Genomic DNA, 144,179 nt, shown 5'->3' on the forward strand with positions numbered 1-144,179 from the left:
GGACAGAAAAAAGTTATCTTGAAAGAAATCAGAGAAAAATGATACCTTAGCTATGTGGGTTAAGCAATTAAAATGACAGTGAATTTTTCATCCAGAAATAATAGGGATTGATAAGAAGTGAAATAATACTCTTTAGGGGCTAAAAGTAAGAATCGTCAAGGCAGAAACTTAGGCCTATAAAAATTTTTTTCAGGAATGAAGGGAAAATCAAGACTATATCAGGTTAAAGAAAGCTATGGCAATTTGTCAACAACAGACTAACCTTTAAAAAAAATGGCTAATGGAATTTCCTAAATAGAAAATTATATAAGAAGAAACTCTGGAACAGCAAGGAGGAAGAAAGAGCAAGGCAAGGAAAAATATGGTTAAAATACAAAAGACTTTCAGTCTCTTCTTGAGTTTTCTAATTTGTGATTGACAATTGAAGCAAAATTACTATAATGCTGTCAGGTGTGGTTCTAAATGTATGTAAAGGAAATATTTATGACAGACAATCATATTACAAATGGGACAGGGTGAATGAACATAGAGGTAGGATTTCTATATATCTTTTGAACCAATTAAATAATGATACCAATAGACTATAATACATTATATATATATATACAAGGTAATGCCTAGAGAACCTGCTGATAAAAATATACAAAGAAATGCACTGAAAAACACTATGGATCACAAAATGGAATTCTAAAAACATTCAAATAACCCACAGTAACACAAGAGGAATAAAAACAGAAACAAAAACAGAGATAAATAAAAACAAAGTGGCAGACATAAGCCCAACACATCAATAATTACATTGAATATAACTGATCTAAATATATAAATTAAAGACAGAGATTGCCAGAGTGGATGGTCAAAATATATGTCTACATGAATTCTCTTCAAGTATAACAATATAGGTAAATTGAAAGTAAAAGGATGGAAAAAGATGTATCATGCAAACAATCCAAAAAAGAAGGAGTGACTATATCAATATCATAAAAAAAAGATTTCCGAGCAAAAGTAATTACAGAGACAGAGAGGTATATTAATGCAATTATAAAATGGTTTGTCCACCAGGAAAATATAACAATTTTAAATGTGTGTGCACCAATCAAAATAGGTGAAGAATATGTGAAGCAGAAATTAATGGAACTGAGAGGAAAAAGAAACAAATCCACAATTATGGTTAGAGAATTCAACACCCCTCATTCAACATTTGGTAGAACAACCAGACAGAAATCAAGTAAGGGTATAGAACTTTAACAGGTTCTAAAGAAAGTGTTTCTTCTGTTAAAATTTTCTAAAATCTTGGTTAACCTTGGAATTTATTTCTGCTTATTATAAATAAGTGATTTAACTTATTTTTTCCAAGTGAATAGTGATTTGTTACAAAATAATTTATTAATTAATTCATTCTCTGCCAATTAATTTAAAATGTCAACTTTATCATCTACACAATTCCCACATATACTTAGACCTGTTTTTGAACTGTCTACTGTCTTGTATAGCAAAGTGAGGTGGTTTCTTTTTAATAATATATCTACATTCAACTTCTTGTGTATAACAATGCATTATTTTTGCTCCAGCTCAGCTGACTGTTAAATCAATTTTTTAACTTAAAGGACAACACAAAGTAGTCTCTATGTAAATTTCAGCGATGATAATTAACAAATAGAGAGAATAGCCAGAAGCATGTACAATCCATCCCAACTGTCAAGTACCCTAAAACTTGACCCTAGTCGTACAGTGAAACAGTAGAGACCTGGTTGTGGGCCACTTCAAATTATCTGTGGGTAAGCTTCATTTACTCAACTGTGTTGGTTTCATACTAAATATTATATAAAATAGAGTTCTGTCATCTGCTACTGCTTTCATTTTAAGGGTGTTGTTGAGAACCTAAAAGAGTATGCTCACCAATTTCACTAATGTTCCAGAATACCAGGCATGGTTGTACCTATCCTTTCAACTGGTTTGTTTCTCTTCTTAATACTGTGACTGAAATGATACGTCTTCTTTTATGTAGATGCTTGAAAGGACATAGACAAATCATCAGTAGAAAAATCATAGCAAATATTCAGTCATGTAGCCAATGTGATGTACTGACTCCACCAAAGGATTCATCTTGTTTTTTTTTTTTCACTCCCATTACCCCTTTATCATATTCTCTTCCCTTACTTTTCATTTTTATCCTGCCTTATATTATCCATTTTTAGTAAGCAGAATAATGACTTCCCAAAGATGACCACCTTCTAATCCCTAGAAGCTGTGGAAACGTCATGTTACATGGTGCGATGATCTTTTTGACATGCCTATTTGGCTAAAGTCCCTAGTTATTCAATCATTAATCTAGATGTTGGTGTGAATAAACATCTTTTTTAGATGTGACTGAAGGCCGTAATCAGTTACTTAAAGAAAGATAGTCTGGATAATCTGGGTAGGCCTGATTCAATCAGTATAAAGCCCTTAAAATCAGTGTTGAGATTTTCTTGAAGAAGAAGAAATTTCACCTGTGGGCAACAGATTCCATCTGTGCCCAAGAGCACACTTACAGAATGAAGTCTTTATCTACTGTTGGGATTCCACATAGCATTGCTTCCAAACAAGGAACTCACTTCACAGCAAATAAATGCAGCATTGGGCCCAAATTCATGGAAATCACTGGTCTTACCATGTACCCCACTATCCTGAACCAGCTAGCTTCACAGAATAGCAGAACAGGCTTTTGAAGACAGTTATAACCCTAGCTAAGTGACAATATCTTGCTGAGCTGGGACAATGTCCTCCAAGAGTCTTCACATGCTCTCAATCAGCATCTAATACATGCTGTGCCTCCCATAGCCAGTGTTCTCAGGTCCAAGAATCAAAGTGTGGAAATAGGAACGTTCCAGTCACTATTATCCCTAGTGGTTCACTATCAAAATTTTTGCTACTCATCTCTATGACCTTTACACACTCTGCCAGTCTAGAACTCTTAGTCCCAAAAGGAGGAATGGTTCTACCAGGAGACATAAAAATTATTCTACTGAGCTGGAAGCTGAGACTGCCATTCAGCCACTTTGGGGTCCCCATGACTCTGAAATAACAGGCAAAAAAAGGTGGTTACTGTAGTTGCTGGACTGATTTGACCTGATTAACAAAGAAATTGGGTTACTGCCATACAATGGAAGTAAAGAAGAATATCCAGGCAATATCCTAGGGCATCTGTTAGTACAGTCATTTCTCCTTATTTCTGGTAGTTATGTTCTACAAAGCCACTGTTAATAGAGTTAGCAAATATTGAACCATTGCTCTTTGGGGAAAGATGTCTATATTTCATATATATATATATGTATATATACATTATATATATATATATATATATATATATACACACACACACATTTCTAACATAGATTGCAATTTAAAATCCTAAAATGACTCATCTTGGTAGATTCTATTTTCTTTGTTTTACATAAGTGAAAATGTTACAACCATCTCAAAAGAAAGTGTTTAATTTTTTTTTTTTAAGTGAAAATGAAGTTCAGAAGTGTTAAGTCACTTGCCTGAGTCTGCTCCACTAGCAGGTGCCAGATCTAAGATTTAAACCCTGCCCACTGGCCTGGAGTTGGAATTTCTTGCACTACACTGTTCTATCTCCTACTTGCTCCATTCTCTGGTCATCTCTGTATGGGAACTGAAACCAGAAAGCAGAGCATATCCTTGTTGGTAAGCTCACCTAGAAATGAGCCCAGTGACAGCTCAGATTTTTCTTTGTGCATTTGAGAATAAACATAAAAGTCTTCCAGTATTGCTTTTGGGATCATAGATAAATTTTAGTATAGGTGAATTTGCAAATATTGAATCTTGAAAAGTGAGGGTTGATCTATCTTGCCCTGTGCATTAGTCAGGGTTCTTAAGAGAAATAAAACCAATTAGATAGACAGATAGATATTGTAAGAAATTAGCTTATATAATTATGGAGGCTAAGACGTCTCATGATCTGTCATTTGCACGCTGCAGATCCAGGAAAGCCAATGATGTTCCAATCTGAGTCCAAATCCTGAAAACCAGGACCCCCAATGGTATAAGTTCTGGTCCAAGTCCAAAGGCGTGATAACCAGTGGACCTAATGGTGTTAGTCGAAATCTGAGAACAGGAAGAAGACTTACATCTCATTTCAAGCAGTCAGGCAGAGAGATTAAGGTCTCCTTTCTTCTGCCCTTTTCTTCTAACCATTGCCCTCAATGGATTGGATGGTGCCCATCCACATCTGGGAGAGTAATCTCTCAGATTTACTCAGTTTACCAATTCACTCAGTTTACCAATTCAAGTGTTAATCTAATTCAGAAACACCCTGACAGAAACATCCAGAAATAATGATTAACCAACAATCTGGGCACCCCATGGTCCAGTCAAATCAACACATAAAATTAGGAATTGACCCTGTAATAAAGTAAATGGAAAACTGCAACAATCCAATTCAGCCAGGATATCACTCCAGCACTTTGCATCCTGTTCTGAAGAAAATAATTAGTGTGTTTGGTTGTATGCAGGATGTGTTATGTCAGGTGGAAGGGTGACTTCGTTGTTGCCTTTATCTGGAGGGTAAGTATCATTTATAGAGGTGTGTACAGACTGACAGAGCTGTGTGTATGGAGCTGACAGAATGAACAGTAATGGACTAGTCGATGTGTCAACTTGCCTAGGCTATAGCCCCAATTATTAAATCAAAAGTCTGTAATCAATTAAATTTGACTTTAAGTAAGAGTGATTGTCTTGCATAATTTGTATGCACCTCATTCAATCATTTGAAGGGCCTTATAAGCAGAGTTGAGGCTTCCTTGATGGAAAAGAAATTCCACCTGTAGACAGCAATTTCAGCCCATGCCCAAGACATCCCACTGCCCTTCCTGACTTGTGTAATCAGTTCCCACAATTACATAAACCAATTCATTGCAATAAATCTCTTAATATGTATCTCCTAGTGATTCTGCTTCTCTGGTTGAAGCTTGACTAGAAAAAAGGACAAAAGAGAATGAAGTCCACAGACAGAATTACGCTTGCTGATCAGCTGCAGCTGACTTTAAGATAGGGGGACTAGCCTGCATTATTTGGGTGAATGCAGCTCAATGTTTTATTTCTGCTTGAGGGGGGTGCGGGAGGGTTGGCTGCTGCTTTGGTGAAGCCAGAAGTGGAATACTGTGCTGGGATCTGTATACCCAGGGCTTGTCCCCCACAGGAGAAAGAGAATAGGCATGAGGGCACAGTGGACCGAGTCTAAGCACACAACCTGGAGAGGCAAAGAGACTCAAGCAGTAAGTTAAAATCCACAGTAGATCCTCAACTGGCCTCCAGACGTGGAGATGCATTCGTCTGAAGCGAAGGACAGTGCCCGTAAGAGAAAAGTTGGTGCTAAATGTCGGCCAGGTCCAGATCACACAGAGTCAGATTATAATGACACACTGTTCTTCTGAGCTCTTCCCTTGCCCCTTGTGAGTCTCTGGAACAGCTCCTTCCTGTTTCAGCTTTTCAAGGTGGGGAACTGCGAGGGTGAGGGTAATGGAAGAAATAAAAAGGGAGGAGAAACTGAGATGAGGCCAACTCTATGCCCCTTTGTCTCTTGTGGCCCCAGGTTGGCCTGTGCTGGGGGTTTGAGACTTAACACATAATATAGTCCAGAATTTCTATTAGCATCTTGGGTTGGATATTCTAATTACTGGTTTGAGACCTCCTGACACTTAGCACTGTCTCCTGCCTAAGCAGGAATACAAAAGTGAGAAGGCTTGTCAACTTTTCATTCAGGGGAATAAGAAAAAATTCCCCCACTGAACACTGTTTAAAGCAACAGTAGGAGAATGGATGAATAAATAAGTGAATTTGGTGTTTGAATTACATCAGCATAGCAGTTATATTTATTATAGGGACTTTCCATTTCTCACAGCATATTCCAACTAGGTTGGAAAATCAACACGAGCTCTGTCTTCCCATGATCCCCAACTTCTGCATGGTACATCAGCTGGACTCCTAGAATCATCAAGATTTCCTCTCTTACACCTACCCATTCAGTCTCTAATGGAGTCTTCTTGTACATAGTTTTTTGGGTTTTTTTAAGATTTTACTTGTTATTTGACAGAGAGACACAGCGAGAGAGGGAACACAAGCAGGGGGAGTGGGAGAGGAAGAGGCAGGCTCTCCACTGAGCCAGGAGCCCAATGCAGGGCTGGAACCCAGGATCCTGAGATCATGACCTGAGCCGAAGGCAGATGCTTAACAACTGAGCCACCCAGGCACCCCTATAGTTTTTATACCTCTGTTCCTCCCTTTCCATTTTCCCTACTCTCCCTTGTTCCATCATTATGGGTCCAGATGGCCTCCTATCTTGGTTCCTATAATAGTTTTCTCATTAGTGTCCTTGATTAGGTCTTAGGATCACTTTCCAATTCAACTTATTCTACACTGAAGCCAAATCGACATGAAAATACAGTATCTCTCTACGCTTCTTTGCCTAGCATTCAAGGTCCTCCACCAACTGACTCTACCATCTTCTCAATTCTATTCCTGCTTCTTCCCTATCCATTGTATTTGTTCCCAGTAAACAGGTATGCCTTTGCATTTTTTTTCTTTATTCTTGAAATAGTCCCGTGACTGGGGCTATACTTCAGTTTTGTGAAATCCCATCCTTCCTTCAACATCCAATTCAAATGCTGCTAACTCCGTGGAGCCTTTCCCAATTGCCTCAGTTTGAAGGTTCAGCTGCCGTGTGAGGAAGGTGGATTCTAGAACAGTACACATCTGCCTAATTAAATCAACTAATAACCAGGAGAAGCCTAACATTTGCAGGTTCTCATCAATATTGATTTGACCTTTTACTGGAATTTATACATCATGAGGCAAAGATGAATTGACAAAAGGGATGTGATTGACAGAAGGAAACAAAAATCTCCATTCTATATTCCTAACTTTACAGGAAGATATGAGGGGCAGAGGATGTTTTGTCACAAGACAGTTACTTGTGTGGTGGAATAGAGTTAATTGAGTTTTCACGGAGGTTGGATGAAGGACCCACTTTTGTAGTCGGTATCCAATCAGAAACCATACAGTAATCTGAACAATGAAGGTTTAATTTAAAAGGTTAACCACAAAAAGGAAAAATAAGGAAAATTAAAAAATTAACTACAGCAGAGGATTAAGTAGAAAGAACTGGGGCTGAGAAAGTATACCCTCAAAGGGAGCAAACCTGGAAAGGGGGCCCTCTTCCCAAGGCTGGACTTGAGCGTCATTGGAGAAGTCCACTGGATAGAGAAGATCCCTGATTGTTCCAGGACAAAGTTGGTCCGTATTGACTGGAGCACAGACTGGCAAGCAATGAATTCCAGCTAGGCTAGAGCGCACGGAAGGCTCTTTTGGGCTGAAGGCAAACAGAGGCTGGCAAATTGGGAGCCATGGCTGGGATTCACTGGGAATTTGCCCTCGGGGAATTCTGCAAGGGAAAGCCATCCACAAAAGGTACCACAACTCAGAAGTCATTGTAAGGCCACGAGAGGAGATACTGGTTACAGGTCCCCCCAGGACCTGTTTATGTTGGCCACCAGACAGTGCTTGCTGCCAGAGTGCTGTAGGACCTGGCCTGCAGAAGCTGGCCGCTCAAAGGACCCTGCTTAGAAGAAGCACCGAAAGTGATTTTGAAAAAGGTATCCCTTCCTCCTGCAATGTCCCTCCAGCGCCCTCTACTGACAAAGTTTAGCATTGTGCCAGTTGCAAAGGAGAAAAGCATATAAAATCCAGCTGCAAAACGGGGCATTTGGGGCTGAGAGGCAATACACTGATAACTGGAACACTGCCCAAACCGTTCTCCTCCTGTTTTTATTTTTCTGTTCATCAGAAAAAAATTGATTTGTAAATCAATTTCCCAAGTACTTGAAGCTCAGGATTTCTCTATTACCACCATCATCAAAGAATCTCAGGGGAACAACAACAATAAACAAATTATTGAGACTTGTTCTAGAAAAGATGCTTACATACATTATCTCCTGATGTAGGATGCTATAATAGCCACTACATTAAACTAGAAGCACTATGTAAGTATATGGTATTATTCTTTCTATTTTAACACATGGGAAACAAGTCCAAGAACACATAGCCAGTAAGAGATGGATGTAAAAATATGAACTTGAGACCATCTGGTTAGAAAATCAGCACTTTTTTTCACAAACTCAGCCTGAATTTCTTACCAAGAGATTTATTGTTATTATTATTATTATTATTATTATTGATATGCCAAGAACTTTCAGGCGCCAGGCTGAAAATGCAGTGCCCTGACTTTGAGAAAACCCACTGGCAATCCGTGTCTTTTTGTCTGACACATCTTTGCTTTGAATGCCTAAAAAATGAAATAGAAGTTAGGGTTTTTTCTATGAAATTTGATAGCTTCGTTGTGAGCACGCTTAGAGTCCGGTTGCACCACAGCTCCATTGTTGGAAGATTCTAGCAGCCTAATGTTTACAGAGCACTAAGTGTTAGGCTTGGCACTACGTGCTGCGAATTCCTTTTCCTGCCTAACCCTTGCTACAGTCCACTGGGTAGATAGAACCAGCCCCATTTTCCAGATGAGAAGCTAAAGGCTGGAGAGATTAAATATAACTTGACCAAAGTTAGCACCTAAGTAGAGGTGGTAAGATTGGAACCCAAATAGGCTTCATTTCAAACTTTCCGGATTTTTAAAGTTTTAAAAATATAAAATGGGGTTCATATATTTTTAGCTACATTCAGTTAATTAAAGAAATTGCTGCCTTGAAATTATTTGGCTCCTTTAAGAATGTTAGGCTGTCTTACAGTGAGCAGCCCCATCTCAGAGTTACTGATATGGCACCCTTGTCCATTCTCATGAATTCTAGGGGAGACGGGGCAGACGCATGCGTACTTGAAACAAGCAATTTGCAATTGTCTAGGATGAGAGTAGTTGCTGGTATAGTAAATATTTTTGGCAAACCGATGTTTCATGGCCTCCTTTCTTACCCTGTGTCTGCTGGCTGAAAGCATCACGTCTACCAAGGGGACCCTTGTGCAACTCAACGAATGAGTCTCCTCAGGCTTCCACTTCTATGTTTAGCCCAAAATAGATCTTAGTGGCCATTTCTGTGATGCTCAAACTAGAGCAACACTTACGTAACTAGTAAAAGCAAATTCATTTAAATATTTCATATTTAAGTATTTGCTTCACTTAGACTTCATTTAATTCTATTTCATTAAATTATCTCATTTATATAACATGATTATCATGCCAAAAGCATTTGATTGTGAGAAAAGGTAGGGATAAAGAATTTTAAGAATTTAATGATCTATAGCACATTATTTTACTTAATTTCATTTTATAAAATAAAATTGTGTTATCTAGACCTTTTAAGATAACATATATATGATAAGATATATAATGCATATAAGATATGTAAGACATATATATATGCATATATATCCATATATATACATATATACATATATACGCATATGTATGTATATATGTGTATATGCGTATATATGGATATATATGCATATATATGTATGTATATATGTGTGTGTGTGTGTGTGTGTGTATGTGTATATATATATATATATATATATATATATATTCCTTCCATAGATCTCTCAGTCTGTGAACATCGATCAGTCAATTATTATATCTTCCTGGGACTTTAGCTTCTGGTCTAATGGCTGCCCCAGGACTTCCAGATGTCGCCTAAAGAGAATTTCAGGTTCTTGTAAATCTCACAAAATGAATCACAATGACAATTACAAAAGTTGGTCATTACCGGTCTAGTTAATGAGAATTCACCATGCATAATTTCCTCAGTTCTCATGGTTCTCTGTATAAATTCCTCCTCTCTGTTCAAGTTCACACCACAGGGTGGCAGCCTTGTTTCTCATTTCCAGTTTTGTATTTTCACAACAGGGATCCTCATTGTTACTGAATGGGTATTGTTTCTCAGTAGAAACCAACTGATGGAGAAACACGTTCTGGAGGAAATGAGTAGGAAGAATAGAGGGGGCCTTTGTTTCCTTACTTATAAAACCAAATTATATCCCAAGTCCTTTCTAGCTCTAATTTATGATTCCAAAACTGACTTGAAACTGAACTTGAATCTAAGATTGTGAGAATGGGATGGTGGGACAGAACCTTCAGGGCCAAGCTGAACAAGTATGCACCAGATGGGGGAAGAAGTGAGGGAGGGCATGAGGTGAGGGGTGTTCCCAGCATTTTCAAATCCAGAAGGTATGAAAAGCAAGCAGCTCAGCAAACCTCTCTGAAAGTTTGAGAGTCTACAGGACAAACGGAATTAATGAAGATTCTGATGGAAGTTATAAATGAGCTAGGAAACACTAGTTATAAGTATTTAATTTCCACGACCTAGAAAATATCCTAAAATCAAACCTTATGTATAAAACTACCATCTCAGATGAAAGTTAGAAAAAAAAAATCATTGCTAATGGAAGTAAGTCTAGAGGAGAAATACAAAACGATCCCAAGCCAATCAAGGTATAGTTTCAGAGAGGATAATCATTAACTGATCAGTAATATTATTGTAACTCTTCTGAAGATAAAACAAGTTAACAGAAAGATAGCAATCTGCATGCTGTCTATAAAGGGAAGACAGAAGAGTTTAAGATGTCTTCGCCACTGGGTGGGGGTCATGGGGTGTAGGGAGGAAAAAAAATGAAACAAGATGGGATCCGGAGGGAGACAAACCATAAGAGACTCTTAAACTCATGAAACAAACAGGGTTGCTGGAAGTGGGGGGTAGGGATAGGGTGGCTGGGTGATGGACATTGGGGAGGGTATGTGCTATCACGAGTGCTGTGAAATGTGTAAGCCTGATGATTCACAGACCTGTACTCCTGGGGCAAATAATACACTATATGTCAATAAACAAAAAGATGTCTTCTGCGCCATTGTTCAGGAGAGAAAGTCTTGATCATACTGCATTATATATTTGGTCCATCATTACGTATTTGGTCTATGCACTTTTAGTTAAGACATTTACTATCCTAGTTTGATAATGCTTGCCATTAAAAGTATCCAAGTACTCTTCCTTGAACAAATGTCCTGATGACTGGTTATTTCTATTATACAGAAAGTATCTTACTTTCACATTTATTTGGAGACAATATAGCAAAGTGTTTTAGAGCACAAGCTTTGGAATTAGACCCTGCAAATTTCAAATTATCCTGCCCCTTGAGTAAGTTACTCAACCTAACTCTTTTCCACATCTTCGAAGAGGTCCCAGGATACCTCAGACGGTTGTATGTGAGGAATTATTGAGACAATGAATGTACAGTGTCAAGCAGAGCTTCTGACACATAGTAGATACCAAAAAATGGCGGCATTGCAGAAACTGGTCCCTTCATTAAGGGTTTTATTAGTCTGGGTAAATTTTTTAATTGATTTTATTGGGGTCCCCAGATAACACCATCATTTGCAATAAAAATCATTTTACTCTGACTTTATTACCATTATTTCTTTTTATCTCATTTTATTGGCTAGAACTTCTAGAACAAAGAGGAGAAAATTATGGTGATAAGAAGCATCCTGGTCTTAGTTCTACTTTAACGAATATGTTGCAACTCCAGGCTTGACAAATAATATAAACACGAAAGACATTAAAATGTTCAAAGTTTGACTTTTCAGCCATCCTGTCTTCCTCCCAGTAAGGTTAATACTTCACTGAATTTTTTGTTTATAGTACCCTTACTTATAGAAAAAAATGTTTTTATTAGTTTTTTTTAAAGTGTTTCTTCAAAAGAGCTTTTTAAGTTTGTTTAATTTTGCTCATCTTTGAGCTGCTATCATACTCTATGTAGTCTTTGTTCATAACACTCAATTTTCAATTGATTAAACCCTGTGATCGCTTCTAATTTTATTCATTTTAACTGCTATATAATATTCCCTTACATAAATACACCACAATTTATCCATTCTATTTTCAGGAAACTTTTGGATTTTTTTTTAATCACTTTGCTATTAGCAATGTGGCTTTGAATATTTTTGTGCATGTATCTCAGTGTAAGAGTTATCCTTATAATTACTAACAAGATGAGATTGAGCATCTTTCCCTATGTTTGACTCACATTTTTATTCATATTATCATGTTTTTTTCTGTGAAATGCTCTTTATGTCTTTCACCCTGTTTTTCAACTGGGTTGTCTGACTTTTTCTTACTGATTTGCATTAAGTTCCTCTGTTGTTTCCATGTTTCTTCATGGAGGGAGGACATTCATTTTAATGTTCTAAACTTGAACTGTTCTATGATTATTGCTTTTTGTATCTTGTTCAAGAAACATTTCCCAATCCTGAGATCATAGATTTTTTTCTTCCATTTTTTCTTTTTATAGTTTTGAAATTTTGCCCTTCACATTTAAGTCCTTAATCATGCTGGCATTGATTTTCCTGTGTGGTGTGAGGTAGGGGTCCTATTTTATAACCCATTTTCCTAACACTGATAATTGATTAGTCCATTCTTTCCCCACTGGAATTACAACATGACCTCCGATATATATCATGTCTCCCTATATGAGTCTGACTATGGCTCCTTATTCTGTTTCACAAGACAATTGATCTAATCCTGCACCAATAGTTCATCATTTAATCATACAGCTTTATAATAAATTATGCTAAGTGATAGGGCAAGTCTCACTCTTTTCTCCCAACCTTATTCTTCAGGTTTATTTGTGAAGTTCCTCTAAAAATCTTCTGGGGATCTAGATTGGAATTCCATTGAATCTATAAACAAATTTAGAAAGAAATTACTTTTACTTTTATTTATTTTTTTAATTTTTTAAAAAAAATTTTATTTATTTATTTACAGACAGATATCACAAGTAAGCAGAGAGGCAGGCAGGGGGTGGAAGGAAGCAGGCTCCCCGCTGAGCAGAGAGCCTGATGCGGGACTTGATCCCAGGACCCTGAGATCACGACCTGAGCCAAAGGCAGTGGCTCAAACCACTGAGCCACCCAGGCACCCAAGAAATTACTTTTAGATACTGAGTTTTCCTCCCTGTAAAGATGGTATATCTCTGCATTTGTGTAAGTGTTCTTCAATTTAATTCAATAACATAATTTGTACATAAAGGTCTTACATATCTTACTAAAGTATTCATTCATGCTTTGTTTTGAGGATTCTATAAATATTATGTATTTTTCTTACATTCTTGGAACTCTTTGTTGCTAGTTGAAGTGCATGTGGTTGACCCTCAGTTTTCATTCCTACTCTTTTCTAGGGTCACTGCTAAGTTGTCACTGACACTTGCAGCAGAGTCTGGAAAGCTAAAATCTACATCTTGCAGAATCTCCTTGAAGCTAATTTTATCTTTGTGAATTAGTTCCCACCAATTACATACATTTACAGGCAATTTGGGAGACAAAAGTAAGGCAGAAGTCGTCTTTCTGTCACTTCGTCGGTTTTTGGCTAGGAGGCAAGGTCACCAAGGTATGAAGTTTGTATGTAGCCGTGTTCTAGAATCCAGTCGCATTTCGCAGTCCTTGAGTTGAGAGGTAGCTGGGAAGTGGCTCTCTGATTTCAGATTCCTGAATTGCAGCATTGGTGGTACGTTACTGAATGCAGTCACCTGACGTTTTTACTTTTTGTGGTCTTCTTTGGAGGATGCTTCTCTGCTGTTCTGAGGTTCATATCTGGAAGTTCAACTCTTCCAGTGATTTCATATTCCTCTAATTTCATCTATTCAATTTCTTTCTGTTTGAAATACTTAGAGTGGCTTCTAGTTCCTTGTTGTTAGTTGATTTATAGAAATGCAACTAATTTTTAAAAAATACTTTTATTTATTTGAAAGAGAGAGCAAGTGGGGTGGGAGGGAGAAGTAGAGAGAGAGAAGCAGACTCCTCTATTAGAAGGGAGCCCAATGTGAGGCTTGATCCCAGGACCCCGAGATCATGACCTGAGCTGAAGGCAGAGGCTTAACCAACCGAGACATCCAGGTGCCCCACATGCAACTAATTTTTATATTTTTATTTTTTATTTAACAAACTTGATAAACTCCATTTTTATTCTGTTTCCTTTTTATATAATCACTTCATCTTCTAGAAATAACCATTCTGTTTTTTAAAATCCTTGTATCTTTAATTTGTTTTTCTTGCCATACTCACCTGGCTAGTACTCCACTAGAGAGCTGGTTGAAACAAAATAGAAGTTTGACAGCATTTTTCTTTGTCTAAGTCCCATTCTTAAAGGGAAAGTGTTTGGTATTTCACCATTAGGTATGATATCTGCAATAAAGTTATTATTATTATTTGTAGATACTTCTTATCAGTTCAAGAAATTTACTTTTATTCCTGACCTTATAAAAGTTACATTTTAAATCATAAATGCATATTGGAATTCATCAGATGCTTTCTTATTGAAATATTCATCTGATTATCTATTTTAACCTATTCATTTAGTGAATTATAATTACTTACTTTTTTTTTAAATAGCCTCCACACCTAGGGTGGAGTCCAACATGGGGCTTGAACTCACAACCCCAAGATCAAGACCTGAGCTGAGATTAAGAGTCAGATGTTTAACGAACTAAGCCACCCAGGTGCCTCTATTTATTTACTTTCATATATGAAAGTAACCTTGCATTCCTGGGATAAACTCACTTGGTCATGGTATATTTCCCTTTTTACATTTTGGCTAGTAGGTTGAACAGTTTATTGAAGTAAAATTGACATATAATAAATTGCATATATTTTAAGTGTATAATTTTGTAAGTTTTGATATATATTTACACTCAAAAAACCATCACCACAATCAAGATAATGAACATTTTTGTCACTTTGAAAAGTTTCCTCATGCTCCTTTTTATAATCTCTTCCTCTCACCCCTCTCCTGCATCCTCAGAGAACCACTGATATATGACATATATAATATATATAACACTGATATATGACATATGATATATGCCACTATATAGTAGTTTGAATTTCTGGGATGTTCTGCAGATGGAATAATACAGTATGTACTCATTTTGCTGACATCATTTTTTACTCACCATAATTATTTTGAGATTCATCAATTTTGTTCTCCCCTGTAGCAATAGTTTGTTCCTTTTTACTTCTGAGTAGAAATTCTGGCATTTCTCATGTCTCCATTCTATGAAAATACCACCATTTGTTTACCCATTCACCTGTTACTGTATATTTGCATTGCTTGTAGTTTTGAGCTATTAAAAACAAAGCTGTCATGAACATTTGTGTACAAGTCTTTGCATGAATTACCCTTTCACATTTCCATCAGAAGGGATATCTCATTGTGGCTTATTTGCATTGCTCTAATGACTAATGATGTTGAGTATCTTTACATATGCTTATTTGCCACCTGTATATTTTCTTTGACAAAGTGTCAAAGTCTTTTGCTCTGTGTTTTATTGACTTGTTTTGCTGTAGTTGTCTTTTTATAATTTTTTTGAGTTTTTATAAGATACATGATTTGCAAGTATTTTCTCCAAGTCTATGGCTTACCATTTCATTCTCGTCACATGTCTTTTGAAGAGTAGAAGTTTGTGGGACATGTAGATGGTTCACTAGGTCAAACCTTGAACTCCTGATTTTAGCTCAGGTGATGACTCAGGATCATGATCTCAGGGTTGTGAAATTCAGTCCCTTGTCAACGGGGGGTGGGCTGGGGGAGTCTGCTTGAGATTCTCTCTCCCTCTACCTCTGTCCCTCACCCACTCTATAAAATAAATAAATAAATCTTTTTAAAAAACTGTAGAAGTTTTAAATTTTGATGAAATCCAATATATTCATACCTTAACAGGTATTCTTTTGATATCATATATAAGAAATATTTGCCCAATTTGAGGTCATCAAGTTTTCCCTTGTGTTTTCTTCAAGAAGTTTCATAGTTTCAGGCTTTATCTTTAGGTGTAGCATCTATTTTGAATTAGTTTCTATATATGCCTCAAGAAATGGATTGAAGTTCTTTCTTTTTTTCCCATTTGGTCTGAGAAGACTATCATTTCTGAATTTTTTTGTTCAAGAATTTTGCCTAATAATTAAAACTGACCAGTATTTTCATATCTCACACTCTCTTTGTCATGTTTTGGTAACAAGTCATTCTAGTTTCATAAGTAAATCTATGAGTATTTCCTATTTTTCTATTCTTTGGAACATTTTATATAAGGTTAGAACTGCTTGTCTTCTTTGAATGCTTGATACCAGAATATTTGGTATCCACAAAAGCCATTTGGGCCTAAAATTTTCTTTGTGGAAAAATTTGGGCTGTTAATTTAAGTTCTTCGGTGTGGCAAAATATGTCTTCCTAAGAATCTGTCAAATCCATTATCAAATCCATTGCTATCTATATATGAATGTTTATAATATCCTCTGATCATTTTTTAATGTCTATATCATCTGTAATGATGTCCACATTCATATTCATGATAGTAACTGTACTCTTTTTCTTACTTAATCTCAACTACAAATATTTGTAATGCTTATTAATCACATATATATCAGCCATTATCTCTTCAGATATTACCCTTGCCTGTTTTCCCTCTCCTCTACTTTATGGATTCTGATTAAATGTATATTAATCGTTTCCCCCATCCTCTATGTCAATACCTTTTCTTCTGTATTTTCTTTTTGTCTCTGTTTCATTTTTAAAACATTTTGTCTAATTTATCTTCTAGTTCACCAATCCCCCCTTTCAGCTGTGTTTGCTCTGCTGTTAAAAATATCAATCAAGGGGCATCTGGGTGGCTCAGTGGGTTCAGCCTCTGCCTTCAGCTCAGGTCATGATCTTGAGGTCCTGGAATCGAGCACCACATCGAGTTCTCTGTTCAGCAGGGAGCCTGCTTCCCTCTCTCTCTCTGCCTGCCTCTCTGACTTGTGATCTCTCTCTCTCTCTCTGTCAAATAAATAAATAAAATCTTTCCCAAAAAAATCAATCAAGTTTTTCATTTCAGTTATAATATCGTTTTGGTTCTTGCAATTTCATCTCAATCTTTTTCAAATCTGCTATGTAATTTTTTCCTACAGATATTTCAAATATAGCTTTTATTTTATTTTATTAAATAGTAAGCATAGTTGTTTTATTACCTATCTGATAACCTAAATCTAAATATTAAATATTTATGCCTCTATTTCTGTTATCTCTTGCTTCTTTTGGTTCTTGCTCCTCTTGTCTTCTTTAAGTGCCTGTGTAAGTTGAACTATATATGTGTGGGGAATAGGACTTGAAAACCTATATATAGGGGGTCACCTGGGTGGCTCAATTGTTTAAGCATCTGCCTTTGACTCAGGTCATGAGTCCAGGGTCCTAGGATTGAGCCTTGCCTCCAGCTCCCTGCTCAGTAGAGAGCCTGCTTCTCCCTCTCCCTCTGCTGCTCCCCATGTTGTGCGCTCTTGCTCTCTCTCTCTCTTTTAAATGAATAAATACAGTCTTAAAAAAAAAAAAAAGCAAGAAAACCTATTAATAGGGGTCATTTGAAACCTAATAGAAATTTACCTTCTTACAGAGAGGTCTGTGTTTCTGCTAGGTATCTAGGGAAACCTATCCATCTGAAATCATCTTAATATAAGTTTGAAGTTTGAAGTTTTCTGCCCCACTGAGGTGATGGAAACAACCGCGAGAGGACTTGTTTACTTCAGGTACATTCTTACCCTCAGGATATAGCTCTTTTGTGTCTCACTTTGGTGTCAGGAAGACCTTCCTCAACTTCCCACTTGGTGCGATCACTGGGCAATTGCTATGCCCTTCACTGAGTGAATTCAAGTCCCAGTTCTCAGGACCGGCCAAAGCTCCTTGAGCCAAGAACACCTTCTAATGATCATTTACCTTTCTCAGTTCTTCCTTGTTCTTAATTTTGGCCTTCTTATTCTCTTTTCAGCATTTGCTTTTAAGAAAGTCTTCTAGATTTTTCTCCCAGAAGTTTCAGTAGTTTCCTGTAAGATAATTGGTCAATTACCAGAATCCAAAGATTCATTCCTTTCTTCCTGAGTCATTTTTGCTGTTATCAGTTTTAGGAAATTGGTTGTTCATAGTGTTCTTTTTTTTATCTTTTTGGTCTTTATTTGAGGCTAAGACTTTATTTTTCATTTCTAATTGTTTTTATTTAAGCTTTATCTCTTGTTTTCCTTGGTCAGACTCATACAATGGTTGTCTACTTTATTATCCTTTTTAAAAAATCAGTATAATCCTCTGTATTTTGTGTTTTCTATTTCATTAATTTCTGTCTTTATCATGTGTTTTTTCTATTTTCTATTTTCTTGAATTTCTTCTGCTTTTCCTTCTCTAACTTCTCAAGTTGGATACTTAGCTCATGAATTTTCAGGCTTTGTTCTTTAAAGGAAATAAAAAAAATTTTTTTTTTTTTTAGATTTTATTTATTTATTTGACAGACAGAAATCACAAGTAGGCAGAGAGGCAGGCAGAGAGAGAGAGGGAAGCAGGCTCCCTGCTGATCAGAGAGCCCAATGCGGGGCTTGATCCCAGGACCCTGGGATCATGACCTGAGCTGAAGGCAGAGGCTTAACCCACTGAGCCACCCAGGTGCCCCAGGAAATAAAAATTTTATGAATTATAGTAATCTCTATTATTTTTATCTGCTTTACCTATTAATAATTCAGAGATTTATTGGCATACTTACTCTGATATAAATTTGTCAAATTTTAAACATGTATCTACTAACTTTTACTTTTACTTTGCTGATATTAATATAGCTACTAGTTTTTTATGATTACTATTTCTCTGGAATCTTTTTTTTGCTTAAATTCAATTAATCAACACATAGTGCATCATTAGTTTCCCATGTAGAGTTCAATAATTCATCAATTGCGTATAAAACCCAGTGCTCATCACATCACGTACCCTCCTTAATGCCCACCATCCAGTTACCCTATCCCCCCCCAAGTCTTTTTCATTTTTAGTTTTCATAATTTTTACTCTTTAAATTTAAAAGAATCTTTGGCAATCTTATATTTTCTTTTTGTTTATTTTTTTAATCCACCAGAACAATCTCTGTTTTTGAACTCAACATATTTATACACAGAATATAGTTAAATTATTTCTAATCTACTATTATATTTTTCTGGCATTTTTTACATGTGAGTTTAATCTATTTACATGTGTCATGGTTAGTAGAAATTTGTAACTTATTTCCACTATCTTTATGCTTTCTTTTTGTTCCACTTTTTCTGTTTCTTTTTTTCTTTTTAAGATTTTATTCTTTTATTTGAGAGAGAGAGACAGTATGTGAGAGAGAGAGCACAAGCAGGGGGAGCTGCAGAGGGAGACCAGTGTAGGTCTCCATCCCAGGACCCTGAGATCATGACCTGAGCTGAAGGCAGAGGCTTAACCAACAGAGCCCTGCAAGCTCCCCTGTTCCACTCTTTCTGTGTTTTTTTTTCTCTCTCTTAACTTTCTTTATACCTGTTTAATTTTTTATTTGTTTTCTTATTTAATTTTTGTCTTCTACTAGATGGAAATGTATACAGCCTATCTTTTAAATTCTCTTTATAATAGTACTAGTATTTTAGTAATCTTATAGAACAACCCAACAAGATCTAAAATGGATCGTACTGTAACTTCTTTCAAACAATACATATCTAAGGATACCTTTCCCCGCATCAATCTCCACCCTGTTCCCCCCAAGTTAATGAGTTGTTAAGTGCCCCCCAGGGAAAATTTTTCCAAAGTAAAAATTAAGTAGATAACTTTCCAGCCACTAGAGGGCGAGATGCATTTTTCGAAATGATTTTATATATTTCAAAATAATGCTCTTTATTGTAGTGGTGATTGAATTATTGATTAAATGACCAAAGGAACCTTTGTTTCAAGTAGGTGACCTAAAAATACTTTTATCTCTAGCTTTTCAAGATTCAACTCCATTAACAGAATAAATATAAACATAAAATTTAATTCATAGCAGCACACACACAAAAAAACGACTCTGAGGTGCCACCAGAATACCAGAACAGCAGACGAGTTTCTGAATCATATAAAGTAGGTGACTCACAACAGTGTTAAATCTGAGGTGGGGAGTGGGATGGCAGGAGGGGGAACAGAAGAAACTCCATTTCGTGTGTGTATGTTTGTGTTGTCCGAATTTCTACAAAGAAAATGTACTCATGTGTTATTTCTGTAGGATTAAAAAAAAAGGTTACATAGTCATTTGTGAATAAACTATATGGATCAAGATTTGATGATAAATCCTAACAAAGTGGAGGATCTTTGACAAATGCCACAAGAACTCACCAAAAGGGGGCTAAAATTGGAGACAGTGGAGCTCTTTAATCCACATGGTATGTATTTTTGTTACAAAATAAAGATCTGACTGTATATATACTTTTTCCAGTAGATAGCCAACTGTCTCAATTCCGTTTATTTATTGATTACCCTTTTCTAACAGAATTGAAATGTACCTTTATCATTTAGTAGGTTCTTTAAATACATGGATCTTTGTTTTCTGTTCTTTTTCATTCATTTTCTGTCCATCCCTGTCCCAGTTCTATACTATATTAATTATTGCTGCTTTTTAATGTGTTTTTAGGTCTGGCAGTCATATATATACATATATATACACACACACATATACTTGTATATACATGTATATTTATATATGTATATATGTATATATATCTATACATATATATATTTGCAAAGGTATCTATGTCATGCTCTTGCATTTTCTTTTTCAGATGAAATTTAGAATTTGATTAACTTTATTAAAAATTATCATTAGCTATTGATAGGGATAATATTACAGTTATAAAGACATTTGAGGAGGATCGACTTCTTTAAACCATTGAGCTTTTCCATCTTCTTTTCTCCATCTTCTGTCTCGGCTTCTCTTCCTGTGTCAGCTTTATTAACTCGTCCTTCTTACAGAAGAGATTATGTCAGTCCTTTGCCCTCAGTTCACACCTTCCCAGTTTTACTACTAGAAAAGGAAATTGCTTTTTTTCCCCCAGCTTCACCTCAATAAATTCTGGGGTAGGACACTCTCTGGCCTAGCTTGGTCACATATCCTTTTCCTCACCCATCACTGGAGCCATGAAAGTGAGGTAGTGAGTCCAATCAGGAAAGGTAAACTGCACAGTATTTTGAGCAGAGACAGTATAATATAAAGAATTTTTTAAGGGGTTAGATAGGATGAAACAAAGAAAACTGGAAAGAATATAGAAACCTCGCATTTCAGGAGCAGGCACTACTGGAGGTAAAGCGCCAAGAACAGCCTTGCGCATAGCCCACCCCGCCGGCCCCAGTACCTCTGACCCGCGGACCTTGCTGTAGAGGGCGTGGCCAGGACTCCCTGAAATTTACTAGGATATTTCCCAGACAGAAGTCACAGGGAATCGCTTCTCAGCATTTTGGCTAAGATCAAGCGCAGAAGTCACAGGAAATCCCCTCGCTAACTGCTGGGGAGAGCAGGTCACTGGGAGCTGTCTCACTGGAGGGGCTCTCCCACAAAAGCTCAGGATAGGGAGTAGGTTTTAGGGATGAGCTGCAGGAGAGGAAGCTACATGTGTTGTAGGAGGCAGACCCTAGAGAAACTGCTGACACTAACAGGGGAATGCCTGACCCCGGAACTTCCAAAGGCACCTCCCGACAACAAAGCAATGCTGTATTTCTGTGTGATAAAACACTGCTATTCTTCTTAGAAGTGAAATTCTCATCTTTTCCCCAAATAAGGAGAAACAGAGTCTTCAGACACATTGTATCCATTGCTAGCTATATGAATCCCCAAACTCAGCCACTGTTCCACTGAATATTCTATTACTTAAAGACCTGGGTGCCTCAGTCTGTTAAATGTCTGCCTTCTGCTCAGGTCATGAACCCAGGGTCCTGGTATGGAGCCCTGCATCCTGGAATTGAGCCCCTTGTGGGCTCCCTGCTTAGTGGGGAGCCTGCTTCTCCCTCTGCCCTTCCTCTTGGTTGTGCAATTTCTCTCTGTATCAAATAAATAAAATCTTTTAAAAAGTAAAATATTTAAGAAAGTAAAAAAAAAAAAAAGATCTATTGTAAAATTAATTTCTATAGTTAGTTGCATTGCGGCCTCAGAAGGTATGTTTAAATTCTGGTGCCCAGTACCTGTGCATGTGTCCTTGTTGGGAAATAAAGTCTTTGCAGATGTAATTAAATTAAGAATCTTCAGATGAGGTCATCCTGGATTTATAGTGGGCCCTAAATCCAAAGCTTGGTGTCCTTATAAGAGAGAGAAGAGGGGAATTTGAGACCTAGACACAAATAGAGAAGACAGTATGAAGATGCATTTACAGGCCAAGGAATGCCAAGTGTTTCCAGGATGCCATCAGAAACTAGGAGAAAAACATGGAACACTTTCTCCCTAAGAGCCTCCAAAAGAAATCAACACTGCCAACACCTTGATTTTGGAATTCTGGCTTCCAGGCCTGTAAGAGGACAAATTTCTGTCATTTTAAGCCATCACATTTGTGGTATTTTGTTACAACTTCCAACAACTTGAATATAAAGATAGGAAGGAGATTAAGGAAGAAAATGATTAGTAAACACAAATAAATACATAGATATAATAAGCCAATAGAAAACATGCAAAGATATTATAGTCCTCATTTCTGTAATTGTTCACAAGGTCATGGTTAGTATCTACAGCTTTCATCTTCTTCTACCCATCTTGTATTTCCTCTACCATCAGCTGGAAACTCAGCTGGCTGGGATTCTTGGCTTTCTGGAGTGGCCCAAACCTTCAATTCCAGAAGATCTGAGTCCTCAAATACCCTACCATTTCTTTTCAGTTGCTATAAGTTTTCATTAACTTAAATATTAGACAAAATATTAAGTACTAAGGGGACCCCAGAGAATCTTCTGGGTTCTAGACTGTCTTTCTTGCCTACACTGTGTGTAAGTAAGCCAATTTCTCAAGCAGTGTCACTGTTTAAATATATCATTTCAGGGGGGCCTGAGTCGCTCAGTCAGTGAGCGTCCAGCTCTTGATCTCGGCTCAGGTTTTGATCTCAGGGTCATGAATTTGGGCCCCATATTGGGCAAGGGAGCCTACATTCAAAAAAAAAAAAAAAGAAAAAAGAAAAAAAGTATATCATTTCACTAACTGTTTACAGCTTTGGGTAGAGATTTTACTTGTTGCTAATTTAATTAAGTGTAAGAGTTCAAAATTGCTCTAATTTGTGTGTGAATTTTCTGTATACTTTATTTATAGAAATAAATGTTTTAATGGATTCTTTATACATTTATATGATATTTATGCAGTAAATGTTTAGTGGAAGTAAAAAAAAAAATCACTCCAGCCAGTAAATTACCTCCTGTTTTTGTTTTTTTTTTTTTTGTTGCAGGGGCATAAGGAACCCAATATGGCCAGGTGGTGGTCTTATCCTCTGATTTAGTGGAACCACTGACACAACTCATGGAAGAAGCACTCTCCCCTTGGGGACTAAATTCTCTACACCAGCAGCAGTCAAAGTTTCCAGATAAGGGAAGAAAAATTCTGAGTGGTTTATTAGGTGAAATTGTGAGGAGAGCCACTCCTACTGGCATACCTTGATTCAAATTTATTCTGGCAATGGAAGAGAGGGTACCATGTGATGGTCTCTGATTCAAAATATATCCTGTAAGACAGAATTTCATTTTTCCAGGGTGTTGCCTCCCAAGAAGGCTATTGCTGAGTCTTCAGTAAGTCATTTCACTGTTCAGTTAAGCCAGCTGCTTCCAAGTGATGGCAGTTGTGGGAAGATCTGTTAATTTCATAGACACAGACCCATTGCTGCACTTCCCTTTGCTGGGAAATGAGTTCCCTGATTGGATGCCGCATTGTGTGGGAAGCGCTGCTGGCAGATAAACCGTTCTGTGAGTTCACAGATAGTGGTGCTGGCAGAAACATTATAAGGGGTAAAGGCTAATCCATTTTCAAAATATGTGATTATTTCAATATAGATGAAGCTTTGCCCCCTCCATGATGGAAGAGGTCCAGTATAACCAGTCTGCCATCAGACAGCTGGTTCAAACCCTGGGAAAGCGAGCCATATCAAGAACTCAATGTTGTTTTCTACTCTTGGCAAATTAGGCACTTAACAGTAGTGTCGAAATGAGCCTTGGTTAAGGAGAGGTCCAGATTGTTGAGCACATGCAGAGCCTGCATCCTTACTGCCATGGCCATTTTGTTCAAGGGCCCGTTGAACAAGCCCTGGATGACTGGGTAAGAGGCTGGTTGACAGCCACAGATAGTGCCATTTTGTTCTCCTGATTATTAGCAGTCTCTCCTGCAATGGATACATTAGCGTGCATCAGAATGCAACACAGATACCTTCCCAGTGTGTGCCCATTTAGAGAAATTGATCTATATACTCTTCCCCACACTTCCTTGTCACCAGTCTTCCAATCTTATTCCTTCCAAGTCCCTGTATATCTAGAAAAACTGTTAGCAATTGCCCATTCTGGTCACCCCTCGCTCTAGACTTGGTGCACAAACAAATATACTGTTCTAATTATGCCCCCTTGGGAGATTTTCCTTTACCACTGACTGTCCTTCAGACCCTTGAGTGGGCAAAGGGATCCATCTGTGCTGTAGGAGGCAGATTCTAGAGAAGACTTCCGTGCTTCAGGAGCCTGTCCAGGGGATAACACTGGAACCAGGAAGCAAAACACTTTCCTACTTCAGTGTCTCTCCAGCCTTTTCTACTGATAAAACTTAACATTCTGATAGCTAGCAAACAAGAATATTTAAAGGATCAAGATCCATCTTCACAAAGCAGACACAAGGTGAATTTGGCAGTGGGAGTGACAACTCCATTTCAATACAGTTGCCCCAGTTTAGCTCAGAAATCCGCCTCTCTGCCAATCATTATCACTACGGCAACTCCCATTAGGATGCACATTGGATTGGAGAAAGGTAAAGAGTATGCATAGTTCCCCAAATAAGAGGTGAGAGTACTCTTATCAAAGGAAGAGAGGTGTTCTGAGCTGACAAAAGGATACATGTTTCCTACATGTTATCCTTTGGCTGTTCAGTGCACATATGCATACACACACGTGCACACACACACACACACACACACACACACGCTGGTTTTTACATACCTATAGTTTCTCTTAACATAAAGCAACTATACCTTATGTAATTGAAAATGTGCTTAATTCCTGTGCAGTGGGAGGGGAAAACTCAAAGTCACATCCAGCCCAAATTCAGGATCTTTAAGTGTAGTCAGTCTTGATAAGGTTCCCCATCTAGCTAAACAATAAATAATGCATTTTTCCCCAATGCACAAATATATAATAGAGGGGATGGGGAAAAGGATAACAAAAACTAAAAAGAAAGGGCAAAAAGGAGACTCACTGTGCAAAAGTTGAGCATATACTGCATCCTGTTGGACAAGAATAAAGGTAAGAAGGGCTTCTCTTCTCCAGCAGAGAACTAAGATCTTTGGTCAGCCACTCTAAGTGTCGAGATTTCCTTTATCTATTATCCTCAAAGACCCTTCCTTACAGGAGTAGTGACAAGGAGTTTCCAGGGACCGCTCTGGCAACTGTTGTCATCTCTTTGCTGATACCAAGACTGGGATGTTGTCTTAGACACGCACACCAGTAGAGGCCTTTTGCAAGGACAAAGGCTTTCTCGCAATCCCTTAAAATTTCCTTGGCTATCTGTCAATGTCATTTGGGGGAAATCCATTAGGTTGTTATCAGAAATCTCATTGAGACAGTAAGCTTGAGTAGGTACTTTGCCCTTCTTGTTTCTATCTCTTGGAAACTGGCCTAGCAACTCTGTCAATCACCCTGCATCTTAGTTCACTGTCTTTGCCACAGACTCTATCCATGACAGGGAGAGAAACAGGCTGGGATTGTAAAGGCAGGTTACAGCTTCAGACTCTATCCCCTAATTTGTGCACCATTCAACTGGAATAATGGGAGAAATTACTTTTAGTTGGTAAGGGGGGCACAGTGGAAGATATTTGAGAAGAGTGGTGAGGAATGAGATACCCCTGACTCCACTGCCTTGCTGGGGATCTACATTCCTGGTTAGTGTATGAACCTTATGGGGGCAGAAATTTTAGTTGTTTCAATTGGCAGAGTAGATACTATATAATCATGATCAGTAAATCCACTGGCAGAAAGGACTCCTCTTAACAGCTACATAAGTATCATCCTGTATCACTGCTCATCTTTTTCAGAATGGCTCTACTGAACCATTTGTCTGTCTCATAGCACTAAGGGAGCAAGAAGTAGCCAATATATTCCAATAGGATGATTTTTTAAATACAAAGTTAAAGCTAGAAGCCTTAGTGGGCATAGCTAACTGTTGTGAAGGATCACTGTTTGTCTGATTGTTTTTAGTTAGCAACCCAATGCAGGCAAATGCTTTCGTAAATATAAAACTGCATGCTTAGATTCCATGTTAGTGCCAAATTACTAGAAGTTTTGAAAGTCTCCTCTCAATTTCTATAACTATTTCATTGCTGATTTCACTGCAGTTTGCAAACTGGCTTTGGTTCATACACCACATTTTAAGTAGTACTGATCTAACAGATAAATATCACTATTTTCCCAGCCAACTTATCAATTTCTGTGTTAATGGAGAGTCTTGGTTTGGAACATACACTGTATATTCTAACCTCACCTACCACCTGAATAATGAATGATATTATAATCTTACCGGGCACCTAAATAATGGAGCATATTCTAAGACCAATGAAGCCCACAGACTGTATCTCATTGCCTTACTTCTTTTATCATGTGAATTCCTTGGTCAGAGGAACAGTGTATGGGCTAATGTGGCAGTGTACGGACATTCAATAGGTCTATGGAGAATGGTGCTTGCAGCAAAACCAAAATCCATTTCCAGAATGTGGAACCGTTGTAGTAAGACAAATCGTTGACTAATGTATGACAAAAAGGATTCCAAAGTAATTGACATGCTTTATACCAGGTTGCTTGCTAGTCCCCTGAAAGAAGTTGCCTCATAAAGACCTTAAAATTGGTCACCGCTGCAGGAAAATTGACTTTACAGCAATGGCACTGATCATCGGATTACGCCATTTCCCTTGCCATTCCCTTGGTAAGTCACGTTATGTTGCACATTATAACCCTTCACTTCTCCCAGCACTTGGAAGAAAATCCAATCTCTCTTCTATGTCTACAAGGCACTGAAGGTTTAAGGCCTTAGTCTCTCTCCAATTTCATTTCATGTCACTTTTTTCCTGGATTTGATCAGGATGCCCCATCCACCCTAATGCGCCAGCATAGCAAACTTTTAGCCTCTTGCTCCCTCTGCCGGTAGCACTATGAACATCCCTTTCACTCCCATCCCTTCCCGGTAACAGCGGATGTTACCTCCTAAAAGTCGTCTCCCCACTAACACACAGACATAACTTTCCAATCAAGCTTCTTGTTTATTTTCTTCACTTACACCTAACACAAGCTACAATTATTTTATATTATCCTAAAATAAGTTAGTACAGAAATTGAAACAAAATGGAAATTCCATAGATCTACAGGGCTTTTAAATGCTCAGATATTCTTCTGAACAGAGAGGGAAGCAAAAGATCAAAAGGCATTCTTTGAGACCCAGTAAATAATAAAATACCCAAATGGTCGCATACTCCCAAATCCCCTGAAGTCAGCCCTCCCCTTTTCTCCCAAAAGGACAGTGGCTTTACCATTTTTCATCCAAGAGTCACACCAATCAGAGGCCAGGTAACCCACGATCCCGCCTTGCGGCCTTTTATTAAATCAGAGCTGCCCCCGGCCTCAACCAGGGGCCAAGGCTTCTGACTACAGCAGCTGAGCTCGGGAACGGAGGCCCGTGCCTGCCTGAGAGTAGGGCTCCGGGGGCGTCTCAGGGTTCTGCACTGCCTGGCGCTCCCCAGGCCGTTACTCGAGTCTCGCTCCCGCCGGCAGCGTCTCTCAGGCCACCCCCCGAGGGCTCCTCTGGCCCCAGCGCGGCCGTTCAAACTGGCGGGTGTGCGCCTCCCGGGGTCCCCGGATCATTCCAGGGCTGCTTGGGTGCAGAGCCGTGGAAGAGTCTCAGCCCCCAGGGGCCCAGCTTGCCAGTGAGCGCCCTCCTACGCCCGCTGGTCTGAGCCTCGGCTGCACCCACGCTCCAGCCCTAGCCTGAAGCCGCTCTCTTCCCCGTCCATCCTTCCCGGATCTGGCTACACGGCGTGAAAGACTCTGAAGTGCTCGGGCTCCAAGGCGGAGCCCCGACCACAAACCCAAGTTGAGTAAGGAATAGCGAAGGGAGAGGCGACGGAAGTGTGACCTAAACTCCCTGCCCTATCTTTCTGTCTGTCCATCTATCCATCCATCCATCTATCCACCCCTCCATCCGCCATCACCGCCTATCGCTGTTATTTTAGGACCACAATTAGAATTCCTTAATGAAACCTTTATCGCGACGACGTACATGAACGCGTTTAACTGAAAAAGCGAAATAGGACTTTTTCAGACAGAAAATATCTTAGAAAATAAATTTTGTTGTTGAGAACTAGATTTGCTATGTTAAATAGTGGACCTTTAAGTTGAATGAGCTAACGAGAAAGTTCTATGGTTTTGACAAAAAAATTAAAGTCCTTTTATATTATACTGTATGCCAGGTATTACGTACTCATGTTTAAATATCAGCTAAAAATGTACAAAGATCACGCAGTTTTGTTTTGTTTTCCAAAATCTTTTTAGGTGGTCCTCAAGCAAAAAAAAAAAAGTCTAGCCCAATAGCAGTCCCCGTCCCCAATACCCGGACGTCGCCCAGCCAAGGAGCGGGAGGGGCCTGCTTTGAGGAGACCAGGAAGGAGGAAGGGAAAGTAGGGAAAGGGGCGGGGGGGTGGGGGGGAAGAGACAGGAGCAGTGAGAGCCGGAAATGACTGGCTAGCGAGGAACACAGGGGCACCCTGTCCGGCGGCGCTCTAGCCCCCGCGCGCTGTCTCTATGCTCCCCCTGCGTCTGGTCTATTTATTGTCGCGGGGAAGAAGCGGCCGCCCAGTACCCGGAACAACAAAGCAAGAAAGACGGAGCCCGAGCCTCGGGGGCTCCTAGCAACGGGCCGGGACGGGAGTTCCATGGAGACTGGGGAGCGCGCCCGCCTTATCATCATCCTTGTCCTCCAGCTTATCCTTCGCGTCCGACGTAACCGGCAGCAGCGCTGCCGCCGCGTTCTCTGCCGCCGCCCTCTCTTCCCACGGTAACCCCGGAGGCGACCCTGGGCGGGGGGAGCGCGGGCGATTGGGCGGCCTGAGTGCCGGGGCTGGTGTGTGCGAGCCCGGCCGTGCTGCGGGTGGGAGGTGAGGGGGCGGACGACCGGAGGAGAGGAACTAAGGTGGGGGCAATTGGTCCCGGGGCCGAGGGAGGGTCCACTTCTTAGGAGGACAGGGTGATATTTGGGGAGCTCATCAGGGATAACGGCGTGGGGGCGGGGCGTCCGTGCCTTCGAGCGTTATCAAGCAGGGTGTAGCATAAGAAAAGAGGTATTTTTATTTTTCGTGTTAGCCACCCCAGGGAAGGCAGGAGAAGGGTGATTTCCCCATCCTCCTCTGTGAAGCTCTCACCCGGAGGAAGAAGGATCGTGCAGAGATGCTAGGAGGTCCATTGCTTCCCGGAAAACTTCCAGCGGCCTGTGCCGCGGCGGGAAGGCTCCCGAATAGCATCTTCGCCGGTTCCTGGTGCTGGCAATGCCAACAGCCCGCTTTATTATTATTGTTATTAACCAAATTAGGTTTGATGAAGGGTCTGGAACTAAGGAAGAAAAATGAATTGTGGGTAGGGCTAAGCAAGGATGAGAATTAGGATAAGCGCTTAATGATAGCCAGTAAGAGCCCTAAAAGTAAATGTGTTTCGGAATGACGGTTTTTCAGACTCCTTCTGCGCTGATGTGCATCTGCGGGCTCTGTCAGTGTGCTCATTGCAATAAGACTCACAGTGCAGCTAGTCCACATCTGTGAGCTCTCTGGCTGCATCTGTCACCTGCAGTTCCAAAGCGACACCGGCAGTTAACCAGCGTGGGCTTGTGTATTTAGGGTTAAGAACAGTGCTTTAAAAAGGGCTCGAGGAAAAAAAAAGAAAAAGGAAACAAGCTTGCTGTGATTTTTGTGTGAAGAACCAATTACAGAATCCCTGAGAAAATTGAAAAAGAGAAATATAAGGAAAAATTTCAGCTATTGGAGCATAATCTGCTCTTAAAGTTTGAGAAAATGGCAGTTCATACAAATGGAGAAGGGATTTTTATCGCTATCTGTTTTGATGAATTATTCACAGTCGGCTACGTCCAGTTACATATTTATCAGCTTATATTACCTCTTTATGCTTTACATCTCTATTTAATGGTTTTATACCTTCCCAAATCATTCCAGGTCAGTAACTGAGGTTTCCCTATGGCATACTGAAAAGGCTACATATACCTATTAGAGAACATAATTTTTGTGTCCAGTGAGAATAAAGCTCTTTATATTAAATCGAGGATTAAAGATGAAAATAAAACTGATAAGTCATAGAAGCAATTATGTCAACCACAGCCTCTGTTTGTCTCCCACTTTTTTTTTTTTTTTTTGTTAAGTCTGGCTTGTCTTAAAATGTGTCATCCTTATTGCCAGCCCCCTCTTTTCATATTCTCTGCCTTCAAAATCAGAAACTGTAATGGTCTGCTACTGAGTGTTCTTGATTGGTTGACTGGTGCCAGAATAGAGCTTTTAACTCAGGCATTTTCATGGAATTGAGATGAATTGAGGTTCAGTGTCTCTTGTTCAAGGAAGTTCACGGATGTGCAAAGAGGTGAGCAGTTTCCTTTAATGGGAAGTATAAACATTGGGAAACTTAAAATTGCATTTTAGGACTCCTCAGTGGAAAAACACAGTATTGTCACCTTTAGGTTAAAGAATCAAGGATTGTTGTTTAATCTTTTCACAAAGCTGTTCTTCTGTGAAGGATATCCTGGGGGATGACCCCACTCGAGGCTGTTGGCTGTTGTGTCCCAAGATTTTCATAGTGTCTATGAAACTTAGGAAATTTCCTCAATCTCAGGGTTGCCATCACACTGACTTCACCCAGACCTATTTGTGTTCACCTCTGTCCCTTCTGTGTTAGAGTGGGGGTCAAGCCCTATCTTCCATCTTTAGTAACAGTCCCAGTTTCTGCATTCCCTGCTCTTTACTATAACATTTTCAGTGTTCGGTGGTGTTTTAGTTTCTCTCCTTATTTAATCATGTCTCAGTCAAAATGATTTTTTGTGCTATTTGTATTATTTGTTTCTTATGGAGTTTTCAACATATGTGGTTGGCCTATATATCTTTTTCATTAATGTTACTTTGTTGTACTTTCCTTCTGTATCCCTCCCCTTTATTTGGAGAATTGGAGTGGTCATGTCACATGTCTGTATTCATTCTATTTGTGCAATACAACAGGTTAAGAGCCTCATGCTGAGACTCAAAAGACTGTATTGAAATAAGGCATGTACAAAATGTTGTAACTTTGCAGAATTAAAGGTGTTTTTAGAAGTTCAAGGGGTAGTATTATAACTCTAGACATAGTCACTTTTTTAAAGGTAAGACAGTATTATAGATTTTACTGTGTGCTTTTAATTGAATCTCAGATTTTCATAATTCTTATTCTAAAAAAGTTTCCTTAACATCAGTCATTTCTGATTATTTTGCATGTGAATATTTGACTAAAATTACATTTTGCCAAATTTGAGGAAACAATTTCAGTGATTTCCACAAGTTTTTCTTTATGTGGAAAATTTTTGTCTCAAAATTTTTGTGGATATATGGTAGTTCCCTGTTTATCTGTGGTTTTGCTTCCCATGGTTTCAGTTACCCTTGGTCAACCATGGTCTGGAAGCAGATGGTCCTCAAAATGTTAATAGTAGCTTAACACTAGGTCATAGTACCTACATCATTCATCTCACTTCATCTCAACACAGACATTTTATCATCTCACATTATCACAAAAAGAAGGGTGAGTACAGTACATGAAGATATTTTGGGAGAGAGAAAGACCACATTTACGTAGCTTTTATTGCAGTATATTGTTACAGTTCTGATTTATTATTGTTGTTAATCCCTTTCTGTGCCTAATTTATAAATGAAACTTTATCATAAGTCTGTAGGAAAACTTAGTATATATAGGGTTTGGTATTACATAGTTTCAGGCATCCACTAGGGGTCTTGGAACATATCTGCCACAGATGAAGGAGAACTACTATATACATATATAAAATGTGCAGAATTTGCTTTAAAGTAGAACAAATACATGTGAAATATGCAACTGAATTTTTGAGAGTGTTATTTCTTACAGATCTATCACATCATTTAAAATAAATATTGTATAATCTAGTTGAGTGGGTATCAGTGTTTTTAGGTGAAGGAGGTCTGTAATAATCTGGTGATTGATTTCCTTCTGTTGCATCATCGACCATGTGATGAAATTATTATTGCTTTGAAAAATAAAATTATATTGATTTTAGAAGAATTTATAGTAGAGTATTTCCACAGTGTCTCTAACTGAAAACTTGTAGTGCTTTGAAAATTTAGCTGTGTTGTGATATTTGAATTGAAAAACAAGGATTTCCTGAAATTTATATTCATATCTGTTGCACCTTCGAGATGCCTGATGCCAAATCAGGTATGGACACCTGGATGAAAGATGTTTCTCTTCAGGTGTTTTTTGTGACCTTGTAGATAGCAGAGAAACGCTGTACATGAATACCAAAACATGACACACAAATCTGAATTTTAAATCCTTTTTTACGTACTAACTGGTGCTATTGGTGTACAGATTTCATGGTGCTATTGGTGTACAGATTAGAGGTTTCTTGAGGATCAGGACTGTGAGTTGGCATCCTGTTGTGTATTAATGTCATGCAAGTGTGTGTGCATGTTTGAAGATTAACATGCTAATAAAAGGAGATATATATATATATATATATATTTATTTATTTTTCTTTCACTTCAGGAAGCTCTCTGGTAGATGAGGGCAGTCTTTCAGATATCTAATCTAATTAGTAATCTAATTCTTGATGCCTAAAATTTCAACTTTTCTGTGCTGGCTACAAGTTAAAAGCAGCAAAAATTTCTCTGACGTGATTAGGGCCTGTTTTTTTTTTTTTTTTTAAACCAATTCAGACGATAAAAATAATGGTTTACTGCCTTGAGTAGATGCAGTCTTTTCTTTTGAGTAGATGCAGTATTTTCTCTTGTCCCCTGAATACCGCCTTGGGCAGTTTCAAAAAGGAGAAAGAGTATATGCATGTTTGAGGTCTTTCCAGGCCAAGGATGCAAATTTGATTTTTGATACAGCCTTTTATTAGGTAGGGAGATGGAGTGTGTGTATGTGTAATTGTGGAAAAACCACGATTCCAGAGGTATGTCATTAATGAAAAATAATCAGGTTGTATCAGAAATTGTATTCATCTTGCAACTGGTGATAAAATTCAAAGTTTGGTTTAAATGGCTTGTTTTGTATGGGAGACATGCTGCTAGGGATCCCATTAAATGTTTAAAAAAATACACTAAGGTGATTTTTGGGACAGTTCAAATTGGCCTTCGTGTAGGAATCAATAGTGAAACTGTTTAAAATTTCACCAAGAAAATGCAGCACAAAAGTTTGGCTGGCAACTTTGACCACACAGGATTCATTCAAGCAAGAGTACTGCAAATCAGAGTCAATGTTGTGTTTTCTCAGGACATGTGTGGGTGACCCTTAGTATTTTAAGTCGGAAATTTTTTATTAGTTAAGTAGTTCCAAAGAGTCATGTGCTAACCTCCTTTTGCCCATAAATTACAGGTATTTTCGTTGTGAGGCAGAACATTTTTGATCAAAATACTTTCTTGGGATTAGGGTTAGTTACAGGACTCTGGATACAGGTTGTCTGTGTTCAGCACAGTGGCTTTGCTCCTTCTTGGTGGTGTGGCCGTGAGCCAGTTATTTCATTGCCTGGATTCCCCAGTTTCCTCAACCGCAGTATGGGGTTAATACTAGCACCATGCCTGTGGGGGTTGCTGTGAGAGCTAAGTGTAAAGTCTCAGAACAATGCTCAGCATAGTGAGCTAAAAAACTATGTGCTGGTCCTCCCAGCAGCGGTACTAGGCAGCACATTCAAGATGAACCGGCTGTACGCTTTGTTTCTTCCCTCTGGGGGCTTTCTGTTAAAGCATTGGAATTCTTGATTTACAATCACGGACTGTTGGACTCATCTCTGCCATTTGGTTTTGGCAGGGAGGGAAGCACTTTTTTTTTTTTTTTTTTAAGAATTTATTTATTTAGTTGACAGAGAGATCACAAGTAGTCAGAGAGGCAGGAAGAGAGAGAGAGGAGGAAGCAGGCTCTCCGCAGAGCAGAGCCCGATGTGGGACTCGATCCCAGAACTCCGAGATCATGACCTGAGTCAAAGGCAGAGGCTTAACCCACTGAGCCACCCAGGCACCCCAGGGAAGCACTTTTTAAATTTTGAAGTATCACACAGGCATCTGGTTATCACTTAGGGCAGATGGACTAAGTAAAAAGAGACATCTCTGTTTCTTGGAAAAGGAAGGCCAACAAAGCCTGGTCTGGCACCACATTGCAGCTATTGAAATGCTATTACCCTGTGGACTTGACCGCTTATTTTGCTGTATGGTGCTTCTGAATAAAGGGAATAGACCCGATGGTTTCATTTAGCAGAATTCGTCTTTCTTTAGAGGACACTATTTTTGCTCGTATAACCTGAAATGGTAGTAAACTTGAAACTTGCTGGTGTCTTTGTCAAGCCATTTAACTTGAGTTTTTTGTGTCACCATAAATGTTCTACATAGTAGCTTTCTTGTAATTTTAGAGGTAGCTGAAACTGCTGCTCCACTCTAGTGATTCAGGCGGCTCAGGAGTGACTGCATACGATTAGAGCAGTATTTGTTTATGGTAAGGCTGGCGCCATATACTGAGGCTTACCTAATCAGGGGAATAACTTGAATAACTTGATAATTGTGGCTTTGTTTAGGGGGTTATTGGAAAGGTTAACTTTTCATAGTTAAATCCAAGTGTTTTAGTTCAGTTATATGGGCATTTGAAACAGCTGACAGAAAATAAATGTTTCTGCTTTTTCATTTATACACTGAATGGCAAACTGTTCTTTCCCGTTTTGGCTAATATCCAACTCTTGGATTTAGTTGATAGAATATTTTTATAAAATGTGTGTTACAGAAGTTTATATAAAACATGCTATTAAAAATGTGTTTTACTTCAAATGTACAGGAGTAGAGTTTTATAACTCTTTCTTCCATGCTGTGCTGTTTTTGTTTGTTTTAGTTGGGTTTTATACCTTTCCGCAGTAAGAAAATTGGCCAGTATGCTTGTATTTGGAGATGTGGCTTTTGTTTTCCTGTTTAAAGAGAATGAAGTCTAGTTGATCTTGCTGATTTAGTTGGGTAGTCACTACATTGGCCAGATTGATTTTGTATTGATAGAGTACTGTTAACATTATTCCTATAGCCATCATGGATTGTGGATCTGAAAGATCTTGAGATATGCAAAGAAATGGTCATGGCTATTTTACTGATATCTTTATAGATATGGATATAGATAAATTGATGTATACATACACACTTATATCCTTTAGCTTTAGATATTCGAAGGACGAAAGTGGGGAATTTTTACAAAAACGGGTCTCCAAGGTGTCAGTATTGCCCTGAATAAAAGCCTGTTTTGAAATAAAAGTTTGACTGACACATTGTTAATGTTTCCTTAGAGTTCTTTCTACCAAACTTTCTCAGGGATAGGTGTTGCTGTCCTTGAGATACAAAGACAATAAAGCTAATGTGTAATCCAAAGGTTCAAATATGAAGATGGGAATTTGGTTTTTGACTATGGTCAACATTTATAGAACCTATCATTGTTTGAACCTTAGCTAAGATTCATGAAACCTGAAGCTTTTATGGAAAAAGAACCCTCTCATTTTTTTTTTTAATTTCCCACATAGTTTTGTTGTGGGAAACAAAGCCTTTTTTTTTTCCTTCCCAGCTTATGGCTACAGTGAGCTTCTTAGCTATCTCCAGTTATTGTATGCATGTGTAACCTAGTGACCTTGTAATGAGCATCCTTTAATTGCTCATGGGTTGACCGTATCCCAGGATCCCTGCTGGTGTCACATTAGGGTAGATGTGGAAGGCACAACCAAGCTGAAGGCATATTCACCTATTCATTAGACCTTCCTCAGCATGAACTTGGTATGCTAATCTCAAAGGTACACCAGATTTCCTAATGCAGTTCTCTACTCCTTTTTTTTAATGGGGACCTAGAGTAATGTATGTGACACAGCTCAACAGTTTATAACTTATAAAGCCATGTGAATAATATGTTTATAAGCTTCTCAGCAGCATATTGTTAATGTAAATCTTTATGTCAGTATAGCGGAAAAAACCTTTGGCTGATCTTGAAATTTCTGCTTTAGTGCATAATACAGTACTGCTTGGATAATTGTTTAATTTGTGTGTCCATTAAGAAAGTGTGCCTTTTAATTTACTCTTCCTAGCCTGTTAAATTGAAAGAGTATCAAATGTTTGAAGTTACATTCATTTTTTTAAAAGATTTTATTTATTTATTTGACAAACAGAGATCACAAGTAGGCAGAGAGGTAGGCAGAGAGATGGGGAGAAGCAGACTCCCTGCTGAGCAGAGAGCCCGATGTGGGGCTCAATCCCAGGACCTTGAGATCAAGACCCGAACTGAAGGCAGAGGCTTAATGCACTGAGCCACTCAGGCACCACTGAAGTTACATTCTTAAGTTGTCTTGTGTTATATATCCTTACTCTCACTTCCTAAAGAGAGGAAGGATGGCTTTATCATCATACCCATTCAATTGATAATTGATGTGTGCTATAAATAACTGACCTGTTAACTAGTCTCTGACCAGCTATTGTGGAATGGATTTAGGATACGGATGAGTAAGGACCCTTGGGGTTACAATGGAGAATGTAACTCTCGGGAGAAAGGGAAAGGGGAATATACATATCAAAAGCGCTGAGGATCCGCATGCGTGTTTCAATTAAAACAATTCTTTCCTTAACATCAGAAACATGTTCCTGTATTTGTAAAAGCTCCTAAAACACAATTACCTTTCAGGATTTGGGGATCTAAACGAAAACCAAGAATAACTTGTTAGCTGAATGAGCACTAAGCAGAACATACCGACAAATTAAATAAGGAAATAATAGGATGCTGCTAGAGAACTTGGAGTGGTTTGGGGGAGACTAAGATCTTACTTGTCATCATGGAAGATGTCTACCCTTCCTACTTATTCCCCAGCCCCACCATTCTCTCTTTCAGTTGTTCTTATTCATTTAATTTAGCAACTCTTTATTGAGTCGATGACCAGTTGCCAGCTAAGCCAAATTCTAAGGACACATGTTTGTATTAAATGGTTGTCTTTAAGGAGAGTGGTGCCTACAGTCTTGCACACAGTGTGATACAGACAGTACCTTTGCAGCACCCTCTGCTTGGATTCCCTCTCTCAGAGTTTCATGACTGGCTCCTTATTCTGCAAGATCTCATTTTAATAATTTGTCTTCTCTGAGTAAGGTAAGAAGCCTGCCCGCATCATTCCCCGTAGAGTTTCTCTTTTGTCATCTTATTTCCTTCATAACTTAAATCACATTCTCTCATTGTTTTAGTTGCGTGTCTGTTTGTTGTCAGATTCTGCAGCTGCTGTGAAGGTGCCTTACCTGACCATTTTGTTCTGAGCTGTAATCCCAGTGTCTAGCCACGGTGCTTGGTTCACATCAGTTGCATGTTCAGTGACTCCAATTAAAAGTATGAGTCTGTTGAAGCAGTGAGGAAAGGGCATCATAAGCAAATACAAAATTAGGAAAAGGTCTGCTATTGCAGGAGAAATGGTAGAAAGTTGAGATTGTTAAGGGGTGTTGGAAGTGGAAGATTAATTACAAAAGGTAAATTGGGGACTTGGAGCTCACTGCATTCCAAGCCAACCAAGCTAGATTCTGTTTTGTCCGTGCAAGAGAGCCAAGAGACTTTTTAAGCAGGGGTGTGGCACAATTAGGAAGATAATTCTGGCAGCTTATTTGGTAGATGGACTGGATCGTGGGGAATGCAGGCAGAGCTCCGTTAGAAGGCTGTAGCCATAAGAACATGAGAAAGCCTAAAATAAAGTGCCAATGCTTTGGATGCAGAAAAGAAGCTAGATGAAAAGTTCATGGGGTGGAAGAGAAAAAGAAGAGCTGAAGGATGACTCTGAAATCTCTGACTCAGGTGTGTGAGTGTTGGAGGGTGTCTCCATTGACTGAAAGAGGAAATTAAGAGACCCCAAGTATTTCTGAGGGGACTGATTAATTTCGGATATGTTGGTTTGATTTAATGAATATGCCGAATTGCCAGTTAGAAATATGGATTCAGATCTCTCATAGGTTAGGATTGATGTAGGAGCCATAAGTCAGAGACAGCAGTTGAAGCCTGGAAAGCTTAAAGAAAAAAAGGATTTATGGGAGTGGTTTATAACCTTCAGGGATCTTAAACTCATTGAGAATATGGAAAAAAAAAAAAATGGCCTACTCAGGTATGCACCCAAATTTGTATGTATACAATTTCAAGGGGTCCCTCACCTCTGGAACCTGTTGATGAGCTTTTCAGGACTGTCGTGGATTTCAATGAAGGACTTCGAGTTTAAGGAAGAGACAGAAGTATTTGAGATGGAAGAAGAATGTAGGAAAGGTGCCTTAGAAGCCAAAAAATAGGGGATGGTGAGGGAGAATTTTGAGAATCAGGAGTGCCCAGTGTTTTATCTTCTGGAGAGGTCCTTTAGGAGGGAGTTTCAACTGTGACATCAGATTCAGAGGTGAGCCACACATTCGTAAACATCTCATACCATGCAGAGGACAAGGCAGACTATAAAGGTTTAATACGTGAATCCAGTTAAGGAAACAATGTGTGGTAAACAGTGTGCAGAAGTCTTGATGTTCTCTAATGATAAACAGTCCTGATCTGAGAATAGAGCCCATTTTAAGGACCTGCTGAAAGGGAAATTCCATTATTTTGATGACCTATTGTGGCGTTTCAGCCCAGTGGCTCTCTACTGGCTGCCCATTAGAAACAACTCAGAAATGTTTTAAAAAATTAGAGCCCCATGAAGGTTAGTTAAACAATATCTTGGGGGATTGAGGCTTTTCATAGTTTTCATTTTGTTTGTTTTATCTTTTTTCTTAATAGTTAAGAACTGGTGTTCCAATCAGAAAACTTCGTTATCACTCTTGTTTTATGTTCTATGTAAGAATCCTTTCTTTTAGTTGTATGTTATCTAATTACTCAGCTTTACTATTGTGCTGTTTTAAAATATTTTTTTACTTTCTCAAAGATCCTAATTTCCAGTTTAAAAAAACATTACAGCTTTCTTCTACTCTTCAGCTCCATTCTCCATACTGACTGTTTTTGAGTGACGCGGCCCCCGATCATTAAAAACCCGACAGCTCAGAAAAATAAGGAATTCTTAATGGTGCTTACATGTGGAAAGAGTATTCATTCTCTAATCCTGTTTGCTTTTATTTAAGTATGTTACTTTTTTTTACTAAATAGTAAAAATTATTTTTTAGCCAGAAGTTTGCACTCTGTATACTATTTTCCCACTAGCTAACTTACCTTTCTTTTCTTAAAATGGCAGTCATGCATGACATAGACCTTAAATAGGTTGTCTACACAAGAGCACATGGTTTATATGAGGGGTAAACCTGTAAAAGCAGTTGCAAGGGAACTGCCAAAATAGAAAATTCTACATGTTGTGTTTTCACCTTGCTGTTCTTTCTCTTGATTAAATTCTTGACGAGCTGTCAGCATTCGAGTTTGCACCCAGTATTCACACCCCTGAATAAAAAGCAGAATACAGAGAAGTTTGAACTTCATGCGTTGTCAACCCTAATACCAACCAGAAGCTGAAAGAGGGTTATTTGGTTTGTTAGCCACCTGGTGAGTTAACATGTACACTTACGAAGAAAAAAATAATCTTTTTAAAAGTATGCACTTTTATTAGCTTATTATCAGGTAATGGCTTAATTAGTCTCAGAAATTATAGCTACTTATGGGCATAAGTTAGGACAAATATCAAGATTCTCTATAAAGTGATAAACTAACTGGTTTTTTAAATGATAGCCCATAATATGGGAAAATACAGACATATAAGACCTGCTAGAGAAAATTGATGCCTTACAAATAAAATGAAATAAACACAATAAATTTACACTTAGAAATGAATATGATAAACAGTTGTGTTACAATTTGAGTTTTAAATATCACTCTTCTGTCTAACTGTTTTTGCTGTACCTAGCTAACACAAGGAACAGCTAGACCTACCTATATGTAATAGACTTGGTCCGTTTCTTTTTCCCTCTCTCTTCCTATTCCCTTTCTCTCCTAATCCCTCTCCCTCTGCCCCAAACCCCACACAGTCAACACTTGGTTTGAAATGGTTTTGTAATTACGGGGGATTTAAAAAATGCTAAATTTATTTTTTAAAATACTAATTTTGCTTACTAGATAACATCAAAATTATATTCCTTATTTTTACCCCCTTGCTTTTAGACTTGAAGGAACATGATCTGTTTTTGTGTTCCAGAGCTTCAGGACCACCATGAATAATTGGAAATCCTTTCCATTTTTGAGTATTTCTCTATTCATGGAAGATGAAGCAAGGAGATTATAATTGTAGCAATGAGAATAGCTAAATATGAATGCTTACCATGTGCAAGTACTGTACTAAGTGTTTTGCATGAAACATCATCTTTTGCAACACTCTGTGGTAGGTTCTATTACCTACCTCTTTTTTATAGATCAGCATGTTGAAGCACAGAGGCATTAAATAACTTACCTAACATGACACTACTGGTAAATGGTAGAGTCTGGATTTAACCCAAGTGATCTACTGCAGAATCTAAGCTCTTAAATTTTAGGGGGGGGGGTGTGTTTGTGTGTGTGTGTGTGTGTGTGTGTGTATACTGCTTTTTGATCTCAAACTGTTAAGCACTTGCAGACATTTTTTGGAATGTGTTTAGTATCTCAGGACCTGTGCTAAGGCTTGGTACAAAAATAAGTGAGATTTGATCATATCTCTGAGAAGTCTGTTGTCTACCAAGGAAACATAAATAAATAAGAAATTTTATTGTAGTGTGGGAAAATGCTGGAATAGTGGTTTGCATAGCAGCATGGTAATGGGACTCAAGAGTAGGGATACCCTCGTTTAGTCTTAGGGATCAGATGTCTTAGTTCCTTTAATTTCTTTTTTTACCCATCATGGTTTTAATTACCTTCTATTCTAGGGTTTTCCAGTTTTTACCTGTAATCTAGACTGAGCTGTCCTGAGTGATGGACTCTTATCTGATTGTCTGCTCTGGACCTACCTTTGGATGTCTCACAGGTTCCTTCAACATTTCTCCAAAAGAATCCTTGCTCCTCCTTCTTATCCCATCTCCTGCAACCTACTCTCCCTCCAGTGTTTCTGTCTCAGTACATAGTATCTTAGGCCACAAACCTGGAGTCATCCTCTGTCTCCCGTTTCCTTTTCCCCATATCAGCCACAAAGCTCTGTTCCCTCATCTCCCAAAATGTCACTCTTCTGTCTACTTTTCATCTTCATCCATCCTGCTCTCCATTGCTGTCCTCTCTCACCAGGACTGCTCCACTAGACCCTGACTGAGTTTCCTGCCCATTCTTATCATCCAGTCCATTCTCCCATTACAAAAGTGCCAGTGATATATTTTCAAAAAGCAAATACGTCATGTCATTTCTTGCTTCTTTCTAGTTCCCCATCACTCTTAGGATGAATGTGAAAATCCTTAATATAGCCCAGAAGGCATGATTTGACCCCTCCCTGCATTCGCAGCCTGATCTTATGCCACACTTTCCACTCTAGCCATGCGGGCCCTTCTTCATGTATGAATAGTTCATACTCTCAGCTCACTTCAGAGCTGAGAACACCTGCTATTCCCTCTACAAGGTCTTGTTTCTTGCTGGAACCCTGTCCCCTAGCAGGAGGCCTAATGCTTAGATTTCTAGTTCATTGTTATAGAATTGATTGAAGGTGATGCTGAGCTATAGAACAAATAGAATTTTAGCAGAAGAAATAGTTTAAGCAGGCAAAAGGTTAATATTCTTTAACATGTAAGAGCTTGCATAAATCAGTAAGGAATCTCAGAAGGAAAATGAACAGGGATCCGAGACAGTTAACATGGAGTAAATATGAGGAGCAGTACTTTACAAGTTCACCCTCATTAGTATTTAAGAAGTTCACCCTCACCAGTTAATTTAATTTTGCTTTGTCTCATATCTCAGATTGCCAAAGACTTTGACAAGATACTTCATTTAGTAGACATGGACCACATATACATGCGATCTCAATCTTGTTTAATATGCAGATAAGTAAAAGGATTCAGCAGCCTAGAAATGTGCCTATACAAGCATAGGGAAAAAAAAAATGATCACTTTGGTAGGACTGTGAATGACTTTTCTTTGAGTATTTTTTATGTAATCAGAAAATGACATGCTATCTTACTTAAAAGTCATGCAATAAGACCATTTATTTGAAATATTAAGAAATCTTTCCAGTAGGTGCCTGGGTGGCTCAGTCGGTTTAGCGCCTGACTCGATTTCGGGGCAGGTCATGATCTCACAGATCCTGAGATCGTAGGGCTCCACGCTCAGTGGAGAGTCTTGAATTCTCTCCCCCACCTCTCCCGCTGCTTGTATGCCTTCTCTCTCTCTCTCAAATAAATAAATCCGAAAGAAAGAAAGAAAGAAAGAAAGAAAGAAAGAAATGAATCTAAAATAAGGAATTGATGCATCTGATTTCTCATCTTTTGAGTTTGATTCCCCAAATTTCAAGTTGTATTCAGTAAAATATATTATTTCTCTTCTTATCTGTAATAATACATAAGTTAATATTAGCATTGACTCATATGGCATTACTTTGAGCTTATTATGATTTGCGAGGTGCTCATTAATTCCTCAAAACAATCATGTGATGAGTAAATGGTGTTGTGTGCATTTTACAAATAAGTGTAGGAACAGTTCAGAGCGAGTCCACTGTCACATAGCTTCCATGAGGATCCAGGTTTTCTTTATAAGTAGGTTTTAGTACATAATGAAATAGTGAAATTCAAGTAGGCTACTGTTTAAACATTAATATGAGATGGAGATTAGATTATTTTTTAAAGATATATTTATGTACATATATATTTTTTAAAGTTTTTATTTATTAGAGAGACTGCACAAGCAGGGGGAGGGCCAGAGGAAGAGGGAGAAGCAGGCTCCCCACTGAGCAGGGCTCCATTCCAGGACCCTGGGATCATGGTATATATTTTAGAGACAGAGCGAGCATGAGCAGGAGGGGTAGAGGGTGAAGGGGAGAGAATCTAAAGCAGACTCTGCACTAAATGTAGAGCCCAGTTTGGTGCTCGATCTCACAACCCTGAGATCAGGACCTGAGCTGAAACCAAAGAGTAGGACAGTTAACCAACTGCACCACCCAGATGCCCCAGATGATCTATTCTTAAATCACAAAATATCTTTTTAACTGAAACTTTTTCACAAGAGTGTAAACCATTGGCTTATCTTTTACTAAGCACTCATTCAGAAAATCAGCATTGTTTAAATTTTCTTCCACTACTTTTTAGGCACCATTACAAATATTTTTGTTGTCCGAAGCATAATATTTTTTCCTTACTATTTTTTAAAGTAGATAGTTGCTGACAAAGCCCCAGTTGTTGTTAATTAATTTCCAGAAAAAAAAAAACAACAGTATTTTTTTTTTAGTTTTCTTAATATGGATTTAAAAAATTTTAGCAGTTCATTTTGATGCAAGTTGTTTACATGAATGCTACCTGCTTACTGGTCTTCAGAATTGGTATTTAGACTAAGTCATAGATAGTAGGTAGAAGCAAAAGTAATGAAGATGCTTTAACTCTCTGTTTAACTTAATGTGATAATGGTTTTGTATATCAAATACTTTTTGCTTCATACTTGAGTATTTGTTAAATGTTTTATGTAATATAGGTGGCATAATATATAATCCTTTCCTTTGGAAAGTACAAGCGTTTTTGAGGCCAGGCCTACTGTTAGTAAAATTTTCTTCCTGTGGATAGAACCCTGTGGATAGAACACAAAAATGCCAACCCTAAGGATGGCCCCCTAAAGTCTAAGCTTTTGTGCCATGCGTGATAATGTCCTTCTGATGGAATGGCATGCTGCCACACGAGTGGAAGGGCTGGTGTTTGGGTCATGTGCCTATGATTTGCCCCTTAGTGCTGCTAACAACTGTCTTCTTTATTGCCCCTTTGAACACAAAAGAATGTTGAAGGGAAAATGGTAAGTTGAGAATTGGGATGTTAATTTAACTAAACTAACATAATAGCTTTAGAACTAAAATCAGAATTTCATATATAATTCCTAAGTGTGTCTATAGCATGTCTGCTTCTACGATGTTAGAATCTGGGGTTTTAAAATTAGATGGGATTTTAGAGACCACCTCGTCTCTTCATCCACTGAATAGAAGACTCCTGTAACATTCCTAACTGTTGGTTAATTCTCTAGCCCCATTGCCCCTTTTCTTGACACTTCTCTTCTGCAGAGCCTACTGCTTTGCAGGTACTTGTTTATTGGTGTAGCTTTGTGAGATCTCCTTCCATGTGACTTTAACTGGTTCTCTCAGGTTCCTTTTTATTCAGGTATTTGAGAACAACTGCTGTCTTTTCTTTCCTGTGCTAAATATCCTGAGACTTTCCTCACACACTATTTTTATATTTCATACCATCCTACTTTCCTCTGGATATCTGCTTATCATTGCCCTCTTTAAATGATAATGTTAGGACATTCTAGATGTTTCAGTCACAAAAAAAGGCTATCGCACGTCCTTTGCTCTGGACACTCCTATCTAACCCCTCTTTCATTTGTTTATTTTCTAAGTAATTACAATTTCATGTTGGCTTAGTATGACCTAGTGTGAAGTAAAGTATTTTTATTAAAGACTTTTCAGACAGAATTGTAGGGAGAATAGTATAACGGGTACCCCTATATCTATCCCCTAGTTTTAACAATTATTGAGATTAAATAGTATCACAGCATTTTTTGGTCCTAAAAACAATTATATCTACTATCCATATCTGTTCTGTACCTCAGAGTAGGTCGTCCCAATTTGTTTGATTCCTGTGGGAAGGTGCCAACATCTAGGGGGCCATCTGAAACCATACCCAAATCTAGTGATACTCATAGTTCAGACATGAAAAATTCTTGTATTTTAATGCAAATTGTATACATGGCATGCTTCCATGAATATTTTAGTATGCATCTCTAAAATATAAGCATATTTGTTTCCATAAGCACTCTATCATTCCATGTAACAAAGTGAATAGTAATGCCCCAATATCATCTACCACTCAGATCCATTCTGGTTGCTCTCAGATATTTCTTCCAGCTGGTTTGTTCAAACCAGCCTTCGGTCAAGGACCATGACAAGCAGATCTTTTGTTTATCTTAATAAAAATGTGGGCTTTAAAATTTGTCAGTGTTACATTTTATTTTATTGATATTGCCTCATTGTGCTAGCCCAGGAATTGAGAAACTTTTTTTTTTTAAAGGCCTAGACAGTATCTATTTTAGACTTGCGGGTCATTTGGTCTTCCTCATAACTACTCAGCTATGTCACATAGCCATTAGGTAAATACTTGAGCATGGCGTGTTCCAATAAAACTATTTTTTACAAAATAGCCACTGGCCCATTGGCCATAGTTTGCTGATCCCTGCCTAACCTGTTGAGATCTCAACTCTTTCCGTCTGTTAATTTGACTGTTTTAAGGTTTTGCATCTGTTCATTAAATAATACTATCTGACCATAAAATTCAACTACCTGTGAATCCATCAAACAGTAATAGCTACCATTTAATGAGCACATACTGTATGCTATGTACTGGACATAGATAACTGTATTTAATCCTAAAAGCACCTTGAGATGTGCAGTGATACCACCGATTTCCAGAAGAGGAAAATAAGTAAGGGATCTCCTGTGCTATTAAACAGATGTGAAAAAACACTGTCTTTTAGAAGGCAAAATGTTAGCTTGGTCACAGGCATGTGTTGAGAGACTGTCAAGTAATCTGTTTGAATCTGGGCACAAAATGTCTATTTCCTAATGTGCTATTTTGAGAGCTTCATAAAGAATAAGAGATTACTTGGATGGCATGCCTCGCTTGTAGAAAAGAACAATTTCCAGGAGACCATGAGGGTTCGGGTTGTTTGCAAATTGCTCTATATTCATTCTTCCCCTACTTCTGCCATTACGCAAATCATGGATGTTAATTTTGTGGTTAGAGCGTTGGAGGCCCCTCCCTCAGTATCCTCAGACGCCACTCGAATACACTTGAAGTAGCTAGAATCTACTTTTCTGTATTCTCAGGTTTATTTGGTTTTGTTCTTTTGGCTTTTTACTGGATTTTAGGGGTATTTTTGCCTTGTTTTGATGACAATGTTTATTGTAGCCTTTTCAGTTTAAATATCTTCCCTGGCATGGAAGATATAAAATGTAGTGCAGACATAACTGGATTTATTACACTTCACGGATACTGTGTGTTTGGCAAGTAGAAGGCTTCTGACAGCCTGCACCAAGCAAATCTAGTGGCACCATCTTTCTAGCACTCTGATAAGTCTCTCAGTATTTCAGACTTAACTCATTATTACTATATTTGTTATGTTGATCAGTGATCTTGGATGTCCCTCCATAATTGTTTTGGGGCACCACAGAATGTCCCCATGTAAGATGGCAAACTTAGGAAATATTGTGCATGTCCGACTGTTCCACCAACTGGTCGTTCCTCTGTCTCTCCTCACACCCCCCATTCCCTGAGACACAACAATCTTGAAACTAGGCCTTTAACTGTTCAAGTGAAGGGAAGAAATACACAGCTCTCACTTTAAATCAAAAGCCAGATATGATTACACTTAGTGAGAAGGCATGTCAAAAGCTGAGGTAGGCCAAAAGTTAGGTCTCTTGTGCCAGGTAGTCAAGTTGTGGATGCAAAGGAAAAGTTCTTGAAGGAAATTAAGGGTACTACTCCAGTAAACACACGAATGAATGTGTGCATTCTTGCTGATACGGAGAAAATTCGAGTGGTCTGGATAGAAGATCAAACCAGGCACCAGATTCCCTTTAGCCAAAGCCTAATTCAGAGCAAGGCCCTAACTTTCTTCAAGCCTGTGAAGACCAGAGAGCTGAGGAAGCTGCTGAAGGAAGTTTGAAGCTCGTAGCGGTCAGTGCATGAGGTCTAAGGGAAGATGCCGTCTCCATGACAGAGAAGTGCAGGGTGAAGCAGCAGGTGTTGGTGGAGAAGCTCAACGTGCTCCCCGGAAGATCCGGCTGACCTCACTCATGAGGCTGGCTGCACTGGACAACAGATTTTAAATATAGACAAAACAGCTTTAAATTGAAGAAAATGCCATCTAAGGCTTTCATAGCTAGAGAGGAGAAGTCCATGCCTGGCTTCAAAGAATAGGCTCTTTTGTTAGGGGCTAATGCAGCTGGTGACTTGCAGTTGAAGCCAGTGCTCATTCACCATTCTGATTGTCCGAGAGCCCTTAAGAAATATGCTAAAGCTACTCTGCCTGTGCTCTAGAAATGTAGCAGCAAAACATGGCTGACAGCGCATCTGTTTAAACATGGTTTACTGACATTTTAAGCCCGCTGTTGAGGAATCAGAAAGAAAGATCCCTTTCAAAATATTACTGCTCATTGACAATGCACCTGGTCACCCAAGAGTTCTGATGGAGACATACAATGAAATTAATGTTATTCTCGTGCCTGCTAACACAGCAGCTGTTCTGCAGTCCATGGATCAAGGACTCTTTTCAACTTTCACGTCTTACTTTTTAAGAAATACATTTCCATAGGGTTAAAGCTGCCACAGATGGTGTGATCCCTCTGGTAGATCTGGGCAGACGAAATTGAAAACCTTCTGGAAAGGACTCACCATTCTAGATGCCATTAAGAACATTTGTGATTCGTGGGAAGAGATCAAAATACCCAGATTAACAGGAGTTTGGAAGACCCTGTTTGTCAACCCTCATGGATGACTAAGGGGCTCAGGACTTCCATGGAGGAAGTGATTGCAGCTGTGGTAGGAAAAGCCAGAGAAATGAGAATTAGAAGTGGAGCCTGAAGATGGGACTGAATTGCTGCGACCTCATGAGCAAACTTGAATGGATGAGGAGTTGCTTCTTATAGATGAGCAAAAAAGTTTTCTTGAGATGCAGTCTACACCTGGCGAAGAGGCTGTGAAGATGTTGAAGCGACAGCAAAGGACTTAGGATATTACATACACTTAGTTGATGAAGTAGTAGGTTTAGTAGATGGAGAGGATTGACTCTCAATTTTCAAAGAAGTTCTAACAGTGGCCCAGTGCTGTCAAACAGTATCCCATGCTATAGAGAAACTCTTTGTAAAAGGAAGATCCAATCCATCTGGCAAATTTTATTAGTTCTTATTTTAAGAAATTGCCACAACCTCCAACCTTCTGCAGTCACCACCAGATCAGTGAGCAGCCTTCAACATCAAGGCAAGACCCTCCACCAGGAAAAAGATTAACTTGCTAAAAGCTCAAATGATGGTTAGCATTTTTTAGCAGTAAAGTACTTTTTAAATAAGGTACGTATAGTGATTTTTGTAAACATAATGCTATTGCACACTTAATAGACTACAGTATGGTGCAAACACAACTTTTATATACACTGAGGAACCAGAAAATTTTTTGACTTCTTTATTGAGTTCTTCACTTTATTGTGGTGGTCTGGAACCAAATCCACAATATTTGCAAGGTGTACCTGTAGTCTTTGATGCACTTTGTCTTAAGAGCCAGGAGGTGGCGGTGTTTTCCAAGTAATGCTTTAAGGTTGCAGTTTGTGATGGTTCACTGAGTACTGTTTTTAAATACCGCTTGAAAGTCAGAAAACCTAAAACACAAATTTTTTCTTATCCCTAAAATCGTTGAGTGAGGAAGAAGCTGCTTCCACTTCTATGATGCATTTTTTTCTAAGACTGACTTAAAAGTTTTTATTGAGATACAATTGACATGTAACATTATGTTTCAGGTATACAACTTAATGATTCAACGTATGTATGAGTTGCAAAACAATCACCACACTATGTCATTAACATCCATCACCGCACATAGTTGCAAATTTGTTTTCTTGTCATGAGAAGTTTTAAAATCTCTTATCAGCTTTTAAATACAGGATACAGTACTATTAACTCTAGTCACCAGGGTGTACATTATATCCCCAGAACTTATTTACCAGAAGTTTGTACTTTTGACCACAATTATAATGTATTTAATAAAAAGCTAAAAATATAACATTTCCTGAAGTTAGGACAGGTGAGTTTTGAACTTTGCTTTTTATTAGAAGAAAATATTTGACAACTCATAGTAGGCATTTACCTGAGACACAGGATAGAACACCTGATTCATAAAAGATGGGCAGTGAGAAAGTTATTGATAATAATTGAAATCAAACTAGAATTAGCTTTATTTTTCTTATAGTAACTAATATATGTGTTTTACTACACTGTACAAAAAATTGAAAATTATTAGTACTCGTATAAAAAAACTTAGAATCTTAAAATTTGAGTTGAATTTTTATTTCTACCATGTTTACTTTTTTAGTTTTAGTATTTTCTTCCTTATGTACTTGTGATTGTTATTTACTTGATTTCTTGGATCAAATGCTTAAGTCATTTATGTTGCCTTTCTTCTTATTTTCCAATAGGTATTTCTTGTTTTTAACCTCCTCTTTAATTGCAGTACAGTAGACATATACAATATTATATTAGTTTGAGGTGTACAACATAGTGATTCCCCATTTATATGCATTACATATTGCTTATGATGATAAATGTAATTACCATCTGTCACCATACAAAGTTACTGCAGTATTATTGACTAATATTCTCTGTGCTGTATTTTTAACCCCAGTGAATTACTTATTTTATACCTGGAAGTTTGTACCTCTTAATCCCCTTGCATATCACCCATCCCAACCCTTATCTTCCCTTCTGACTACTACCAGTTTCTTCTCTGTATTTTTTAGTTATTTATTTTTTTCGATTCCGCATATAAATGAAATTTTTGTCTGATTAAGTTCACATAGCATAACACTTTCAGGATTCATCCATGTTGTAACAGACTGCAAGATTTCATTCCTTTTTATGGCTGAGAAGTATTCCATTGTATATATACCTATTCCACATCTTTTTTTTTATCCATTCAGTCACTGAGGGACACTAGGTTGTTTCTCTATCTTGGCTGTTGTAAATAATACTGTGATGAAGATAGGGTGCATATATCTTTTCGATTTAACATTTTCCTTTTCTTCAGATGAATATCCAAAAGCAGAGTTGCTGGATAGTTCTATTTTTAATTTTTTGAGGAACCTCCATACTGTTTTCCATAGCAGCTGCACCAATTGACATTCCCACTAACAGTGCACAAGGGTTCCATTTTCTCCACATCCTCACCAACATTTGTTATTTTTTGGTTATTTGTTAACACCCTTTGTGACACATATGCAGTGATATCCCATTGTGTTTGATTTTACATTTCCCTGATGATTAGTGGCATTGAGTATCTTTTCATGTGCCTGTTGACCATCAGTATGTCTTTTTTGGAAAAATGTCTCTTCAATTCCTCTACCCATTTTTAGATCATATTATTGGTTTTTACTGTTGAGTTATAGGAGTTCTTTATATTTTTTGGATATTTACTTCTTATTGGGTATATGATTTGCAACCGTTTTCTCCCGTTCTGTAGGTTGCCTTTCCATTTTGTTTGCAAGCAAAAGCTTTTTAGGTTGGTGTATCTCCCACTTGTTTATTTTTGCTTTTGTTGCCTTTGCTTATAAAGTTAGATCCAAAAATCAGGGGCTCAGTTGGTTAAGCATTTGACTTTGGCTCAGGTCCTGATCTTGGGGTCCTGGGATTGAGCCCCAGGCCCAGCTCCTTGCTCAGAGGGAGTCTGCTTCTCCCACTCCTTCTGCCCCTTCCCCAGCTTGTGGGCACAGTCTCTCTCTCTCTCCCTCTATCAAATAAATAAATAGATAGATAAATAAATAAACTTTAAAAAAAATAAAGTTAGATCCAAAAATTCAGTGCAAAGACTGGCATCAAGGAGTTGACCACCTGTTTTCTTCTAGTATTATAATTCCCAGGTTTTGCATTTAAGTCTCTAATCCATTTTCAATTAATTTTTGTGTGTGGTATAAGATAGTGTGGTTTTATTCTTTTGAATATGGCTGTCCAGTTTTCCTAACACTACTTATTGAAGAGACTGTCTTTTCCCCGTTGTATATTTTCATCTCCTTTTTTATAAATCAGTGGACTATATAGGCATGAGTTTTATTTCCGAACTCTATTTTGTTTTATTGTTTTTATGCCAGTATCATTTTATTTTGATTACTGTAGCTTTGTAATATAGTTTGAAATCAGGTTCCAGCTTTGTTCTTTCTCAAGATTGCTTTTAGGTTCCGTACAAGTTTTAGAATTGTTTGTTCTATTTCTTTGAAAAATACCAATAGAGTTTTGATAGAGATTGCATTGAATCTGTAGATTGTTTTGTGGCAGCATAGACATTTTAATAATATTAATTCTTTCAATTGAGTATGGTATATCCCTTTACTTGTTTATTTTTCAGTTTCTTTCATCAGTGTCTTACAGTTTTCAGTGTATTGGTCTTTCACCTCCTTGCTTAAATTTATTCCTGAGTATTTTATTCGTTTTGATGCAGTTATAAAGTGAGTTTTTTAAAATTTCTCTTTCTGATAGCTTATTGCTAATGTATAGAAACAGAACAGATTTTATATATTGATTTTGTGTCTTGCAACTTTATTGAATCCATTTATTAGTTATAGCGTTTTGGTGGAGTCTTTAGGGTTTTCTATATTTAACATCCTGTCATCCACAAAAAGTGACAATTTTACTTCTTTCCTTTCCATTTTGGGTGCACTTTCTTTTTCTTGCCTAATCGTTCTGGCTAGGATTGCCAGTACTGTGTTGAATACAAGTCGTGAGAGGACGCATCCTTGATTCTTGATCTCAGAGGAAAAGCTTTGAGCTTTTCACCATTCAGTATGATGTTAGCTGTGGGGTGAATCTTTGTTAATATCCAGAACTACACCCTTATTTTATAAGATAGATAAATTAAATGGAAGTGGGTTTTTTGTTTGTTTGTAATGCTTCAGAAATGTAGGATGCCACTTTTTTTTAAGTACTGACTTCATGTTATATCCTTGATTTAAAACCTATGAGAGCAATAGTATTTTCTGAGGCTTCTTGCCAGATTATATTCATGTAAAATATGAACATTGAGCAGCTTAAGATGAACTATGCCTGCAACCTCATTTTTAGAATCTAAGTTGCTAAAGTACAGACATAATCACCTATTTTGTATTAATTTTGAGGCTCCTTTGCATTCACCAAGATTTGTTTTACACCCAGTCTTATTTTTACCCTATATATTGCCTTTGTATTCTTCCCTTAATTTGTTTTAACCTGTTTGATGTAAAAAAAAAATCTGTGTGAAACAGTAAATTTGACAGAGTGTCTTCATAGTTTCTCTTTAAGTAGTGCTTTCTGTAGCCTCTCTCATGGGATGTATATCCATTAGGATTAGGTTTGGCAGCATATAACAAAAGTCTAACATATGTGGGGGTCAGTATGGAAATTGATTTTTCTCTCACAGTCCTCAAGTCTGTAATTAGGAAGTGCAGTGATAATAAGGAGTCTCACTGTATCAGCCGTTCAGGCATCTTCTGTCTTCCTTCCTGTTCCACTCTCCTTATCACATAGTTTCATGATCCCAGATGCCTGTTTGAGCTCCAGCTCTCATATCCAGACTCCAGGCAATAAAAGTGAAGAAGGGTGGGAGGGAACAACGGGGTCTTTGCTGGCTTAGTTTGATCATTCAAAGCAGTTTTTTCTTCCCAAAAGACAAAAAAACATTTCATTTTACATTTCATTAACCATGACAGGGCCATGTGGCCTCTGGGCTATATCCATTAGCAGGGAGCCTTGGAAGTATGTTGAGTATTCATTTCTCCCACAGTGTACCCAGCTAGATTCTGTTGGGTTCTGTTCACTGTGAAGGAAGGATGGGATGGATGTTGAGGTGAGCAACTAAGAGCTTCTTTACCTCACAGTTAGTGCAGAGTTTTTATAGCAACATAGGAGACATGGTGAGGTCTAGGTGGCTCAATATCTGGGTTCCAGTAGAATAATGGGAAACGATACTAAGGTATCTCTGCTCTGCCTGCTGATTTAAACTTACTTGATCTATAGTAACATCATTTTTGTGTTATTGTTACCAGATATATGCGCTAAGTACTTTTTATACCTTCTCTGTAATCCCTACAACACTTTTTAGTAGGGCACTGAATTTCATGCGGCAAATGAGAAGACCGAGGCCCAGAGAGATTGCATAACTTGTGGCGTTCTCATAACTGGTTAAGTGATGAGTCAGTTATTGATCCCACAGTTTAAGATCAGTATTGATAACTGCCTCTGTCCTCTTTATGCATCTGTCTACCCATATAGCTATTCACTGCTACCTCTGCCCCACTCCTTGCACATAAAAATTATTTGAGGTTGCCTAGACACACAGAAAACAACAAAACAAGAAGATAAGCAGATTGAAGGGAACATAATTATGAGAAAACCTGATGAGGCTTAGATAGAAGTGGTCCACAGAGCTGAATGCTCCATCGTCCCAGAGAGGTGCTGGAAGGCTGGGTCTGACTTGTGTTCTATCAGATACTAAAAGACAGGAAAACAAGCTTGAATTTTCTTCATTGGGACTCTGGGCATCTGCATTATTTTCATCATATAATAATTTGAATCCTTATAAAGAATACTGGTTTTTCATATTGCAGCTTCAATGACTCTTTAAAGGTCATTATAATGGTAATGTTAGTATTTTCCGGTTTTCTCTTTGCGTGTTAGTTAAGCTGAATTACTGTTACTTATTTTTTAAGAAGTGGAAACCAAGGACACTTGGATGGCTCAGTCACTTGAGCTTTGGACTCTTGGTTTGGGCTCAGGTCATGATCTCAGCGTTGTGAGATCGAGTCCCACATAGGCTCCGCACTGGGCGCAGAGTCTGCTTGAGACTCTCTGCCTCTCTGTCTCTCTGCCCCTCCCATGTGCGTGCTTGTGCACTGTCTCAAATAAATAAATAAATATAGAAACCTAGTCCAAGAGCATTTTTTAGCTGGATAAGGGTCGTATACTTAGTAAAAACTATGGCTCACTTTTGATTGTTTATAGAAATGCTCATATCATAGTTTTGAAAGGTACATTTTGGAAGACTGAAATCTTGACAAAAATTGTGTTGTGCTGTTTGCCAGAGCTCCTTGAAGACAAGATTTTGTCTTACTCGTTTTTATGCTCTGGTGTCCTCAGTGTATGGAAGATATTTGATAAGTGAATAATGAATGAATGACTGGTAAATGAGAAAAATCTGTTAACAAATATAATTAATCTTTCTCCTTTAAGCAGGTAAGCCAATTACCTAAAATAGAGGAAAAGTGGGTCTTTTTTTTTTTTTTTACCCTTGCAAGTTGTATGAGGTGGTTTATAGTACCATTAATGATTGGACATTGGGACCACAAAGTCCAGCCCTTGTACTTGGTATATTTGGAGAATTGCCATAACTGTGCTACATCTGAAACATAGTGGTTGTAAAGGCAAGGAGCAGGAGATGAGTCTGGTAGGCTCCTGGCATGTAAAATTTCCTTATTAATTGTAAGGAATACAAGTTAGTCCCAAATTTTCAAAGATTTTATATGACATGTTTGTTATCTTTTTAAAAATGACTTTAATGGGGAACAGAAGGGACATGATTTGTTTTGAGTAGCATTTAAAAAATAGATAATGTAATTTCCTATATTTTTATTTTCAGGATTATTTGTGAATAATAAATTAACAGAATATTTAATTACTTTATTTTGTTTTATTTCTCAGGATGTGATCTTCGTGGTGGGAAGCTAAGTTTTTAAACTACCCCAATGGATGCAGACAGTGATGTTGCATTGGACATTCTAATTACAAATGTAGTCTGTGTTTTTAGAACAAGATGCCATTTGAACTTAAGGAAGATTGCTTTGGAGGGAGCAAATGTAATTTATAAGCGTGACGTTGGAGTAAGTATCTAAATTTTGGTATGTATGCTACATAGACTAATTTTATAGTGCTATGAATCATATTCTAAAACATATTCTCTATACAAATAGTTTATGAGCACCTTACCATGTACCAGTTGTACTGAATACAACACTGAGCCTTGTAGAAGTGGCCCCTCCTCCCCTAAAGTGTCAGCTTTTGGATATTCCCCATCTCCAGGACTCAGCAAAGAATTCACAGGCTACTAGAATTTGATTGTTCTCTCAATTTCTTTTAAATGAAGAAGGAGGCATTTATACATGGTGTATACTTATTCAAATATAATTTTTTAAGGGCTGCTGGGTGGCACATTTGGTTAAGTGTCAGACTCTTGGTTTCAGCTCAGGTCATGATCTCAGGGTCTTGAGATTGAGCCCCACGTCAGCCTCTGCTCTCAGCTTGGAGTCAGCTTAAGTTCCTCTCTCCCTTTGGCCCTCCCCCCACTCTCTCTCACTTTCTCTCTCTCGAATAAATAAATCTTTAAAAATATTTGTATATATAGTTTCTTGGTTACATGAATGATGTATGATACGTATGATGCTGTAATATATATGTTGTGATTTTTGTAGTATATGTTAATACCCCTCTTTATTTAGCCAAAATAGTTGGTATTCTTTAGGAATAAATTGCTGAAAATAATATGGTTCTTATCCTAACCTGGACAGTATTAATTTTAGTTTTTGTTAGACCTGTACTATTTAAAATAGAAGCATTGATTACTCGCTTTTAACCTTACTGAGATTAATATTACAAAGGACAGTGTGTTCACTGGCTTTTATAAACCAAATGATGTTGAGATATAGATCTTATACATTTATTATGAAAACTATGAATGTATATGAAGGCTCTAAGCTCTAAAAATTCGATGCCAGTATACCTCAGTAAATTATCATTAGCTCTTAGTTCTAGAAACTAAGTTAAGATGAATTAAATTCAATTAAAAATTGCAGTGACCCACATTTAAAGATTTTCAAGTTCATCAGTCTTGCCATCGTCACCTAAATAAAGGAATGAAGATATCTGCTAAGAAGGTTAATAAAGTGCCTAATACTGCTTTGGAATTTGAGCATGCCATGTGATAGGGAAGTCATTTTTCGTAGGAGGTTAATTGAAAAAGCTGAATTGATGGATAAGGTGGTGGTGAAAGACAGTTAAATGCAGAATAAACTCAGTTTAGTGTTTCTCAGCCACTTGTGTATGAAATTTGATAATATCTTTTAATTCAAGTTTAATTTGGCTCTTTGTTAAATTTTATCCTTCCGGACATTATAGCTTTCTCGTTTGGTAATGTGACATATGACAGAGAAAGAGTGAAACTTGAAAAGTAACAGAAGTTTTAAGGAGAAATATCCAATTCATTTATATGTTACAGTATTCAGTAAACATTTATCTCTTATGCATTATGGGCATATGATATTTTCCATAAATGAAAAATAGTAATAAAAATTTAAATTCACATTGTTCTCTTGGACCTTAGTCCTTGACTGATTTATACTTACTCTGTAGATAATTTCATTCAAACCCACAGCCTTCAAATGCCTTTCATATCTAAGGAATCTAAACTTACATCTCTAGCTCCAACATTTGTCCTACGCTCAAGATTTGTATATTGAACTTGAATCTGTAGTAGTCATCTCCACTGTAAGATAATATAATGATGAGTACCGTGAAGCAGAATAAAGTAGGGTACGAGGTGAGAGCAGTGAGGGGATGGGTTGCTTTGTTGTTCAGGGAAGACCTCTCTATCTGACATCTGATGAGAGACTTGAATGAAAGTGAGAATATTGAGGGAAGACTATTCCAGATGAAAATATTAACAATTACTGCAAAACCCCTGAGGTTTGAATACGTTTGGCATCTTTAAGGATCCATGCAAATTGCAAATTCCAGTTACGTGGCCAGAGTGGAATGAGAGTTGAAAAGTTTGCATGCTTGTAGTACATTGATTTCAAGTATATAGTAAGAGGTTGATACAGACCTTGTATTTTTAATTAATTAAATGTCTTTTTTAATTAATATGTTCTTTGTGTTCAGTATTGTACTTAAATTCAGAATGGATGATTTGAAGAGCAATTACTTATTTCAGTCTTGGGTAAGCATCGAGTACTAGTTACACTTTTATTAAAATGGCCACATGGAGTAGGAGCGTAAGTGAAAATTAATGCTTAGTATGTAACCGTGTGTTTTATTTTGTTCTTTTGCAGAAGGTATTAATGAAGCTGAGAAAACCTAGAATTACAGCTACAATTTGGTCCTCAGGAAAAATTATTTGCACTGGAGCAACAAGGTAAATTTTAATTGGATTTCTTACTTTAACTTTAAAATTTTTCCTTCATGGAAAGGACATTTTCCTAGACTTAAAATCATGTGTACAGTTTGTCATATTTGTCAGTATAAAATTTATTTCCTGTGTAACTGATGATCTTTTTCTTTCCTTAAAACCATAGTGAAGAAGAAGCTAAATTTGGTGCCAGGCGTTTAGCCCGCAGTCTTCAGAAACTAGGTTTTCAGGTAACATTTTCAAAAAAACATCCAAACTACAAATATTAAAGGATTTAATTTATAGAGTTAAACTTTTTAATTTGATAGACTAAGGAAATCACACAGATGAGGACCTGGGCGGCTCAGTCAGTTAAGTGTCTGACTTTGGCTCTCTTTGTGATCTTAGGGTGCTGGGATTGAGCCCTGCCTCGGGGCTCCCTGCTTGGGGATGGCCTGCTTCTCCCTCTACCTCTGCCACTCCCCCTGATTGTGCATGCTCTCACTCTCCCCTCTCTCTCTCAAATAAATAAAAATTTTAAAGGGAAAAAAAAAAATCACACAGAGTATCTTTTCATGATTGACCTTTTTCTTACTGTCCTTCAGTACAAAAATTTAGTAGCAAACTCTAAACCATGTGAGTACTTGTAAAGGACCTTAGCATTTCCTCTAACCCCTTGCTCACTGAGAGACTTACTGCCTTACAAGTGAACTGCCTTTTCAGCTCTGCTAGGCTGTTCACTTCTCACCAAAAAGATCTTGTTTTTGATCATCTCAAGACTGGTATGTCGGGATGGTGAGAGTAGAGTGTAGGGCATATGTGTAAAAAGTTAAAGTGTATTTTTATTTGTAGATAGCTATCACATAAATTATAAAGAAGAAAAAAGATACTAGAATGGAACCTGCATAGATTTATGCATTTAATGGCTAAGAGTAAACAGTGTTCCTTCGTATTATGGTTAGTGAGAACATTACCATTATAACAGGATATTGTGATTATTTAAAATATGCCAAACTTAAGTAATCTGTGCTTTAGAAATAACTACATTATGTGGTAAGTTGAAAAGAATTCACATGAATAACTAATTCCAACTATACACCTGTATATAAGGAGTCAGAAAAGCCTGCATTCTGTAAAAATCAGAGGTATTAAAAATGACATAAATTCTAAACAAAATGCACATTGTATAAAAAGGGACATTTATAAGATTGGCTTGCTGTGTCAAATCTGTGGTTTGGTCCACAAAAAATACACACTGGGTGGTGGGCTCTTACATGTAAAGTGACTGTTGCTAGCCGGTTAACTTTATCAAATATAATTTTATGGAGGCATAAATGTGAGTAAACTTAGTACGTATTATGGACTTCTTACATCACTTGCAAGTGATGAGTAAATGAAAAAAAGATAAAGATGAGCTGTGGTCCCCAAAGAGGTGGGTCCAGGCTGTATGGAATGAACACTGATAAAAAGTTGAGTTTCTGTCTGACTTCTTCAGTCTTCCTTGAGGTGGAAGGTGCTAGAAAGGTACGGAAGTTCTGGTGGGTAGGGGGAGGGTTGGTGCTTGAGGAAAGTGACGATATTGAAAGTCTTGACTGATGATGGTGCCATTTTGGACAGTTTTGTGACTCGTCAACTGCCTTGTGCAGGTACTCAGCTGGAGAACAGTTAATCCGGAAGTGTGGTTTTACTGGGAACATTTCAAAGCATAGTAGGATATTGTGGTATTCAAGTTATTGGTAGGAGTGGCTGAAGTTATTTTTTAGTCTTGGAGCTTCTCGTCTTAGCATAACATTGGAAGTGTTGAGAAAAGTCAAGTTAAAAACACGGTTTTCTCCCCTACCCCCCCCCCAAAAAACAAACATAAACTAACTAAACTCATAGAAATATCATTTTATTCTACTGCATATAAGAAGATGACCTTTGGAGCTCAGAGTACATTCAGTATTTATTGACTTTTAAGTGGCAACTTTTCCATTTTGACTCTAGAAGGAGAACTCTGCTTTAAATTTTTTATCACTCTTCTTTATCCTATCCTTATAGATTAAATATCCCATTTAAAGTATTAAAAAAATTAAACATAAGATTCAGAGACCCAGGTGTTTTAATCATGCAACTATCTCAGGTTTCATTTAATTTTTTGATTAAGTTTTTGACCTTTTATTTCCCTTTAATTACAGTTGACCCTTGAATAACACAGGCTTAAACTATGTGTATCCACATATATGCAGATGTTTTTCCATAAACATAGTATAATATTATATGTTCTCTTCCTTACAATTTTATTATTATTTTTTAAAGATTTTAGTTATTTATTCAACACAGAGAGAGAGATCATAAGTAGGCCGAGAGGCAGGCAGAGAGTGACAAGGAAGCAGGCTCCCCGCTGTGCAGAGAGCCCGATGCGGGGCTCAATCCCAGGACCCTGAGATCACGACCTGAGCCCAAGGCAGCAGCTTAACCCACTGAGCCACCCAGGCGCCCCATTCCTTACAATTTTAATATCATTTTATTTTCTCTAGCTTTATTGTAAGAATACAATATATAATATAAGATGCAAAGTATGTATTAATTGACTATTTTATGGGTAAGGCTGCCAGTCAACTGTAGGCTATGAGTAGTTGAGTTTTGGGGGAGTCAGAAGTTATAGGTGGACTTCTGACTGGTCGGGGCACTAATCCCTCTGTTGTTCAGGGTCAACTGCATGGCATTAAGAAATCACTCATAATCTAAAATACTATATCGTATCGATGTTTAAGATGTGCTTGTTCTTTCTTGTGTGCTCTAATTCTTTTTTTCCCCCACTGTCTTTTTATATTTATTTATTTATTTATTAACATATAATGTATTATTTGTTTCAGGGGTATAGGTCTGTGATTCATTAGTCTTACACACTTCACAGCACTCACCCTCCCCAATGTCCATCACCCAGCCACCCCACTCCACTCCAGCCCCACACCCTCCACTCCAGCAGCCCTCAGTTTGTTTTCCAAGATTAAGAGTCTCTTATGGTTTGTCTCCCTCTCTGGTTTCGTCTTGTTTCATTTTTCCCTCCATTCCCTGTGATCCTCTGCCTTGTTTCTCAAATTCCACATATCAGTAAGATCATATGATAATTGTCTTTCTCTGATTGACTTATTTCACTCAGCATAACACCCTCTAGTTCCATCCATGTCACAAATGGCAAGATTTAATTTTTTTTTGATGGCTGCATAATATTCCATTGTAGATATCTATACCACATCTTCTTTATCCATTCATCTGTTGATGGACATTTAGGTTCTTTCCATAGTTTGGCTGTTGTGGACATTGCTGCTGTAAACATTCGGGTGCACGTGCCCCTTCGGATCACTACATTTGTATCTTTAGGATAAATACCCAGTAGTGTGATTGCTGGGTCATAGGGTAGCTCTATTTTCAACTTTTTGAGGAACCTCCATGCTGTTTTCCAGAGTAGCTGCACCAGCTTGCATTCCCACCAACAATGTAGGAGGGTTCCCCTTTCTCCGCATCCTTGCCAACATCTGTCATTTCCTGACTTGTTAACTTTAGCCGTTCTGACCGTTGTGAGTTTGTGTCCCACTGTGATTTTGATTTGTATTTCCCTGATGCTGAGTGATGTTGAGCACTTTTTCATGTGCTCTAATTGTTTTATTTTGTTTTAAGATTTTGTTTGTTTATTTGAGAGAAAGAGATAGAACTACTGATGGGGAGGGTTAGAAGGAGAGAAAGAGAAGCCTACTCCCTGCTGAGCAGGAAGCTAGAGGATTGAAACAGTTATTTACAGTTGCCCTGATGAGCAGCGTTTGTTTTTTTTTTCCTGATAATTTTTTTTTGTTTCAAAACAATTCATTGAGTTGTACTTCTCTCCTACAGGTAATATTTACAGATTTTAAGGTTGTTAACGTTTTGGCAGTGTGTAACATGCCATTTGAAATCCGTTTGCCAGAATTCACAAAGAACAATAGACCTCATGCCAGGTAGGTCTTTGCAGAATCTAGACAACTTACCAAATTTGTAATGACTTGTCAGTCTGTAAATATTTATATTAATTGTGATTTTTTTTTTTTTTTTTGGTATAGTTATGAACCTGAACTTCATCCTGCTGTGTGCTATCGGATAAAATCTCTAAGAGCTACATTACAGATTTTTTCAACAGGAAGTATCACAGTAACAGGTATTTTATGATATTGAACCCAAGCTTATGGTCAGTTATGGTTTGAATGAGGTGTCTATATCAAAATGGAAATAATGTCTCGTTTGTCCCCTTCAGTCACTTCTGCTCCTTAAGGGGAACCAGTCTCTGGACTTCTAAAACTGTAGTTTAGTTTTCCCTACTTTTATATACTGTTTTAAAATCGTAAACAGCTATTTTAGGTCTGTCTTCTTTCACTCATTATTATCTTAGTGTGAGATTCATCCATATTATTCTATATAGTTAGAGATCATTCATTCTTATTGCTGTGTAGTATCCAGGATCTGAATTACACTGTCCATAAGCATTTGGATAGTTCCCAGTTTGGAGCTATTAAGAATATTTTAGTATATATTTTCATAGTGTGATTTTTTTTTTGGTTTGTGATATCTTGCATTTAAAATATTCAAGAGAAACCCATTTTATAAACTTAATAGAGAAGAGGTTTTACATAAGTAAAATAGTCAAATATCATTGGTAACTGTCATGTCTCATATATATTTTGTTCTGTATCTCTTGAGTCATAAGTATTTAAAAGTGGTGGTTTAAGCAGCTAGGCATAGAGAGCATTAGCACACAGGATGGCTTAAAAGGTACTGTATTTATAAATGGTACAGAAACATCACTTAGGAGTCAGACCCAATCTTTGGCTGAATTGAGTTCAGGAAAATTTCTTTGGTGTTCTTGAATTTTCTTTGTACTCCTTCACTCCTTAGAGGAAAATACACATTATTGACACCTTTAGACTCTCAACAGAGGTAAGCTTAGTTTTGATTCATCCTATGGGTTTTCACATCTTCCTTGGAGACTTTTGAAGCCTACTGCCAGCATCTTGCCTGAATCTTAAAATGGAGTGACAGGGAATAAATCCATGTGTCCCCTTCTTTCAACTGTCTCTTTCTTTTGGAGCCCAGACTTCGGAGAAGCCCCAAAGTCTATCAATCAATAAGTACCTATAAATCTATATTTACTGAGTTAATAGATAATTAACATAATAACAAAGAGGATAATTGGATTAATTAGTATACATTACATATTTACATCTGTAACATCCTATGAAACATTAACAAGTCAGTGAACAGATTCTGAGTAGTTTCCACAGGCAAAGCACTAACCTGTGTTGGGGAGGCGAGGGGAATCAGGAAGGAGCAGACCTGGATAACACGTGGTCAGTACCTTCAGAGAGTTCACAGTGGGTACAATATGTATGTTTTCAGCATCTTTCAAAAGAATTAAGTGTACTTCAGTGAAACTGTTTTTATTCAAAATAAGTTTTATGAAAATATTTCCGTTGTCTCTTTTTATGTTTCTTTTTAGCTATTTAAATGGAAGATTACCTTTTTAAAAAGTTATCCCAAGCATTATGTGGATTAATTCACATATACTCTCACCCCCTTCCTGCATGTGTGTTTCCCTAATTTACTGAGTAAGCTGTGACGATGAGTGGCCAGATGAATATTAAACATGTGGTGGGTAACAAGTACTAGTAAATCTGGGTGGGGGGGCAGTTTAGACCACTTAGTTAATAACAGCTCTCTGGTTTCCCAGTACTTTGGAAGCAGCTTTGTCTTCTTTACTGGGTTCCTCAGTACTCCTGCGAGCTGTGAGCATCAGCAGTATCCTAACCAAAAGCCAGGCTACAATGACCAAGAGGATAGTGACCAAAATGTCAGTCCCTTTCATCATTTCTTCTTTAATCAGCATCTAACAGCGCTGTCAGATTTTTATATTTATATATATACTGTCTTCACACTGCCCTAAAACGAGGTGAATAATAGCATTTTGTGTTTCAGATTTCCTTGAATTGTTCAGAAAAAAATGTTATTCTGTTGGTTTGTGTTCTGGCTGTATAATTGTGTAAAGTGCAGATCTTTTTTTTAAACAATCAATCCGATAGTCTAAACTATGTGAATGTCTTCCCTTCCGGGAAATGCAAGTTCCTAGCGCTCTTCTCACCCCTTTTTCCGTTATAGGGCCCAACGTAAAGGCTGTTGCGACTGCTGTGGAACAGATTTACCCATTTGTGTTTGAAAGCAGGAAAGAAATTTTATAATTCATCATGTAATTGGTTAGAATCCCTAACTGAGCACCTTTTAAAACCTGCTGCACATTGGACTCAAAACAAAAGGAAAACTGGACCAACAGTAATTGAGGAAATAGACTCTTTTATTCATTCACGGCTACAGTGTAAGCTCCAAGCCCTTTGGATTTTATTTCAAACCTTGCTGTAATATAAAAAGGAAGTTTACAAGACATGACATTGCTGCTTTTACAAAAGGACATTCTATTTATTTTCGCAGTAATTCTCATGTCCCCGTAAGCAGAGCTGTCACAGTGTGCACTACCTTAAATTGTTTCGTTATTGTCATTATTTCTTCCCAGTTTGAGCTAATGTGTTTTATTTGTGAATAGTCTTTTACATTTTTGTATGCTGAATATGGGCACCAAAGAACCTGTAAAAGTTATCTTTTTCAATTGAATGTGCACAAATAAAAGTTTGGAAAAGATCTCTCTTCATTCTGTAACTTTTACTCCCCATTTTCTATTTTAACAAAAATTGTATTCATAATTCTTTTTTCTTTTTAATCTATGCAAGCTTAGACTTTTGCTAAAGTGTGTTGGCTTCTTTTTGAAGTGTATTTTGTAAATATATATATGCCACATGTGTATAGTATCTTTTACTGCTCTTGTTACCAAATATTAAATAGGAATTTTTTTTTTCTTGCAGATTAGAAATAAAAGTATGTATATAAACTCTAGGGAGCAAACTGGAGTAGAACTTTATAGATTAAGCATAATGTTTTATGTTGCTAATTTAATATGATAGAAAATGTTAAATATCTTTTAAAAGTTACAAAGGTGTAGTTTTAAGAAGCAAAACCTCTTACCTACAAGATGGATATGAGAAAGAAGCTGTGATGGTTTGTACCTCATATGTACTTGTGTTATTCTGGTTAAGACTCACCTCTAGTTGTAGGAAAGTAGTAATCTTAGGTTGGTGCTGAAGGCTATACTAAGAGTCTTGTCAGGAGTTGATACATTGTGCTGTTTTAACAAGAAGTGCCCACAAGCTGCCTCTGTGCCACAGTATAATTATAATACAGTTCAACTTGAACTTGAAAGCCATTTAACAAGATAGGTCTTTCCCCTTGCTGTGTCTTATTTAATGGAGCTGAAGAGTGACTATTCAGTATTTGGGATTGCTACTCTTAAAGTTAAAAAAAATATGCATTTGTGAACCACTGGCCCTCTGGCTCACCCAAGAGCCTTGGAGTAGTACGCGATCAGGCTGCACCCATGCCGTACCACTTGGGATTAGGAGTTTAGTAGAACCAACAGTAATTTCACTTAGAAATAAAGCTGAGTGGAGAGTCCAATTAACTTCCTAGTAGTAACTTAATAGAGACAATATTCCAACACAATCTTCCACTAAAACCTGAGTTTTCAAAATGTTTTGAAAGTTTCATGAAAAATCACAATATCTAGTCCTCCATGTTCTGGTTCATTTTCCTTACAATATTATAGTCTTCCAAACCTAGCTTACATACTGCACTGAAAAACATAACCTTATTTTTACTTTTTTTTTTTTTATCCCCTTTTCTCTCGATGCCTTCCCCTGCGGTGCCTCTCACCCTTAAGTCAGGGGGCAAAGGCTGGCTTTTATATTTTCTTTCTTGTGAAAGACTTATGATTTTCAAACTTCTCTTATTCTCTCTCTCCTGGTTTTGTTTTGTTTGGTTTTTGGTTTTTGGTTTTTTGGTTTTTTTTACATTGTGTTTATTTGCTTCATTTTAAGATCCAGTAGGATAGGGTAAACCTCATGAAATATAGAGGATACAATTCAGTAAAGAAGTCACAGGTTCTGGGAGACTATTTTTAAAAATTGAGATTTTCCACTTAGCTTTAACTAACAATAATAAGTAACCTGTTTGGTAATGTTCACAGAAAGAGAAATGGGGGTGGGGGGGACATGATTGTATGGCCAAGGTGTGGATCCAGATATCGTAATATTTTCAGTATTCAAGTAACTTGAGAAATAGGTAATCAGTAGCTCATCAAAATGCTTTCTCAGAAAAAAGGAAGAGAGACAATCTAACTGGGTCAGGTGTCAGGGCTGCCGTGTGAGCATCGCCTGGCGAAGTGTCACGGATAACCCGCTAAACTGAACAAAGCTGGGAAGAATGAGCGCATCTGATGTCTTCTGCTGGCTCTTCACAAGTGCTGTAAATTTTTTTATAATAAAAACTGTGAATATATACATACAAATGATAAGTTTTCCCCCTTTTTTATTTTTGGAAATCAAAAAGCTCTGGTTAAGGGTGTATTGGGTAGAAATTTGTTTGAAGACAGAATTATTTAGTTACATACTCAGGATAGTAAAAGAAAAATACAGGAGTGTTTAAGATACTGCAGTTGAAATCACTAGTGATAAACCTAAGTTTATGAACAGTTTCCTACCCATTTATGATGAATGGCTAAAACAAGAAATTACTAATAATTATATACAGTTTTGAACTTCGAAGGGAACATGTAACAGTTTTGTTAAATATCTTACAATCTGGGATGCTTGACAAAGAAAAAAATTTGTATCAATTACCTGTCTTGATTTTTTTTAAATCATCTCAGCATATAATTCTGCTGAGGATTCATAATAAATTTCTTAAATTGATCCTTTACAGAACACACTTTTCTTTCTCTTTCCAAAATAAAACACAAAAAACATGCTCCAACTTGCATAGGAAATGAGCTGTGGTAGAAGTAAAATCTCAAATCTCCCTTCCTCAGAACTTTCTCTGCCAATTCTCATTATGTAATACGTTTCAGAATCAGGACTTTAAGTCATTCTCCTGAGGCTCTGCTAATACAGTGTCACTGTTACTTACATAGATTTATAGTCTTTCAATTTTGTTATAGGGGAATTCCTAGGTCATGTACCCTCATCAAACTGGCACAGTTTGTTAGGGGCCAATAGGAAAATTCCAGTCTAAATAACAAATGGGTTTTGGCTCTTAGGATTCTCTGTTCTTCAGGCCGGTCATGTTTTATTCTTTTTCAAGTTAGATTATTCATACTTTAAGTTTCTGTGTGTTTGTCCCATAGCTTATAATAGTAATTTAATGGGTCACTACTTAAATAGATCGAGATTATTTATTGTAGATTTTCTGTCATCATATCCAAATTGGGGAAAACACCTCACCGAGTCCCAATATTCAGCTGAAGAGATACAAAAGAGAGCAGTTCACTGTTGTGTGGGGGAAACCCAAGTTCCTGTTACAGTCGGTGACCTCCATTTCATCCTAGAGAAGAACACATGGTGAGGGAACTGTCCTGCTGTCTGAATGTCACTCACTGCATCTGCCGTTTTCTGCAAGTCAGCATGGGTTACAGCTCGTGTGCCATCACCTGAGGTAGTGATAGTCCTGAGGAGCGCAGAGGATTGCAGGAAGCTATGGATAGCTGGTAAGTCATCATGAAAGCCTTCCAAGGAGAGAGTTTCATAAGCTTGACTTAATAACTCACACCTAATTGATTATAAAGATTGGGATCAATCACCTGATGGCCTGACCCTTTCCTAAAGTTTTCGCAACAGGGACAACTAAGTAAGAATGGTCCCAGGATTTTGAAATAGCCCTTTCTAGACGTGTTTTTCCAAATGGTTGGAAAAAATGTTTACTTTTCTCAACTATTGCAGAATTGTTTTAATATTTTATACATAAAATTCATAGAAGGATATTTTGTATTACACTGTAGTTCATAAAATAAGCTGCATTATCTTTGTACTTGTTGAACTATAATTAGGAATTATCACTGAAATCCTAGCCAGGAACTTCTCCTAATCTAGAACATAGGTGCAACTCTCCACGTTGTGTCCCGGTTCTTTTTCACAGAAGGCCCAGTGCAAGTACTGTCACAGTGGGCAAAAACCTGTGAGTTCGTGTTCAGGCCACTGAGATGTCTGGATCATGAAGCCGCAACTGGCCTCTGCACACACATAACCTTAAGGCAAAAGTTGATCGCATTACTAGTTCATAAGTTTCTCAAAGGCTGCTCTGTGAAAAGGGTGTGAGGTATTGAACCAGCCAGGATCTGTTTCACGGGGAGTCCTAGGCAGAGTAAGAAAGGGATCACGGGATCTTGTACCTCCTTTACCTTTCGAGAGGTGAAGGTTAAAGTTTGCCTTTATAATTTCAAGGTGTCTCTAAAACTACCTCCACAACACTAGGGAGAAAACATGGGAGTGGCCAATATGTCTTGGTACAAAGACACCCTTCTAATTGTTGTCCTACTTCACCAACATTTGCAAGGTTTGCGGCCATTAGGTCTCTGGAGAAAGCTGCCTTGGTTGTCCCCTACCACACAGACTTCTACACTCCAAGAGCTGCTCTTGGGGTTTTCTTTTTTGAAGCTGTTTTGGCACTAATTCCTCTTGATGATGACTCATAAAACAAATGTTGTTTTTCACATAGTTCCTGAAAGAGAAAGGCACTAATGAAAATGTCACTCATAGTTTATTGTACTTGGGGAAAAAAAAAAAAAAAAAGTACAGGCTATTATTTTTTTTTTAAACCACCCTGGGGCTTTAAGATTTTAGCCTGCCCGAAAATACGTTTTTACTGCAAAGCCTTGATGTACCATGAAACTCAGTTTTACCCCGAACTTTGGTCAAGCTCATGCAAAGGGTAAGGTGGGGAGGGCGACTTCCCAGAAAATCAAGGCATTCCTACCTGCGAAGTTCAAGGATAGTATTACATAGAACTAATGGAGATAGTGTCCCAGATCCTATTTTATTTTCCTCCTCTTCTCAAACTCTACCAGTATGCCTGTACTGGCGTCTGTGTTGTCTGCCTTCTGCCTTATGTGCTTGCTCCTGCATTAAGAAGTTCTCTTCTATGGGACTATTCCCATCAGTATAAAAATATGCCCTGGTATTTTACGCTTTTTAGAAACAAAGGCCACCTTTGACCCTCTTTCAAAGATCTTTCCCTGTACATTGAACCAGTTACTTGGGCAGATAGAGACTTCTGCTTTCAAGGAGCTTATCTTTTAATAAAGCAGACAAGTTTATAAGCATATAATTTTGAGTAGTAAAAGTGTTAGTGAGAAAAATAAACAGGAAAAAAAATGGAAACAGATGGGAGATGACTATCACACTGCTGCTATCACTCTAAAGAGATGACATTTGATCAGAAACTTTCAAGTTAAGGAGGAAACCCTGTGAAAAACTGGAAACACTGTGTTTCCAGAAAGGTCAGAGCATGGCTAGTACGTGAACGATGAGATGAGCTTAGAGAAGTAGGTGGCAGCCACAGAAGTGTGCATTTTATTTGAAATGTAATTTGAACCACAGGATTTTGAGCTGAGGAATGACATCTTTAGAAGATCAGTCGAACTGCTGGTTCGAGGATAGACTGGGGAGGGCATGGGCTGGAAGACAGTGCAGAGGTTAGTCTAGTCCAAGGAAAAGGTTGTGGTTGGGATGGAGCATGGCACTTGTCGAAAGGGTCAGGTTCACGGTATGTTTTGTTAACAGATTTAACGAGACTTAGTGCAGACATGTGGTGTAGGGATTATCATGGATGAATCCTAATCCTAGTCTAGGAATGAGACTGATCACCGGGTTTAGCAATGTAGAGGTCACTGGGATGTTAGAGCAATTTCGCTAGGGTGGTAGCCTTAAAAGTCTCATTGGGGGAGGTTCATGAGAGAATGGAGAAAGAGAAATTGATGTCAATGAATATTCCAGAACTTTGCTATAAATGGTAGCAAAGAAACAACACAAGCTAAAGAGGAAAATGGAATCAAGACCATTTTTTTTAAGACGGGGGAAAAAAAAATCACACAGTTTCTAGTGAGAAGTCGGATCCAGTAGAGAGGTAAAATGTTCATGATGCAAGACTGAGCAGAGACAACTGTTGGAGAATGTCCTGGAAAAGGGATGGAGGAGAGCGTGAAGTGCTTGGCCTCACACAGGAATGCCGGAACTAACAGAACCTGGAAGGATGATGGTGTATTTAGATACAAACACTAATATGTGGGTTGTTGTGTACAGAAGTTGCCTTCTGATTGTGTCCATTTCTTCAGTGAAGTCAGAGACAAGGTCATCAGTGGGAGTGAACAAGGCTAAGGAGGTGGAGAGGTTTCCAGTCCATAGGCCTGGGACATATGTGACTGTCAGGCAGCACTGAAGGCCACTTGAGGTCAACAATCATGATTTTTTTTTAATTAACTCATTTGACAGAGAGAGAAAAAGAGCATAAGCAGGAGGTGGAGAGGGCCACAGGGAGAAGGAGAAGCTGGCTCCCCGCCAAGCAAGGAACCCGATGCCAGGCCCCTGGGATCATGACTTGAGCCCAGGACAGACTCTTACCTGACTGAACCACCCAGGCACCCCCTAGAATCATGATTTAAATGAGAAAAACCCAACACCGGGTTTACATGCTTTCTCAGCCATGCTCAGTTGTGTGACCGCAGAGGCTCAGTTGGCACACCTCAAAATGTAAATCAGCTCACATCACCCTGTGAAAATATTTTAGAAGCTTCCCATGGCACTTAGCATGAAATCCAAGGGGAACCTGGGTGGCTCAGTCGGTTAAGGTTAACCGTCTGCCTTCCACTCAGGTCATGATCCAGGATCCCTGCTCCCAGAGAAGTCTGCTTCGCCTTCTCCTTCTCCCCTGCCCTCCCTCTGTCCTCACCCCCCCGCCACCCCAGCTACTGTGCTCTCTCTCAAATAAATAAATAAAAATCTTTAAAAAAAAAAAAAAAAAGAAAAGAAATCCAAACTTGCTGGGCCTGCAGGGCTCCACTGACTTTCTAACTGAATCTCACAGATTTCCAACCTCGTGGCCTTCTTGCTGTCCCTGGAACAGGTCAAGTGTGTTCGGATTAGCCTTTGTGCTAGCTGTTCTCTCTGCTCCAGTTCTCCTTTGCCCTTTCTTTGTCGACTCCTCATTATCACCCAGATTTTATCCTAAGTGTTACCTCTCAGAATAACCTTCTCCTATCACCGGATCAAAAGTAGCCCCGCACTCACTCCCTCTCTTATCAACAAGTTTTAATTTTCAAGGCATTTTTACTCGCTGAGTACTGTGCTGTGGCACCTTGAACAGTGAGTGCCTGGCACATATTAGATGCTCAGTAAATATTTCTCGAACAAGTGAGTTTGGATGAAGGAAGGAAGGAATGACCACATACAATAAATTGCTAGAAGAGAAAAATAACAAGTCTCAGGATGAAAATATTTCCAAAACGTCAACTTGTTCATTTTCTCTCTGTTTCCACTTAAACTAAGGAAAAGCATAAAAGTCACAGCTGAAATAGCAAATACAGCCAACACCCCATCTTGAGTTGGTCGCTGGCAGGGCAGAAGTTCAGAATAAAATCCTTTCAAATTACATTATTGCTGAAATCTTTTCTGACCTCTCAGCTGAGTCACTGTTTATTTTATAAGAAACCTAATAACCTTGGAAGAATATTTGTTTTCTCAGCCTTGCAGAAATGGAAGTAAAAGAACTGAACGCCAAATAGGAGAAAGGAAAAAAAAATTTTTTAAAGATTTTATTTATTTATTTGACAGAGATCACAAGTAGGCAGAGAGGCAGGCAAAGAGAGAGGAGGGGAAGCAGGCTCCCCACTGAGCAAAGAGCCCGATTCGGGGCTTGATCCCAGGACCCCGAGATCATGACCAGAGATGAAGGCAGAGGTTTAATGCACTGAGCCACCCAGACGGCCCATAAAAATATGGAATGAGAAAGGAAAATGTTAAGCAACACTGTAATATCACCTTTGAAGTTATTTTCACATTAGAAATCATTTCCTTTCTTCCTTCTTAGGGAGTCGTTGGGCTATACATGTCAGGACCCTCTCTTTCCCTGGTGACAAAATTGGACTCATTTTCTTCATTAACTCCTAAATTTGTGAAGACTCCCTTAGCACAGTCTCCGAGCTCACTTCAGCTCCCGCCTGCCAGCGAGCTCCCTGGGCTTCCCGCCCACCTAAGTGCACTGAGCTGATTGCATAACTTCTCAATACCATCACGGATTTTATCTTTCTTTTATTTTTGTCTCTGACATTTTCCTGCTGGGAACCGGGTTTAACATACATACTCCATACTTACTTTAGACAGCTGACAAAATTCAGGCTACTTACATTTCCAAGTTAAAAAAAAAAAAAAGCCACCTGGGTGGCTCAGTCAGTTAAGCGTGTGCCTTTGGCTCAGGTTATGATCTCAGTGTCCTGGGATCAAGCCTCAGCAGGGAGCCTGCTTCTCCTTCTCTCCCTGCCCCTCCACCTACTTATGCTTTCTCTCTCTCTCAAATAAAAAAATAAAATCTAAAAAAAATTTATAGTACTACAGAAATAGGAGTCAGCCAAGGTTTCTGAGAGCAACGGTTTCCTCTCTGCTCCACAACTCACACCCTGGTAGATGCCTTCACCGCCGCTGGGAATTTCACCTGCAGGATTACTCTGCGCCCCCCACCCTTTATAATTCTCTGTATCAGACCTCGTATCTACTCTTGTTCTTCAACACCCAGCACCCGTGTGGTACATCTAGGGTGACCAGGATTTTGGCTTTCGGATTTCCCTTACTTTGCAATTTATCACTGAAGGTTTGGATTTTTTTTTTTTTTTTGAAGGTTTGGATTTAAATTTGAGTAACCGCATGACTCAAAAGTCACAGAAATGTGATTCTTTCAAAAACATTTCATAACTCAGAGTTTTACTAATTTAGACAGAGTCCTTCCCCACCCCATTTCTGAATAAGTTTTGCTGCGCTTTTAGGTAGCCAAATGATAGGTTGCTAAGGAATGTGTTATTCTGGGGGTCTACTAGATAGAAAGATTGGCTTTTCTCAAGTTTTGTCCTCATATTTTTATTTGGTTGGCAATTTGATACATTCCAACAGCCCCATATGAAAAATAGACCTGAAAGTTTCTTAACCTTAATTCCAAATTATTTATTCATTCCGGTTTCGAGTTAGACTTTTTTTTAAAAAGAATGCAATAGGGAGTGATAATAGAGTAAGTAGGTCCTTCGTTTTTGTTCAGCTCATTCATAATTGCTTTCTCTCCAGCTCAACTTTGCAATTAGTGTTGTTCACAAGAATTTTAGCAAACCTTTATTTTTAAAGAAATTTCACTCCCCCAGCTAATAAACAGGTAGTTAAAAAGTGCATATGCTCAAGATGGACCTACCATAAGGCCAATGACACTTCAACCCCAGGGTCCCTCACTTCACAGCTTCTTCTAAGACACACACAGTCACACCTAATTTTGCATTCATAATTTGTATTTTTTTTTTTTCCTTCAACAAGGCCCTGAAAAGCTTAGGCTGCACAAAATGTGGGTCTGCCCCGGATTTCATATGCACTTCTTTCTACACACTGATATGTCCAGGACTAGTTTCCAATGCACACTGGTCTTTTCTTCCTTCCCCTTGTGTGTCCTATAGGAACCCACAGACAGTACGCACAAACTGAACTCAGTGTGGTACGGGAGCCCCCGCCAGACTCCAGCCTCCCAAGCCTGCTCTTCCTCCTTCTCGTCTTACTTTGTGGATGTCCCCATTGTATATGGGGTTAGTTCTCTATTCTTTTTTTTTTTTAAGATTTTTATTTATTTATTTGACAGAGAGATTACAAGCAGGCAGAGAGGCAGGCAAAGAGAGAGGAGGAAGCAGGCTCCCCGCTGAGCAGAGAGCCTGACGTGGGGCTCGATCCCAGGACTCTGAGATCATGATCTGAGCCGAAGGCAGCGGCCTAACCCACTGAGCCACCCAGGCGCCCCGTTAGTTCTCTATTCTTGAGAAAGATCCTGATTTTCTCTTTTCCCTCAACTGTCTTTTCCAATCCAGCTCCAAGTCATCTAATTTCATTCGTGCACGTCATCCAGCCCCGTAGTTTTCTACCCCATTTCTTCACAAGACTCCCATTGGTCTCCCTCCCTCAGCAGCCCCCCTTCTAATCTCTATATTTTGCCAGAGTCCTCCGTAAAAAATCAGGTAACTTTTATCCCCTGCCCTGTTGTTTTAAATATAACCCCACTGCCTTCAGCATAAAATTCAAACTCTTTACCAAGACAGACGAGACCCTTCCTGACTGCTCTCTGCCATGTGCTCTGGACTCATCTCTCGATCCCCAACCCAGAACTTGTCCTCTTCAGACCCCACCAGTGAGCACACTGGCCTCTGAGTGTGATTCTCCTCTGACTCCCACATGCTCCTCTTTGCCCAGATCACTCCTTCAGGATTCTGCTTCGGTATTCTCTCTCTCAGGAAGACGTTATAAATGACATCCTCTAATATATGTGATTTTCCTTCATGCTTGCCAACAATGGGAAATATTTGTGATACTCTGTATTTTCTTGCCTGCCTCCTCGACGGAAGAAGCTGGGGACTCCTTGTCTCCTATGTCCTCAGTTCTTTCCTAGTACAGTGTTGGGTGCCTAACAGATGATCATAAAAGAGTTGGTTAAACAATATCTGAAGTGGAGGGGAAGGGAGAGGTGTGGAAAAGCCAGACTGTCTCACTTAATCTGCCCACATGCCTCTTCCTCCTCCCGTTGCACAGGCTGTATTAGACTGTAGATTAACTCATATCCTGAGACCGGATCAAAACGTGTTGTGCTTTTACACCGTTATCCATGATGGAATTCCAACCCCCCCCCCACCAATAAGGAATTTAGCACTGGCCTTGTTTACAAGTTATCAAATTGGTCAGTGGATACTTTTTGATCATCTGCTAGGAATCAGTATTATACTAGGCACTGCAGAGAGAGGTTTCATAGGAAGGATAATGAGCAGAAACCATTCCTGGAAACCAATATGTTACAACTTCGTTAAGGAGGTGAAACCGACAGGGTCTTAGCTAAGGCAGTAGAGAAAAAAATGGAAGGAGAAAATATTAAAAATCCAGGAGAAATAAATATGGTCCAGAGCTAAGTTTATGCAGGACTTCAACGACGAGGATTTGCGTTGTCTTTTAAGGCATAAGGATGTTGGGTTAAATCATCAGTGATATACAGAATGTTGTAATAGAAGGAGAGATAAAGAGATAAGTGTGTGTGAGGTAAATTCCTGGAAAAAAAGTTGTTTCACAGGAGCGAAAAGAGAATTTCAAGAAAGAGTAGGGGTGGTAAATTAATGTGGTTTAAAAAAAATTCTGTTTCCTTTATCCCATCAAAACCTTAAGTCAATTTCTACACCCCTTCATTCTGGGCGGGTTTCAGGACTTGTAGGGTGTTGGAAAATAATTGGAGTACTGCAGTGTGACTTCTAGAATGTACACTTCACAGGCCTTACAGATCCTGCTTCCACTGCCTGGGTTCCGGTTCCGCTTGCCCAGAATCTGCCATGTGAGGCAGCCATATCAGCCTTCTGGGGGTGAGACCCTGTGGAGGACAACAGAACCACTCCAGCGAGTCAGCACCCACTCTCATCCACGTTGGTGAGGCTCTCTTACACGTCCAGACTGATTGGCCCTCTGCCATGTCGACCCATGAGGACACCCAGGAGGAAAACGAACAGGAGCCCTGCCCAGGCAAACCAAAGCATCCTGGGAAATGAGAGTAGTATATTTTAAGTCATGACAGGTGGGGATGGTGTGCTATACTTCAACAGACAACTGATGGGAAACACAGATAGAACAGAATGAGAAATGAAGACTGGCCAGTAGGTTTGGAAGTTTTCAGTGTCCTGGCGTCTTAGTCCTGGAAAAGGCCTAGAATCTAAATCAAGTCCCCAAATGGATGCATAAGAACTGAGGTTCTCAGTTATTTGAATCGTGTATCAGTAATTCATAGTCTTGTTCAGATTCTGTGCTCCCCAAGAAACTCAGTTGGCTTCAACTTGCATAGAGCCAGGCAATGTGCTGACCAGGCCAAGGGTCTAGCCAGCCTTCTGACAATTAGATCTCCCTGTAAATGAATAACTTTCATTTTCATTGTATTTTTTAAAAAACAGGGCTTTATCTATATTAAAAATTAACTCTACAATTTGATATTTAACCCACAGCTTGAATTAAGAGAGGTCTTTCTGCCTGCTAAAGTGAAATATTTAAAAAATGCAAACCACGTCTAAGTGCATAAAATACAAAGCAGAAGTTTTCCAAATCCTACTCTGAATAAATATGTCCATGTGGAGTGACCATGAAAACACCTCGCAGGTTCATTCTTCCATCAGATTCCCATAGCAATCATTTCTGTCGGGCCCACTGTGAGTGTTTTTAGAAGAAATTCTCAAACTGTAAATAAATAGCACCCTCCCATTAAAACCCAAGAACAAGTATCCCTACGTTGTCGAGTGTAATGATTTATTGCTAGGAAGAAGAACAAGTTCCACTTCATTCCAGGCCCCTGAGCATCCCCTCCTTCCCTGCAGTTCAACACTTAGAGATCTGAGTTCTGTTACTTAAAAGGAGAGAGTTTTCTACAGCCCACGCCTAAATTAAGCTGCTTAAACAATCTCTCTCTGTGAGAGGTATTAACCATCTTCCAGCTGTCATCCGCAGGAGAAACTCTTCAGCTTTCTGAAATTCATCTTGATTGTGTCGTATTTGGAATAAATGCAGTCATTTGAACCCGAGGGTGTTCCTGGTCATCTCAGCCTTCACAGGTGGTTAGGGCTTCAAGATGACCTACACGTTTGAGAGCAGAAGGAGGCCCATGGTTCTAGCATGAGGTGCGGGGGGGTGGGGGGGGCATGACATTCCAAGATTTACCTGAAACCCCAAACAAAAAAATCCCCTCCTTCGTGGGGGACCTAGGGAGATGAGAAGAGGTTCTTCGGGCATTACTGAAAAGAACTTCGAAAGGTTCACCTGCTAGAAAGCACTGGTTATTCTAATTCCTTAGCTTAGTCACCCAGATTCATCACATGGCACAAAAACTGAAATTGTGGGGGCACCTGGGTGGCTCAGTTGGTTAAAGCCTCTGCCTTCGGCTCAGGTCATGATCTCAGGGTCCTGGGATCGAGCCCCGCATCGGGCTCTCTGCTCAGCAGGGAGCCTGTTTCCTCCTCTCTCTCTCTCTGCCTGCCTTTCTGCCTCCTTGTGATCTCTGTCAGGTAAATAAATAAAATCTTAAAAAAACAAACAAACTGAAATTGTGCTTTAAGATATGGTTTCAGGCCAAAGGGAATATCCTGAAATAATTTGAGATGTTGGATCATCATTTGGTTGTATATAAAAGCTTCATTTTTTTTTTTTTTTTTTTTTTTTTTTACTGGAGCGTTGTTCAGAGAGCATGAACGTAATACTTACGCTTTTGCCAGCTCCACTGATATTTGTTCCAAAGAGCGTCCCTTTGTCTCGGGTATAAACACAACGACAAAAGCCAGGCATGTGAGGCTCATGATTGCATATATAAAGCAAACCCACGGCAAGCCAATGAGATCTACAAGGGACAAGAGAGACTGATTAAAATGTGCTTTGCCTTGCTTTGACCCCATTTTGTGGACAAGCTGCTTCTTTGGGTATAAATAAAAACATGTGTATTTTCAAACATGCTGGTAGTATCCTGGGAAGTAGCAACCACAAGTTGAAAATATAGCCAATCTCTGTAAGTTTCCTTTTTACAGACTACCCCAGCTTTCTCTCTTACAGCCTTGTGACTGTCACAATTTAAACCCAACGCCATCTTCTTCGTGAGCATGCCTTTCTTTTTGAAATGGTAATATGCTTGCTCATTGCAAACAAATAAAATAAAATAAAATAAAATAAAATAAAATAAAAATAACCTCAAATGACACAGAAACATCGAAAGCAAAAGGTCAAATATCTCCTCTGGCTCCTTACCCTCACATGTCCCTCTCTCGGGAGAAACGACTGTGGCAATTGGGTTTCTATGCGGTGGACATTTTTAAAGACACTGATACAGATGCACTTTACTTGAAATGAGTTCACCCTTCTTTACCCTTATTATTCAAATATATCATTTCATGTTGGCAGTATTTCCTCTTAGTAGCTGGCAGTGTATTTTAATGCCTCCTCCCGGATTCAGAGGAAGAAGTGTGAACAGTTCTAAGGAAAGGCACTCACTTGCTAAGAGTCATCTGCAAGCAGTCACACCCTCAGGTGCTATCCTATCTGGCTTGACAGCCTAGAGTGGCCTCTGACTGCTGTTAGCCACAGGTACAGTCCCTTAGCTGTTCCTGACCCTGGTCAAGTCACATGAAGTGGCGAGAAGTAACCCCCCGCCCCCATGCACCAGGAGCCTGCCATGTGCATCGTGCCCCACCCCGGGGGCTCAGGAGCAGGAAGCCCAGCCTGGGGGAGCAGCGGGGAAGAAGCCGGGTCTTTACAAACACAGGCTCTGACTGACCACAGCCAGAAACAGGGCAAACAGCCCTTCACAGCTGCACCCACCGGTCCCCCCTGGAGGGCAGGAGAACTGACCAAGCAGGTCTGTAGTGAGGCAGCACGGCAGATACAGCCTGGAAATACCGAAGCATATTAGCCACCTGTCCGTCAGTTGTGCTGAGGTGAGGCAAAGCGGGAAGAAGGGACTGCAGGACAGCTCTTAGGGTGGTTTTAATGAAAGCCCCGTTCCTCTGTGCTTCTCTTGCTGCGGGCATCGGTTTTTGCCCCAGTGAGTGCTTAATAAAGTTCTTGTAGAAAGGGTCCTCCTTTCCTCTCTAGAACACGAAACCAGGATACAGACAGAGGAAAAACCCAAACAAAACAAAAGTTCACCTCATCAAACCTGCCCTCTGTTCCATTTGAGTACTTTCGGTAACAAGGAGCTTACCCCTTTGGAAGTTCTCACTGCATGGTGGGCTGGCCCCGCCTCTTACAAAGGTCCTCCTCCCCGATTCAGAAGCCCAAGTCTCCCCTTCAGGAGCTTTAGCTCAGAGGTTCTGCTTTGCACTTGGGTCTGCTCTCCATCCCTTCTTCATGACAGCAGGACAACCCACAGCCATGCAGATACCTGCCTGCCCCCTCCCTTCCCTGAGCCTCTTCTCGCCCCAGCCAAACACCCTGAACTCTTGCAACCGTCCGCACAGACCACAGGTCCCACACCCATTCAGGTGCACCCCCACCCCCCATGGTGGACACGCGGCAACACGCTGAAAATTTCTAGGCAATTCTCTTAGGATAGTTTACTCAGAGCTGAGCGCAATGCAGCTGCATCCTGACCACTGCCCAGTGGGTCGGTTTCCCCAGAACACACTGCTTTTATTGATGCGGCTGAAGTTACCCTGAAAAGGCTGGTGTCCAAGGGCTTGCTGCCAAGCAGAAGCCTTATGTCTTCTACTGGGATAATTGATTTTCTGAAAGTTAAGTACAGGTTTCCCTGCTCTCGGCAAGTTTGCGTTACGCTGCTCTGCTTTTCTCAAAGATCCACATTAGTATCTGTTTTTGCTAACTGAGAGAAATCCCAAGAGGATTTTCGCTCTCCGGAAGTGGTAGTTGCTCCTCTGCATCACAGCCTCTTGGTTTCTGAAAAGTTTCCTAGAGACGCTCTAGTTTCAGACAGTGAGAGAAACCTGTACCAAATTTCAAGCTTAGTCTAGTGAAATGTCATCTACAGGTTCATTCCAGGATTTTTAAGTGAACTTGTTTTCCAAAAATTTGCTCTAAAGGCAGAAGTGCTTCTCAAGGTGCATTAACTCTCCTGTAGGTCAGCTATCCTTCCCAGGGATTTGTGTCCTCTTTTTCCACCCCTGATCATTTCCATTCTTTCTTCTATTTTTTAATTAAAAAAAATTTTTAAGCATAGTTGACACACAACGTTACGTTGGCTTCAGGTGTGTACAGCATAGTGATTTGTCAGGTTTATACATTATGCTGTGCTTCCTCCATTTTTTTCTCTTATATTTCTCTTTTTCCATGTCAAAGAGCAGATAAAGGTGTGTGTGTGTGTGTGTGTGTGTGTGTGTGAGAGAGAGAGAGAGAGAGAGAGAGAGAGAGAGAAGGTGAAAGGCACAGGTCTATGCATGTGATCTCAGTAAGATCGGTGTGGTTGGTGCTAATAACCAATTCCTTCATTTCCTTTAATCTGGGTCTATTTCTAAAAATGTGGGACATAAACATTTGAAATTTTATGTAAGAACCCAAACCATACTTAATTAATAACTCCGAAAGTTTATTTCCCAAAGTAGGTGTACTAAAAAAAAAAGGAGTGGTTGATAAGATTCAGAAGTACTATACCTTTTTGAGTATATATCCACTTTTCCAAGTTTATATATTATATGTATTATTTAATATTCATATCATATGCATATATGAAGGAAAGAGGAAAGAAAGGAAAGAGCTCATCAGTCAATTTTGGAGGCTGCTGGGGAACTACCTCATTATTTGGAAAACTAGAAAATAAAGAGAAAGTTTCAAGCAATTTTCTTGCCTTTTTTCTTTGATTCACACTTCAAGGTCAGGCAAATAACTAAGGAAAAGAACTCCTTAGAGAAGTAGCTATGATCAAAATTTAAAAGGAATGATGGAATAAAAATAATGGATCTGGACAATGATCCTCACGGAAGCCTACATGACAAAGTGGGAGACAGACAGAGAGGTTGTGTCCCTATGGCAGGATGCACGCTATCATCTGTGAAGGAGTTTACAAATAAGCAAGTGAGAAAATCTTAATCTGTTCAAGCCGCTAGATCTAGATAGTTGTTCACTGGAAACACAAAGGACAGAAGGTCATGTGATAGGATTATAATCAGCAAAACCCAGGATGGGAAAAACTCTATGATACAGATAACTCTGTTTCTTCATTAAAAACATAAAGATGGGGAAGAAGAGGGAGAAATGAAGACGAAACCTACAAATCATAAGAAACAATCAATTGTAAGCTACATTTTTGGATCCTGATTCAAGCAAAGTATAAAAAAATAATTACCAGACAATTGGAAGAATGGGAAGACAGATTGGATATTTGATACCAAGGGATGACTATTAATATTTTGGGTCTTGATCATGATATGACAGGTAGAGTTTTTAAATGTCTTATCTTTCAGATGTCCATGTGGAAATTTTATAGACAAAATCATGTTTGGGATGACATCATATTCAAGATGTGACTCAAAATAATTTGGGGAAAGAACAGGTGCGGTTAAAAATGAATTAAGAGTCATAACTTTAAACTGGTGGTCGGTGCAGCAGGTACCTTCTTTTACTTTGGAATGTTCTTAATTCGTCCACAGTAAAATGATCTTTAGGTGAGTCTGCTTCCCTCATATTTGTCCTAGGAGCACAAAAGGTGTTAAAAGAGGAAAACAACAAGTCCTTACCGGTCAGAGTCAAAAATGTCAGAGAGATGAGAAGATTGATGCCCCAGTTCATGCTAGAAGTTAAAGCCATGGCTCGTCCTCTAATTCCACCGGGAAAAATCTCGCTCAGGAGCAGCCAGGGCACTAGAAGAAAGGGAAGAGTGGGTGTGGGGCAGCAAAATGATTAAAAACCGGTTGAAACTGAGGGCCAGCCCTCTGCCCTCTGCCCTCTGCCCCAGGCCTTCATGGTTTGTGGCTGGAGAGCCGGGCTGGGTCCTTCCTCGGCAGGAGGGGAGAGGGAATGTGCTTCCTTCTCATCTCCAGCCCAGTGAGAAAGGATTCGGGAGGAACACTGACAGAGCCTGACAATAATCCTGGAAGGAGGGGTGTGGGACACGGGTCTGAGAATGCAAGTGGTGAGGGTGGTGGCTGGGTCACCTGCTGGGGAGCAGCGAGAGAGGCAGCATTGGACCTCTGCCCAGCTAAGAGCCCACACCAGACCAGGGCTCCCCCTGCTGTGTGTCCCCGCCCTTCCCATGGAGAAGTCCAACATCACAGTTAATGAGTGGGTAGGAGATGGAGCCAGGAAGGCAGGGGGAAGGAGGCCCACTGCTCTCTCTTCTCTCACTCGGTCTTCCTGATGGGGGTCAAGCTGAGTGGACTGTAGCTCTGAATTAAACAGAGCTCCAAAACTCGATTATGATACTTGATGGAATGTTTGAATTTCTGAAAGGAGACTTGTTGGCACCAAAACTGATCAGAGCACTTCTCATTATCCAAGAGTGACAGGGAACATTACAGGACTTGCCCGATGGGATCCGAACTCACTTGTCTTCTGCTTCCAGCCCATCAAGCCCAACGCACCCTAATAAAATAGCTACACATTCTTACAAAGGGTAGAGTGTTTTATGAACCTTACCTCCAGTGATCCTCCCCAAATCTTACAAGTCAGGAACTATTACTATCTCTCTTTAGAGGAGAAGAAACTCAGGCTTCAAGAGTTAATCATTTGCCAAGGTCAACGAAGCTCGGAAGTGGCTGAGGAGGCACTGAGTCCTGGCACTCAGTCCATGAAACTCATGCTTTTTAATCATGGGGCTCTCTTGGTGGTAGCTCAATAAATATTTGTTAATGAATAAGTAAATGCAGAACATAAGCATTTGGTTCTGCAGAAAGAAAGGACGTAGGAGCTGCCCCAGCCCTGGTTCACTGCTGGTGAAGTCACCTTGTGCTGGAAAGCCAGCAGTTAAATACAGACCAGCTGCAGCGTCCTAGCCCACCGGAGGCGGTGGGGGAGGGCCCCCCCAATGCCAGCCACTACTCATGTGGCCTTTGTGGGGATGGGGCCGTCATATGTGCCTCAAATTTAACAACTCATCTCCCCTGACAAGACCAGGCTCCGGACAGAAAACATCTGCTCATACTAAATTTGCTCTTTTAAAGTAAGAAAAATAAATTGAATTATAGCAGAGAGCTGAATAAACATTTTTTCTAGATTATCTTTTTCCAAGTGAATCCACCATAGGGTTATCATTAGGGCACGGAAGATAATTGTAACAAAAGGAACGTGTTTATTACTATTCTAATTGACAGGGAATTCAAAATGAAAATTCTGTATCCCTCCGCTCCACTTCCTACCACCCAAACCATACTACGTTCTTGCAGATTATATTCTTGGTAGGATCACTTTGCTCTTAATGAGACCCATGCAGTGCTCAGGTAAACTTGTCTTTGAGTTTTGTGAAACAGGGGATCTGGCTCTGTCTGAGTAGAATGACAGCCGTATAGTTCTGTTGAAGCCTTTGTAATGACCTGCTATTGGACAAACGCAAGATAAAATTATGTAAATCCAATGCTTTTGAAGTTAAATAGTCTATGTCACTGACCAGTGCCCTGTGCCCCTGTCTGCCATTCGTATCTGTCACAGTGTTGTGGGGAATCCCTCATCACCTTTTGCTCTAGCAGCCATGAGGAGGAGGTGGGGGAAGTGTCACTCTTTCTTTTCTAGATGAGTTCACAGAGGTTTTCTTAACCTACTTCCATTCCCACTTCATTAGCTCCAAAACCCCTTCCTCCCTTCCCCACCTTTCACCGTGACCACCTTTTGGAATTACTTGCTGGGATCTTGGAAAATCATTGCTGGGGTCATGAGACCCATGTTGGCACCAGATGAGAATGCGCTGATCTTGCCATCACAGAAAGTGGTGGAACTCACCCACAAGAAGATGGGACTGTATCACAAATCTCAAGTTACAAGCACTCAGTCTGAACCATCAAAGGCTTGCCTAAAAGGACCCACGTCTACACTCAAAGTCCGTCCTAGGCATGCATTCAACTTGGCACCTGAACCAGCCAGTGAGCCACGAGCTGAACGTTGAAAGAGAGACTTCCCTCCATCTTTGATGAGACATTGTCAGGCAAACCTTGCACCTGATGTTTCTAAAAATAATACATCGTTGCTGAAAGCTTCTACTTGTTTCTTGATCTAATAGAAAGAATTCAAGAATTGATGTTTTGATTTATCTAATATTGACAAACTGGGTGTTGTAGCAGTTGACAAGGGTTTTGACAGGGATGGTCCAAGCTCCCAAAAAGGAGTCCATCAAGTCAAAAATAAAGAGAATATTATTTTAACGATGATTTCAGCAGCCCCAAATCACAGATCGTCAAATCCAGAAAGTGAAATAAAGTTCTGAAATGGCCCCTGCAACAAGATAAAACTGACTGAAAGGAGTCTTCCCAGGGCCGTCTTAGGAGCAAGATGATGCCAGAATCTGACAGGCATCCATGGTCCCTGGAAAGGTGCTGGGAATGTCCAACGTAGAAAAAATGCAGCAGCTCTCTTTCAACTCATAAGTCAAGAGCACAGAGATGGAAACCATCACATGGAGATTTCATGTGTTGACATTTGCAGGGACAAGTGGAAGACTTCTGCAAATTACTGCTGGTTTTTCCAATGAGATGGTCTCGTTTCTCCCCCAGAGAAAATCAACCTATCTCCACCACCACGGTGAAGAAGTGGTGGCTCTCTCTGGGTGTCCTCGTTCTCTGCTGCCCTGATGACAGACCCACAGGGGATGCTTGTGCTATTTGTTTGTAAGGAATCCATGGAGTATTCAGAGACCCAGTGACCTCTTCTCCAGGGAGGGCCACCACAACTGTGTAGCTGGCCCTGGAACAATCCCCCTTCACCTCCATCCTTCCACCTTTGACCTTGGCACTCCAGGATGAGCTCAATAGCATGCGCCTCTGTAAATGTCAGAGTCTGCACATGTCTTTAAGGCCTCCCCTGTGCTGCAAGGATAGAGAAAATTTTGGACTTGCCAGGACGCAAGTTGCCCACAGGTATTGGCACTTTCCTTCACATGGTATTAAATCACCAGGGCTGCCCGTCAGAACTTGCCTGATCCAGATGAAATATGCAGACAGCACTTATAGACACACAGAGCATCACGAAAAGATGTGAAGGACAAATATGTTGAGGTGTCTCCATGTGCTGTGGAGGGAATGGCTTTGCTTTAGTAGGGGCAATCCATGCAGAAGACCTCACCTGTTAACAGGTAGGTAACATGCCGCGTTCGTCCTCGGCCCCTCCGTATAAGCCACTGAGGCTGTCACTTAAGCCCTTGTCTTGCCTTGGTTTGAGTCTTCCTTAACCTCCTGGCATGCTACCTCCAAGTATGAAAGATTCACGGAGGTCTTAAACTCTTGCCGGGGAATTCCTAGCAACTCTGGAGGCAGAATTTTCAACAACTTGATTTGAAGAGGAGTCGGTGTTCCCATACTTTGCCAAAGTGAAGCCAAATCCCATGGCTTTTATTGCCTAGGCAAGCGGTACACGGCACACCCAACTCTCTGTCTGCCAAGAGATCCTTTAAATGTGAATATGAAAGGGACATATGCCCATTTCCTTCCAAACAGATGTTTAAATCCTGGCTTCATTAAGTTCTCTAAGTGGCAAAGGGATGCTCTTTAATAAAAGACACTCTACCATGGGCCACCATCTCCAACATAAGCTATGATGCGGTAGCTTTCATTTGTTTTTATTTTTATTTCTCATATTCCCCTTTCTCTCAGTTACTGTGAGTTGGGCTCATGCCTGCCCCTTCTAAGGTAAATATTTCATTCAACAATATTGTCTTGTATTACTTAAATAAACCAAGAAAAGCAATAAAATAAAGCCTCAATCTTTCCCAGTCTTTCTATCTTAATGACTTCTAGTCAACACTAACTGAAATGATTTTTTTTAAACATTTTAGGGAAATTTGAACTCAATGGAATAACTCTCAATTTTTAAAAATGTCAGAATTGATCATGAAACTCTTTTGTGAACAAGTACCTGTTGGGAATAAGTAAAAGCTTTTGGTGTTGGTCTTTAAATTTTCTTACTGTGTAGCTTTAAAATAATTTGAAAAACTAAGTACTTTCTCTCATTTATAAGTCAACATCAAACTTTCTTCTCACTGTAAATTTAAATGACAGCAAATAATGCAATTTCTATTTTATTATAAGCTCTAACATATAAAAGAGAGCACTTTTCACTCTTCTAAATATTTCTGGTAGAATTGAAATACAATACCTATCAGATATTCGTCATCATCCATTTAAAAAATACAGGAATAAGGTATTTAAAGTAGATTTTATATTGTTTTTCACTTGAACTCAGTATTTTATCCTTTTTCAATGCATTTTTAAACTCAAAAGTCTTTTGATCACTCCATCATAAGTGCTCTGAAAAAAATTACCATAAACTGAAATTTTAGTTTTTTTTTAATGTTCCGTAAAAACTTTTAGGTAATTTTTCTCAACTATTAACACAATAATTAACACAAAATGGGTCAAAATTATGAAAATATATTATAAATCTTTAGAATTAACTGTGAGATATGAAAGTGAAATTTATTGAAAGAAACCTCTCTTAATGGACAGGGAGTTTTTTCTTTATTATGTATGTGTGGGTGGAATGTCACTTCTAGATAACAGGATATATTTCTACTCTTTAGATGAAATTTATTGTTCTCAAGAATAATGAAAAAATACAGGGAGTTGAAGAAATTTTATAATACAAGAATCACTCAGTTCTTTGAATTAACAAAAAAGTTATTTGTGATGATATATCAGCTGATCACTTGGTTAGGTCATCCTTTAATTTTGCTGAAAGCAAATTGTTGGCAATATCTAGGCCTCTGAAAGGATTATTATCTAGTCATTAGAATCATTCTTCAATACCACACCTACACTAATATTTCCAATTATCTTTTTGATTATTGTTCCTGAGGTTTTTATAATTTGGGACATGTATCACTGTAAGTTTTCTAATGGATAATAGGTATGCTTTCTTCCACTTTAAGTGGAAGGACAATTATCACTAAGGACATGAGGAAGAAGAAATTGTAGGAAACAGATTTTTCCTAAAAATCAAGAAACTGATTTTCTTTGACATATCCTTGAGGCAGTACTCTGCAAAATCAACCCCCAGGAACATGAATATCTGGATTTTCAGACCACTGAACTTGGATTCAAAATGGAAAAAAAAAAATGTCTTCCAAGAAATTAACCTTCTCTTATTTAAACTATAACTGGAATGTCATGCTTCAGGTATGTTATGTTGTGCTTTTTTGATGATTGATGTTTCACTTTAATCAGAAAGGTATTACAATTTTTAATGTTAGAAATGTTCCCTGGAAAAATTCTTAACACTGTGTTCTGGAAAACAATAAAGTTAAAAAGGAATGCTTATGTTTATTACCATAGTGTTTTAAACCTCTGTCTGTTTCTTTAATGTCTTTACTGTCTGATATTCACAATTCTCAAGGGCACAGGACTGAGAGGAAAATTCAACACTGTTGTTTTATGTGAACAGTTGCCCATGGTAACAGAATTGATGGTGTCATTTCACTGTGTGTTGAGTTGTGCTCAGGATACAAAAATGCAATTTTTAGACTGGTTCTGTTAGGTACTGGCCGGCTCCATCACCTAACTCAAAAGAGGAAAAGAGGACTTAACTAGGTAAGGGCACATATGTCTTTAAGTTTTCCCTTCTTTGCCTGGATACAAACTTAGTGTAAAACTATTCAGACACTAATTTTTATTTACTTCACATTATTTTAATGGTTAACATCAGAGGACCGAATAACTCATCTCTTTAATCAATCAAAATTGACTTTAACTTCATTAATTGGAAAAAAGTAACAATATGGATGGAAATATTGGTGATAACTAAAACCTAAAATTTAAAAGAAAAAATGTGAAAGATCTTAAACTTACACACTTAACTTATCCTTAACACAAACCAGTGTATGAATGTGATTGTTTAATGGCTACAGTTGATAATGAAACTCTCATATTTAAAGCATAATAATTTATGTAGTATGCCTTTTCTCTAAAGGAATGTAATTATCCCATAGGAATGGCAGGGGGAAAAAAAGATGATCACAAAAAGTGACTTCAACTGTGATGATTCTGAAAATTAAAGACCCAGATTCTAGGAAAAAATATGGAGAATATCAAAATCTTTTTTGAAACATTGGGTGTACTTCTGGTCTGTAAGCTTCTCTGTTGTAAACCCAGCATATCTTGGAGTAAAGAAGCTAAGTAAACCTCTAAATTAGAACCTGCTGTTTCACATCCCTGGGAATTGTCAAAATCTTTAGCTGTGCAACCATCACACAAACAATTTCTTTTTGAAGAGCTAGAGTTATTTGGGTATAAAATCTAAATTTAAATGTTATGGCAGATGAGTATTCTGATTCCTACTGATACCCATCCTCCAAAAAGCTGGCTAAACTCCATAAAACTAAACCAAACAAAAAGTTCGATTCTACAGTTTTTGAGCCTTGAAAAAATGCTAGTTTTTTATTTAAAACAGGAAGAGTGGCCTTTTCAGGATGCTTGACTTGCGAGACAATTCTCCATGGCTCTCCTGCAGTTCTGCATGTCTTAGGAAGAAAAACAGGGACTGTTTTGTTCTGGGCTCTTTTTCTAAGCATGTTTGTAGAACAAACTGCCTTGGAAGACAGAGACAGTGTCTCCTCTGGAGCAAAGGCTTGTTTACTATCCAGTAAATTAGTATCTTCTTCCACAGAGGAAATCAGGGTGGCTTAGTGTCTATTATAAAAGATTTGGGTTCCCTAGACTTGGGGCTCCTCTTCTCAAAAATGACCCAGTGTATGTGCAGATGTCATCTGGTTCCCTTCATGTTGCCCTGTGGGTACTGGGGCTTAAGAAGACAGGGCAATGCTGATATTTTGGCCATTGCTCTTCTGGGGGGTAATAAATTGTCTCTGTCTCTGATCAAGAACTCTTCTGTTGTTTTCCAAAATCCATAAAACTATGACAGGATAACTTGTTAGCTTGCAAGTGAGCTAAAATATTAGCCAGTTTGCAGTTCTTGAGAGTTTGATTACTTGTGGCTATGGTATGATTTTCCTGCAAAGATCCTTTATTATTGTTATTAACTACAGGGTGCCCATTTACATCTGAGGGATTTGATGGGCTTGGTAAGCCTGAGATAATCCACTGAAATATTCCTGAAACTCTAATATTAATTAAATAAGCAAAAACAAACCCCAAATGTCAGGTTCAGATTTTCACATATTTCTCTTAGGAAAACTGTGAAGGAATGGTCTCAAGTCTTCTTTTGTAAAGAGTCAGGTTCAAATACATCTATTTACTAAACCAAGGTATGAAAAATTAACCCATGATATTGCTAATCTCAATCTTTGTGTTCAAAGTAAGGGCTGGATTTTGTATTTGGAGAAATAAAATAGAAATCTGGAAATGGATATCTTGTTTAACACTATAAACTTTTTTAAATGGCTTTAATTTTAGGAAATTTAAAATATACAAACTTTAGGTCATCAAATACTAGAGATGGCCTTGTGTCCTTAACTGAATAGCTTTATTCAGATACAACTTTTGGTCAAATGTACATGGAGTTCTCCACACCATACATTTATCTCTAATTCCCTATAAACTGACTCAGATATATACCGGGGGATCAGGATATATCAACCACTAGTCAAGAAGCTGAGAGAGTCCCAGAAACACTTTTTTGACTCATTCAACACATATCCATTGAGCCTCTGTTGTGGGCCAGGCTCTAGGTTGGGCTGGAGGAAACAGCAGTAAAAAAAGGCAGAATTTGGGGGCACCTGGGTGGCTCAGTGGGTTAAAGCCTCTGTCTTCAGCTCAGGTCATGATCCTAGGGTCCTGGGATCAAGCCCTGAGTCAGACTTTCTGCTCAGCAGGGAGCCTGCTTCATCCTCTCACTGTCTGCCTGCCTCTCTGCCTACTTGTGAGCTCTGTTTGTAAAAAAAAAAAAAAAAAAAAAAGGCAGAGTTTGTGTGCACATAGGACACATAGGACAACTAAACCAGTTGCACCAACTTAGAAGAGTGGACATTGGAGTGTTTCTCAAGCTATATAACACCTTTCATCCTTCCCCAGTGCCTCAGGGCTTTCTGTAAAATCTGTTTGATTTTCTAGGAAGATCTCTTGACTGTAGGCAATCCAGAATTAGCCTATATTTCAAAGCACAAATCTATTCTTTTTAGTCTTGACCCAACTGGAATAGTGTATGGGAAGGAGGTGAGGAAGACCAGGGCATCATAATTCAACGTAGGGCCATGGAGCACTTCCCGCGTGTCCTGACATGGCTTAAGCAAAATGCTTGCTGAGGTCGGGGTTGGCATTATCAGAACTATTCATGTCATGCGTAGACTAAAGTCTGACATTTATTAGCATTAATAACTAACTGAATAGAGTCCATACCACACACGAGGCAATGAACTAAGAATGTTTTATAGAGATTGCCTCACTTGTCCCCACAATTACTCTGTGAGGCGGACAGGATTGCCCCACTTTCTAGTAAGGAAACTGAAAACTCGAAAGAGGCATTCACTTGCCCAAAGTTCTACACACTGGAGCTGGGACTCAAGGCCAGGCAGCCAGATGCCAAAGCCTGATCAGAATTCAAGCATTCTGTGTCACTGCCTCAACAGGCTTTCTTACTGTGCCTCTAAACTTTCAAGCTCGTGTCCCCTCAATGCCACCTGACCTGCCATCACCCTTGCTTAAAACTCCCTGCTCCAAGATCTTCACTTTGCTTTCTCCATACAAGCCATGGCCCAATGTCACCACCCTAGAAAGGCCTTCTGTGACCATTCGACTTCTTCCACAGGTGTTCCTTCATTTATCCTTCCATTGTTTCTTTACCACTCTTACCTCCACCTAGATTTGAACACTTTGCCCCTCCTGACACTATATTGTACAGGTATTCATGTTCTTGTTTCTTGCCTGTACCTACCACTGGCTCCATGAGGGCAAGTTGTGGACCTTGCTCACCTGTCCCCGAATTGCCCACCCATCTCTGAATCGCCACACTGAGCACTGGGGCCAGCAATACACACACGTTGCATACACGAGTGAAAGAACGAATTCCCACCACTTTCTCCCTCTCCTGTTGGTCACCCCCACATTGCTTTCTTGCTGGAACTCCTGTCTGTTTGGTAGAAGAGCTCGGGGAGGTGATTTGGTGGTACCTGTCTCTCAGCCTCCAGGGTGAGGTTCTGCTTGAATGAGTGAATACAAAGGTAGTTAAAGGATAACCGTCATGGTCTCATTACTGAACTTAACATGTGGCGTTGGACAAATTCCTTCCATCTGCTTTCATAAAGAGATAACAGTCATGAGATGGAAGAGGAGGTTGGTTAATTAATTTATGAACATAAGAATGTTTGGATTTTGAAAAGCCCTAATTATTGTGAAAAGAATAACCACACACTTTTTCTATGTCACAGTGGCTAATTTAAGGAGGGCTGGGTTTCTCTACAAATATCACCTCCGATGAACTCATGAGAGAATAATTGCATGCCTTGGGTTTGGGCTCCTCTGTGCCTTACTTTTGAAGCATGAGTAGAAGAGAAATCTTCGTGTAGCTCCATGTACCCACAATGTCAGGAATCTTTGGTTCTACCCTGAAGTTTAAACCATCATGGACGAATATTCAGCTAGTAAAAGGAGCTAAGTGATGATTAGGAGCCCCCCAGAAACACAGTGGAGGGTAAGGTTAAGATTTTGAACATATCTTAAAGTGAAAAAGGAAGTATGGAAAGTCAAATAAAGGAAGGTCTCTAATAAAAACAATGGAGTCTATATCTTGATTTCACTTGATGGAGGAGTTTTTGCATTAGTGACTGACAAACGGAGGGCAGAGGCTCTTAACTTCTTCAGGTCATGAACCCTTCAGCAAGCTCGCAAAGACTATGGATTCCTTTGAATAACATTTTAAATGCATAAAATAAAATAACGTGAGATTACTCGGTACCAGCCAAATTCATGGCTCCTCCTGGATTTAGATTCTAAGACAACCTTATTATTTTACAGTTAGGGAAACAGAGGACCAGAAAGTAAAATGATGTAGGACATATGCTTTAACCTAAAAGTAGAAACACTTTTTATGACTGGAGAAACTATGTTGTGATCTAATACAATGAAAGGATGTTGTTCTAAGCCAACCCGAATTTAAGAAGGTTTAATAAAAATGGTCTTAGTCTTGCTTTCAATTTTACTTTGGAAAAGCAAGTACTTCTCCCTTTATACTACTGTTTATGCAAAGGATTTGCATCTGTTACAAGCGATAAACACTCTAAATGAAATACCTGGGCAATAATCACTTCAGGTTTATAAGTTTTATAATGCATCCAAGATCTGGTATGAAAACCTTGCTTCTAATAAAAACCTTCTTTAAACTCCAGTTTGTGCAGTTTATACCAATCCTCTAGAATACAATTTTGGTGATTGGATTGGAATTCCCAGGATATGTTTTCTTTTACAATAGAAAAACTGCACAAATACAGACAAAAATGACTGACTCTTGGCAAGAAAAACAAGGACAATTACCAGATCCCTTCTAAAAACTCTAGGAGAATCAACAGCCCCAAACTATGGGTGTGAAATAACTGCTTGTTCTCTTTAGAGGGCAAGATTCGGGATTCTGTCTCCGACTCATGCCTCCCTGTCTCACGTGTAAATACCCAACTCTTTAGTCCTGTTTATTTTACTCAACAAGTGCTTATATGGCACTTCTTAGGGCCAGTCTTTAAGGACTTTGTTATGAGCTGACTTACTCCTCACAATGTTATGAGATAACCGTGAATTGTAACCACATTTATAAGTGATACAAGATAAGGAACAGAGAAGTTAACTAACTTCCCTAAGGTTGCACAGCTGGCAAGTGGCATTGCTGAGATTCGACTATGGGAGGTGCTCTGCTTCAAAGTCTATGCTTTCCTCTTTCTAAAAAATTGAACCTATACCTTGTTACTTACATGTAACCCAGCTCAGTCCTTGGAACTGCAGTTATAAGTTGGAGAAACCATGAGATGAAGGGTCATTTCTTTTTCCCATACCCAAGCCTCCTTCAACCATGAGATTCTCCATCTCATTTGCAAAAAAGAACTGTTCTCCATACAGCAGGAAAAAGCAGAGGTATCCAAGACAAACCCAGAGCTACATTTAGATACTCTGAGTCTGAAATTCCCAAAGAACTCCTCACAACTTGACAAAGAAAAGCCCTATTTCCGAGCACAACTGACTTCCCAACATTTTATCTTAGGAGCAAAACTAGAAAGAGATTTTTGGAACTATGGCCAAGTGATGGATTGTTCCGCCAAAAGCCTCATGTGACTGGCAGGGACAGTAGTGTGTGCAGAAACTTCTCATTTCCAGCTGATGTGGCACTCGGCCTGCCCTGGACAGCTTGACCCATGTAAAAACACACTTCAAGATCTTTCTTATTTTTGTATCTCATTTTTAAACCCCTTCTTCCCCAACCTCCCTCTTAGAAACAGTAATGTATTCCTTAGTGGTTTCAAACAGACTTTCGCAATGCTCACTTAGAGGCAGAGAAGGAAGAACATATGAGATGTCATTTCTTCCATTAAAGAGATTATTCTAATAACTATATTTGTTTAATAAGCCAAAACAAACATACAGAAGAAATACATTTCATCATGAAGGACTAAGTCGTGTTATCACACGGGTTGTGACTTCTACTCCCACCATATGCAACAGCAACCCCAACACACCCGTGCATCAGCTCACAGGACACTCACTACACCCCATGAGATGGAACAAGCATTATTATGCACAATTCATAGACGCAAAACAGCTTCAGAGATGATAGCTAACTTAAAGATCACACAGCCGGTAGGCAGGAAGGCTGGAATTGGAAGAACCCAGCTTTTCTGATTTTAAATTCAGGCTCTTGGTCTCCCAGACCTGAACTATGTTACACTAGAAATACTTCCTAGTTCATACAAATAAAAACCTCTAAGAAACGGGGTGAATTCATAAAGGAGATTAAGACTTCTACTAAATTTTAAAGATAGGAAGGATTTGGGTAGAGTAGAAGGGAATGAGAAGGGCCACCAGGGCCTGTGTCCCCTGACCTTGACTGGGGTGTGGAGCAGTGGAGATAAAGCAGCACAGAGAGCACTGCACATCGGCAGGGGGCGTCCCTCACTTTGCAGTTCTGGCATGAGGCATCTACACGTACTTCTGTACGAATGGTAGCCCCAGAGCACAAAGCCAATGACTACAAGGTAAATGGTGCCCCCAGAGATGTGCAGGCATGCAGACAGAACTGAGTAAGATGATGATGGGCCTTGAAAATCACACCTTCTTTCTCTCAGAGATGGGTCAGAGAGTTGTAGAAAGAGGATGGGCGGATGGGTGGACATGGGAAGGACCTGCAGTGTTTAGAGAACTACAGGAAGGGTCTTCCAGGAATCTAGGCATGAGCTCATATGGGGTAGACTATGGAAATGGAAAGGAAAAGATACACACAGGAGCCATTTGTGAGGGGAAATGCAAGAACATTTGGTCATTGACTGGATTGAGAAAAGGCCCAGAACACCAGACTGAATGACAGCAAGGGACATTCCCCTGGCATAAGGGAGAAAAGAATTCAACATTTGGGCTTCTCACCTTGGGCTGACAGTAAAGCGTAAAAGTAGAAAAATCCAGTACTCATTAGGAGAAAAGGAGCCATATGACACGATAGAACTGGAGAGATAAGTGAGAGTCATCAGCTCAAGGGAGATTATGAACGCCCCTGAGAAAATAAATGTGGAGGCTTTTACAGTGCATTAGCAAATGAGTGTTTTTTGGTTTTATAGCTAGAGAAACAAAAGCCAAGAGACATTAATTTAATGACCTCATCTCTTTTCAGAAAGAAATGGAATGGAAGCTAGTCATCCATTTTAACAATTAATGTTTTAATTAAAAGAAATAAATACCTATCACAGCATTTGAAGAGAGAATTCAGGGCTGTTGACCTTCTGGAATTTTTTTTTTCCATATTCACAGCTATTCTCTCTGAGTCCAGAGTTTCTTACTTGGGCGGTTCTATACTGTGTCCATTTATCCCAGCTGGAACTACATTTCCCAGAGTTCCCTCCTCTGTAGTTTTTGGTGAGGGTTGCTGGGAAGATATATTTGAAAGAAACTTGGAAGGCCAAAGTGACACATCAGCCCCATGCTGGGTCCTAGAAATTACTGCAGCTTGTCACATTGCTGTGACATGCTGCCTCTCCTCGCTGGTCTGGGGGAGCAGCCAGTGAACGGGTCCCCTCCTCCAGCCTTTCCTACTACTAGACCAGGCACACAGTCAGGATTCTGTGGAGAAGGACACCTGTTTTTCTGAAGGTGACCAGTGTCCTCAGAGTTGATGTGGTGAGAGACAGATACGGGCTCCAGTCGCTTCTCACAGATTCCAATTTGTCCTGGCTTTGAGTCCAGCTTTTCTTCCCTGCACCCTGCTGACCTGCAGAGACCTCAGGCCATAGCCAGAGGCAGAGGCAACAGGCTTCCACAGGCTTCCACAGGTTTCTTCACCAGTTTCCCTTTGTGACCCTGAGAAACAACCTTCTCCTTTTCCTCTCACCATCCCCTTTGTCTTCCCCTCTCATCTTCCCCAGTGTGAAGTGCAACCCTAGTAGGAAATTCCTTGCCCCCATTCCTCACAGTGGTTCTGCTTCCTTGATGGAATTGCTCACGGTGCCTTATTATCCAGGCCCCTCTATACCCAGCCTCCCTTTCATTGACTGTACTTCTTGCCTTTCGCTTATTCCCAAGGGATCATTAGCCATCAGAAAAGGGTGATGAAATTTTAAAATTCATCTTAGTATTTCTAAGTAGTCATCATGATAGAGAACCAACAGTAAAGCACTGACTACAGGGAGATTTGGGAACACCATCTATAGGCTTCTGGCACTTGACCCTGGAAGCCTCCACAGCCCCCAGAACTACTCAGGTGCTAAATGAGAGATAAACAAACTCCAACCTTAGTTCACCTACTGTTACTTTGGTCTCTGTTATGGCTGAGCTTGAATTCTAACCAAATACACATAAAACATTATCTGAATCAAGTTCAGTTATTCAAGTGAGGACACATCAAAAGTTACCATTATCCTCCCTCTCTTATCCTGTATAGCTCAGCCTCATAAACAGACATGCTCGCTTACAGAGCAGATTTTCAGAAAAAGAGAGACTCTTTCTTGAATAAAATGCAGAGTGGCCCAAAGCACAGTGGACAGTGATTCACTATTTCCATTCATTCTTACTTCTAATGTATTTTCATGGCAGAGGGAACTAAAAGGAATTAACATTTACTAACAAGACCAACACTGGACTGTCTATTCGTGTCCTCGACGAGGCATTACCACTGAATTTCAGAAGACAGGAGATATTTTCAATTATTTGAGAAAGTTACTTAGCCTCTCTGAGATAGAGTGCCACCATTTATAAAATTTGATGAATACTCTTTCTTCACAGGCTTGTGGTGAAAGTAAAATGAAACACTCCAAAGTATGAAAAGCCTTCCTCTTATGTATCTGATGTAAGAGGTGTCAATAAATATTAGTCAAATCTAAAGCCCAAATTACATTTTTTAAAAATTAGCATAGAATACTATTTAAAGAATCCTAAAAGGCACATAACAAACAGCCCCCAATATTTTTTTCCAAAATCAAACTAAGTTTCCTGAAAAGGGGAATTCTTGTTCTAATAAAATAATGCATCAAATGATACACTAGTGCTGAGAATTTGCTGCATTTTTTCAAAGTCACCCAAAAACTAAAGGGAGAAGGGTAGTATGAGCTGGGGAAAACTCTGACCATGAATGGGTGGGTTCTGAAGTTTAAGATCAACGTCTCTGACTTAAAACAAAGAAAGCATCCTTTTCTTTTTGCTAAGCTTTCCTTAGATTCTTAGTTGATTCTTGATATTTCAAAAAATCGTATCAAGAAAATTGATGTAAAAAATATTTTGTTTTATAATAAATCTATAGAAAAAAAGATGCTGGCAAAGGAAATCAATGAGGACAATATCACCTGATGTTTATCATATGAGCAAAACTGACTGTACTTATTCATACAGGAATGTTCACAAAGAAGGTTAAGTTATTCCTTGGTACAAACTAACACTTCTTTCTTGCCCTTCTGGTAGACTTTAAAGAGTTTCTAAAAATAAAAGTATAAGATGCTTTTTCAAAGTTCATTAGCTTCATGTACCAGAGTAACGACATTAAGTATTTGTCTGGACTGCATGTTTGTGTCCTCTCTACAACTCATATGTTGTAGTCCTGATTCCCCATGTGATATTTGGAGGTAGGGCCTGTAGGAGGTCATTAGGTCATCAAGTAGAGCCCTATAATGGGGTTAATGCCTTATGAGAAGAGACATAATAAAGCTAGCTAGGTCTCTCTCTCCATCCCTCTGCCATATGAGGACACACCAAGAAAGTGATGGCCATCTACAAACCAGGAGGGGGGCCCTCACCAAAAACCAAATCTGCCAGCACCTTGATTTTGGACTTGCCAGCCTCTAGACTGTGAGAAATAAATCTTTGTTGTCTAAGCCATGGCCTTTGGTGATTTGTTATAGCAACCCAAACTGATTAAGACAAATGTCTCCCAGGTACACACCCAAGATAACTAAATCCTGAAATATAGTAGAAACCTGTTTCTAGGAAACTGTTCATTAATAATATTTATCTTTGTTAAGTCCTAACAAGGTGGGCCAAGGTTCAGAAACAAGTCAGAGAGATCAGAAGCTGATGGTATTGTAGTATTTACTCTATCAGTCCATGTACAGGTCTCGTAAGCAGACTCGTCTACTCTTAATGCCAGAGGAAGGGCCAGCTCTGGTCATCCATAGTTTGGACCATGTGGCTTAGAGGTGTCCCTGAACAACCAATTATGACTCTGCATGGCAAAGAGCAGAGTCAATGAGATTCCTTCTCTCATTCTGGAATTTGAAAGAGTCAATATCCAGAGGCTGATCTCACTTACAGCCCACCGCACGGTGAGGAAACAGAGCTGCAGGAGAGGCTGGATCCACCCTGTGCAAATCTAGTTATTCATTACCTGAGATTAAGCAGGCCAAACCCACCAGTCACTGACCAGAAAGCAGCAGACAGGGGGAATATAGCTCAGTGAAGTTAGGAGTAATCTCCTTGAAGACAGGGACAGTGTCTGTCTTGTTCATTACTATTTCCCTAACATCTGGCATGGTTCTTTGTTCTTGGGAAAAAATAGCCATTTGATACATATCACCTGAATGAAGAGTTAATGACTTAACCATAGATCACCAGAGCAAGCCCTAAAGTGACTTTCTTTCTGGAAACACTGACACCAGAAACCAAAATTTGTCCATGAGATTCCTTCTCCTTCAGCATAACCTATGTCTTTTCATGCTCCCAAGCTCCACTACTTCCTTCTATTTGAGCACATTCGTTTGGTCCTTGATCCTCGTAAACAACAAGACTTTGTGTGAGAGAGGAAGGAAGAAAAGGAGAAGGGGAGAGAAGTCTGAGAGAATAAAAGCAAGGTGTAAGAGGTGCACTTTACTTCGCTAAAGAGAGTTTTAGACTGGGTAAGACACTGCAAGACAAGGAACTCCAACAATCTGTTCTAGAAAACTCTAGAGAGTTTGTGCAAAAGAAGTGTTTAAACATCTTCCTTGGAGTAGACTGGCTGCATAAAATAAGACGATCATGGAGCTATCTCCCTGTAAATTGTTTATATTGTATTGAATGGGAGTACCTTGACTCCCATTCTCCTACTTAATGAGTAAAGTGCTCAGGGAGGTTACTCTGGTGATAAAACACATGGTACTTAAAGGAATAATCCACCCTCCTTCCCAACTCATTGTTTCCAGTTCTTCATTCTTTACTGAATGCCTCCCGGAGTATGCCTTTAAGAAAATCAGAATGATTGATTTTTTTTCTTCCATTTATAAAGAACTCAGGAATGATACAGAAGAAAATGTTATCCCAGTAAACTGCTTTCATAAAACAATGTATTCTCTTGGGCAATATGTATCTTTCGAGGTCTGGTTTACTCCAATCAATCGCTCTTAAATTATCCTCATGTGACAGATAATGGAAAACTAATCTTTCTGTGGAATACCAGCCCTGCACATTTCACAAAGGAGGTATGAGCCAAGCATACTTTCCACATTAGTAGAAACATCAGGTGGCCAGTATTATCCCCATCTTACTTCTAGTAGTTTTATGTAAAATGTACCATAGCCGTAAGACGCTCTGATGGTCAAAAGCAATCTGTTAACATTCATAAGGGCAAAGAAGGAAGGAATAAAAAAATAAAATACTTACTTGGTCCTAGACCAATTGAAAAAGCAGCAACATAAACAAGCAAGCTGGCTAAGGAAAGCCATTTCAAGAAAGCTGGGACGTCCGCAGGGTCTGTGACTGTCTGGTATTCAGCTTGGCTCAGTCCAGCACTTGGAAAGGTCGTCACCCCTCTCTTATCCACATCATTTTTCGTGGGCATTAGGGAGTTTCTGGTGTGGGCAGTCATCCCCTTAAAGAGTTCTCTAAGAGTGTCATCACGGGTTGACAGATTTCCTGGCCCATAAAACACAGACTCATCCAGGGACTTGTTGATAGGGCTATGGCTTCTACAGATACGGGTGAAGTTCATGGGGATGTTGAGATTCACGATGCCCATGGTCACCAATGAAGCTGCCATCACAGAGGAGCCGATACAGAGGAAGGTTTTGCTCCCAACGTGGTCTACAAGGACAGTGGCAGGGATGGTGCTGATGACCTTGACAACTCCAACCCCCGTGGAGGCAAGACTGGCTGCCTCATTGCTTTGGAACCCAACAGACTTCAAAACAGTTGATGCATAGAATAGTATGTTTGGCTGACCAGTGACTTGCACAAAAAATACCAGTGTCAGGCCTATCATTATCCGGGTCCTCATGTTGTCCTTTGATCGAAACAGATCCCCAAAACTATACTGATACTCATCTTTCAGGGACGATTTTATTACAGCGAGTTCCTCCGTTGTATCTGAGATGCCTCTCAACTTTCTGAGAACCTTGCTAGCAGCTTCCTCGTGTCCTTTCATCACCAGAAACCGGGGACTTGGAGGAAGAAAATACATTGCAATTGCCTGCAAAACTCCCAAGGGAATAACAAGGCCAAACATGTATTTCCATCCATGGGTAACACTGGCAAACACGTAATTTGAAATGTAGGCGAAAAGTATGCCAGTGACAATCATCAGCTCATTCAGGGACACAAGAAAACCTCTTCTGTGTTGTGGAGCGATCTCTGCGATGTAAACACACGTGGCAATTGAAGAGAGCGAAATGGAAACCCCTATAGCAATGCGGCCTACTATGAGAACTGTGTAAGATAAACTCAGGATCAAGACTAGGCTTCCGAGGCCAAGGAGGCAGGATGACAAGATGATGGCAGCCTTTCTTCCAGACCTGTCAATCAGGACCCCTCCAGTGAGGGAAGCCAGAAAGGCCCCGATGAGGAGGGAGCTCACAACCATTTCCTGCTCATGGCAGGTTAGGGCTAATAAGGTTCTTATCTGAAGAAGGGCCCCAGAGATGAGCCCAAGTTCATAACCCACCAGGAGGCCACTGACAGCAGCTGTGGCAGATGACAGGAGAGTAAACATGCCGCAACCTACAGGCAGAGAGGAGAGACAGAGAGGTCAGTTCTGCACTGTTATTTTAAACACTTTACGTCTGAATGGAGACTTAACCTTATATAAGGAAGTTTCTCGGAGCACTGAGTAGAAGCACACACATAAATATATATAAAAAAATAAGATAAATATATTAACGTATATTAAAATAATAAATATATAATAATAAAATAATAAATATATTAGGAATGTATTAAAATATGTTATAATAAAATAATATCTTAACAAAAATGATCAGATGTAAAAAGAAAAATCCTTTTCTTTCATTTTTGGGAGGAGAGGGGATACATTTAGGAAGTCACTTCCTTCTATTCGTGTTGCTGATGCTGTTTTTAGTTACTAGCAGAGAGCTATGCAAGATAAGCAGATGACAGATGATGAAGACTGAGCAAACAAGAACACCGTTTATTTCCTGCTTTGGCGTTGGATCAGAAATTCAGACAGCCCAATTCCTCAGGTCCTGCTGCAGGCTGTCCTCTAACGGAGGACAGAGTAGAGAGGGTAGGAGCCTCAAGAAGTGCTACAGGTGTCCCCTGGTGGAACCTGGGGGAAAATGAAGCACCAGGAAACCTGACCTCATATCTCCTTGGCCACATCCGACCACAGTTGGCTCTTGCTAAAACATATGAGGATATTGGTCGTGGGTGTGTGCGTGTGTGCCTTAACAAAGTTAAAGTTGCACCAGAAAGAAGAAAGAAATGGATGCAAGGGAGGCAACTAATAGCACCCATTACTTGTTCTGAATAAGGAGGCAGGGGAATGGAACTTGGGGGGAAGAAGAGCAAAAGGGACTTCATATTGTTTTATAATTTAATGTTAAAAACTGAGGGAAAATAGCAAAAGGTAAATAGTCATTAATTTTCAGAAAGAGGTATGTGGATGTCTGTTATATATTTGTAACTTGTGAAGAAAGAAACAAAATGAAACAAAAACTAACCAACTGAAGAGCATTGCAGCAACAGGAAACAATAGTTTGCAAGGTGTAACACAGGAAAGCATGTTTCTGGAACTGTTGGACAGCCAGTACATCATATGTGGGGCACAGCAGCTTAGAGAGGTAAATAGGATCCACTAAATTTGGAGAGGTACAGAGGGGATGCTTCAGTCAGGGTCCTGCAAGTCACAGTGACAACTTTTTATGGTTTTCCAAGTGATAGAGGGGTTGATGCACACTGAGCAGTATGGGGCATTGACTTCAGAGTTTCTTGCTGCTGGTTGCAGACTCGTTCTTCCAGGAGCAAGACTGATAACAAAGAGTAATATGTTGCCTTAGAGTTAACAAGAGATGATGGTAGCTTAGACTTGGATGTTCAGAGTAGACCTGGAGACAAGTAGACAGATTCAAGGGAATTTGGAGGTAAAAATGACTACACTTGTTCATGAATTGGAGTTAGAAGGTGAAGAGGTGGGTCTGAACCTAAGACGCCTCCATGGTTTGAACTGTTGGCTGGGTGATTTTACAATGTTCAATACCCTGTGTACAGGCCTATATATTGTTCAGGGAAATATACTGAGCAAAGGAAGACTGAGAAGAGAACTGGTTACAAGTGGGGGTAAAAGAAGGAGTAGAAATCAGAAGATCTCTGTTTTAGATTTACTGAAATGTTTTAGTTGTTTTATCTATAAGACCTTCAGTTAAAAATGTCACTTCAGGGTGCCTGGGTGGGTTAGTCAGTTAAGCAGCTGCCTTCGGCTTAGGTCATGATCCCAGAGTCCTGGGATTGAGTCCCACATCAGGCTCTCTGCTCAGCGGAGAGCCTGCTTCACCCTCTCCCTCTCCCTGCTTGTGTTCTCTATCTCTCTGTCAAATAAATAAATAAAATCTTTTTTAAAATGTCAATTCATACTAATATACAGATTTGGAATTTAAAAGTCAAGGCTGGAGACATGTATTTGGGATTCCGCAGCATGCATCTGGGATTTAAAATCATGGGAATGAATGAGATCACTTAGAGAGAATAAACAGAGGAGCAGGAGAAGCAGGGCTACGACTGGGACCTAGGGAATGCCAACATTTACAAGAGGAGAAAACAGCAAGGGAGCTGGAGAAGAAAAGACCTGAGATGTGTATAGACTGGACTAGACATGTATGCGGGTACATTTTTATCATAGGCTGAGCAAGGGCCATTTAACCCTGCCATTGTAGGGGGTTAGAAAAAGGAGCTGGTCAAATAAAGTTGGTCTGAATTTCCTTCCATAAGAAATATCCAACGCATTTTACATTTCCAGGATCCTGGGACATAGGTGACTTCAAAAAAATAATCTAAAAAAGATTGACTATTTAGAGGGAGGAACAAATAAAAATGCAAGAATCCACAATAATATAGAATTGAATTCATGAGCATAGTGAACACAAACCATTAAATGAAAATTAAATCAGTGGTTTATCTAGCGAATCAGAAAACAAATATTTAGTACCAGTACACAGCAGACATTTTCCTAGGTACTGGGAGGCATATCTGTAGCAACGAAAGAAACCAGATGTAGTTAGTAGTTGCCCCCCAAGAAATTTAACATTCTGGTGATATCTCTTTTATCTATCATTTATTATGCACTGCTTTAATCTTTACTTGTAAAATGACTTAAAAGTACTCTCTTACAGGTTCATTCATGTCCTAAATTTCCACATATTTTCCCCGCTGTGGTCCTAATATCCTCATATTTCACTATACACAAACACACGTAGACACACACACCAAAATTTGTGCTAGAACAACATATTTCTCTACCACAAGGAGAATCAGGTCAAATTCTCACATTTGGATAAGAATATCATATTACTTCATATCTCTACTTGTCATTCATTTTATCTCTGTTTGCCATATTGATTAGCTTCTATGTGTTCGGGCAATTGGTCACCGATATTCAGATTAAAGAAATAAGTAACACTGGAGAATGAAACACTTAAAAGTTAGATCGAGGGAGGCAACCCAGAAGGGGATTTTGAGTGACACAGGCCAGCATGGGGATACTGAGTCAAGGACATGGCAGAACAGATGCCGGAGCCACTTGAATAGCAGAAGACTGTCCTTGCCACTCTGCCCTTCTCCTTTCCCTTCCTAGTTTTCCCCCTTTGCTGGGTGGGAAATAGGGTTTCCCTACCAAAAGAAAGACCCATTGAGAGTCCCTTCCTTTGGTGCTCTATCATTCTACTTCAGACAGAGTCTGAGGTAGTGAATTGAGGAGGAGTGGGTGTGAGGCGTGGAGCAAGTCACAAGCCTGCTTCTTGTGTTGTGGGGGAAATGCTCCTGACAGGGGAGAGACCCTGTTTCTTTGTCCATTTTCTGGACTCAGGTTCATATGCCTTGTTCTTTCTGTCAGTGTTTATGGGACACCGACGAACTGGGATGTGTGCAAAGGGTCTGGAACCCATCCTGGTTTGTCAATGTCCCTCTGGAGACCCAGCAGCTAAGAGTTTTAAAAATATGATAATAAAATTCTTCAAAATATAACAAAATTATTTCTATATGAATTACTAAAAATTATTTTTATAAAATTACAAGTTCTAAAATAATTTTACATAACACATTATCTATGGATCGATCGATCGATTGATCTACGTATCATCTATCTAGGGAGTTGGCCTTTAAAAGCCTAAAAATGTACACTAAGACATTCTGTGGCCTTATTCCCACACAAGAGGCCTACCAACATGGGTTATATGCCACAGAATTAGGCTAAGGTCTTCACTGTCTGCATCTTATTTGAGGGGTTTGTCTTCCTTGTGATATGCTTTAAGGGATACCGACCAAAACAACTTCCACTCATCTCGATACTGCTAGTTAGTACTGTTGATGTTCCTGTACAAGTTTCACGACGCCCATTTGGGATTTTGAATTCCAGCAGCCTGTAGAAGGTTAGTGCCTAATGCTCCTGGGATTGTGGCCCTGTGCCACTGTGGGACTTCCACCACAGGACAATTTCCTGGAGTTATTTGATCATATAAAGACAATGAAGAGAAACATAAAAAGTGGGCTTCTTTCCCTGCCTACTTTTGGTTGATGGTAATAAAAGCAAGGCCTTATCCTATGGGCATCAGAAAGCAGAAACAGCTTTTCCAAGAGATCTGGGCACGAACAATGAAAGAACATGTGGCAGGAAGGTGGGCTTTATGTTTGCCTAAACACTGATGGGAGAGTTTAGGCAGCTCGCTGTGCCCAGAAAAAGCAGCCAGAGCTAAAGGAGAGGGCAGGACAAGGGATTCCAATGAATGTCTTTTCAAAGAACATCCAGCCATGAAGTCAAACACTTTGCACTTCACGTTTTGGTGATATTGAGCATCTCCTTCGGTTTTGCTTCACAGGGGCCGTTTCTTCACATTCATTTTCCCCAAAAGGGCCACAGAGACGTCTCTGTCTTTTTCAGACATCACAGAAACCATGTGCAAGTGGCACTTGCCGTCCCTTGGCTCGTGCCTCCCCCTGCGTCTGGCTGCTTTGCTGGAAGACCAGCGGTGTGCCTTTTGGTGTCATGAGGATGCTATAACAAGGTAAGAAGGTAAAACCGCTCACGAGAGAGGCACTCACGAGCAAGGTGCCTCACACGAAGGCCCGAGACCCACACGGAAGACACAGAGGGCAGGAGCCTCCTCAGCCTTAGCAAGGTCACAAAGGCTGCATTGTCTGCTGTTCACGGTGATTCACAGGAAGCCACGCTCTAACTGGCTCATGCACGAGACACTCAGTTTTCCATAATATTTGAGTTGCTGCCGGCTGTCTGCTTTCCTTTCTTCCCTGTATGCCGACTATAGCCTATGTGCATAATGGACACACAGTGAACACTTGCCCGCTCACCAAGCCCTACCACACCCGGCAGAGCGTGTGCGCGCAGATCCTTCTGGCAGGCAGCCAAGGGATTAGACCACTTGGCCCCGTGCCAAGGTCTCAGAAATGGAGAAGACCCCCTACTTCATGGTTTGCTCAAGAAAAACTTGCAGTGGCCCCCAAATGGCCTTGCAGATGTGGTTTCCCCCTTTCTCCACTCCTTCTGAGTATCTTTCATCCCAACTCTTCTTCCAAGAGTCATCTCAAGTGCCATCTCTCCCAGTAAAGCCACCCAGCTCTGCCTTATTCTGCAGCCTCACCTTAAGCCCTCGGTGCTCCTCCTGCCCAAAGAATGTGTTTCTAGGGTGCCTGTCATTCAAGGTGCTCATTTATTTATTCATTTGTCTTCTGTTCAACCGAAAGTCCTTAAAGCAAGAACTCAGCTTTCTTTATCTCTGTATTCTCATCTCTGGTCTTTGGCACAAGGTAAATAAATACTCAACGAATGTTCCTTGAGTGACTGAATAAAAGAATGAATGATAACAGCACTCCAGAATATGGATCCTTGGTCCTCTCCTCCCAAGTTCCTGTCAGTAGACTAAAAGATGAATGCGTAATATTCTGGAACAGTGAGCATATACAACTCTGTATTTACACAAATACTTAGCGTCTGAGCAGCACAGCATTAGCATTTCTATAAAGCTTTCAGCACTATTATTAGCCTGTTAATACAGCACCCTGGTAGAGACCATAAATTGTTTCATTATCACTCATATATTTCTGTGTTATGAAATGGCAGCCCTGTGCACGGCCTTGTTCTCTAGATGTTCAGACTGTGTGCGGCAGCCCCATCTGGGACTCAGCTTTGCAGGCCCCACAGCGGTCTCCAGGCACCAGCTCTTCAGCCCATCCCCACCACTTGCTGTTTCTGGAAAATGCCATGCACATTCCCGGGCTTGTGCTTCTCTTGGAGCTGCTCCCCCTCAGGGCATGTCTCTCCCCTAACTTCGGAGCTTAGGGAGATCTGAGTCATCTCTGAAGATACAGTCTGAAATTCCCCTTCTCTACAAAACCTTTCCAGACAGCCTCTCTTTGGTTAGCATTGCTCTCTCTCCTCTCCCTTGCCTTTCCTCCCGTGGCCTCACAGAACCCTGCATTTTATTCAGTTATGCCAGTCACTTTGGATCCGGAGCGCCTTGAGAGTAGGAGTATCACCCTCAAGGGACCCACACAGGGCCTGACACGAGAGCTCGTTAGGCTTACTGGATGTCGCATGGAGGAACACTGGCTTAACCAGAGAGCTCCCGCAGACCCATGAGAGCTGAGCTGGTTCCACCAGCGGCCAAAGGTCCCAGATGCTGCCTCTCAGCCCCAGACCACGTGTGGGCCCCCCTGTGATGGCAAACACTGGGCTCTAGCCTTCTTCTAACCCCTCTCCCCCTCCTCGGCCCCCTAATCCTCTTTAGCATACTGAAACTCAGCCCAGTGGAAAATTTGGCCTCCCTCTACACCTGCTAGGGTCTGACCTTTCTAAAACAAAAGGATAGGAACTTTGCTTTCTTTTTCATTTTTCAAATCTCAGGTTTGATTCAGTAGGACTTGTACGGACACACTTTCCTGAAACCAATCTTCTCCCGACTTCTGTGGCCTGCACAGGTGCACAGAGGGGAATCTGCTTACGTGGGCTTATTCGCCTGTCCCTGGCTCTTGCTCCCGTTAACTGTCCTCCTCTGCTGATGACATGTAGGACTTTCCTTCTTTTCTTTCTTTCCTTCCACTCGTTTTCCTCTGATTCTTCCCCTCTTTCCCTCCTTCAGGCTGCGACTTTCACCAGGATAAGTCTGGGCTCTTGCTTCTTCCAAATTCTGCTGCTACTACTTGAGTATTTTTCCTGAGAAAAGACTTCTAGTGTTCAGGGTTTTCCCCTTATTTGTTTAGTGATAATTATGTAGGTGTTCGTTATATATATTCATCTTATTTCCGGTCTCCGTCTTCTTGTGCTCTCTATGTACACCTAGAGAAGTATCTCCCATTTATCCTCCATGTCACAGATTCCAGATAATTCTATGCCTGCGGCTTTCTTGTCCTCACACTCGTTACAGTTTCAGACGGGTCTGTCTGCACCTCCAACCTCAGCCCTGTCATCACCTCAACTTATTCTCATTGTCAGACATTGTCCTAATCTCTTTTTTCAGAGTCCACTTTTACAAAATTACAGAGAACAGAAATCAGATGCTTTTCAAAACTTACGAATGGTCCCTTAAAAAAGAAATCTCAAAATGCATCCCTTCCTTGCCTTTGTTTTTAAAATGGACTTGCCAATGGCCAGATTTGCTGCCTTCTCTTTACCCAGCCCCCAGATCAGTTATGATATTTTTGACTGTGAGAAACCAAAACCTAAAAAACAAGGATTAAAAACATTATGGCATTTACTGTTTAATTAGCGAGAAGACCAAGTTGAGTTTGGTGTTTCCAAGGATTCACACTCTATCCATCCTTCTGTTCCTGCCTCCTCAGAGGATTGGCTTTTGTCCCCAATTTGCCACCATATGTGCAAGGTGGCTGCCGCAGCTCCACACATAAAAAGCCAAAGGTAAAGGCAGGTGACAATGGAAGAAGGCGTGGGGCAAGGCCTTTTTGCTTTTATCAGGGCCGAAACTATCTAGAAGCACCGCGGAAGATGATGGATTTCAGGATATGCTACCTCTAAAATGTGGTACCTTGGCTTATTGAGTATTTTAATCTGAAGGAGTTTGAGAAAATAACAGAAGCAGGAGGGTCCCTCTGACCTTCCCCCTGCCCTTCTCCCTGGAAGCAGGTAGCAAACCCTCACATGAGAGATGCCCTCCCTACACCCAGAGGAAGGGAGCAATCTTATCTTTGAAGACACAGAGCGGCCACGAAGAATCTGAACAAACAGGCCTTGCCAAGCCTCCCCTAGCTTCCTATGCTTAACCTCATACAGCTTGACCTGCCATGTTACTCCATGCCTGTCCACTCATCATCAGACCGAGCGTACACACACTTAGCCATTTCTTACAGTCTTTATTTCCTAGTGGAGATTCCCATGACGTGCAGAACCTACATTAAATACATTTGGATGCTTTTCTCTCTAATCTGTCTTTGGCAGCTTCATTTTCAGACCCAACTGAAGACTCACCCAAATGTCTCATTGACCAGAACCAATGGGTTCCATGGTCCATCTTGGCAAGAAAGACTGAGACACAAGCGTTGGAATATTTTAGTTCCGCAGCTAGGAAAGGCCGAAAATGAGAAGGGAGTGAGAGCAGCTGTTGGCTTTTTAGTGTCTGACACACCTCATTCTAGCCACTAGTTCCCTCTTAGCTAGGCCAGGAGGCGCAATGTTGATGAGGGAGCAGAAGGCCAGCTGAGGGCAAAGCACGAGCTGACACCCCATGGCCCCAGATGGGATCTGTGTGATATTCCTCAGACACTCCTGGCTGCCCTAAAACTAAGGGAAGGAAGGAAAAAAAAAAATCCAAATGGTTAACTACTAAAGATCACAGTCCAAAAAAGACAGGAGCCTCTATCAGTTTACCAAGTGTCTTAGTGATTTACAAGAAAACTGTATTCTTATCCATAACCTAACTTCCAGAAGGAAACTCCTAACTATCTTCAAGTTAATGCTTAAATTGACAATGGTAAGGCCTCCAGTGTCTTGTAGGTCATCTTCAGCATACAAAAGTTCTTTAGAAAACCTCCCTTTTCTTTGCATCCCCCAACTCCCAAGTATACAATCGGTCACCTCTCATGACCCAGATGCAGCAGCTCTTTCTGCCCCCAGGTCCTGTCCCCATGCTTTAATAAAACCACCTTTTTGCACCAAAGACGTCTCAAGAACTCTTTCTTGGCTGTCAACTCTGGACCTCACCAACATTCAAAACTACATTGTAGCTGCTAGCCAAATGTCTGATGTCTGTTAGTTATTTTTCTGGTGTGACTCCATTGGATTGAGGAAGGAATTTTTTTTGCTTCCAGTTTTTGGGCCCCTGACTAGGAATAAGAGGTATCATTCCTGCTTGGTTTAAAGGGGCCCGTAGTCCTTCGCCTGTCAAAACAAGTACCTGCCAAACTACAACTTCTGGAAGGCACCATTCCAGTGGCTCATCCGGGCTTTGTCCCTTCTTAACACTGATTTCATGTCCCTGAATCCAATAAGCCGCTGTCCTTCCTACCTCACCGGAGCGGCGGACAACTTGGAAACTGTAGTTCCTGTGAGAGAAAGAGAAGTAACGGTAACAAGATGGCTGGGAAGATTAGGCTGTGGAGCAAAACTTGAACCCTCTGCCAGCGCGGCTCCAGGGGTCTGTGGAGATGACTGCCCTTTAGCTGGTTCCTGAAAATTCTTTCAATTAGGGATGCCCTGTGGGAGTTTGTGCAACGCTAAAATTTCACTGCCTTTTATGAATTAAGCCCATGCCTGCATCTTATTTAGGGTTAAATCCTAACTCACTGATGAATACATCTGGCTTTCATGCTTTTGTGATTTTGCATCTCTTTCCATCTTTTCCATGTTTTTATGGATGTTTTTAACAGACAGTTGGGGTGGGGGGGTGAATGAGGAAAACAAACCAGCAGACAATCTTACCTAGAGACCTCTGAGGTTTCCTGGGCGGGGCTCTCAATGTGTGCAAGCTGGGGTGAGCTAGGGACCTTGGAGGATTAATAAAATATTTAAAAAGGGTCTTCATTCCATCAATGATTAGTGAATGCTGGAAAAAAAATAATAACACACGTACCTGAACTTTAAGATTTCAGATGTATGTAGATATGATGAAAAATTAAAAAAAAATGCAAGGTTCCCCTGATTTCACAGTAAGTTTCCATCAGCCCATATTTTCAAATCAATAAATATAAAACCTCAAAGACTATGGTGTGAGTATTTAAAGTTGTTGAAGGAGTTGTTAAAGGAGTCTACATACTTGAAAATGGCAGCGAATAATCCTTAGTGCATTTAAAATTTGTAAATTAGGGAAATACAAAGGGAAGAAACAAATAAGATTGTAAACCCTATGGATGCAAAACACATGGGACACGTCGATGATACACAGGTGGACTATGGGAAGGGGAGAGAAGAAAAAAACGTCAGGAGTTTTCATGTAATATAAAGGACAAATTCTGATGTGTGTGTGTGAAAGAGAGAGAGACAGACAGACAGACAGAGAGAAACAGAGAGAGCAAGAGAAAGAGAGTTCAAGAAAGAATGGAGAAGAATGTCCAGAAAGAGGAAAAATGGAAGAAAAAGAACAGACATGTTGTCGGGTTTGGGGGAGAGGGGGCTGTAAGGTCACATAAGGAAACAACAGGGTCACAGGCATATGTGTTTTACATAAGTCAGTTTACAAGAAATTTCCTACGGTGGATTTGACAAGAAAATTTTAATGGGCCCATCAAATATTTATTGTCCTACAGCAATCCACGAAGAGCTCCTATGAATGGGATTTGAGAATAGAAAGGAAAAGGGGCGGTGATCCACACGTGGATCAGAGCAATGACATGAGAAAAGGACTCGCTGCACAAGGTGAAAGTTAACAATCAGTAAAGGCAGGAAGTTGGCACAAAAAGTGATCAGAAGGACCACAAGGCTCCTAAGGGAGACAGTGTGAGTTTGAGGATGGGCAGAGAGGGGCGGGGAGCAAGGAGCAAGGAGGCATGTGGATCCAACCTTAGAGGGGCTGGAGCTCGTCTGTTGAAATATTAAAAGAATGGTGACCCCAGGAAGCTGATTTCAACATGCAGGTGAGGCTCTCTAGGGCTCCCTAATGCTGTGATCACGTGCAGAGACTGGCTTGGTTTCTCTAAACTGATAGAGCCTCTTCCGAAGAATCCTTCCTCTCATGGTGCTTAGCACGAAGGTTTCCTGATATGGTCCCTGCTTACATCTTCAGATTCCTCTGCCATCCTCTGGCCCCTGGATGAACTCAGTGCTCTCGTCATACAGAAATATCCGTAGGTCCCTGAATGTGCCATTCTCTCTTCTGAGAACTGGCGCACAAGGTTCTAATACTCTTTGCAAATGCATTGACCTCAGTTATGCTTTCTTGACTCAGCTTCGCTCTCCTATCTCCCAGAATCCATTAAAAGCTGGTGGAGCTGCCCGCCCCGCCCCCCACCTGGGTCCTAGCAGAGTATCATTCATCCAGCTACCTTCTCCATCGTGGGCTCCCCGATCTCTTTTCTCTCTCCACCAGTTGGTAATAAGCATCTACATCACATGATTGTCTCTTATTCACCGCTGGACCCAGGGTCTAGCATCATGTCTGAGTTTTAGTGGACTCAACATTGGCTAAGCAATCATCTTGTAATTACTTAGATTCTTATCTTTCTGATGAGTTGGAAAAATCTGTAACCATGGATAAGGTTTTCTGTGTCCTTTTTCACTCTGAAGGATCCAGCTCAATTAGTTTTGCTGAAGCAAAATGTTCTTTAGTTTAGCTGAACAAACACTTAATTCATTTACCCATGTAACGATGAAGGATGGACCCTGGGCCGGCACTGTGTTGGGCACAGATGGTGAGAGGTTCATCTGGATAAACAGTGCGATCGGCACGGTGGTCACCGCGAGCACTGCGCTGAGAGATTTCCTACCTGATATCTGGATTTGATGGCTCAAGATGGTGCTTCCTTGTCCTACGTGCTTGTGACGCCTGATGGAAATACAGAGGAAAGACGTAGTTCCTACTTCTCATGAGTTGCCCAAGCTCACAGTACCTGCAGTCAGAACTTCGATAGGTACCAGAATATATATTTTATCCAGAAACTCATAACCTTATAGCCAAAGACATGTTGCATGGAAAATTAAGGAAGTAGCTATAATAAAAAAGAAAAAAAAAGTTCTGAAATGAGTGTAACAGAGACCCCAAATCCCAGATCAGATCACAGAACAGAGCAGGAATTAGAGACATCAGTGTTGGGTGGTATTAATGGTCAGGTGGGCAAAACTCTGGACTGGATCTTAGGATACTGAGACTCTGGCACACGTTACCCATGCTTTCTGGAGCGCATCCCTTTCTTCCCCCTAGAAGGTGCCTGGGCCGAATGGTGAAGGTACAGTCAGGAGTCAGAGTGCCTGACAAGTTATCAGCTAGCTTGTGACATGTCCCTTAACCTTTCTGTTCCTCTGTGTCCTCATTCCCAAGATGTAGATAATAACATCACCTACTTCATAAAGTTGTTACGAGAATCCATGAGAATGAAAACTGCGTTGGGCATGGTAACGTTTGCTGTTATTCTCTTAGCCTCAGTTTGCCTATCTGTGAACTGGGGATAATATTATCTCATTGAGGTTGTTGCAAAGATAAGAAGCAATAATAGTAATAGAAGCCTTTGACCCACAATAATCGTTCAATAAAGATTTGTTTAGTCTGAATCCATGGGGTAAAATCGCCATAACATGGAAGTAAAACTTTGAAAGTCTCCCTTACTGATAGTGCAGGAAATAAAATGATGCCTTGAGTCCAGCATAACAGTTATGCTTTTCCATAAATTCTTGAATTCCTTCGTTTTTGGCAGTACCTACATAACTGGGCTTACATCGTGAAAAATTCTTCCCGTAATTTTGCCTTGGGGTTTCAACAATTTTGTTTCCCAGTGGAATTGAAATATTTCGTTAGTTTGGGAATACTCTCTCACCTTACAAATTGATCTTAATCACAACTTTTCTCTCCATTCGTAAAAGCCCTGCACATCTGAGGCTGAAATATCATTTCGGGCAGGTTTCTAAATTAGCACTGCACATTGCTACCAACTCCGACTTCCACAAAGTGTGGAAGCAGGTGCAGGCAGGAGCATAACATTTTGAGGCAAATAATATGGATGTAACCAACAGCCCCCAGACTCTCATTGTGCCAGGCAGACCTGAGTCATGAGTGTTTCTGAGGAACAATTACTTCCAGGGGAAGCACCAGATAACAGCTTAAAGGTGAGTTACATTTAATTTACTCCAAGGAAAAAAATACTCCTGGGGTGCCTGGATGGCTCAGTGGGTTAAAGCCTCTGCCTTCGGCTCAGGTCATAATCCCAGGGTCCTGGGATCGAGCCCCGCATCGGGCTCTCTGCTCAGCGGGAAACCTGCTTCTCTCCCTCTCTCTCTTTCTGTCTGCCTCTCTGCCTACTTGTGATCTCTGTCTGTCAAATAAATAAATAAAATCTTTGAAAAAAAAAATGCTCCTAAAAGTCAAACAAAGGATGGCATTTTTCTCCCTCATATTTTGGCAGAACACTATAAAGTGAGCAATTGTTCAAAAAAGAATAAAAGCTACTAAAAATAAAATAATGTGATCATTTATCTTAGTCTTATTATTACTTCTATTAAATTGTATAGAAAAATTAGTATATCACCAAGGCATAGCCATTTAGCAAATGCATAAATGACTGTGCTTGTGACATAGGAGGTAAAATGATACCAATGAGCCAAAATAAACCAAACATAAATTGAAAAGAACCCTATGAATTCATGATTTACTACAAAGATTATGTATTTGACTCAAAGTTTCAGCTGGGAAATATCTGGGGTGATTTCAAGTTTTGCCTTTAACAGAGACTGGGTACTTTCTGAAGGAAGATGGATGAGAAATTATCTTTATTTGGTGTATGGTCAAATAGCTCCTTGGGAAGAAGTCTATGTCGACTTTCCCCCTTACTCCCCACAAAAACTCGGTGTCTTTTTACATGGCTTTCATCCCCTATTTTATTCAATAATTCATCTTCTTGGGGAAGACTGTGCATGAGAAGAAAACAGAACTAGGGAGCCCCAACTCTGCATCTTTAAGAATCTCATACAACTGGTGCTTTCCCACCCAATCTGAGTAAAGAGCCATTTCAATGCTTAGAGGCAAAAGCCAACTGCACACTAATGGAGGGCCACTGGAGGCTCTCAGAACATTTCACAACCTTAGGCTAAGTATTACCTAGGTTCTTACTATTGAGAAAATGCTACCTACAAAACCATATTCAAGAACTATTTTTGAATGGAAAATAGAATCCCACATATCTACAGCAACTAAAAATAACACTTTAAAATTGGCCAAATCACCTTTGATTCCCACATGTCAGTTGAAGTTTCCTTAGGCAGCTCCAGGGTGAAGTCATTCTTTGTCAGGATTGGTTGTTTTTTTTTGTTTGTTTGTTTAACCAGCTAATAGAAGATCCAGCCCACTAAAAAGTACCCCATTGAAAATTCACAAACATGGTAAGTGAAGGGCTACCACTAGACCTGTTCCTGGGATCTCAGAGACCTTGGCTCCTGACAGCAGTCCTACCAGAAAGAAGGGTGATATTACAAATATTTAACAGCTGGGAAAGGGGCACTGACCTATTGGAACAGACAAGAGCTGTAAAACCAGCTCGGGCACACTGGTGCCTACTGATTAATTTCAGTCCCCCCAGGTCAGCCACATTGCACAAAGGCTCTGTTGGTGTCTGTCAGACCTTGCCACCCGCCGACTCCCACCAATGCGTGTCTGCTGCGCAGTGGCCCCTGGGAGCTAGTCTTTGGCAAGTGGCAACCTCTCTGCCCTCTCTAGGTCACAGTGATCTCCAGAGGAAACAAGAGCCCTGCTGTGTGAGCGACACACCACCCAGAGTTTGTGGTGAAACAATGTGCCGCCATGCTTGTTTAGAGCCTTCTCTTTTTCTAGATCGTGGAGAAGCCCCCTGCTGGAGCTTCACAGTCACAAAAAGCCTCAAATTAAGACTTTTGATGTCAATTCCAAGTGATGTGTTATGCACAATCATAGAGAAAAGTTGACTGAAGTGAAAAGAGAGGTGATTATCTTTAAATCTGGTCTTATTTTCAGACAAAAGAATCTACAGCCCCTCATAGATTCACACGTCTATAAATCCCGGCATTCCCTTGGCAATATCAAGCTTCATACAATAACTTTTTGTTGTTATCAGCCATTAACTTATTAAATATGTGTGTTTTTAAAACACAATAATTTTTGTCAGAGGTTTTGTCACTCTTTGATACATGGAAAGCCTGGAGGAATGGTAATGGCTAAGGCCCTGGGTCTTCCCAAAATGACTGGTTCACTGTTAGAACTGTTCCTCTCACAACCAAGGCTCTGTTATGAGGTCAAGCTGGTTGGTCTGACTTACTCTTCCCTGGGGATAAGCTTGCTTCTAAAAGTCTCCTCAGCTCTCTAAAAAGTATACTTCTTATGGGGCTGCCTAAAGAAGCCTGAGAAAGCTAGGCCTGACTGAATTCAAGGAGGCCTGGTTTAGGTTAACCGTGGGACTCCAAGACTCAGTAGGAGCATAGTAAGAATGCCCTGACCTCTTTAAGCATGGCCTGCATGAGCAGAGAAGTGATGGACTTGTGGTTTGCTAATGTGGTCCCACCCAGGAGTCTGCTCGGGGATACAAGGGATGGGAAGGGAGCAGGGAGCCACCGGCCTCAAGTTTTTCCTTTCTCTACCTCCCCTCTTTTCTCTAGAGAAGTGCCATGATGACTTCTCTTACATATCGATCACCTATTCAGCTTCTCCTTTATCAAAAGGAGTTTCACAGGTTTAAACAAGTCTGAGAAAACTGCCTTCGGACACTCATCTGATCAGACCAAGTATGCATTTCTTATGTCTCAGGTTGTGGCATTTTGGATTGAGAAGGGTCTTAGGAGGATGGAGCCCAGCCCTTTCAGCTGGGTCAGTGAGTCCAGTTCTAGCGACCTGAATTCCAGTGCATTCGACAGCAGGATCTAACGTGCTGAGAACCTGCATTCATACAATGAATACTGTTCTTGGTTTCGGAACATTGGGGCAGTTGCTGCTGGGGTAGAGGGGGCCTTAAGGAAACCATCCCCTCAGCCAGTCATTCGAAACATGAAATTAGAAGAGCCTGGGAGACCCATCTCCTGAGATGGAAGAGCAGGCATCCGGCCTCCCAAGCCAGAAACACCACACTCAGTTGTGCACCAGCACGGAATGAACTCAAACCAACTGCACATCTTCGTTCTCTTGTGTGAGATGTTCTGGTACTGCACTTTTCTAATATCATGTATGTTGGGGTCGGCACCAGGATTGAGCTCAACCCTTCCTATGAGGTCAGTTATAACGTGTCTGTAGACACGTAAAAATTTACTGAAAATATATGCACTTTGTGTCATAACTTCTTGAAAATGAATTTAAGTTCATTAGCTTCTAGTCATTGGAACAAAGCATTCTCACCAGCTCAAGGAGGGTTGGCCAAACAAGATCTGCTAACACTCTTCATTGGGCAGAAAAGCATTTGGATGTGCAATCATGGAGTTTGGGAATTTTTGTTTTGATTTGTTTTTCAGTCTCTCGAATGACTTAATTATCTTCCCCTGGGTTGTATGACTAGTTCCTCCTTGTGCTTTAATTTTCCCATCTAGGAATATACAAAAACTTCAATCATCAAATGTAGGATTAGAATGATCATTATTGAGCATATGTAAATACTCTGAATTTCCTGGATGAAACTATGAAAGTTTGAAATATAAAGACGTCAAAAGAGGTATCTGGCAAGCATTATTGTATGACGCCTCAACATCTTCATAAAACAGACTAAAGTATCATCCCAAACCACACAGTGAGCCTGCACTATGAATTCGGTAGACATATAATTGCCTTTGAGGACCAAGAGATGTGTCAGACAACTTAGGAAAATTTACAAGTGACACTAAAATATTTGTATTCATCTAAATGTAAACTATAGCACAAATCAGTTGTATTTATTTAAGTTTTGGGGGAAACATTTCGGCTTCCTTTTCTATATAACAAAGATTCATTTAGAATTAAATTTAAAAAATAACTTAAGGTTATCCACTTATCCACTTCTCATTTCTTTAGAACACAAACAGTTGTACTTTAAATTCGTTTTGTAAATATATTCAATCTTTCCAAACACACATACTTGTGACCTTGTTTCAGGATACTTGTGCACTTGCACAATTTAACCTATTAAGAATATACCATGCTTTCAAAGCTGTATCAAAATTAAATAGTGCATTTTTTAAATTGTTGCTGCCGAGGCCCCCTCAGGACAAAGTTTCTTTTCTTCTTTGTGACATTATCAAGGACTATTTAGTGAACTCTTTTGTTGATTTGGCTACCTCAGCAAACACTGCAGCTCAATCTTTCAGGAACTCAGAGAGAACATTGCGATTCTTTCCCTGAACCCTCAAATACAAGCTTCCCTGGGCTGCTCTGAGACTAATGAGCCAGAGAACACATGTGGAGGAAGGTGCAGCTCTGCTTCAGAGAGGGACTCAGCCATCCTGAAGGACGACCCCAGACCTTCATTCTTGACCAGAAGTGGGAAAGCAGGAGAAAAGCTGAGCAGGGAGCAGGGAAGGGAAGACCAATAGCTTCTCATTGCCAAGGACCCAATCCACGCCTCCAACAGAGGGGTCGTGGATTCAAATCCAAGATCAGACAAACCCAGGATGTAAACATAACTTCATAGATCCATTGCAAGGTGAAAGGTATGTGCCTTTTGTATCGTTTAGTGTTCTGGATTACTCATGAAATTCCAATCTCTGGCTTGGAAACCTATCGAATGGTGAAAGGGAGAAGAGCTGAGGAAAACCTTAGAGAGAGAATTATTTGTGTTTGATTCTATTTCCTATCATGATTGGTTTCTATTTCTTTGGGAACCAACTGGAAGAGTAGGAAAGGATAGCCAAGAGCTTGCAGCGTGTTTGTGGGAATTTGTCAACGTGGAGGTGAAGAACAGCATTCCGCAGAGCCAAGATCACTGAAATGAATTAAAACTTTTTCAGATTTCACCTCAGAAGGAAAGAGTATTAAAGGCACCTCCGTTTGAAAGGCCTGTTGGAAAGAGCAGGAGCAAATCAAGCAGCGGTTTCAGGCTTGAATTCATTACAAAGTCTTCTTAACAAACAGAGGCTGGGAACGTAAAAAAGAAAGTTGTGTTCATTAATTACGTAACTAATACTTATCTGAAGCCTCCTGAAAACACTGATGTAAAACATGGGGTTTCTAAATGTCCACTTGTTACAGATTGCCCATTTGGGCCAATAAATGAAAATGTGTGTGCGTGTGTGTGCGTGTGTGTGTTTACACACGGGACTCTCTGGCTGGTCAGTCTTCCCAAAATGTAAGAGTTCTACACTCCGCCAACACAACCGATGGACCCATCCCGCCAGGAGTGGGACCTGGATCTTCACACTACAGCTCCTTGTCATTCCTGCTCCCACCGGATCCTGTCCCCTTCTCTCCACGCACCTCGCCCGCTCACGTGTGTACACACACACACACACACACACACACACACACACACACGAGCGAGAGCCGAGTACCGCCGGCCTGTGCCTCGCTTTACCTCTGGCCCAGGGAGGATGCAGGCTGCCGCTGGCTGCGCCGCTGCCCTCGGTCTCGGCCGCTCTCCTCCCGGGGCTCAGCAGCCCAGGGCCCTCGCTGTTTTCAACAGGTACCATGGTCGCGTAGAAGTTACAGGCGCCCCCGCGGCCCCGAGCCACCCGGGCTGCCCGCTCTGACGGCAGTGGTCACTTTCCCCATGGTCGCCTGCTAAAGAAGGGTGGGAAAAAAAAAAAAAAAAAAACACAGTGTGATTTGTAACCAACTTTGTTTCTATTTCCGAAGGCTTTGCCCTTTTCGGTGACACGGGCTGTTGCTATTTCAGGCAGCCTATCACAGGCAGTGGGAGGGCCGGGCTCCGAGGATTGTTTTCGCCTTCAGATGCCGGGCTGGAAGCAAGGGGTTAAAAGGCTTGGGGAAGGCGCTCAGACCCATTGTTTGGCCGAGAGCTGGGGGTAGGGAGTTGGGGTGGCAGGGGACACTCTTGTGTAACTACACCTTTGAAAAGAGGCAGAGAAGAGAAACATGCAGCTTGAAAGGGAATCAGGAGAGTGACGAGCCCAGAACGCTCACAGATGGTATCGGTTACTCCTGCAGCGAGGGGAACAATTTATGCAAAGACATACCAGGAGGAAAAGTGTGTCAGTTTTTCAGCACGACTGTTATTCCAAAAGTCGTGACACTTGCCTTTAAACAAAGCATAAACCATCTTTCCTGTGTCAGCCTGATTTTGTTTTAGGTGGATGAGGTCTGTCCTCTCTCTCTCTCTCTCTCTCTCTCTCTTCCTCCCTCTCTCTCTGCAAGGCCTGGCGGACAAATCCAGGCCAGAAACCAAGCATGCACAGCCCCAGACTGATGAGATTCTTTGGCTTTTTACAGCAAAGCAATCCAGTTTATCTGCGCATCGTTGTCTTTGAGAGATGAACCAACCCTCAATCTACTGTCAGGGTGTATGATAGCCTGCTTTGGGAGGAGACTAATTCCAATTCAGAGAGACCAGACTAATGACCCCATTATGTGGGCGTGAGGGGCCCTAGATATTCACAAATCAGGGAGTGAGAAGTAGAACTTTTTCCCCCTGATTTGTGAATATATTTATACAAAAGCTCTTTGAGATTTGTGACATTTTACCTCTAGTTATATAGTTAACAAATCATGTTTAGTGAAAAATCTTAGAGAGGAAATTGGGATTATTTTAGAAAATCATTAAGAGTGAAAACTAAAATTTACGGAGTACTTATTATGTGCCAGAAATTGTGCTGAGGGCATTAACTCAGATGGTTTTCTTTTTTTTTAGAGATGATTCTTTCGAGGACAACAAAACAAAACAAAACAAAACACTTGTGAGCAGGTCCCCGTAATACAGAAGAGACCATGGAGGCTGAGTAGCTTGCCTAAGTGTCATAGCTTGGCAGTTAGTGGAGGGGATGAGAGTGTGAAGCTAAGGCAGTCTAATGCCATAGCTCTCCTACAGCCTAATTTCCCAGCCTTGTTCTTCTTCGATTTTCTTGACTTCGTTCCCTTTCAGCCCTTCTTGATTTTAAGAGGATGCCATGAAACATGCCCTTCCGTCCTAGTCATTTCCCTGGACAGAGAGGCAGATTTGCGCTGTAGGCAGAAGCTGAACCATTCAGGACCTATTTTGACTTCTTGGCTGGATCAGAACACAGCTCTAAATGAACGTATCATTTGTACCTTTCCTTTGCTCATCCCTGGGTACTTCTATATTTTTCTTTTCCGTCCAGGAAATCGGGGAGCAAATGCAAAGAAACCTAGAGTAATTCAACTAGTACTGGTTGCGCACCTGTTGTATGTCTGTGGATGGTGCTGGAAAAGGGAAGTTCTCCAAACATAGCCCAGCCCCCTCCTGGTTCAGAGGTGAGTGGTTCGGAATCCCCCAGATCAGCCTGACCCCACAGAAGAATGTGTAGTGCGATGATGTTTTAGTGTTTATTTGCTCCCAGAATGTTTTATGATTGTAGGAGCAGCAATTTTTGTGACACACACACACCTTTCATCAATTCTCCATGTTCTCTTTGCTGCTACCTTTTCTGCTCAGAGCCAGTGATCTCAGCTGGGGTGCAGGGAAAATGTCCTTGCAGTAGGTCAATCGTGTAATTGCTTCGTTTAAGGATCCCAGACCCTGTGTCTCCTCCAGCAGCTTTTTGGCACCATGGAAGTGTCAGGGTATTTGCTGTAGTCTCGGATCGGACTGAAGACAAACTTAATTCTAGAATTCCTCGGTACAGCTAAAGGCCATTCTCACTTTGCTTTCTGTAGCCGAACTATACTGGGACTTCTAAGGCATAAACCAACAAAAAAATCAAAAAGAGTGAGCAAACAGCGTGACTGACTACATTGTCTCCTGGTGTAACGAATTCTGTTCTTCGTTCCATTGTCGACGTGGCATGTGGCATGGCTCTCCCGGTCCGCTCTCTGCTCAGCTTACTCTCCTAACTCCAGGCAAAGTTTAGTGGGAAAATTCTTTTCACCCAGATGACAGGGGAATATCTTTCTTTTCCTGTACTTCTCTGAAGTCACCTGTACTTCTACTTCATAGTATTTTGCACATTTCCAATGTATAGCGGACTTTTTGGTGTGGATTGATCAAATTTGGCTTTTCTGTTAGGTAGTAAGCTCTGTGAGAGTGTGGAGTATGTTTGGTTCATTATGGTATTATGGTATCAAGTCTGGCACAGAGTTAATACTCAGTAAATATTTGCTGGCTAGCAGACGGATTCCTGTAAGTCTGACCAACTTTAGCACTGCTAGAATGTCAGCTCCAAGCGGACAGGCACCTATGTCTGTGTGAGCCCTCGTTCATCTCTGCAGCCCCAGTTCCTGGCACAATATCAGGCATGCTGTAGACCTTAGATAAGTATTTCTTTCCTTTTTTTAAAATATTTTATTTATTTACTTGACAGAGATTGAGAGCAAGAGCACACAAGCAGGGAGAGAAGCAGGGTGAGAGGAAGCTGGCTTTTCACTGAGCAAGGATCCTGATACGGGGCTTGATCTTAAGATGCTGGGATCATGACCTGAGCCTAAGGCAGCCGCTTAACCGACTGAGCCACCCAGATGCCCCTGGGTAAGTATTTCTGAAATACATGTGTGCTCACAAATGGAGCTTTTAGTGACCTGAAGAACTATTTAGTTTTTATTTATTTATTTATTTATCTATTTATTTATTTTTTTAAGATTTTGTTTATTTGACAGACAGAGATCACAAGTAGGCGGAGAGGCAGACAGAGAGGCAGACAGAGAGGAAGGGAAGCAGGCTCCCCGCTGAGCAGAGAGCCCGATATGGGGCTCGATCCCGGGACCCTGGAATCATGACCCGAGGTGAAGGCAGAGGCTTTAACCCACTGAGCCACCCAGGCGCCCCAACTATTTAGTTTTTAAATATTAAAACCTATTTGATGACTGCCTGTGATACTCTGTCCTTCCTCTCTCTCTTCCATCAATCTCTTCAGAGCAAATATCACCACAGGCTGTCCCTCCTTCATGGAGTCTGAGCCACTGCCATCCATAAAAGCTGTCCCTCCACTCAAGAAATAGATCACCTACAGACAGCACACAGTTCATTCCCCATCACCCCAGTAATTGTGCTACAGACCATTTCAGGCCACCTGCTCATAGGCAGTGCTATGGAATCCTAGAAGACATATCTTTTACATACTATAAACTGGCAAGACAAATAAGAGGGGGCCAGAGAGAAAGCAAACAGCATTGCCAGGCACATGAACGTCTACCATACAACAGACCTATTTTTGTGGCAATTTTTATTTTTACCTTCACAACTTCATCAGGTATATATGACCACCCCCATCTCGCAGAACTTGAATTTGAGAAGCTCTCAAATTCTAACGAGCATGCTCAAGATCCAAAAAGGCTTTCCAATGTTTTATCATGAACATTTTCAACAACACAGGAAAACAGAGAGTCTGAAATCAATGCTCATTCATTTACCTAGCTATTCCTCAATCCCTCTACCCAGCCATCAACCCATCTTAGTTTTTATGAATTTCAAAGTAAGTTGCAATACTTTTGTATGTGTATCATTAACTAGAGTTTAATATTTGTTTAAGTTCTTTTATTTTCTTCGAGACATGTTACATACAATGAAGAGCACAAATCCTAAAGGTCCCATGGCACGATTTCAGAAAAGCACATACAAACCCCATTAAGTTACAGGACATGCCCTTCATCCCTGGAAGTTCTTTTCTGTCTCCCCTGTGCAAATTCCCACCTCAACCTCTGGAAGCAACCAATGTTCTGATTTTGTGTGTGTGTGTGTGTGTGTGTGTGTGTGTGTGTGTGTTAACTTCACCTGTCCTAGCTTGTCACATCACAGAATCATAAATTATGTAGTGTTGTGTAAGACTTCTTTCTCTGACCAGAGTTTTGAGAGTCACTCACGTTTTTGTGTGTAATGGGAGTTCATTCTGTTATTGCTGAATCCTATTTCATGGGCAAATATACCACAGTTTATGCGTTTTCCTATTGATGTACACCTGGGCTGTTTCCAGTTTGGGTTGTTATAAATAAAGCCGTTATGAGCCGCCTTGTGCAAGTCTTTTTTGTGGAATGTACAATTTCAAAGCACAGCAGTCCAAGTCCATTTGATTCCAAAACCCACATGTTTTCCACTACACCCCGTTGCTTCTCTGTGGTGTATCTTCCAGCACTCTGTTTATGTGGAATGTACCTCCAGAGTTTTTAATCCTAAAATGGTTCATTATAGTATAAACACAAATGGGGAAATATGATCTTTAGACAAAAAAATATCCAGATAGAAATTCACCTCTTAAGAAAAAAGAAAAGAAAAATAAATTCAGCTCTTCATTAGCCATAGTCCAATAAAATATTCATCTTGGTATGATTTTTTTGAAGGGTAGTTATCATTTTACCTGTTTATACTATCTAGATAACTTCTTTCTCTAAAAGATTTCAGTATAACTTTGTTTCCTATATGCAGAATATAACCAATCATAACATATGGGTTAGGGTTCCTCAAATAACAGAAGAAGCATGGTTGAATTTATTATGATATGTCTGTTTAATATAAAACTATAGAATAGATTATTAAAAGAAAGACAGTATAGCAATAAAAATGTTATTCTATTATTGTAAATGGGAAATCAGAGTAGAAAATTGCATGCTGACTACCATTATGATAATTATTCAAAACATATGTGCATATTAGTAGACACTAGAAGGGAACTTGGAAAAATTGAAAATCATTAATAATGTTGGAAAGGTAATCTTAGGCCACATTAAGAAATTTAGACCAATCCTAATCATGTGTAAATCATGTGAAAGAGTATTTTCAGAAAAAAAAAAAAAATCTTCAGGAAAAAAAAAGTTCCCTTAATGTTGTTAAAATATTGTATATCTGAGTATAAATTTGAAGAAAAGTTTTCAAATTTAGTGCTACCATACACTACTGTACAATTTATACATTGTACAACTAATTATAAAACAAATTTTCCAGAAAATGATACTAAAAATGTCAGGAGTCAGAGGCAGCTTTTTCTAATTTGCACAATGATGCACTTGAACAACGAAGAGGGCTGTACCCCCCTTATAATCTTCCTTTAAATGACACTGTCTTATTGATTTGTCAGGCTCTTATCTGCTTTGTCCTGCTTAGCTATATAAATGAGCCCCCTTCTTCATTCAATCAGCAATTTTTTTTTCCAAATAAACTAGTTCTAATTTTTAAATCTTCCTCAGTTACTCTTACATGGTCTTTGGATGGAGGCATCCGCAAATTTTTTTCAATGACTCAGCCTTTCCTTTAGTTTATCCTTCCTTTCATACCATGATGTCAGAAAAAGCTGCTCATCATGTGTGACAACAGCAGCCTTTATTGGTTTGGAAGCTCTGGTCTACATCACATGGTCCTTATATTACCAAGGAGGGCAATGAATAGAAAATCAACTGCACAGAAGTTGGGAAGGCCCCCGTCCTGGCTTCCTTTACACATAGGGCCAGGCTCTGCTGAGCAGCTCACACAGCCTGGATTTTCCTTCAGAAGACCGTGGCAAAAAATAATAGGGGTCTCTGGCCCCATCCAGGCCATAATGGTGGTAGTCGTTGTGGCTCCCAGGCACTTCGTGTCTAGTTAAACTCCTGCTGGCTCTCCTTGGGAAAGGTCTTCCAGAAATTCTCCTGCTTCCCACTGGGCCACCTCATGTGGCATGAATTCCACATTGTCACTCATGGGGCACAATGAGGAAAGGGCCAGAGCTCGAGGGTGTCTCTCCATGGGAACCTGTCTTACGGCTTCTGGAGCCAGGGGCCACGCTAGAGGATGGGCTGGGTTCTTTGCGTTCTCTGTGTAGGAAATAATATCACCAAAAACGTGTGTATGAAGAGGAGATGGGGAAAAAGTAATGTGAGATGTTTGAGGTGATCTGGGAGACTGTGACGTTTGTAACTCCTGGCAGCTTTTTTGTATTTGTAATTTAGTGAAATGAATATTCCCTTTCATACTTAATTCTGCATTTTTATTTTTTAAAAGTGAGAGCCCCCCAAATTTAAAAACCTTCAGGCCCCACAAAATTTGGATCTGACTCAGTGAATTTGAGAAATAGTGCTCTCTCCAGATGCACATGCTTAATAACCATTCTTCTCCTCTTTGCTGCTGCTGGTCTCTGAATCCAGGCTCCCTGACTGCCTGCCTTGTGGGCAGAACTTCTCATAGTTTCCCCTGACTGTGTTCTTGCTCCCCAGGGCTATTTCCATAGGGCAAAATATTTCTCATATCTAGACCCTTAAATGAATTCCAGCCCTTTTAAACCTTTCATCAGTTTCCAGTGTTCCGAAGATTGGTTTAAGTTTCTTAATGAGGCTTAAGATACCCTGAACAGTCTGACTTTAGCTGAGCTGACATATTCAGACCCATCTCCTGTCCCTGCTGGACTTGAACTCTGCAATCTCCTCCCATTTCAGACTCTACAGTGCCCCCCCCCCAATCAGCAGCTTCTTGACTTGGTTCCCCTCTCAGAGGGTCTTGTCTCAGTCATCACTGTGGAGGTTCCAGTCCTAACTCAGCACAACTCACTAAACCAGGAATAGACTTGTCTTGCCCAGGGAGCCCACAGGATGGGCCAGAACCACCTCTTTCACATCTTTTCTCTCTGAATTCAGTTACAGACTGCTGGTACTAGTCAGGGTTCAGTGCTGGAATTTTAAGAAGGAAGAAACTCAACACAGGGAAATGAATGCTTATAAAAAATCATTAGAAGGCCTGAAAGATCAGATTCCAAGCAAGAAGAGGTGATTCCCAGAATAATACAGAGCTGACTTACCTGAGGTCCTGTATCCAAGGCCACCTAATAGATCTGTGAGTTCAAGAATGTGTTGCTTAAATCTAGGGATCAGACCATAACTGCCACCATCACTGCATTCTTCAGGAAGCTGTTGATGCTGGAATGCTGCCTCAGGAAAATTTCACAACTGCCTGATCCCATAGGCTAGCAGAAACTCCCCAAAGAGACAGAGAAAATAGCCTCCGCATCGTATCTGTCTGCGTGCAGATGCGTGTAATTGACAATCTACAGCCTGATTGCAAGGAAGTCTGGGAACTGAGACTGATATCCTTGTCTCTAAAATGAGATAATAGCATCCATCTCCTAGGTTTCCTATAAGAATGAAATGAATTCATATACAAAAGTATCTAGAACATTATCTGACCACAGTGATCCTTAATAAGTCATAGCTGTTGTTATTACTTGCATCCAAGGGACTCCACAGAAATATAGGAAATAATAGAATAATAGAAAAATATAATAGTCAAGAGGAATAATAGAAAAAAATGCTAGTTCAAGAGTAGGATAATATAAACTTTAAGGCTGGATTTTTTTTTTTTTTTTTTTTTAATCCAGATGACTTTGGGCATTTCACAGTATCCATCTAGGCTCAGTTTCCTTATCTGGATAGGGAGACATATATTTTCTTTGCCCAAAGCTGCTTTTGCCAGGTGGCCAAGCTCCCTTCTTTTGGCAATACCCTTGTAATTTTCTTTTGGGAAAATTATATGCTGTTTTGGTGGACCTGCCAGCTAACGCACACCACCCTTTAGTCAAGGAGTAGGCTCGTAACTGCCTGCCATGACAATGAGATGTTCTGTCTTGGGAATGTAGGTTTTCAGAGGTGACACAGGGACTGTAAGTCAGTCATTCCCAATGGCAGAATTCAGGAAAGACCATGCAATAATTCCTATTACCCATTTCTCTAGAACTTTCCTGGTTGTTCCCATGACTTTGTTCTCTCTATTGCCCCCCTCAGTTCTACAAACCACTCCGGAAACCAAGCAACAGATTCATTTTTGACTAATGTTGGCCAGAGTCCAAAATTCCAAACATGAACTCTCTGAAAGGATTTTAGTGAAGATAAAATCAGATGAAGAATTTGAAAGCACTTTTAAAACTGTTAAGGTGCTACATTAAATACAATTTATTCACCAATGCCACAGCAACAGTAACTGTAGAAGAGAAGCTATTTGTTTATCCATCCAGATCATGCACTCCATTTCTAAATAAGGATAGAAACAGCATATGACGGTAGATTGGCAAGGGATACAGTGGTGATAAACCAGAAAAGTCTACGAATCCCCAGCTTTTACAATAGCATGACCTGACTCAACAGTTCACAGAGCCGCATTACCCAACTGGAGGCCCTGGGTGAGATCTTTACCTTTCACATGAAAATATGGGGGCTGGCCTGGCTTCCTAGGAGAAAAGTGAGAAGGGAAAACTCTGGGGTGCCTGGGTGGCTCAGTGGGTTAAGCCTCTGCCTTTGGCTCAGGTCATGATCCTAGGGTCCTGGGATCGAGCCCTGCATTGGGCTCTCTGCTCAGTGGGGAGCCTGCTTCCTCCTCTCTCTCTGCCTGCCTCTCTGCCTACTTGTGATCTCTGTCTGTCAAATAAATAAATAAAATCTTTAAAAAAAAAAAAAAAAAGAAGGGAAAGCTCCAAGTATAAAGGGTTGAAGGTATATCTACATTTTTTTAAGCTCCATCTTTAGACTATTGACTCTAAGAAATAGCAAGGGCAGCCCTGTCGTCCTTCCCTCCCTGCTGCCAAAGAAAGTTCTCTCACCTTTAAAGCTCAGAGAGTCAACCTGGGCATCAAGACAGAACGGATTTGCTAGGACAGAGCTTCCTAATTTGTTTTCTACAAAGTGTCCTTTGAGAGGTTAATAGGTAGTCTGAGGAATTTAAAAAAATGGGGGGGGGGTGTCTTCCATTATCCAGAGATTTGAGAAATTGTCCATAGGGTATGCTGTTCTTAGAACACCCACACTCTTAAGAAATTTTTCCATATAGACACTAAGCACTTTTAACGTAGATTTCTGCTACCTTTAATTTTAGATCTGTAATTTCTCTACAAAACAAAACAAAACAAAACGAAACGAAAAAAAAAAAACATTGCTTTTTAGAAGATCACAGCTTGGAAAATCTACATTGAACTATCTGTGGGATTGGGGTGGGCTTTACTTCCAGAGGCCTCGGTCCAGAATTTGCTCTTCTCTGCTGCCCCCTTCTGATAGGTAGAGGGAAGAGCAGGTCCCCCTCCTCGAGGGGCTGAAGAGATTGAAACAAGTTGCCCCCAGGGTCCGCTAAGAAAAGAGAGTTCCTAACCAATGGTGGGAGTTATTCTTGACAGCTGCTCTGTGTGGTTTTTGTGACTCTGGTAAGCTGTTTGTTCATGCTACATCTGTGCCTCCCCAGGTGTCCTTGGGCCCTGGAGGGAAAGGAATATGGGCAATCTCAAAATCTCACTCATCCATCCATACAAATATTTATTATGTGCTTACTAATACAACAGTGATAACCCGGTACAAAGTGATGGGGATAGAACCATGAACAAGGTACTCTTGTGGGAGTAACAAAGACTTTTCCAGGCTGTGTGACTGGATTCATTGTGCCTGTACCTGACCTTCCTTCAGTGTCCAATATCCTTCCTTTCTCTCTGTGAATCTTGAAGACTGCAGCCGCCGATAGAGACTTCTTTCTTATCTCAGAAAACAGCCATCTTTTCAGTTTTTCAGATCCCAGCTAATGTTCATAAGGACATTTTGCTGGTTCGTCATAAATGACCTCCTCAGTTTCATATAATTTTTACTGTCTCCAGAACTCTTATTTTATTCTGTTTTGTACTGATATTTGAGGCAGGATCTGGGTCAGAGTCTACTTGAAGCTACCCTGGGCATGAAAAGGTATTCACTTTGGGAATAAATACAAATGGAATTCTTAAAATACATGTGTCATCTTCTTGAGCATGGCTTACAGCAAATGGAATATTTTAAAAATTTCTCTCTGTAAGGAACATTTATGAGGCAGTTTCTAGCCCCTCCATCTCTTTCCTGGACCTCTATCCTCATAGAAACTTCTAAGTGACATAAAGAATCTACTGGCAAATTCTAGTGTCTTGCCCCCCCTGCAGAGCACCACAGAGTAGCCCAGATAGGCTGAGACACTGTCACTTCAATCACCCTTATTGTATGGTATTTATGTTATTCATTGGCTGGAAGAAAATAGTTCTATTTTATTGCTCTATGAACTTTTGCCAGAACTTATATCTGCCTTCCGAAAAAGGTAGAAGAACCAAGACCTGTGTATTTTGATGGGCAGGACAGCAGTGGCACCCCCCTCCCCTCCCCAGACCCTGTTATCAGCACCATACTCACCAGCAAGCAGAGTTCGAGTTCACAACTCACCTTAAATGGTGCATCACAACTCAACTTAAATCTTTCCACAACCCATGTAACCTACTCGAGAGTCTTCAATGGATTCCCTACTTCCTAAGCAGAGATTTGAGGTTGAAAGAGAGGAAAACCCAGGTTTGAAGATTTGTATGTCTAAGAAACATAATAAAATTGAATTAGCAGAGATGTTAATTCAAAGAGCAAGCATCTTTCACAAGATGAGCACCATTCACATGTCTTTATTGATTTATTTCTAGAAGACTAGGAGATTTGCACTTTTCTAAAGGGTTCTGCCCACAGCCTAACCTTTCCTGGGCTCCAGAGAGATCTCCCTGATGCACAGTCATTGAATAAGTAAACTGATCCCTGGCCATTTCTTCTCTTCAGCTTTATAATGACATCATTAAGAACCACAACATGTAAGAACTGAAAGCGACCTCAGAGACTATCAAGTTCATGGTGCCTTTTTGACAAGTAGAAAAATTGAGGCCTTAAGTGCTTAAATAACTAATCATGTTGTGACTTATTCAGTAGCTTTAGTATATAAATGAAGCCATTAATTATTATATGGTAGAATTACTAACTTCATGTCATCTTTGATCTCTATAATTATCAAAAAACATTAGTAACCTGAGGTCACTTTGAGCGCTGTGCCCGAAGATGGGCTGCTATGCTCAGGGCCCTGTGGATGCCACTTTCCCGTTGTCTCACCCTTGACAAAGGACTGACAAGGAGAGAGTCTTATTCAAGGCCAAGGGGCAGGTGAAGAAGAGGACAAAGATTCACGTCAAGTGCCAGTAAATATAACTTTCCTTGTCCTCAGTCTCTCCAGGTGTTTCTTTTCCATTTCCTTCTCTACCTTGCAAAACATTTAAACGCCATGGAGGGCAACAAGAAATCCAAAGAGGTGGGCCTGGGTGACGCAGTTGGTTGGACGTCCAACTCTTGGTTTGGATTCAGGTCATGATCTCAGGGTCCTGGTATCTAGCCCGGCACTCTGAGGGGAATGTGCTTGAGATTCTCTGCCTCTCCCTCAGCCCCTCCCCCAGCTCATGCACTTGGGCTCTCTCTGTCTCTCAAGTTCTCTCTCTCAAATAAAATCTTAAAAAAAAGAAAGAAAGAAAGAAAGAAAGAAACCTAAAGAATGGCCAGATTTGAGGTGGCTAGGCAATTAGATGATGACTGAGGCTCTTGATGAGCATTCTGAAAGATATTTCATTTGAAACATCAGGCCGATATTGTATTATATGCTTCCCTGCCTTAGCTGACATAGGGTCGGAACCAGATGGAAGGTTTCCTGGGTTATCCTGGATGATGACTGTGTTCAGTTGTCATGCAGTGACGTCCTGAAGAGTAACTAACGTGAAAATACGAAGCTGCCTTTGCTCCTTTACTTATTTGCTTCGAGCTTGTGACCCTCAAACATCTTTGCTCAAGGATACTGTAAAAGAATTTGAAAAACTCTTGAGAAATTCAGTAGCTCTTCATACATTTCTAAGCTGACGTCTAAATGTTTTACCATGAATTTAAATCCTTGCAAAGTCTGTATTTTCTGGGATACTGCAGAATATATATACTCTTTGGATATATTCATTAAAAGCAAGGAACTATTTAGATTCAATCTGTGAATAACACCTGTCACATACCATGATGGGCCTCAATGCCAAACCGAACAGTCAAATAATACTTATTCTCCACCAGGAAATATTTAAACTCATTTTTGAGCTCAAATAACCACATTAGTGTGCACCTTTCTGTGACGGTCTTCACATTTTTGAATTCTTGTTGGAAAATAGACTGATGATAGATGGAAAGAAAAAAGAACATTTTCCATGAGTTGGAACTTGAGACCTGAAGTTTGCATGAGGAACAGGAGGGCCCCCTACCCATCTCCTGAAAAAGAAATTGTTAAAAAGCAACTAGAGCTGTCAGGTCATGGAGGAACATGTCAAGAGCATGTCAAGACATGGAGGAACCCTAGACCCATATCACTAAGTGAAAGAAGCCATAAAAACAGGCTTTTTCAACTATAACATCCTGGAAAAGCTAGTATGGTAGAGATCAGTGGTTGCCAGGGGTTGAGGGGAGGGAGGGAGGGATGAACAGGTGGAGCAGAGAGGAATTTTAAACCAGTGAAACTACTCTGTATGATAATATAATGATGGATACATGTCTTTATCCATTTATCTAAATCTACAAAATATACAATAGCAAGACTGACCACTAATGTAAGTTATGGACTTGGGGTGGTAACGATGTTAATGTAGGTTTATCAGTCATAACAAATGTACCATTTCTGGTGGAGGATGTTGATGGGAGGGCCAGGGAGAATATAAGAAATCTTCATCTGCTCAATTTTGCTGTGAACCTAAACTTACTTTAAAAAATAAAGCCTTAAGAAGAAGAAGAAGAAGAAGAAGAAGAAGAAGAAGAAGAAAGGCAACTGGACTAGATTTGACCAAGCTCGGTCTGAACTGATGTGTCTGTGTCTGACAGGGGCTGTGGTACCAGCCTAAATCACTCTGGCCTGGAGAAGTGTGCTAACATTGGTTGGCTGTGTCTGGATACTGTTATCTTGCCAGAGTCAAGGAAGAAAGCCACGCCCTCTGGACTGGGAAAGCAATTCCAGGAAGCAAGTGGAAATTTCCACAATCACTCCTGTGAAAGGGGACAGATTTAGAAACCAAAAACGACAACTTGGAGGTCTGGGATGAGGTTGGGCAGGGAGGTAGGGAAATGTTCTTTCTTTGGGGCTTTAAGAAAGAAGGGCTCAGGAGTGAGGCAGGAAGATACCCCAGGGGAAACCCTACTGGAGGACCAGCAGGGAGACAGTTGGCTCCTGAACCTGGAGGCAGGCGGGTGTATAGCAGGCAAGTTAACATCAGACCAGCCCTGAGCCTCTGAGCTGTTGTTCTTTGTGTCTACACTGTCCACAGCTTTGGCAAAAGGTAGTGGCCAGTCTCAGCTACTTTGGGAGGAGTGAAGGCAATCGTCTGTGCACTTGCTTAGGACCAACACAGAGAAAGGGGAGCAGTCTTTTCTCCCTCCTTGTAAATTCTGATCCCTGATCAGCCTGCTGAGTTCCCGGGGAGCCTGATAGGCTGTGGCTCTTCACCCCCTCTTTTCCCACATCTCGGGTTCTCTACATCTCCACTTGGAACCTAGGAAGGAACTCCAGGCTAAAGGAAAACAGCTCCCCAGAAAACATTTATATAATTTAATAGGCTCTGTGCCTGAGGAAGGAAGGGGTAAGTAACTCCATCTTTCTTCTGGTGAATAACATACACAGACTTGTGAGATCTCTTTTGAGTAGCCGAAGTCATTTTTTTTGGTGCTTATTTCCAAGTTTGAGCTGTCATGAGTGGGTGATGACATCAGATATACAGGCTTCAAATAAATCTGGAGATAGAAAAATACACATCTAAAGATTCATCCAAGAACACATTTTTCTCCCATCTTGTATGAATTCTAAGAACATCCCAGTGTAACCCAACCTGGCCATGCCACCTGAGTTATAGGCTGAGCTGCTGGGATTTGGGTGGGGGCAGCCCATGATGGAAATCAATCAGAAAGTAAGTGGCTGTAGTTACCAGTCTGATAGAAGTAGGGGTAGGAAGTAAATGGTCTCACAGTGACAGGTGTCCCAGGCCGGAAATGATATCACCCATGAAATAGATCAGGTGCATTAGTGTGCTAAGATCGCCGTGATGAAAGACCATAAACTGAGGGGCTTAAGCTAGGAAAATGTATTGTCTCATAGTTCAAGGGACTAGAAGTCCAAGATGAAGGCCATGCTCTCTTTGAAGTACTAGGGAAGGCTCTGTTCAGACCTTTCTGCCAGCTTCTGACAGTTCCTTGGCTTGTAATTCCAGTCCTCAACTAGTGTTTTCCCTGTGTGTCTGTCGTCTTATAAAGAGAGGACACCAGTCATCATGGATTAGGAACCTACCCTACTCCAGTAGGACCTCTTTTTAACTAATTATACCTGTTAAGACTCTATTTCCAATAAAGTCACATCTGAGGTCCTGGGGGTTAGGATTTCAGTATATTAATTTGGGGAGGGGGACACAACAGGAACTCTTCTCAGAGCAACCTTTCTGCAGATACTGCACTAAAATGTCTAAGAACTTTAGAAGAGGATTTAGAATCCACTGAAAACCAGAGGACACTGCAGGTCAGTTTCCTAAACACCCACCTGAAGGCTGTCAAAAAGGCTGGGGTCTTTTTTTTTTGTTTTTTGTTTTTTGTTTTTTAATTTATTTGACAGACAGAGATCACAAGTAGGCAGAGGCAGGCAGAGAGAGAGGAGGAAGCAGGCTCCTGGCCAAGCAGAGAGCCCGATGCGGGGCTCGATCCCAGGACCCTGGGACCACGACCTGAGCCAGAGGCTCTAACCCACTGAGCCACCCAGGCGCCCCTGGGGTCTGTTTTTGTACTGAGATTAGAGTTTCTGGTGCAGAAGGAGATGGCCCAGGAGATTTAGACAACTGTAGCTGGGAATTTGCTCATTAAAACAGGGTATGTGCAAAACAGAGGGCCTCACCTTGCTCCATCTCCCACCCCAACTGCTCTCCTACCTATTGAAATGGGTGAAGGAAAGGGGGAAGGTAAGGAGTGAGGAAGCTATTGCTCAGTTACCTGAGTACAAGAGCAAGGCATGAGTAGGTTGGCTTCAGTGGCCCATATCTTGCCTGTTGTAATAGATGGAAATTTACCATAGCAACAAAAACCCCTGACTTCCCAAAAGGCAGGCTTTGGGGAAGTTGGTGTGGATGCCCTCTTAGAAAGGTGGGTCCTGAAGCACCCTAGAGAGAGTACCCTCTGGTCTGGTACCCCATCAAATGGGTCTTACTTGATCCTTAATGGAGCCTAGAACCGAAACAAAGCCATTGAAACATGGAGTAGGCCCCCCGTGGCTCCGGGGGAGACAAGGAGCCCCATAGTGGGAAGATCCAAAGCAAGCCACCGAGGGTTTAGGGAAGCCCAATGGGCTTGTGTTTGCCTTTCTTGTGGTGGGCTGTACCCAGGAGTGAATGTACAGCTAAATAGAGGAAAGTAGGGTGTGTTTGTGTTAATTGTGGAGAATCTGGGAGGGAGCAAAGAATGGAGACACTACACACAGTAAGAAATTAGGCTTAGCTGTCTTCTTTGGTTTTCCCTTTTACTCCACACTACAGAGATCATAAAAATGAGGGAAAGAATACTGAGGAAGAAGAGGGCACAATCCCGAGTTAGGAGACAGGATCTGGTTTTGTCAAAAATTGACTCTCTTCCTCTCCAGCTGCCTTTGAGCCAAACATTGCTTCCCAAAATTAAGGTTTTACTAGGGGCCTCAGAGCCTAAGAAAATTCTATAAGTCAGGCACATAATGAATTGGGGAGTTGCTTCTTGCTCCACTTTCTGGGGACCCGGATGCCCCTGACTAGTAGTCCAGAGAACATGGGGAAGATCCCTCACCAACTGAGAAGCTGCTTCAGTCCGGGGAGCTAACCTCCTAAGAAACCTAGACCTCGTCCTCTTGGATGGACCACGGGACAGGAAAATGTTTTCTTTTCAGAGACTCCAAGATCCGGTGGGGAGATGGGAGGTAGGCAAGAATGTTATAAGATCATTCTTGGAAAATATCAGTTGGTGTTTCTGTCTTGCTGCTAGGGAGTGTTTATTCCCCCCCCCCCCAATATCGCCAGGCCTTTGTGTTCCAAGCCAGACCCAATGCTTTTGTGCCTCCCGGCAGGAAGTGGCGGTTGCCAGGCACCCAGAAGACACCCCCCTTCCTGGCTTTTGTTTTGCGGAGGCCTCAGCTGCTGGAGGGGAATTATGCTGCCTAAGAGGGAGATCAAGAGAAGTGAGTGCTCAGGGTTGAAAAGACCCAAGGCAACTACAGGGGAGGAACATTTCTCCAGAGCTCCCCTCCAGAACTGAGAAGGAAATGGGGGCTTTTGTGATTTCTATACCTAGAGAAGCAAAACTCTACCATCCCAACATATCCACACTGTCTTGAGTATTTTGGAGCAGGACTGTCAGAAAGCTCAGAGGAAGGGATTCTAGGTTCACTAAGAGGCGGCTCCTCCTCTCCCTACCCAGTCCTTGTGGAAATTAGGACCCAGCTGTCCCTCTCACACACAGGGGTTCATGAACAGACTGCAGAATGGCTTTTAGTTCCTACTGGCTACTTCACTCAGACAAACCTGTCAGTACCAGTCTCCGTTCCCAATTCATTAGAGTTATTTTTAATTTTTTGATTGGATTTTTCCACATGCCTCCAATTCTCACGATAGCACCTTCTAACTTCTAAAACTAAACTTATTTTTACATGCTCAATATTTATAGCATCTGTGTTTATAGTCTCTTCAGCTTTAATTTCTTCATACTTTGCCTATAGTTTTTTTGTTGTTTTTTTTTTTAAGATTTTATTTGTTTATTTGACAGCTAGAGAGGGAACACAAGCAGGGGGAGTGGGAGAGGGAGAAGCAGGCTTCCCAAAGAGCAGGGCTATGCAGGGCTCATCCCAGGATCCCAGGACTGATCCCAGGACTGATCTCAGGACCCTGGGATCATGACCTGAGCAGAAGGCAGAGGCTTAACGACTGAGCCACCCAGGCGCCCCAACCTATAGATTGTTTTTAAAACTGCTATCCACCATACCATGTTTATAACAAGATACTATTTGTAAATACATTATTCACTACAGAACTAACTGAAGTGGTATGGTGGGATACATACAGAAATGTACTCATGTGTCACTAAAAGCTGTAATATTAAAAGGAAAAATATGTCCAAATGTTAAAATCAAATAATTTATTTTCTTATACTCTACCGATTATTTAAAATTGTACCACATTTTTTATTGCTTCTTATTTGAACCTTGATTTTCTTACGGATGTTTGTTTTTAAATCTCTAATTGCCTTTTTATTTTCCTAAAAGAAACAGATACCACATTTTTCACTAAGATCATCTAGCTTCTTAGAGATATTTGTGGAGTTGAGTTCACTGACCTTCTTTGACTTCGTATATTAATATGAACATGTTGCTTTTCAGCTCTGCTATATAAACTTCATCATGGGTTAGTCTCCGCTCTCTTGACCTCCTACTTTTTTTTTCTTGGATTTAGTTTAAGTTTTTCATTTTTTTCCCCAAAGAGAAATAGTAGAAAACCTTTTCAGCTATGCATGTCTCAGAATACCTCTGTCTTGCCTTCATGTTGGAGTAATGGTGGGGGTTGGTATATAACTCTAGGTTAAGATAACTCTTCCTCAGAACTCTGAAGGCATCCAGCAATAGGCTGGCCACCTAATTTTCATTCCTTCTAGAGAAACTGTATTCTTCTCCCCCTCTCAAAATCTCTTAAGCTCTTTTACTTACTCCTGGATTTTTGAAACTTCCTATCTTGGTATAAATCTTTTTTCCTCTGTACCCATTAATCTCTCAGCAGTTTTCAGTCAAAGTTGTTAATTTTTTTTATATTTTAGGAATTCTTATATTGCATAATTTATTATTTCCTCCCCTTTATTTTTTGTATATTTTTTTTAATTTCTAGAACTTTCCTTTACCAGACTTTGGCTTGATTTCTCATGTACTAGTTATCTATTAATGTGCAACAAAATGCCACAGGCTCAGCAGCTTAAAACACATTTACTATCTCAGGGTTTCCATGGTTCAGAAGTCTAGGCACAGTCCAGTTGAGTCCTTTGCTCAGGGTCTCAAAAGACTGTAATTAAAGTGTCAACCGGGTTGCTGTCTCATCTGCAGCCTTGACTGGGGATGAATCTGCTTCCAAGTTTAGGAGAATTCATTTCCTTCCAACTATAGGACTGAGGGCCCTAGCTTATTGGGGGTTTTGGCTAGAGACTGCCCTCAGCTCCCCAAAGCCACCCTCAGATACTTTGCCACTAGGCCTCCCAACACAAATATTCTCTTCTTCAAACCAGCTGGGGAGAGAGAATCCCTAGCATTAGTCTTCTAACATGAAAAGATCTTATATAAGGTAATGTAGCCACAGAAGTGACATCCATCAACTCTGCCATAGTCAAGTCATGAAAAGAAAGTCATAGGTCCAGTACACACTCAAGAGGAGAAAACTGTACCAGAGTGTGAATATCAGAAAGTGGGGATCATGGAAGAGCCACCCTATCATTTGTCCCCTGCATCCCATGTCTCTTAATCACCCCTCACCTGCCTTGTCTTTCTCCTGCAGTTTTCATTTGTTAATATTTCTCATCTTTTAATCTATGCTTTTTAAGGATTTCCTCTTCTTTATTTGCCTGTTCTTCCTGAGAATACTTCCCATGAAGTAGGAGGAAAAATTACAACAATGTGATGTCCTGGATGTCTAGTGAAGGATATGATTAAAAGAAGGGAATGATTAACAATTTCAATGCTATGTTTTATTTGCTAATGAGTCAAGAAAAATGAGGACTGAAAACTTCCCTATTGGATTGAGCAACATGGCATCATTGTGAGCTTGGCAAGAACAGTTACGGTCGAATGATAAAGGTAGAAGCCATTTGGAGTGGGTTCAAAAGAGAATGGGAGGGAAAGAACTAGAGTAGGAACTAGACAACTCTATGGAGGTTTTTTTTTTCTTTGAAGTTTGTTCCTAATTTTATTGAGAAATAATTGATATACTGGGGGAGTTTTTCTTTTCTTTTCTTTTTTTAAGATTTATTTATTTACTTGTGAGAGAGAGAGAGAGAGCAAGCAAGCAGAGGGAGAGGCAGAGGAAGAGAGAGAGTCTTGAAGCAGACTCCCTGCTGAGCGCAGAGCCCATGGATGAAGGTCTCAATCCCCAAGATCATGACCTGACCCAAAATCAGGAGTCAGATACTCAACAGACTGAGCCACTCAGGCACCCCTGGAGGAGTTTTTCTATGGAGAGAAACTGAGAAAATGGGGCAGGAGGTGGACAAGGATGAAGGATTGAGATTATTTAACATGTGAGAAGTTATTGCCTGCTTATATGCTCGTGGCAGTGATCTGGAAGAATGGAGAAAAATATTAAGGGATACAGGAGAGAAAGGGAACAATAACTAGAGCAATAGCTTTTAACAGATAAAAGACAACGGGATCTGATGCACAAGTGGAAAGGTTTGCCCTAAACAGCAGTGTAGAGAGTTTTTAGTAAAAAGCAGGATAAGGGTTGGGAAGGGAAATATTACTAGGAATGTGACCTCCTCCTACTAAGGAGAAATGGCAGGTAGATGGTTGACCTTGACCACACCCCCTTAATAAATATGTTAATGATGTTTACTGTTAGATGGACACACACACACACACACACACACACACACACACACACACACACAGAGAAAGAGAGCTGCCAGGTGTCAAGGTGGTCAATTAAGACAACAGAGTTAGTTATATAACAACCCATACTCTTATTTCAACATGAAGGCAGAATGAAGGCATTTTTAGACATGGGTACCTCAGAAGATTTTCTACATATACTCTTCTGAGAAAAGAACACTGAAGCTATACTTCAGCTAAACTTACAATGAATCCAAGAAAGAAACAAATATCAGATCAAGATTGCTTATTATAAAGAAGCCTGGAACTTCAGGGAGTTTTGCTGAGTGACAGGGTGGGGAGCAGACAGTGCCCTATACCACAGACATTGTTCCAAAACCAATTGTTGATCTGAAAACAAAATGCATTCTGATGAAGGAGAAAGAGACATTTTTTAAAAAGCTGAGTCTGACAGATTTGGGCTCCTCCTTCCTCCCGAAAGAAATGCCACATGTGTGCCTAGTTCTTGCCCGTCGTCTTCAAATTATCAGTGAAGTTTGCTGCTGGGTGAGCTCTATTATTCAAGTGAGTTTGCTTTGACAATTCAACCCTTCTACTCAGAAGGCAGGTAGGTGGGCAGATGTTAATGTGGGAGTGTGGTGGGCACAATATCTTTTCTATTTTTTTTTTTCCTTTTGGGTTTCTTGGGTAAACTTTGATTTCTCTGGGATTAGTCATACTGTTTATTCCTCTTGGTCCTTCTCTTGATGACTAATTTTGGGAAATTGTTCTTGGTTCCTTGGCAACAAGCTAGTTGAGAATGATGGCTCACGCCTCTCAGGGGCAGAGTCTGAAATTTCCTTTGTAATCAAGGGCCTTCACAAGGAGGAATGGTACTGAAATTCAACGTTTCACAATTACAGGCACCCTCAAAATCTCCAGATGAGAATAATGGCATTTCCTAGGAGGGTCCTAAATCATTGATGTCTAGGCTCAGACTTATTTGTACCCTAGACCATAATGTTTATTTTTCCTCATCCAAGATGACTGTCATGCTCACTTTATACAAAGCAAGAGCAACAAAAGTTAGGGTCTTCCTCCTGGAGACCAACCCCACCACGTGTTCCACTGCTCCCAGATCAAGCATGCCTCCCTGGAGGGTGTCAGAGACCACAGTCCTCTCAACTGGCCTCACAAATAGCTTCTGGTATTTGCCTAGATCTCTGTGGCAAGGATCTGGTGATCCTTGGCTGTCCTTTCCTATTTTTGCATGCAGGGCTAGACTGATTAATGGAGGAGATTGGCATGGTTTCCAAAGCTATTGCCTAGGTCTGTTCTCCCAATGAGAATCTTCCTGAAACCAGCATATGGTCAGGGGGAGGTGTGTGTGTGTGTGTGTGTGTGTGTGTGTGTGTGTGTACGCATGTGCGTCTGTGCATGCCTACACATGACTGAATGACAGGGTTTACTCCTGGGTGGAAGCCCTACACGGAACACATAGGCTCATTTTGTCAAGAAAAAGGCTAAGGTTTTAGTTTGATTTGCCGACATCCACTCTTGGAGCCCTTAACTCTGTGTAACAGATCACTCCCTTTCTTTAGCTACCGTATCTCTGTGGCTTTTCCCCCCTTGGGCTTAAGACAGCAGCCAATTACTTGTTAAGTGTGAGGTGAGGGATGATAGATGGGAAGGCAGCCACTAGCACTACTGTTCTGGAGCAAGCCTTCCAACAAATGAAGGCCTCCCACTCCTTGGAACCTGCCTATGCTAAGCTTAGCACTTCCTTGGACCTTGCAGATGGGAACGGCTGTCGCCTCTATTGCAGCCTTCTCCTGGGGGTGCTTGGAACGTACTCCCCAACCTTCTTTCCATTTTCCAGAAATCAGTCAAAACCACCACTGTGGTTTGCCTGTTGCGTTTGTTTTCCCCTCTGTATTTCTTACATGTAGCACATACATTCATCCAAACCTTTGAACGAGAAAGCCAACCCCTTTATTTTAAAGACTCTGGATATGAACTAACAGGCTACTATGAACTCTGCCTTCTGTGTTTGTATAGGATGTTAAAGTAGACTCTTGCCCTCAATTTTGGCTACAGCTTCAAAAGGTTGAGTAGAGGCTAATCTGCAGCAAATGTTCCTGTATTCTCAAGAGAGGTATTGCACCTCCTAGGCAGGGCTGGCAAAGTTGGTGATCAAAAGCTGTTTCCGTGACCCTTCCACCCTAAGATCCAGCAAAGGGTATGAGAGGTAGAGGTTGCAGAAGGAGTTTCTTTGAAAAAATGCTAGTAAGGTAGCTAGTAATGCCTCTTCTCTACTGAAGCTGGTGACAAGGCCTTGTTTCAGAGACACACTTGGAAATTGATGGGTGTTTCTGAGTTTAGGAATTAATTTGAGCCATTCCTATGGAGCCAAAGCTAAAAGGCTAAGCTGAAGCCACTTGTGGAGATGGGAAAGGAAAACGGGCTGTGTTGGGCAGGTGGTACAGTCAAGGATGCTTGAGCATACCACGGACCCAGTGGACAGTGGGGACTGATCCTGGATGCATCTGGAAGGAGCCCTACACAGAAGAGCTGTGAGTGAGGTAATGCCATCAGTATCAGGTCAAGGGAACACATTGGCTCTGGCGTTAAGGGGAGGGGTTGGCACTACAGATCAGTTAGGGACTGCAACACCCACATCGGGGGACTATATGATGTGAGGTCTCTTGAGGGTCCTCCGAAAACCCCCACAGGAGCACTGAAACAACAAGGTCATCTTGGAACGGGGCATGAGTTAGAGCGTCCTGAGTTAGAGCGTCAGATTGGTTGGTAGAAAGGAGAAAGAAGCTCAAGGAGATAGAAAGGAATCTGACCATGTCCCTCTTTCTCACTGCAAGTTTCCAGCCCAGAGGCAGCCTGGGCTGGCTAAGAGAGAAGACTTTACTCAATAACGTCTGGAATTTTTATAACACGTGGAAGTAGATACATTGATGATTGGAATAAAGCTTTTACTGTGACTAGAAGTAACTGGAGGTCTTTTTTATTTTCTGAGAGTTATTATAAGATTCTTGGGGCCCGCCTCAGATGTTATCCAACACGCAGAGAAGAAATATCTCTATAGGGCAGGTTGGTAAGGGCAACGAAGAGAAAGAAGAAATTGTTTTTTCTGCTTGCATGCCATGGAAATTATATTTCCATTCTGCTCACTCAGATCCAATTTTCACATGTACCTTTTGAGGAAAAATGAAATTGGAATGAGAGGTAGCAGTTTAGATGAATAGAAACAGCTGGTACATTGTCGAAACTTCCAAATGTGAGAACATTCATTCGTTATTAATTCATTAAAGATAAATGGACCACCTACTATGCACCTTGACCTGAGCTAGGCATGTGGGATACAAATATGAATAAGAGTGAGCCTGCACAGTTCTTAGTCGAGTGGGAGAGTCAGGTGTATAAACAAATTGTGGCACAACGTCATATCATACTATAGACATAGTCCCAGAATTATATGGAAGCCTCTTCATAGCTCATTCTGCTCATTTGCATTTCTTATCTGCATAGTCATAAAATTAAAATATACTAGGGGAGACCCACTAACCCTAAATGTGGAATTTCCTAGCAGGAAAGTAGAGAAGGAGGCCTCAGTGGAATCCGGGGTGGAGTGGGGCCCGGGTTTAGAAAGATTGAACTGTATGAGCCCAAATAGTGTTTGCCCAATTCATGACTTTGCTGAAAGCCAGAGCACCTTGCCAGGAAACAAGTTTTGTGACAGCTATTATACAAATTAAACCCAACTTTCTGTGATTAGAACATGGTGGGAATTGGCACAGTGATATGTCTTTTTTCTATCACATATTAAAAAAAAAAATCTTAAAAAAGCTAAAGCTATTTCTTGCACACCACTTTTGGATTTGGCAAATGTGGCGAATGAGGAGAAAATGGAAAAATTTTAAGAGTTTGTGGCATTTAGCCCTTATCAAAGATAAGAATTGAAAGTGAGAATAATACTAATCATTAGCATTTCAGTCTTCAAATCCTTTTCCCTTGGAGATTCTGAAGTGAGCAACGTACAAGGACTACAATGTTCTTTTCAAAGGTCTTAAGGATGATAATTTTTTTCTTTTATTCTTCTGTCACATTAAGTAACATTCACTCCTCAGAAATATGGTATTTTGGCCATCCAGGTATGTACAGATTACATTAAACTGGAAACCCACTGGATTAACATATTTGGATTTATTTCTCTGTACAATAACTTGAATTTTTTGTTTGTTTGTCTGTTTGCTTGTTTGGTATGGAAAGAACAGAGAACTACAGCTGCTTTTTATTTGCCTTTTTTTTTTTTTTAACATTCAACCTTTCTCTTTTTGAAACTAATTTACCTGAAGTTTAGGATTTTTTTTTCCCCAGGCAATAGAGTAGCTTTATGCAAAAAGTCCATCAACTTTTACACTGTATAACTGCCATACCATTTGAGGGAAGGCCGTATCTTTTCCCTTCCCATCCTACCCTCCAAATGTCTCAATAACAACCACCCTTTCAAAAATATATTTAAATTATTAGTAGCAGTTATTAACATGATCTACAGTTCTTACATGTGAGAAAGGTTGTATTATTTATTCTAAATTAAATACATCAGTCATATTTTGGGGATGACATTAAGGATCTGAAGCCTCTCATGGAGCCCTCAGACATAGAAAAAAGATTTCTGGTCTTCACAACAACATCGCCATGGTTGAGACACCCACCTGCTGTATCCCCCTCCCCATTAGAACTGTGCCTAGCATACTGATGCAAGTTTGATAAATAGATGAATGAATGCTTGAAAGGTTATTCAAAGTGGGCAAGAGCTCTGTAACTCCAGTGTCCAAGGCCATGATTCTTAGTTGTTGGTATCTGAAGGGGTCAATACACAGGACCCCCTTTTCTTCTCACTTGAGTTCAGGGCGAACTGGGAGATGCAGCAACCATGCAGAAGGAGATGGAAAGACCACTTCAGATATGATAAAGCTACATCAGAGAGAATGGCCAAATGGTTTGTTGAAACTAAACTCCAGAGCTCAACTGGTTTACCCACCAGGCTAGACCGGTTCACTCACCCAGCCAGGGCTGCTGTGGGCAATGGCAGTCCTCCTCCATTAGAGGCAGAGCCTGGAAAATAGACAGTAAAACAGAGCAGAAAACGGTGAAGAAGAGGTTGGGTGTGCAGGCCTCTCTTTCTCCCATCTCATTCACCAGAGCAGTTCTTCTCTCCTGGGAGGACAGGGAGGTACTGGGGGTAGAGAGAGATCAGGTGTTTGACTTCTATGGAGGTCTCTGGTCAAGGGAAGAAACATTAAGAAAGGGAGTAAGCACACTACCTCTGACATCAGTATTCAGTTCCTCCTTCTGTTAGGAGCCACTTCATGAGGGAGGTCCTATGTCCCCTGGGAGCACAAACAGCCACCCACTGTGAACCCCAAACTACCTGTTCCTCCTCAGGCTCTGGAATGAGCACTCCTGCAGGCTCCTCTGGCTGGTCCTGGCTCTCCACCCACAGTAGCTGCCTCCCTCGGTGGACCATTTTCCAGAACAAAAAGGTTAGTAGGGCTGGGAACGGCCAACTCTGAGTGTGTCCTACCTTCTATTCACCATAAAAATATCCCTGAAGTCATGGAGCCCATAGTCAGAATCTAGTTTCTTAGGATGAGAAAGGGGAAAAAAAAATTCTCCTCCTTCAGTTTTCCTATAAATTAAGAAGAAAATGCAAACAAATGGTCTAAATATGTATTCTTTTCACCTTTTAAAAATCCTATTTGCTATTTAAGTCATAGGCATTTCTGGTGGATCGATTTAAAATTCAGCACTGTTGGGGCGCCTGGGTGGCTCAGTGGTTAAAGCCTCTGCCTTCGGCTCGGGTCATGATCTCGGAGTCCTGGGATCGAGTCCCGCATCGGGCTCTCTGCTCAGCAGGGAGCCTGCCTCCTCCTGTCTCTCTCTGCCTGCCTCTCTGCCTATTTGTGATCTGTCTGTCAAATAAAATAAAAAAATTAAAAAAAAAAACTTTAAAATTCAGCACTGTTAAGGGAGATGAAAGATAGCGAAGTTTAACTTCCTTCCTCTCAGGCGCATTGAGGTTTTGGGGTGGGGGGAATGACAGGGGGCGGGGTGGGGGGAACAAATTGTATGTAAATCTTTTTTTGGGAAGGATTGAACTCTGGCCAGTTACAAAGTCATCAATTCTGAATGTTCCCCTTCAAAGTGGGTCTTCTAGTGGTGGAGGCAGCTGCCTGCTAACAGATATGCCTGAGTCAATAGGTCTTTCCAAACAGATCTGCCTCCAGGAAGGCCAGCATCGAAAGA

The 144,179-nt window shown here is 40.3% G+C and overlaps 2 protein-coding genes across 2 annotated transcripts; one reads left to right on the forward strand and one right to left on the reverse strand.

Moving 5' to 3' along the window:
* Nucleotides 1-28,853: 28,853 nt before the first annotated feature.
* On the forward strand, nucleotides 28,854-64,099 carry LOC111147566 (TATA-box binding protein like 1). Its single transcript, XM_022503668.1, has 7 exons — nucleotides 28,854-29,121; nucleotides 54,943-55,121; nucleotides 57,345-57,427; nucleotides 57,588-57,651; nucleotides 61,274-61,377; nucleotides 61,480-61,574; nucleotides 63,566-64,099. The coding sequence occupies exons 2-7, from the start codon at nucleotides 54,987-54,989 to the stop codon at nucleotides 63,643-63,645; spliced, it is 561 nt and encodes a 186-aa protein (XP_022359376.1). The 5' UTR covers nucleotides 28,854-29,121; nucleotides 54,943-54,986; the 3' UTR covers nucleotides 63,646-64,099.
* Nucleotides 64,100-65,369: 1,270 nt separating this feature from the next.
* Nucleotides 65,370-118,035, reverse strand: LOC111147691 (solute carrier family 2 member 12). Its single transcript, XM_022503916.1, has 5 exons — nucleotides 117,921-118,035; nucleotides 98,478-99,809; nucleotides 80,820-80,942; nucleotides 76,849-76,981; nucleotides 65,370-68,062 (listed from the first exon to the last, which is right to left on the reverse strand). The coding sequence occupies exons 1-5, from the start codon at nucleotides 118,033-118,035 to the stop codon at nucleotides 67,909-67,911; spliced, it is 1,857 nt and encodes a 618-aa protein (XP_022359624.1). The 3' UTR covers nucleotides 65,370-67,908.
* Between the last annotated feature and the right edge of the window lie 26,144 nt (nucleotides 118,036-144,179).

Source organism: Enhydra lutris, unplaced genomic scaffold, assembly GCF_002288905.1.
Source record: "Enhydra lutris kenyoni isolate GAN:26980312 unplaced genomic scaffold, ASM228890v2 scaffoldscaffold17, whole genome shotgun sequence".
Taxonomy (NCBI): Eukaryota; Metazoa; Chordata; class Mammalia; order Carnivora; family Mustelidae; genus Enhydra; species Enhydra lutris.

Excerpts from the sequence above, each read along its gene's own strand:
- LOC111147566 (XM_022503668.1), top strand. The coding sequence starts at position 54,987 with ATGGATGCAGACAGTGATGTTGCATTGGACATTCTAATTACAAATGTA. Across the intron at positions 55,122-57,344 it reads TTTATAAGCGTGACGTTGGA|AAGGTATTAATGAAGCTGAG; the intron begins GTAAGTATCTAA and ends GTTCTTTTGCAG. Across the intron at positions 61,378-61,479 it reads AACAATAGACCTCATGCCAG|TTATGAACCTGAACTTCATC; the intron begins GTAGGTCTTTGC and ends TTTTTGGTATAG.
- LOC111147691 (XM_022503916.1), bottom strand. The coding sequence starts at position 118,035 with ATGGTACCTGTTGAAAACAGCGAGGGCCCTGGGCTGCTGAGCCCCGGG. Across the intron at positions 99,810-117,920 it reads GCATCCTCCCTGGGCCAGAG|GTTGCGGCATGTTTACTCTC; the intron begins GTAAAGCGAGGC and ends CTCTGCCTGTAG. Across the intron at positions 80,943-98,477 it reads TTCAATTGGTCTAGGACCAA|TGCCCTGGCTGCTCCTGAGC; the intron begins GTAAGTATTTTA and ends CCTTTCTTCTAG.